The sequence below is a fragment of the Sparus aurata genome, chromosome 21 (assembly GCF_900880675.1).
Source record: "Sparus aurata chromosome 21, fSpaAur1.1, whole genome shotgun sequence".
Lineage (NCBI taxonomy): Eukaryota > Metazoa > Chordata > Actinopteri > Spariformes > Sparidae > Sparus > Sparus aurata.
In genome coordinates, this window is record NC_044207.1 from 11,168,331 (window position 1) to 11,312,509 (window position 144,179).

Genomic DNA, 144,179 nt, shown 5'->3' on the forward strand with positions numbered 1-144,179 from the left:
TTCCAAACCAAAGCATTAAACTTGTCTGTAGGTGCTGCAGTGTGGTAATATTGCGGCATGTTCCTTTAAGAGTGGGCTGACAGCCTGAATGTGTAGCAGAGACATGAGAAAAACAAAGAGCTCTCACTTCGCTAGTGATTTATGTTGCGGCACATCATCGCCAAGAGTGGTGGAGGAAATGTACGTGGAAGTCTTGAAGAAGTACATATGAACATCAAATCGAAATAGATAATGGGGAATACATCAGTGTTAACAGCTGACCACCTGAACTCTCAGTGAAAGACAGTCCATGAAGAGGATCTGATACATAAACAAACCCTCTCTCACAATGAGTCCGAAAATATTAGTATGCGATCGTTTGTCTTTTGTGCACTTTTTCCATCCTTTTCTTGTCTTTGATGGCAAAACTACTAATAATATGCAGAGCAAGCTATTGCAATTGCAATAAAACAAAACAAAAACAAATTCACTTTTTTGATAATGCAGTGGTTCTCAAACTTTTTAATGCCAAGGACCCTTAAAGTGATACAAATTATTCATACAGTGACACAAACATAAAAGATTTAATCCTGGGGTCACCGATCTGTTAAGTTTTTGCGTGTGGATCAAATGATAGTACAAATAAATGATTTCCCTTTTTACTGAACCCCCTCCAACACCCCTTTGTGACCAAGTGCTGGTTTTGGGCTGGTGTAAGTGCTGTCTCAAAGTCGGCTCAACGTGTGAACTTTTAAAAAAACTGGTTTGCTTTTCCATGTGCATAAGAGCCACTGCACATCATTCACTTACTGCATCGTCAACTATGGAACACATATGCCTACACTGACTCTTCACACTCCTGAAGCTGCTCCTGGCTTTGCAATCCTACACTGGCATCAGAGCAGGCCCTGCGAACCAGCACCTGAACTGCCTTGGTTAAATAGGGGTAACAGAGGTCCCCTGACCCCACCTTGAGAACCACCTCAGTAAAATATGAAAAGCAAGGATGCTTCTAGAAGGTGTTTTTAATAATTGCGCTCAGACATGTCCCACTGTTTCCTGTGGGAAAAAAGCTAAATTAAAGTTAAGGAATCAAGCCAAGAATATAATGTACCTAACTGCACTTTTGCAGACAGGAACAAGGGCACAGACCAAACCCGGTTTGTTTTCCCTGGAGTGATCCATCCTCAAACACACAGACGATCTTCGCGCTGTACAAAGACAGCAGAGACGTGACGTCAGCCGCCACACAGCTCAAACCACTGCTGTATGTTTTTTTTTTTTGGACAGGGCTGCTGCGCAAAGTGAGTCATTCAGCGAGGACTGCTCCAAACTTCACTCACTTTTTTCGGTCTTGTTTCACGCCACGGTCGAGGCCCCTGGAAGCGGCGCAGATGTCAGGACTTGTAAACCCGTAGCCGGTTTTGTTGGAGCGCCAGAACCCGCCGGAACAGCAGGTGACAGCAAGTGACAGGAGCTGAGACTGACAGGTAGGAGCCCTCGGTGCACACACGACTGGAGGCTAACGCACAGCGAGCTGGAGTTTTATTATTAATGCGGGTATAAAGAGTTAGCCCTGCGGTTAAACAATTCACTGACACCACTGAAAGAAAGTTAGAAAAAAACTAAATGAAATAAAGAACGAATTTGTAGTGGTCCTCCATCATGAGAGTAAAATGAATTAATAAAAACTGCGCAGGTGTACTGATGAAATAAGCTAGTTTTGAAAAGCGGATGTTTTAAAGCACTTTAACATTGTACACCAACTTGTCCTCTCATTATTCTGTTCTTAATTTTAATGCAATCAGAAGGCTCCGTGGTTTCAATGGGTCAGCCAATCACATGAATAGTAAGGCTAAGAGGGACACAGACAAACACGTTTTCCCCCATTCAAGCCAAACCCCCCCCCCCCCCCCAAAAAAAACACCTCCCGTCTGGTTCTGTTCTAACACTAATGTCTAAAGTTGACAACACCGAGCACTTTCTACCTTGGTGTCAATAAAGTGGACGAGATGTTTATCCAGTCCACTGTGGACGTCCAGTTTTTCTTTTTAACTGACCTATCAGGTTCCACTTTTGCTCCGGGTCGTCCAGGAGCAGCCAATGGCGTGGCATTTCATTACAAGGCAGGTGTTTTCAAAAAGTCCCTGTTGCAGGTTGGCTTGAATTTCTTGTATTTTCCAAAGGAGTCCTTGTCTCAGCAGCATTCATCAAACAGACCCTTCAAAAAAAAAGTGATGGTAAGTTCCTTCTTTATCTTTGTTTGTTGCTAGGCGCCATCATCACTAAAGAGTTCAGCTTACCTGTAAATAACGCTAGTTCGGCTAAAGTTAGCCTTTGCGTCCTGTTTGTGTTTGTTTATGTCTGTGAAATGGTCCCTGCATCTGTCAGAACCATAGATTCTGAAGGACCCCAACTCAAAGATGGCAACACTTCAGTCTTGTAGTCAAGTAGGCCTTGGCTGGCGATCTAATTTTTTTCCCTTATTTTCCCCCCCCTGTCCCTCAGTGCCAGTGGACTTGACCCGAGGATTACCCGACTGGACAGCTGCTTCGATAGTGAAGCATTTTGGATGGAATTGGATATTTGTGATTCCTTGAGATGGTTTCAGAAATAAAATGACTGATGTTTGAAGCGGAAGTGGCCTTTGAAAAGCTGGGGTTAAAAAAAGACAGTAAGTACTCCAGTGTTTCAGAGGAAATGCACATCTTTCAATTTCTTATAGCTGGATAATTAATTATATGGTTCCCTAATTGTCTTTGAAGGAGCAAAAAGATGAAAAACCAAAATTGAAGGTGATCCTTTGGAGTTCTGCTTGTACGGACGTATCTCCTCATGTCTTATCCCCTCACCGTTTCACTGCTGGACACCTCCATCTTTGCTGCTTTCAGCCTGCCTTCCAGTTATGCTTTTTGACGCTGATTTGCAATATTTATACTGACTTGTATGAGCTCTATATGTTGTGTAGGTTTGTATGTATGTTTTTTTTCAGATGCAATAAAAATATAAGCATCTATGTGCCTGTTCCCCTTTTTTGAACCACCAAAGACCCAGACATCTGCTTGGGGCTAAAATAGTGTTACCTTTTAAATGTTTAAAACCTTTCAAACTGCTAATCCTATCCACATGCTATAACATTCATTTAAAGCAAGTTTCTTAACTTTAGATAAAAATGATCATGTCATCACATTCTGCATCATTTATTTGTTAGGTAAAGCACTGCAGTTTGTTCCTCTTTCCTCCTTCCGCAATGATTTTAGTCAAGCTACTCTTGTTTTACATGTTCAATGGGTGGTATTTACCTCTGTGAAGAAACATGTACTTTTGCTTCAGTCTCCTCCGTTATGATGGAAAATACATGTAACATCTTGGATGATATCATAAGGTCTGTAACTTGCTCAGGAAAGGTCATTTGTAGACAAGAATTCATATGAAAGTCTAGAATATCCAAGTACATCTTTTTAAATAAAAAAAAAAACAACTTTCTGATGTTGATTGAAAATCCATCCATTCTCAGACAAAGCAAATGTAAAATTTGAGACTTTAAATAAGTCAGACTGACGAAGAATGGCACTTGATGCTAAGAAAAACATAATAAATACAGAAGAGTTAGGCACCCATACCCGAAATTTGGGTGTGCAGCCTGAATTCTGCTAGAACTGGCCCATACATTCTTGCTAGCGGGCTGGACAGTTTATGAGGCTGCATGATAGTAAGGCGCCAACAGGAGAGGGATTTTGTCACTCAGCTCAGTCTCTGATGGTGCTAAACCTGAGCTGGACCCACTTAAAATTGTGAAGTAAATAAACAGCACTGGTGTCACAGTATTCTCTGACATGCTAACACAGGTAGCTGGGAATAGACAGGGATACCCCAAATAGTAAGATCCTGTGCTTTAATTGTACCTTCTTGATTGAAGACACTTTGAAATGTCACAGTAGGTAAAGTGCAGGTGTAATAGATTACATTGGTGGAGATTTTCATACCTGCTACCTGTCATGCCTTACTGCAGTGTTTTTCAATCCTGTGTCCAACAACTGAGGTTTTCTGTTGATTTTCGCGGAATAGCTAATATATAGCACATCTGACCAGTGAAGGTATGCGGTAATTACATATAATAAAACACTTACATAAGACAACGGAGGGAATAAATATGAACGCAAGGGCTTCATAAATGTTATTATGGCTGGTGCAAAACGATCCTCATCACGAGGAGACTTGAATTCTTTCAGGAAATTGAATTAGCTAAATAAGATCAGCAAGCATCCTCTGACCCTTGAGTTTGAACCTCAGTGTCTTTGTGCAATTTGCATGAGTAAAACTTAATTTTCTTCGCCCAAATGTTGTTGAACTGCAGTATACACAAGTTCTCGTCCGAAAAGTCAGATCACCCAGGATGAATGAAATACCCACACATTCAGGAAGACAAAATATGCAGCTGAGCTACATAGGGGCTTTTCCTGTTTCTACTCGCTGTGTCTTAACTCTCTCTCTTTCTCTCTCTCTCTGTCTTTCTTGCTTGCACACACACACACACACACACACACACCCCTGACACACCTGGTGTCAGATACGAGGCCTGAGGGCAGCGGAGCTCTCTACCTCCTTCTCTGTAGATTAATCACCTGAGCTGGGCCCAGCCTCTCTAAATCCCACAACACACGCGCACACACACACACATACACACACACACACACACACACACACACACACACACACACACACACACACACACACACACACCTCACACATACACTACCAACTTGCCGTAATAGCCCTCATTATCAGTAGATCTATGAGTAATGCTCATAGTTTTATGCTTGGCATTATGTAAGCCATTCCCACATAACTGATGTTTTATTGGTACACTTTACCTTTAATGGTTGCTGGTGTTTGACTGGGTAAAGTCCAGGACCGTCTGATTTTGAAAACCTTGTAGCATAATAATTATTGGCTTCCAGTTTGACATATAGGTCAATGGAAACTTCAGACTGACTTGATGATTTAACACAAGATATTCTAAACCCCTTTTATTATTCCACATGAAATGCTACTGGATAACTCTGTGTAATTGACACCACACATAATCTTTCCACCTTCTGGCTAAAGCAGTTAAGAGTCATTTCCCACCTGTTTCTCCACCCTAGCATTACCTGCTTCTATTAAACACTCTGGAGTCAGTAGATAATGCTAGAAGATATGCAGGATGTGATGTTTCTGTGATAGGGTTAACGTGTTGCATGGTCCACGCACACTTATTTCTACTATTGTAGAAGGTAGTTGTAGTATTTGGTTGAAATAGCAGGGCTCACCTGCTGTAGCATATCAGTCAGTATGCCTTTCTTTATCTCCTGTCCTTAATTTGAACCCCTCACATCATCACATAATCTGATTTGGCATTATCTGCTTCCACTCTTCACATGCTGGAGCTTGTAAATGTCTCACTGAGATTTAACCATGTCTCACTGAGATTTAACCATGTTTGAGGTGGATATAATCCAGTTTTTTTTGCTTCCTCTCAGTCTATTACACAGTTGGTCTGTGGTGATAGTGGGAGCGCCATATATATACTTAGAGCGGCAGCGATAGTGCTTGATGATAGATAACTCTGTTGAATGAGCAGATTCTTGAGAAACACCAAAATCCTGACTGAGGTGCCCTCCAACCTTCCTGTGAGGTGATCTATTACTATATTGTGCAGCCCACAAGTCCTGTACTGTAGATGGCTTTTTGAGTGGTTCTGGACGAGAGATTAAAGTACTGAATAAGGCAACATAGCATAGCATAGTTTTTTCTAACATTATAAGTTGCAGCACCCAATTTGTTGTTGTAAAATCATTTGAAACTGCATATTTGCAAGGAAACCTCATGTAAGTGCATCTTAGCCTTCCACAAACCTAGTGAAAACACTGCATATTTCTGACAGAGTCAGGGTTTGTTTTCTCTCGTAATCTCTTTGGTTTCTATCGCTGTACACCAGTCAAAATCCGGCCCTCATCTTTTTACTTGTAGGATGTTCAATTCGTTAGTGAGCTAGTACGAGGAGGTCATATAACATAAATGCATTTAGACACATTTACTGACACAGTCATGCTGCTCTGACTAGAGGGTGATTTAGCTTCAGACAGAGAGGCAACGATTGCATGACTGGTACTGATTTAATGCTGGGGTCTACATTTTGATTTGGTTGTTCATTTGGGAGATAGTGCTGGTACACAGGTGCAGTTGAGACAAAGGCATCTATGTTTTTAATTATTCTGTTTGTTTGGATGTTATTCAGGCCAATAAAGCTTGACGTTTTGGTTTTATTTTGCCATATTCAGTCCAAGTCTTCTAATGATACCCTAACTTAAACCTGTAGCGTCTTTGACAGTGAAATAATGGGACTGTTGATTAATTAGGTCTGATCTTAATGGTTCGGCTCAAACAAATTACACAGACATTCAAGGAAATTGCCCTTTTGGAAAATAGGAAATAACTACAAGAAAAATCTCCCTTTGTTTATTTGAGGTGCAGCTACACACATTGTTGTTGCCCCCTGCTTTTATGTTGACCCTGATGAAATATAAGCTATATTAGAGCCATTAAAGCCAAACATGAGACGAGTCATTAGAAAGGGTGTAGGCTTGATCAGCATCAGCTTTTATTTCAGAATGAGCTGCGGTGGATTTTGTTAATATTTTCTTTGCCACAATGGTAAAAAATTCTATATTTGTATAACCATTGCTCCTTTTCTGCGTTGCTGTATTGTTGAATGCACTGCCTCAACGTGAAAACTAAGATGTTTACTCCTCCTTAAAAGGGTCTTTGAAAATTAAAGGAACCAGACTATTCTGCCTGACATGTTTAAACACATACAACATCTCTAAACTATTATTTCTACTCTGACAGAATGATTACACGTGGTTGGACATGTAAGAGGGATTGAGTGGAAACTGTCAATACTGGCTCGATGCTCAGAGAGCAGTTAGTAATATGGAAGAGTTCCAAATGTTGCCGGTGCCAACTCCCTAACAGGATGTCACAATTTGCAGGAGTGTTGCACCACCTTCCTGCATGAATGAAAAAAAGTTTGAACACACTCGATGCTTCAGAGCAATTCACTCAGCTCTGGTTTATACTAAAAATAAAGAAATTAAGAATGACAGCCAGAGATAAGTGTGCAGAGTTTTCCATGCTGCCTCCAACCAGCGTGACTGTTCAGTAGTTTTATGAGCAGCATGTGAACAGTAATATAATATAAAGTCTTTCAGGACCATGTACCAAAGCATTAATCTAAATCAATTTGTTATGCTTTCCCAAGAGTGGGCAATACAACATAAGATTGATATCACAGTATTTTAAAGAAAGAAAAAGTAAATATTCAGAAAGTAATTATGTTTTGATTGTCTTCAAATAGGAATAAAAACAAGGTATTGGCCTGTCTGATAATGTAGGTCAATTAGAGAATGTAATGTAATGTTATTCCCAGAGTTAGACGAGGGGCAGGACTTCTCAACAGCATTTATTTGGCAGAAGGCCAAAAGTATATTCATTTAAAGTAATAACAATCTTCAGTTTACCATGGGGCATGACTGTTAAGCACATTTACATCCAGGAGTCGCCAACATACTGGCGAGGATCTCGCACCACAAGGAGTGTTTCTGTAGTGACAGAGCGAGCTGAGCGTGCCTTGCAGTAACAAGTTTAACAAAGATCAGCATGACAAAACAGTTTCCCACATCTAACCAATTACTGTGGTTATTTAATCAGCTTCAAATTCAATTTAACATTTATGCAATTTCTCTTGACTGTCCCTTAATACTAAGTACTACAACATTGCTTCAGTGTGCCACAGTAGACTGGAACGTGCCAAGTTCAAGTTAAATGGGAGAATAAACTGTAAAGATACCTACAAAATTACAAAAGGTACAGTTTGAACTCTGGCCGTCAGCTTAAAGCTTGAAGTTTCCTGCTCTAACAAATAGGTTAGCGCAAACATACAAGATTTTTCCAGTTGTGGGGATGTTTACATTACAAATAAAGTTAATCCACTGGATCTTCACACCCTTGGATGGTGTGAATAGTCGAAGATGTTTATGTTGGTTCTTGCAAACAACAACAGAGAAACTATGGTGCTCTGCTTGAACCCTCCACTTGTTTGTGCTACCAAAGTCGACATCAGTGAGAAAAATAGTAACTACGTGTAACTCCAGTTCTGTGAGTACATTTCTAGACTACACGTTATCATGTCTAAACAAAATGTTGTATTGATCACAGAAAAGTCTGTTATGTGACGTTTATTCTGTCCAACCCTGTTACTTGTACCTGCTATTAAGTTCCAAATATATGCTGTATGTGTGTGAGTGTCGGGGGCGACGGCAATAGAGTCCTGGGTTGGTTGGTGAGAGAAGATTGTGTTTCACTCCTCATACCTCTTCGTAGTGTTTTGTCCTCCTCACTGCTGCTTTGCTTTGTCCTCAGAATATAGCCCACCTGGCCTCTATGAGTTCATCTCTTATCACCATAGTAGTCTGATCACGGGAGTCAATGTCATTGTCCATACAGACTTAACCAAAACAAGATTATAATTATGAATCTGATCTAGAGTTAATTGTATTACACATATATATTTGGTTTTAGTTTTGTGGTGGAGCTAGTGTCATGAGTACCTGATATGGTGTTGGTATAAACATGATTTACTGTACAAACAGCTGGTTTACACATTTAAAATACAGTACATTGTAAGACAGAGACCATTGTCAGAGTTCAAAAGGTCCTGGTACACTAAAGATGATGCAGTTCAAAACATTTTTTTTTGCTGAGTGGTGCCATGTTGACTTCATCAGTTGGGGGAGGCAGCGTGAATGAAAGACTTTTCTGTTGACAACGGAGTGCATGAATCAGCAGTGACTGCAATGGAAAAGACAGGAGAGGCAGTCTTTCAATTCAGCCTTAACAATCCTGGTTAATAAGTTATACGTTATGAGCTTGTTTAAAAAGACAAAGGAGTAAAACACAAGATGAAGAGTTTCATGTACTAATATTCAAGAGAAAACTAAATTAATATTGTTTTAGTAATGTTATATAACCTACACAGACGATCTTTTGGGATTTTGTGGTAATCCAGTGTCCCTATCACAATCTTCCTACAGTTGGACTTATTTCACTCTGTTACATATCCATTTGCATCATAAAGATATGTAAATGTTGACTGCAACAGACATTTAAGTCTGCACGTGAACACAAATCCCAAGTGGAGCTGCCCAGTTCCCAACATTAAGCAACAAAATGAAACTCTCTTGAGAAAAGTTTGTCAAATACTCAATACCAACCCAAAATGGCATCTGGGAATGAGACTAAAAAATCAACTATCCTTCTCCAGTAACATTTTGCTGCTTTAAATGACTGATATTTCATTTAAAAAACATAGCATTTAAACAATAGCTACCACGACCTCTGGCACAATAAATGAAAGACTAAGAGTCTGCGGCCATGTTATATCTCACCAGCCAATCTAACCAATTTATTTTTGGTCGAAAAGCCCATCTCATTTCTCTTGAGCAGTTTGTCCATTAGACGCTGTTGGTAGTTACCAAAGATGGTAGCAAAGCAACACAGTATGTAAAATATGCACAGCAGAAACATCAGATAGGTCAAACCACTGTGTTAACCTATGTACATGCACAGTATATTTAAATGTGAATTTATTACATGTGACAGTTTTTGCTGAAAGTCTCAACAGCTATTGCAGTCGGCAGTGACTGTTGTAGTTAGCACGATGTGATGGTCATTCAATCAATTCGGTCTCGAACTGGAATGGAGTGCGTTGTTTGTTGGTGCACAGCTCTGAGTTTAAGCTGATGTTTAGCAACTAATGTTTACTTTGTTCAACATTTTCTGTGTTACCATGATTATATTTGCTAATAAGCGCTGAACTTAAATGGAGTAGGGTTGTCATTGTTTTCTCTATTTGGTTATAAACCAAATTAATGGCAAAATAGATGTTGCAAGATGAAAGGTAAAGGGATCACCAAAGTTGTAATACTCAGTGTTTCCTCTACATTCATTTCCAAGCCACCGCTCCTTCAAATTTCTTTTTCTTTTTTTTTTCCGCCGCATCATATCTCCACCTTCACAGCAGAGTCCTGCACTGGGTCGGGTGTCGCGAGTGCTGAGGTAAACTAGATAACTATCTTGCTCAGTATCTACTCTTTGGAGTAGATCCCCCCCCCCCCCATGAACTTACTGGTGCCATCGACGTTACTTACTCGGGTGTCATCTTGAAAATAGGGCAACGACTCACCGGAGAAAAGGTAGACTTATTAGCTTAAGACAACTTATAATAGATTTTATAAGTTCAATAGACATTCGCAAAATATCGATGGCCAGCTAAGGTTACATAACATATACGTAGCTTAATTAATTAGGCCCGGTGCCAACTCAGCTCAGTGTCGCTAACGTGAGTAAACTAATTGATAGCATTAAGCAAATATATACACGCCATGATGTAACTGCTGACTGCATTTTCAGATGAGCTTGTTCAAATATTTCTCAAAACCCAGAAAAATTCATTGTTCTGAGCCTGGGTGCAAATTCTGTGATTCTACAGCCCCATCAAGAAATGATTATTTATTGTTTTAAAAAGCCCTTTTCCATGCCAGCCATTCAATAAAAAGGGGAATTATGCTGGGCATAAAAGTAAAATCTGCAGTCAAGTGTAATTTGTTTACGCTGCGACGGCTCCTCTGAGAGCCTGCCCCCGCTGCTGAAAAAAATCCTAGAGGAAACACTGAATACCTTCTGATGAATGACAGGAATGTCTCTACCTAGAATGTAACAGTTGTCATGACCTTTGTCTTAAAAACTCCAAGTGTCAACCTTCTGGTGGTGCTAGAGGAAAAGTCAGGGCATCGTCAAAGTCATTGGGATTCATCCAATGACGACCATTAACAAGATTTCATGGCAATCTATCTAGTTGTTGAGATATTTCAGTCTGGACCGAAGTTTTAGACTGAGAACAATTTTTGCTTTGTATAGTCATATTAGTAGATTAACAGTAAACAACGTGTTTTGCTAGCATCGGTGGCCACTTAGTTGTTCCAGTGACCCCAGCTGAGCTTTTCTTAAAAATATGTGGTGTTTAAAGTGGCCTTGTTCCCGTGTTTGTCCAGTTTATTTCTGGCCTTTCTTACACTCTCCAGGGACTGGGTGGTGTTTCTGTTTCCTCATGTGCCAGGGTGGGGGCTTCTCCAGCCGTAAACTACCTTCTCCTCCCTGCCCTGCCCACGGACAGAGTTGCGTAACAAAAATGTGAAAAGCGTTGGGGTCATGTGATGTCGCCCTCTGGCATGTTATGATGGTTGTCAATAGAAAGTGATGCAGCTTACTGTGTCAGCCTGAGCCAATAATGCATAAGCAGTGCATGTGTTATTAAATGAATAACATCCCAGTGGTGATTTGTCTTAAAAGCTGCCAGATTGTTGAGTGTGTGTTAGTTTAGAACTCACTCCTGTCCTGTATGTGATTGATGTTACTGTTCAGCATGCTCGCGTTTCACCGTGCACAGTTACATACGTAGTCCCTTTTCCTCACAAACAAAGGAGTCATTTGTGGAGCGTATGCAGCGAGGAAGAATAGCTTGGTGTTTCTCCTTGTTGTGAGCTTCTCCTCTGACACTGTAGGCTCCAGTCAGCTACTTTACTAGGTGGTGGGTGGACTGTGTCCTCGTGTGTCCGTGTGAATTGCATTGATTCATTCATGCTGCCCTCTCCTGCACTGGGCCCCTCAGGCATTCCTACCACAGCCCCCAGACCTGGTTTGGAACAATGTCAAGTCGATTCACATCAAGCATTAGACGTTGCTTCCGGTCGTAGGCTTCTGTAGGATATCGATTCAGCAGATGACCGTGAAAGTGAATTTTCATGTTCTAGTTTGTTGTATGGATTAATATCAAATTATAACTGATCTTGATTCTGCCGTAGAATATAGAAAAAATTAATTAATTCGACCAGAGTGGTTTCTCTTTAAGTATTGCACTGGGGCCTTTGTGAGATGAAATTACTCATCTCTGTGGTTTACTCAGTCTAGGTGTTGCCAGCACTCTGTTTGGTCATGTGTGTGAAGTGTGAGTGGGTGGATGGTGATTGCTGCAATCTTGGCTTTCGCTTCAGCTCGCTAGCTGTGAAGTTTCATTTGCCTGGAAATAAGAAGAAAAAATAAACAAAGACTGGCAAACGTTAAACCAGAATATGAGAATTACATGAAGGTGGTTGATTTTATGTGTTTCATCCTGGAACAGAAATAGGTTTTAGGGTTGTAATGAAATTCACGGTTTGGTACGTACCATGGTTTCAGGGTCTCAGGGTCAGCAGGAATTTTTTTTTTTTCCATAGAAACTGTAGAAAATAATGTGAAAAATGTAAACATTCAACAGTGGCTCATTGTCAATAATTATTGCTGTGAAAGTTAAAAACGCTAGAAAATAAAAAACATAAATAACACAAATTTCATTAATACTTACTTGAAGGCTGTTTTCTGGACGACTTGTGCTTGTTTACACGGAACTACGACTCAATAAACAGAATGTATTTTTAAATTTTTTTTCCCTAGTACAAACTTCTGTCGTGTTTCTGAAGAACAAACTGCTGATTAGACGCTTATCAGTTTAAACTGTGTCTGCGTGTCTGCAGGAGGCCTTCCAGGGCAGTCGTGCTCTGCTCAGTTGAAACCCTGTAAACCTCCCCTGGGTCCTGGCCCTGACTCATTCTCTCATCACAATATTAGGTCTCTTTGCGGGTGCATCATGGGCGCTCACTTTCAGTCGCTCAGAACAGGGAGGAAAGACAGTGTGCTTGTAGAGGTTTTCATCTGCTTCCTGTTGTTGTCTGCACAGGAGATACAGCAGATCTACACTTAGAGGTGATAAGGCAAGCTCTCCGAAGTGCTCAACGGAAGGGAAATGCATGATATTTCAACCCCGTCAGAGTACAATGTGACTTTCTTTTGTTTGTTTTGCTGTTGCTTTTTCACACAGGTCCTGAAACATACTCCTGGGTTTGTGTTGACCAATGGATGAGGATGAAATCATGTGAGCACGTGCTAGCCTTGCAGTGCCATGGACTAATAGCTGAGCAAAATCTCATCTCAATGGACTGGGGGCCTCGTCTGCACGTGGTTGACCTTCTGTCATCAACCTGAGGGGAGTATCTATGGTGTGAGAGCAGACACTGGAGAGAAAACCAGGTAAGAAGATCCGAATCGCACTTTCAGTATCTCAGAGAATAGAGCTCTATCAACACAATTCCTGGGCGTGACTGCTGTGCATGTGTTTGTCTTAGTGTACACTGTTTAAACACACACACAAGTTGGTCGTGCATTTGAAAGTTTATCTGCGGCACTTTGTGTTTGCCCTCTGTGTGTATTTGTGTGTGTGTGTGTGTGTGTGTGTGTGTGTGTGTGTGTGTGTGTGTGTGTGTGTGTGTGTGTGTGTGTGTGAGAGAGCTATGCAGACATGAGATCATGCCAAACAGTGACTGTGCTCTCCTCGGAGTGGGGAGGTCCACTGACCAAGCTCATTGTGTGTCTGAATGGGAACTATTCACCTTTGAAATGAGGAGCAAATACCAGGGATGATGTCATTTTGGATCGTACTGTTAGTTTATCGTGCGTGTGAGTTAAAGTTAGCAAGGCAGGATGATGAAGAAAAGCACGTTTTTATGTTCTCCTTGCAGATACACATTCAGAAACAGGTGATGGATGTGGCTGACCATTTCCTGTTTCATCAGTGTCTGTCATGTCTCAGATTTATTCATGTTCTAATTGTGAGACGCAGTCACTGAGCAACAATCCTGAGCTCATGAGGTACAGTAGGGGGAAGTGAGAGTCACACCCGTTGCTTCAATAGAAAGCCCTCTGTTCCTCAGGCACAAACAGACCCACACACAGGATGCCAGCCAGCCACACACTCCCAAACAGGTGTCTGCAAGCTGAGTCAGTACAAAGACAAATAATCAAGTGAGTGTGCTTAAGAGCAGAGATGGAGGGAAGCGTTAGAGGAACAGACTGTGTGAGTGTGTACAGTCTGTGTGCCTGTGAATGTAGGAATTGAGCCAACATGCCTTTGTGTGTGAGTGTGGGTGCACTCACTGACACTTTGTATATGCTTTTGTTTTGCCAAACGCCACACGAATGGCTGAATTCTCCGCCAGGCCAGTTGTTTACTTGTCAGAGGCAGATTGTCAGTGCTTAGCTGTCTAAGTGGCAGGGGGATTGGTAGCCAAGTTAAATATACATATCACCTAGCACTGTTCATGTCAGGTGAGGCATGTCTGATTGAAACAATGAATTTGTTGTCTTATCAATCAAAGATGTTTGCATTAACGTGTGATGGTCAGTAGTTGCTGACAGACGATTGTCCACTGAGCGCTCTGCCAGGGTAAAATCTTGTTACTGAAAGGAAATTGCGAGGTTCATGTGGGGATGGGGGGGTTGTGCGCTTGTGCCCTCAATTGACTAGTGTCCACTGGTTTACAGTAAAAAATAATCTAATAATATGATAGTCAGAGGTGCAGTTTGGTGTGCTAAGGAGTACTTTTGATATAGTTATTTCTTGTACATTCTAATGCTGATATTTCTGTACTTTTACTAAAGTACACTATGAAAACAGTACTTGTAACGAGGTAGTTTTATATCGAGGTATCGATAAGGTATCAGTAAATGTTTCAGTTCTCCGTCCACTGATGAAGCTGCTGGTTTGTTACTGATGTTACTTAAGAATGCTTCAATTGATCAGATGGCTGATAATCATTCCAAGAAGTTTGATTGATGATCTCTTTAAAGCCTGATCAGAAGAACCGATCAGATAAACACACAAGACGATTGCCAAACTGTCGCACTGCAGGACTGCTGCTCACAGTTAACAACTAGCGCTCCTCCTGCCATTATCAATGCACATTTTCAGTGCCCTCCTGGTTTCACATATTTGTAAAACATATTTGCGAGGTCCTGCCAGAAAGCCGTTTGTGACAGAGGGGATTGATGGACCAGTAACTTGGAACAATGAGGTCTCGCGAGTAATTAAACACTGAACTATAGACATAACTATAGTAACAGCATGGGAAGACGCAACATTGTTTGTTTTTTCTTTAATTCTGTGTTACTAATTCTACTTTTTTTGTACAGTTTACAGATCACTGTTCATTTTGATTTGAACCCATTTCTTTGAATTTACATAAATATTCTAAGGCAGCAGTTACGTGTTAGCTCACCAATGTAGCCACCGCTGTTTCCCACCTCTGCTCTGATTTGAATCTCCAACTGTCTCAACCTGTAGAGGATATTATCTCCCGTTACAGTCAACACACATCCCTGTGCCAGGGTTAAAAGCGTTCTCGTCTCCGCACTGCATGCCCGTAACTTAGCTTTGTTTTGTGTCATATATATAAAAAAGCATTGGCCGACTAGCCATGGAAGCTAAGCTAAGAAAACTGTATAAAAACGGCATGACAGAAAGAAACACTGCTGCCCATAATTTAACCAAGTGTCTGGGATGCTCCTGAGCAGGACATGGAGACGTAATGTTAGTGCACTTAGCAGCAAAACACTTCTTTTCATTTCCTCTCCCCACATATCACAAACAACAACAACTCTTGCCCTACGCAACTCTGAGGGGACACGCCTCTTAATTATGCCTTCTGGTGGGGAGCCTTTTAAGTCACAATGTTACGATGGTCAGGGATAAGTAGTCCATGGCTGTCAGCCATCGGCCCAACCCTGGTTCCACCAGCTGTTATGATCTGAAGGTAAAAGTAGCTTTTGTCCCTTTAAAAAGATAGTGGGAAAGAAAATGTCTTCCATCATCAACAATGAATCCATGCTTCTTATAAAACTAGTGTTTGAGTCACTTGTCACTCAGGATTTCAATATAAAACAAAAGTGGGAGGAAAGGTAGAGGGAGAAAGTATGAGGATGGAGGTAGAGGCACTAAAAGGGAGCCGGGGAGCAGAGAGGAAGCTCCCAGAATAGCAGCGAGTGTGCTTTTTGTGGAGAGTGTCTCTGAATGCTTGGAGGGCCTTGGGGGCCCAGACTGACAGAGGAGAACTCCGAGGAAAGGGAGCCTCTGGGAGTCAAATGTGTGCGAGTGTGTGGCTGTGTGTGTATGTGTGAGAGAGAGGGAGGACAGTGTTATTTTAACCCTGAACTTACATCCGGCTGTTCCACCACCCCCCCTGCTGCTCCAGTCTGTTGACTCCTCTATCAATCTACCTGCAGAGCAGTTGTCATTCTGTCGTTTTCACTCCCCCAGCTCTCCTCTTCTCTCCTTTCACCTTCAGCTGTGTTTTTCTCCATTATCCTTTCTCTTTTTTTCTCTCGCTCCACACAAATACACAGGTGTAGCGTTGCCAGCCCCCCTGAGGGCTGGCGTGCTGTCTGACACTTCCGGATGTATTGTACGTTGGCCGTGTTGTTCGCGCATCAGGTTTCCTGATGAAGTGACCCTGTAACAGATCACCTTGTGACACTGACTACTCACAGCTACACGCTCGAACGCCAGAGCTTCCTAGAGTTTTAAACCCAAGCTCTACTTTCACATCTGAACAATAAACCTCAAATTACCAGCCATTATTTATGTGAATTAGCTACTTTCTGCCTCCTTTTGGTCTGAATCAACGAGAGTTGCTTGACATTTCAATGTAATTGGGAGTATTTTGGAAAGCTACTGGAGGCTAATGCTCCTTGCCCCAATGTCCTTATAATTATCATGAAAAAAACAAAATCCTACGTTGAAATATACCAGAATATCCCTGTGATCAATACATGGTTCGCACTGTACACTGAAAGGCTTTTCATAGAAGTTCAGGGTTCACTCACAGTTTATCACCATGCAGCACAGTCACATTACTGGCTGTGTTTGCTTGATAATGTTGAGAAACCAATCACGATGTAGGAAGATGAGTCTCACCGATAGCACATGTGTATCGAGTTAGTCTAAGCACTGAGTTCCTGTCTGTGTCTGAGAGAAGTGACTGAACTCAGTTTGCCGGTTTCCTTCATGGTCTTAATTTCATTGTGTTTATTCTGTTGTAAAGGAATGCATTAGTTTTTGTGATAAGCTGTATTTAATGTCTTATCCTTTGAATCTCTCTCTCTCTCTGTTTCACATACACACTCCGGGTAGAGTGTGTATTGTTGTCTCTCTTATCTGTTGTTACTCTGCTCAATCACTCGGTCCTTGTGGGCAACGGGTACCGGAAGAGCAGCTTACATATTGACCAGGCACACTTACACACACACGCACACACGCACACACGCACGCACACACACACACACACACACACACACACACACACACACACACACACACACACACACACACACACGTACACTTATATAGAGTGATGATTCAAGGCAGGTACAGTGAATAGCAATCGGACACGTTTTTAGACTTACAACAGAGATAGATATGATCAATAGTTTCATTTTAATGTTTGACCTGCCACAAAGAGTGTGTCAGTGATGTTTTATCTCTCCAATCATTCTTAAAATGCTGTCATTAGCTCTGAGGCCATGGTGAGTGTATGGGCTGAAATCAGTTCAAGGGTGGGACGTCTGCTTTTTTCCAAAAATAGAAGAGACTACGTCCCAGGAAGCTGCCGGCAGACATTATGGAGAATTATTAACATCTAAGCTGTCATCAGTGAGCAGCAGCCTTGTCTCATCTCTGCTGATTAACCTCACTTTCTACAGATTTCTTAAAAAATGATGGAGAATCTATTATGTTTCCAAAATCATTTTAAACTCACACTAAAGGATTACAAACACAAAAAATGAACACCTCCATCACAGCTGCCCTCCACCCTCCCTCCAGGAGTCTGGAGCATATTTGGGACATTTAAGACTGCATACTAAAGAACCAAATATAAGTTGTTCAGTGAAGAAACTCAGATTTATGCCTTATGTCTTTCACCTGCCTCATGAACAGCAATGAAAACTGCTTTGAATGATTTCCTCTGCCTGCCTCAGGCTGCCCCCATGTGGCCAGATGGAGAACTGATGTTAGCATACAGCATTTGACTGAGTAGACCTGAATGCAGACAGTTTGTTAACAGCTTAAAACAGACCACTTAGTCCAGTTTTCATTCATAACTATGTCTGTGAAATTTGCTCATTTATGCTGTATGTTACAGGTGGGAATAAGAATGTCTACCTCCAACACCACCTTCATACAGTTAGCTCAAACAGTCGACAGTTTAAAGTTAGGTATGGTGCACTGGATACTAGTGGCAGGGCCGGGTAACATGGTTGAATTCAATGATCACGTTAATATGCATTTATTTATGATGGTATTAAGGAAATTCTCAAGTATTTAGAAACTAGTCTTCTTTACCGTCTGAACCCAAACCTTCTGATTGTATCCAGGTGAGCCTGACAGTATTAGAGATTTTCAGGGTGGTCTCCACCACTGTGTATATATACAGTGTATATATAATGCAGTGACCTCTGCTAAATACTAAAAGCTGCAAATGTAAACCCACAACTTCAATAACAAGATGAGTTAGGTTATTGTTAAAATTTGCACTAAAACCATTGCCAATATGTCCATATCATCATAAGAAAATTGAAAGACAAGAACATTGATTCACATTATATTATTGCCTTCAGTCGTTGTACACTGTTTTCATGCAAAAAAAGACTTGTTGGAGGGTTAGGGTTAGTTAGGGAATGATCTGATTCAATATTTGTATCGGGATACCATAGGGCAGCGATCCAGAACCCACTGTTTGACTGATAGATTCTCAAATTCTCTTTGGAATTGGTAACATTTATTGCATGTTTGTTTGTTTTTAGCTCTAAGAAGTGCTCTGCTTTTTACTACAGCCTGATGTAAACCCACTCAAAACCAAGGACAACAACAACTATTTGAATTCTAATGTTCTGCTCTGGAATCAGCGTCACTATCGAAACCAACAGATATCCGTATTTGGGTCTTGGAATCAGATCTGAGCTAAAAAAAAATAAAACATGGATGGGTGCATCCCCAGTTAGATCTCCTTGATTCCAGGGCAGCAGGGTTGGCACGTGAGCAGAGGGTGTGAATGAGTTAATATGTACTGTGAGCTACTTCAATGTCAAAACACACACACGCACACACACACACACACACACACACACACACACACACACACACACACACACACACACACACACACACACACACACACAGCCCTTGGCATGCTGTATGAGCAGGCACCCACATGGCAGTGAAATGTTTCAGATTTGCATACCTCCTCACCTGTGACCTTGGCACCAACGCACACACACAGATTAAGTCAGACAGTGGGACCCTCATCCCATCCCGTGCTTCCCTAATCCTGTCCTCTGCCACCCTGCACGGTCCGGTGTTGGCCTGCGGGCTTTTGAGCACCCTCTTAAATCCCACCTGTTTAGCCTGCGGGGACAGAGGAAAGCCAACACCACACACACTCACGTGCTCCTTCAACACTTCCCAGAAAGACGGCATGAGAGCTGAGGATTATATGGCATGGAGGTCTATCTATCTCTCACTCTGTCACATCACACAAACACACACACATGCACCCGCTCTTCTGTCTCTTCATCTCTCTGTCACACACCTCTGTCCACAGTGGATTTGTTCAGCGTGCCTGTCCACCTCTGATTCAGCTGAAGTGGAAATCTTTCTGGGAAAGGGGTGATGAGAGAGGATTTGTTGAGGATAATATTTCTCCTGACAACAAGAATGAAATACTGTGTGCTCCACAGTAAATGGAAGCCATTAGGAGGTTTGACTCTGTGCCCGACCATGATTGATCCAAAATAAGCCTGCGGGGTTGGGGAAAAGCCATCTTTCAACCGCATCCTTTTCATCAGCTTCATTGCCTCAGAGCTGGACATGGTGCTTTTTACTCTTGGTAAAATGACAACCATATGATGCAAAGTCAGAATGTGTAACTATTACACATAGGGTAAATTGTCTTTATGCCCACCTCCCGTCAAAGAGCAGTCAGACTCAGTTAAACTGAATCATAATTAAATGAATAAATACATTAATACAATGATATAAAAAGCACATGTGCCCTGCTGAGATCTGGTATGTTATATTTTTAACATTTGGAAGTGACCACATAGAGTTGCCTGGAGGAAGAAATAAGAATATGTCCAATGTAGCATCTCAGAGATATGGAAAATGCAAAACCAGAAACATTGTCAGAATTTGGGGGTATTCATTTTTTTATTAGAGTATTTATTCCAGACTTTTCTGTTATGTGTCATTATAAACTAAATTATTCTAAATGTTGATCTGTTTGTCCAGCATAATGAAGTCAAGTCTTACATTTTAAAGACTTATAGATTTTATTGACAATGAAATGTAAATAATAGTTTGGGCTGAATTTAAGTATTCTGTTGATTTTTTTATTTTATTTTTTATCAATGAATTGTTTACAGTAGAAAATATCACAAAATCTGAAAATTGGCAATCACTATTTTCTGGAGCCTGTAGACATCAAAATTGTGTCTTTTTTTTTTCTTTTTCTTCCAGCTGACCCAAAATAATGAGCTTACAATGATAGCTGCTAATCTTTACATTTTGGATGTGTTTGGAATTTGAGCTGGTTAAATAAGGAAGACTGAAAATATTAATTAACTTTAAAAGATTATGAATTCATAGATAAAATGAAAAATCAAATAAGAAAGCAAATAAATAAGTCAATAAATGTAAAAAATACATAAATATGGTAAAACAAAAATATCGATTCATGTCAGATTTAACAAATTAATTTATGCTTGCATTCATTTTTGATGCAGTTAATGGCTTATATCTTTATTTATTTATTTTCTCTGTGATTTTGTCAGTTTCAGTCCTCCATACATCAAATGCATTTAAAGATCAACAACAAGACAATGAAGATTTTCTGATATGCATTATTGTGGCAGCAGAAACATCACATTCGTAGTTGAAAATCTTATTAAGCTTTTTCAGCATATGGTGAGGATTTAGGGAGAGAAAAGAGGTTTAGTTTTGAATGACAGCACGTGCAACCAAAGTCAGGTTTCAGCCCACTGGTGTTGAAGGTAAAATCCAAACAGAACAGAAATGCTGAAGGAGCTGCTGCACCACATGTCCACAATCCACACCCTGCCCACAGCTACATCAGCTTCCCAACTGGCAGATTTGAACTGTGTCAACAATTTCCCCCGAAGCACTGATCTCAGCACAGAAGCAGAGTCGTTGGTCAGTCTGAACTCTTTTCGTATCATAGAGTAGTGAATCATCTGGTAGCATGTCCGGTTTTCACCCTTGGTGACTTCACTAGTCATCGCCTAAGTCAACAAGATTTGATCTCTAAATAGTGGTTGTGGGTGGGTCTTCCTACTATGACCTATAAGAAGAAATATGTCCTTTACATGGGTGCTCTGAGTGTGGGGGCCAAGCATGAAAAGGATTCTCGTGGAGTCCCACCAGAAACAGGTCTGTTAGCCAATTTTAAGTTCACCCACTGCTCAAAAAACACACTTAATTTTTTAAGTTTGATTGCTGTATGGTTCTAAGTGAATAGTCACTTTTGTTTCACCAGGCAAAATGCTATTAGGAAGTGACAATATATTGTGTTAAGTGGATGTACAGGTTGGGTTGGAAAAGTCTTGAACTTGGGTCAGTGTGATGTTTTCTTAGATGACTAAATTTAATGTGTTATGAATCAACTTCAGAATTAAGTGAGAACTCAGATTTGACCCCTGAATGTCAGCCTACGTGTTTTGAGATTACTGGGTGCGTGTGAAAACAGCTGTATCATTTTGTCTGTCAATTATGACAATATGACCTTGATGATGTCATTAGGGTTATCAGTGCTCGGACAGTAAGCTCGAAGTTCACAGTTTTAGCAGAAATGTTGCATTACAAACTTTGACAATTTTATACGGCTACAAATAATGATTATTTTTTATTCTCAGTTAATTCATATCGAATGTATGAATTGTTTGTCCGAAAACAAGCAAAAAAAAGTCCATCCCAGTTTCTCAATGGTCAGAGGTGATGTCTTGTCAAAACTGGAGGATATTCAGTTAATAATGACATAAAAGAGAGAAAAGCAGTACCCATTGGAGGGGCTCGAACCAGAATGTATTGTGTTTCTGAAAACAATTGATGATTAATTTTCTGCTGATAAATCATTGCAGCTCCACCATCCATTCTTCTTTTAATCCGTCTCTGGTTAGTAAACAACTTCATGGAAGTGCAATTCTGGATATATACGAAGAGAGTATCTAGTGTGTGTGTGTGTGTGTGTGTGTGTGTGTGTGTGTATGGGATTGTAGAGTCTTTAATGGCAACATTTTGAGACCAGTATTACATAATGCAGGCTAAATGATTAAACAGTTTATTGAAAAATGAAAGATGTAGGGTATTGAATGTAATTATCATTAGTTAACAAATAAAAAATACTTGCTTATTGAATATGTCAAAATAGAATACAAAATACTGTTATAGTATTGTATTTAATGAATCATACAAGCATTTATTTAAACAGATACATTTAAGCTATTAAGTAATCATTATTTTACTATTGGAAAAAATTTTCTTAGAACTAGCAGCCCCAACATGGACTGCTTCATAGATAAATTTAAAGAATGAACGAAAATGTTTTACTTCCCACATAGGTTTAACACTCAAGAATGTACACACACACACACCGAACACACACACACACACACACACACACACACAGTACACCATAGCTGGAGGAGAGCCCGTACTGTTCAGTTACTTCTCTGATTATATTTCCACCCTACGAGCCCCACATCAGTAGTAGACATCAGGGATTTCATCCAGCTCCTGTTCAAAAGCTTACTGCTGCCCCCAGAGCCTAGAGTCTGCCCACCAATGGTCGTAAAGAGACGGGAGGGACTCTGGGGTCCCAGTCTGTTTAGTCTTTAAGGACTCTGAACTGTCTCTAAAAAGGGAGGGTTTGAGCGGCCTGCGACGTCTGGGCTGGGAACGCTGCGCTGTAACACCCACAACCTGTCTGCTCTGCTTCTCCTCACTCTCCATCACGAGGACAGAGAAGGCGTTTACATGTTTAACAGGCTCGGCTTTACCTCCCCCCTGACACAAGATGGCTGACAAATGAAGCCCCTGGGGTCAAAGGTCAAAGCCCTAGTGTATGGTTATTAAAGGGCTTTTCCAGGTTTCTGGAGAAGAGTGTGTGAAATGTTGTCTTTAAAGGAAGCCGGGAGGTCAGAGGTGGAGGTGTGATGCTCTCTGAGGAAGTGATATCATATGTTTAAAGACAGATGATTAAATGAGTAAGAAAAAAAAAATTAAGTTTGCCTAAATAATTTAAAAAAGGGATCTATAAAATAAGAAAATACATTTAAATAGTTCCATTGAAGTAGAGGTAGTAGATAGTAGAAAGTAATATAATACCTATACACATTTTCTGTCCATAATATGATGAATTATAATATTAAATGTCTGCATTTTTTTGTAAGAAATCTTTCTACACAGTGTATATCAGTGAACTGTAATATATTTGCACTTCAGGCCTAATTAGAAAGATTAAAGATCAGATTAAAACACTAGTGAATAAATGCGAATTTCGGTAAAAAAAAGAATAAAATAAAGTTTTGTTTGTTAAGTTGAGTTTGTTCTCTTGTCCATGTAAAGATGGAAGATTAGAACTAAAAGGCAGAAGTTTAGTTTAGACAACTCTGTATGCAAAATGTGAAAGGAAGTTATGCAATATATACAAAATATGGGTGCTCAGGAATATGTCAACATATTTCCTGTTACTCCATAATATCCACATAGTACTGCATTTTATTGTCCTCATTTGCCTTTACATTCTTATTGAACTTCTCTACTTCTGATTTATTGAATGATCACATGAATATTTTATACTATTCATCCCTGCCCCTGTAGTCTTACCATACAGTCTGTCATGGAGCGTGTTAAGTTCATCAGGGGGAGGTAGTGGGGAGCAGTGACCCCACATGACCTCACAGCTCAGCCCTGCTCCATTTATCAAAGCCTCCACCCGCAGGATATCTCCTCTGTCTTTCCGTCTCCTCTGTCTTTCTGTCTGTCTTCTTCTTTTCCTTCCTCTTCCACCGGTAGCTTTACTCCTATATCTTATGCATTTTATATGTAATACTTTAAATTGTGATTGTTTTTAGATTGTGTAAATTGTTTTTCTTTGTGTAACTGTATTCAGTATTGAGTGCACGGTTTGTAATGTTGCACATTATATTTAAGGATGCAGCGATTAACCGACTTCCCTGCAAACTGTGGTTTAAAATTTGACGTTTTTTTTTTAACTGTAATGGATCAGCTACACAAACTGTTTGTCATCTCATTCTCAAAAAAGGGATTTTATGATACATTGCTTTTCCAAGTAAAGGTGAGTTAAGACTTTAGCAACATGAGCCAAAAGCAACCAAACAGGAAAAAGGAGCATTGCACCATCTATAAATTACACCCACAAAAAAGGCATGAATCTCCTCAAAGACATCACACCCGCACAGAAAATGTCCTCAGTTGGTTTCTTTCATTTTTGCTTTTGTTTTGTTCTATCTTTTATTTTTTACTGTATAAATTAGAAACTACTGAACACAAAAGCCAATGAAGAAATGTTGTGATGACAAAATACACTCAAACCTTTAAAAATTAGCTTGTGAATTTATACAGTCACATTGTTGTTAAATGTGCACTGTGGTATTTGGGGTTATCTTCACTGAATTATTTTTTTTATGCGTAAACAAACACATTTTTACGAAACTATTGCCATGACTGGATGAACAAACTGACCTTAAATGACTACACAATTTCATTGTGTTTTACTTTGTTTATATGTGGCGGACCCTCCCACCTTTCTAGTTTCAAAAGTGTTCTAAGGACCTTATTATTTTCCTCTGAGAACAGCTTGTTTATTCAGTCATAGAAAACATTAATATTTAATATTTAGTTAGATGATTACCTCATTATATTGTGAATCTTAAAATTCTGAGTTTGAATTTCTTCTCCAAAACTACATAATGCCCCTTTGATATTGAAATGATAATTTAATGCATTATTATCCTGAAAACAGAATGTTTCCTCATAATATAATTGGATTATCTGAATATGTAATTGTTGCATCCCTAATTACAGTATATCCCCCTCTGTGTAATAATTATCCAAACCAAGTTGTGTATCAAACAAATGCATCTGTAGTAAGGATGATCCTAATGAATATCTTCCATGACATTTCAATGTTTGAACTTTGACTAGTTGGTATTTTTAAAGTAATTAAACACAGCAAAAAAAAACATTGTCCCCAAAATATTGTGTATATTATGAGAGATATTTGAAACCATTACTGTTAGTCCTCAGTAGCCAAATGGTATTTAAAACGCCACTAAAATGCGTGACACTTTCCACCATGCATTATGAACATTGCACATTATCCTACAAAACATGACAACAGCTCAATGAATAAGAGTAAACAAGTAATATTTATAGATGCAACATTTTCATTGGTGAATGCAATCACATAGAAAATACCATACATGCAGTACATCCAGAACGTTTTCAGACCCCATCACTTTTTCACATTTTGTTATGTTGCAGCCTCATGCTAAAATTGTTTAAATGATTTGTTTCCCTCATCAGTCTGCACTCATCCCACAATAATGACAAAGTGGAATCAGAATTTTAGAAATAATGATGAATGAAAATGATAATTAAAAAAGACTACTACTATTTCTATTGTATCTAGCCAGGGTATCAATGTTCAATTAAGTAGTTGGTTGATTGTGCACAGTCCTAGTTTGTAGTATGTGTGATGACGGCTCTGACTGGCAGAGGGACTGAGACAAGTGAGTGTGATGAGCCCTTGTTTGTTGATACTACCTACATGTCAGTTCATTTTCTACCAGGGTGGATGTGGAGACATGGATAGAAGGATAAACTGAACTTTTGTGGAGGGAATGTAAGAGGTAGGATGTGAAGGTGCCAAAAAAATTAGGTTTTAAGCCTTTGAGGTTTGTTGTCAGATAGCCTGAATAATAGAGATTGTCGATTTTGGATTCAGTTGTAAGAAAGGAAGGGGGAAAGAGAATATAAATCCATAAACAGAGAGCAGGAAGGAGAGGTCAGCCTATAAACATTGTAAGGCTCATTTATGGCAGAAGGAATTTTAACTGAATTTCTGACAATGCCCTTAACATGTATAGACTGAATCAGTATCATGTCCGGTGCTTAGTGCAGACATGCAGGCCTCTGTGTTGCTCTTTGTGTGGCGTCTGCGTGCATGCACGGTGCTGTTCCAGTTTTGTAGAAATATTTGAGCACTGATGCGTGCACATGTGCCATTGTGTTGGAGGTGAGCGCACGTTTGTGTATTTACAGTGCGATGTTGCGTGCGGCTCACATGTGCGACGGGACAGCCGGCCTCCCGAGGAGCAGATTCAACAACAGAGCGAGAGGGGAGGAAAAGGAGGAATGAGAGCAAGAGGCGAATATTGCTCAGCGAGCTGCAAATAACCGGCCTGAGGACATCAACAGGACTGGAATGGGCTCTGAGGGAGAGGGAGAGAAGAAAGGGGAGGTGGGGAAGGAGACATGAGAAAGGAAAAGGACAGAAGTGTTTAGGATGGAAAGAGGAAAGAAGAACGAGAGAATGATACGGACTGAGGGTTGGAGAAGAAGAGGTATGAGTCAACGAGCAGTGTTTACTGCTGTCATTTATACGTGTTAAAGATTTGTTCAGTGGCACCGGGACTCGGACTGCCGCTAGTCACACTACCAGCTACACTCACACACACACGCACACACACACACACACACACACACACACACACACACACACACACACACACACACACACACACACACACAAAAGACACACACCCACACACATTGTTCTTTTATTCTATTTTCCCCTCCATCCAGATGTCCACTCAGCAAGGATCCAGATGGCCTGGATACCCTCCCTGTAGTGGAGAGGTGCTTTTGATACGTGCATGTACACACACACACATGCACACAAAGCAGCATGACCGTGTTTTTCTCAGAGGGAGGATTAACTCTCATCATTAGGGCTCCCCCGCCTCTCACCGTTGTCTCTCCACCCCTTGCCTCCCCATATCAGCACGCCTCGCTGCCATTGGCTGCTTCTATCAGGACCACCGCTGACTGGATCGCTGCGACTGCAGGACACAGGGGAGCAGGGAGGAGGTGGGATGGGTTGATGTTGCCACGGTAATAGAGGAGGGCGACCACTCACCAAATCATCGAGCTGGGGCTGAAATGGAAAGAAAAAAAAATCAAGTGGAGGGGTGCGGAAAGCGGGTTAGAGGGTGAGGGACTGAATAGTGTTGTGGGGGGGGTACAATAACAACAACAGCAAAGGATTAGGCATCGACCGAGCAATCAGGAAGTCCTTTTAGGACAAAGCAGCGTTAAAAATCCTCCCAGATTTCAGGCGTGATCGTCAGAGCTGAGCTGCCAGTCCGATTGGACAGCTGCTCAAGATCTGTGGAGGGGAGAAAAAAAGCACAGAAAAACACAAAGGAGGGATGAAATGAAAACAGGTGAAAAACAGCTCTTGTGAGATCTCGCCTCTTTGCTGCTGTGATAATTCAGCAATGAGAGGAGGTAAGCTGGCCGGAGTGATGCCTCAGGCACATGAATAGAAAGAGAGAGAGAGAGAGAGAGAGGGAGAGAGAGCAGAGAGAGGATATGAAGAGCATGCGTCAGCACTAAGGCAGGGCGAACAAGAGAGCGAGAGAGAGAGTGTATGACAGCAGAGATGAGCGAGGTGGAGGGCGAGGTGGAGCGAGAGAGAGATCGGGGGTAGGGGTGAGCACCGTGGCGTGAGAGGGGAAGACAGAAATAGAGCCTGCCGGATTTGTCACCTCCAGTGCCACACCTCAGCCGCTTCATCCCACCGCTCCATCCTGACTGCTGCAGCTCCCACACAGGGGGTTCCCTCATCCGGGAGGACAATAACAACCGAAAGGTGATCACTTTTATACCTCAGATGCTTCCTGAAGATTTAAGACACTGGTGTGTGAAAAGGACAAAACACGGATTGTCTGTTTTTCTTCAGGAGAAGAAGAATCTCTGCCTGCATGGATGAATGCAAATATAGGGATTATGTTCATTGTGCATCTTGCCAGAGGAACGCATTTCTAAAACCTACTTCCAAAAAGATAAGCACCTGTCTTTGTACAGCCCTGTTATCACTGTGTGAAGATGAGGAACTCCCTGTCCGGCCATTTTCAAGGAAAGCTGACTCTCCCTAAATGACGAAGACAATGAAGGTGGGAGTATTGGAGGTGTAGTTAGTTGAATGATTAGAAATAATGTGCTCAGTTGTCTGAAATAATGCAGTGCTGTGCTGTGACTGACATGCAGAATACTGTACTCTTCTGCCCGATGACAGCACAGACCTTGCAGCGGGCTGACTGACTGACCGACTGACTGACAAAGTGAGTGGGTTTCGCTCACTGACTGGAGCTGTGGCTGTCGGAGGACTTTGAGGACACGTAGCCCCGGGCAGGTACGGGTTAGGCCCCACCATGGGGGAGACGGCAGAGTACCAGAGGCTGCAGGACACGTCAGAGTCTGACTACCAACGGCTTCCCAGCGATGATGAAGAGGTAGACCACTACACTTTCCTTTATTATAGTAATGGTAGTACCACACAGCCACAGACAAACATGGATGACACACAAACAATGAGCTGCAGTGTCAGCAGGTATTAAAGTTCCTGTTGAGGGAAAATTAAAGTGTGTGAGATGATAAGCCTGTGGTATTAATCACTTAAGAGAAAATTATTTATTCAGTGAATTATTGTTCTATACTTCTATACATGCATCCTTGTTGAAAAAATGTGCAAATATTTTCCCTTTCGCCAGTCACTAAGCGACAATGTTGTCCCTCAATATTCTTTCAAGATTTCAAGTCTGTTCCTACAGATGATATTTTGTCATCACAAATGTTAATAATGAAAATAATGGCGAGTATCGTCATACTTAAACAACTAAATAGGTCAATTGCCAGTGACTCCCAAATCAACATCAATGTTCCTAAAAACAAAATGACTGTTGCAGTGTATCAGTTTAACAGGCAACATTTTGTTGGGTTAAGGCGAAGAAAGTACTTGAACGGTTTCACGGATTCTGGGTTTTGGCTTAGAATAACGTATGTTACTTTATTACAACCGTACGTATGTTACATACATGACTTCACTTACATTGTGTATGTGATGTAAGTTGACTACATTAGGTAGTGTTTGCCTTCACACTTGACACAAACAGCGGTCTCCTGACCCTGACTTCCTCCTCTACTGCCATAATTATTATGACATCCACTAGAGGTCACCACCTTAAAAGGAATGTAAATATAGGTATAATAAGCCGCTTTCACAGTCGAACTTCATGGTTATTTTTGTTAGTTTGTTACGCAGAACCATCTGAAAAGGCATAAACTGTCTGGAAAGGTTCAGGTACTTAAAAATATATTTTTTTTATTACAAAAAAATCACAAAAAATATTTCGGCAGGTTATTGGACGAACCAACTGTCTATTGCTGTCCATTGTTGATTATCTCCAATCATTCAGATCAATAGTAGGAAAGACTTGAGAAGGGACTTAAGTGTCATTTTTCTTTCTTTTTTAATGATATATATTCTCTAGCTCTGATATAACTGATCCTTTTATTGTTATTTTCAAACAAGCTGTTGTATCTCTCGCTGGTCATCACACTTAAACCACGGCTGTAGATGCCCGAAGTTCCTCATAGGACGCCGATCGGTTAAATGCCTGTGTGTTCAGCTACAAGCGCAAAGCTTTAAGTCTGGCAAGACTGATTTGTCGGATAACATGACCATAGTCCTGTGCATGCTAACTTACTGTCATGACTAGTAGGACACGTTACAGATCAGAATCATCATTGATGGCATTAGTAACACCTTTGCTTGACAACTATGAAAAAGACTGCATGTGTAGATGTCATTGTGTATCATAGATCTATATGAAGCAGCTCACGTGCACCTGAATGTCACCATCACTCTCCTCTGCCTCCACACATAGCACTTCTCACTAACACACAAAGCCAGCCCCTGTGTGTGTCATGAGTTACTGGATGCATGATCATGAGGTCATTGATGATGTGCTGCTGAATAACTCTGTGACAGGCAAAGTATGACATTTTATAGCCTCCCACCTCTTCCTCAAGCCCCCACGTCCTCTAATAAACCCTGTGATGTACTGACAGGCCCGACCATTCTTTTGGTTTGGATGATGAGGCCGGCAATGCTGCTACGCTGTTAGTGTTTTTGTCTTTTTAAAATCAGTTTGAAGGCCGACAAAAACGTGCAGAGAAGTGAAGGGGAACTGAGTTTCCTGGCTAGATTCAAAATATACATACCGTTAAAAGACACCAGGTGGATATTTCAGCCCATAGTAGTTAACTGATGACATTGTATTGGTGCATGTCGTCAGATAAGTACAAGAACATGTCATAGAGACAAACTGGGTGTAAGAGTGGGTATAAGCAATTTTTGCTTATACCCACTGAAATTAAGTTCTCGGCTATAATAATTAGACAAACAAATAGAAGGGATCCGTGCAAAGATTAACACATGTGTATAAATCAGGTGTTTGTATTAGAAAAAAAATATGATTGGCCAATGTATCACTATCAGCTTTTTTAAACTCACAAATACTGATATCAGTATCGCCCTCAAAAATCCATTGTCAGTTTGTTTATATAATTTGTGTAATTTTCACAAGATCCCTGAATATACTGGAGTGAAAATGGAATGGGCAGCAGTTGCCAGGTTGTGTGTGAGTAGCAATGATTACCAAACCTGCAAGATATAGTAAAAAATAAAGTACTAAAGCACACAATTACATGACGATCCATCGCTGTGCTGGAGGTGTGTTCACACTCTAATGTAACAGCGCACTAAATCAAGATGACCGTAGGTTAGCAAAGTTATTCAATAGAGACCAGTGTGTAATACCTGACATGACTCATATAATTGGACTGCTTCTGATTTGATTTTTAATGTTCTCTTTATTTTATTTTTTGTTAATTAAACTAGTTAATAGTTATTACACAGTTGGCAAACACTGACATGCTTTATAAACCATTTCTGAAGCAATGTTATGTTTTATAGACATCAGTTGCAACTTAATAATATCCATCCAAATAATGTTTCTAGATGAATATCAAAGTATTTAGCAGCCATTTACAATATTATACATGAGCAACACCAGTTGCAACTTTACAACAAACAAAAGATTAATACATGGTTTACGAAGCATTTTTTCATTTAACAGTGACAAAAATGATTTACTTAAGTTTGATTAATTATAAATGTACATTTTAATGATGATTATTTTTATAAAGTGTGAAAACACATTTGTTCTAAGAACTTGTTTTTGTACCACTAACAAAACTTGACACTACTATCAAAAGATTTCAAACGACAGGCCGCTCTTCTCTCACCCAGTGTTTACTGGGATAGCCTCCAGAGCCTTCCGTGACCCTGTGCAGATAAGCTGGTATAAAAAATCGGATGGGTGGATGAATGTGTAGATCTGTGCAACAGTTTAAATATCATGAATGTGGACTGTGTGCAAGGTTCAGGGTCTAGTTCAGCAGAGTTAAGCCGCTGGACGCTGCAGCTGTCCTGGCTGCTGGGGACTGAATCAGATCACTCTCTTCCTACAGCTGCAGCTTCGTGCTGAATACAGCGGTTTTCTGAATACACACAACCCATGAACAGTGCATGTAGCCTCCTTAGTCAGAAATACAGAGATGGAGAGAGATTTGTTAGAAGACACAAAGAGAGAGGAGAGGAGTACACAGAGGGAAGAAGAGAATTAGGTTAGAGTTTACACATACACATTGTTTTATGAGAGCAGCCATTTTATCCCTCATACAGATCTATTTCTGATACGTTTTTCCCCTCTGGAGCATGAGGGGATTAGTTAGGATCAACCAGCGCTACATTGTTGAGCATCTGCTATATTTTTTAAAATGGGGACAATCAATCAAATACTTTTTAATTTAAACTCAAATAACAATTGAGGTTGCTCTCATTTACATTGATGCCGAGAGCATCATTGTAAATGACCAGTTAAAAGTTGATGTACAAAACACAAATGAGTAAAAGAAAGATAATTTAAAATCAGTTGCTCGGGGGACCTCAGGCATGAGCCAGTCATTTGAACGACTTTGACAGGAAGTTCAACTCCAGCATCACTGTTATGTTAGATAGAAGCTGTCCAACAAGGGCAGAATTATATTGCATTTCTAAAATAAATATTGTGTTTTGCTCACTGTAGCAACCACTTTGCTAAATTATTACGCTGTTGTCTCATTTGACCAACATTTTTCTCTCCCGCCCTCCTTTCCCCTATTAACCAGCTGTAGGGGATCAGAGGAGAGGTGCCGGAGGTCTGAGGCGCTGGTAGGAAGCATTAGTGGGGGTTGTTTTGGTCGTCCGGCATTATGCATATTAGGCCAAGCTACCAAAAGGGGACACATATGTTGTGTGCTGGTCTGGAAACGGTCTGTTTGTGTCCACAACTTGTTGTTGACGTACACCACCTCACAGTGTAGGCTCTCCCCCTCTGACTTTGTGAATGATGAGGTGCTGCGGACGGTGGAGGGATTTAGGGAGAACGTGAAAGCCAATCTCTGGCATGGGGTTACTATCTGTGAGATCAGCAATGACGCATCTCTGTCTGTCTGTGCATGCTCTGTCAGAGCCATCCACTGTCTGTGTGTAGATATTTTGCTTGCACAGTTGTAAGGGGGATTAGTGATGTTTGCTTTACTACTCCTTCACACTGCTCTGCCAGTTTTTGGCACCCTACACGGAACCACAGATTGATGTTTTGCCGCCAAAAGGTTGCGACTTATTTTAGAAATGCACTGGCAGCGCGTCCGCCCCAATCCACTAAGCCATCTTAATTCCCAACACTGTACGTCAGTGTGAATCCCGCCGATGTGAGCACATGCTTCTGCGTGCCTGTGTCTGTGTACAGTGAGAATCATATTACAGAATCAAGCTTAATGTGTGTGCGTGTGTTTGTGCCTGTGTGTGTCGCAGTGCTCAGGCAGAATACAGACCTCACACAGCGCTTTGTTCTGCCTAATCTTATTAGCTAGCGAGCCACTAATTTGATGTCAATTCACGATAATGCAATCTACACGGTCAGACATTTTACTCAGGCTTTACATTGTTGGCACCCTTTTCATATTCCAGTTGAAAAGCCAGTCAGTCACGCTACTGTGTGTGTGTGTGTGTGTGTGTGTGTGTGTGCGTGTATGTGTGATTGTGTAAACAGGCAAAAAAGAAGTGAAGGCCAGAAAGGAGCAGCTGGACCAACCATCATTAGCTGCTTTACTGTAAGTGTTAGGGACCAAGCTAATCAGGCACAAGAGACACAGCTCAGAACTAAAACAAACATAAACTTTTAAGTGGTTATGAAACACTGTTGTTGATACCTTTAAATGACTTACATGACCAAAGACACCATCAGTGAGAAGACCTGTTATATCTATATAGTTACTCTGAGTAGGATTCCCTTCCGAATTCAGGACATTACAAGGGAGCGTCAATAACTTTCTCAACAAAATTACCTTTACAGAGCAGCCAAAATTGTTGGTTGTAGACCACATGTAGGCTAACCTAGATGTAAGAATGGCACTACAACAAAGTTCCCTTGGTTTCACCATCGTCATTTTGTGTTTATTGATGCAAACAGCTGTCTATGAAAAAAAATTATAGTGTTTATAATAGGTCCTATCTTTCTTTCATGCACCTCCAAAACAAATGCACACGCTAGCTATATAGCTGATTATCTTTATTAAAGGAGGCAGTCATGCTCACACTGCTTTTGTCTACAGGGGGAGCCAATAAACACAAAATGAAAGCTTCTTGCTTTAAATATGAGTATATTTAAAACATTGAAAGGGCAAAGTAGTGCAGCTCTTTCAACATTTACATGCACATTAGTATCCAGCTTTTCATACTAATTTCCGCTTGTTTCTTTTTGGAATATATCATTGACATGGAACTTGAGAAACCTGCTCCTTCATGTTTTTGTAGACATAATCCAGTATTCAGGTTGTCTTGATTCCTGGACATCGCAGCACATTTAGTATGGAAAACAAGACATAAACTGAAGCAGTCAGGAATGCCTCAACTCATAACTAATAATGAATAAAGTCAGCATGATGTATGATACAATGTGTAACTGTTTAAAGGAGAAGTTTAACTTTATCGTTAACATGTAGACGATGATGGATTGATAATGGTTTGAGGGAGCTTGAAAGAGGTTTTACTTTGCCGTCCTCACTAATAACGTATTAACCCAGTAAACTATATCTACATGTATTCATCAGGAATCTGTATAAATCACAGCAGATTAAAGTTTGCCGTTTTACAGTTTTTAGGTTAAATCCTCACGTCACTTTGAATAAAGTTCAGTCTACACAGCAATCCTCATAACTTGGCCTAACGCTAAGATCACTCATCCACCTGGCTCAACACTGAACATCATCAGACTGCTACCTAGTGGTGTCACAGTGGAGCTGCAGGTCAACTCGCACACCATTAATCGTATTGGTCTAATCTGCTTAGTTAGGAGGCAGCTGACAGCACCGTGGCACATTCCTTCCACTGATTTAAAACCAACAAGCATCAGTGTAACTTCGGTATATGATGCTGTACATGCACTGTTCAGTAAACACCGTCACGCATTCATTAAACACATCTTCCACTGTCACTGTCAAGCCCTACCCCTTTCACCACAAGTGTTTCCTTGCCTATATTCTTTACTGTGAGCTCCCTCCTTTTTTTACTGCGTTAGATTTTCTTTCTAGCTTATTTTCTCTTCTTGTGAATCACATTTTAAACTCAGCAGATCACAAATCAGTTGCAGGGTCTTTGTCCAGCTGCTGATTTGAAGGAATGTGTGCTGTTTCATAGTCATGTGAGTTACGTAAATTCGCCTATACTTACGCAAACATTATTTTCCTACTTGTCAAAGCAATAAAGTTCACTTCACTGTGACCCAGTCCTCCCCGAGCCAACTAATGGTTAAAGAGAGCAGAGACCATGCGGACTTGGGGGAATTTTTATGCCTTTAATGGCATAACTCACTTCAGGGAGTTGTGTTTCCAGCCCCTGTGTGAGAGTGTGTGCGGTTGCAAAGCGGGAGGAGAGGCAGGGAGGGGAAAGGGTCCTTGCTTTTTTTCCCCCTTCTAATGTCCTGTCACATCCTGCGTGCTTGATGATTTAGAGCCAGATTGATGACGTCACCTCTGCGTCTGAGCGACTGAGAATGAGACAAGTGATGGCTGAACGAGTCCAGGAGGAATCCACACTGAAATAATGGATAGTGAGGCAGCTGGCGACTTAGCTATTTCTCATAAAACATTTGTGAACACATGAGGAGAATAAAAGGTAGTGCAGAGGCCAACGCTGCCACATAGTCTTTGTGAGGTGCTATGAAAGCAGTGTAGCAGCATATATATTGTTGTGGTTTAACCTCACAATAATGCGGCGTCTCAGATGTTAGAGCACTTACCTTCGTATTACCTTACTTGTTACTTTGCACTGAGAATCATTCACATGCATTACATTGGTCACACACTGTGTGTGTGTTAGCCTGTGTACACTGATTTATTTTGTCACCTGAAACAGATTGCTTGAAGATTCTAGGTTGTTCTACTTAATTCAAACCAATTTATTTCTTTCTTTTTTGGTTTTGTTTGCGAAACATATCATGTAGTGAGAGAAAAGCCTTGCAAATAGCGGTGTTACGATTTTGATTCTAAAAGAGGAGCTGCGTCCGTCACAGGGATGTGGTTTGGGTACACTCAAACGCTGCTATCCTCTTTCAGCACCTACGCAAGAACCATGTCAAACAGTACAGAAAAATGTGCTATATTGATATGTATTGTTACCCGGATAAGAAACTACCTATATGAGGAGTATGAGATTTTGGTCATATCACACAGCACTTACCATCAGTATAAACTGATTATGATTGTCTGACAGATATTTTGAGAATTACCACCCTCAAACCTTCTGAATGACTTCACAGTAAATCAGATAGTTAAAAACACAATGCTGGTGTTTTTTGTGAATGGAGGCACACAGACACAAATTGACACACCAACATACCCATAAACAAAACCCTCGTAGATAGCACCGCATGCCCGCCGCCCTGCCTGTAATTAAAGTCAGACGTTTTATGACAACATCACTGTTTTGTTGTTTTCGCTTTCCTTCCCCTCCGTGACTCCAGCGCCTGCTCACCTCCCTTCCTTCCTCCAGTAAACTCAAACCTTTCTAATTAAAAGCAGAGGAGAGTGACGTGAGTGAGAGCAAAAGAGGGATGGGGAACAACATCCAAAGAGAAAGGCAGAAGGCCAAGTCAAATGCTGAATGGGTTGATTAACTAGCAGTGGGGCAAAGGAAAGCAACGAGGAGAGAGAACAAAAAGCTGTGAAATTAGAAAACCAAAAGCTTAATGGCGTTTGGCAAGAGAGGGAATGAGAGGCCGGCTCGCTGCTACTGAGGGTCTGAAAAGCAGCTGGTAAGGGTTTGTTTATAGTCAGTAGAGGGGCTGAGAGATAACATTTTTGGAGGATTAGAGGCAGGAAATAAAAGGCAGCACCAAATAAAGAAGAAAATGCAACGAGCTGGCCAGACCCTGGGGAAAGAGGGGGGGAGGGGGATGAAGGAGCAAAAGAAGAAGGAAGGACAAGTCTGAGGTTAGAGACTGGGGAGAATAGTTGTCACAGAGAGAGGAGGAGAGATGGAGATGACTGAAGTAAGAGGGTCAGGTCCCATTAAGATAATTGTTTTTTATTTCTTCTGTAACTTTTTAGTGTAAGTCACCCACTGACAGACATCAGCTGCATCTGTGATTTATCCTCAGCAGTCAACAGGCTTCTGTTTGTGTGACTGTAAACAGGAGATAAGTGGGTTCAGTCTGCAAAGCTACTGCTGCCTATAAAACACATCAGGTTTGGCATTCCACGGAAAGATGTAGATAGCAGGTGTGTGTAGGGCTGCAACTATTATCACTATTGATGATTGAACTGATTGATAAAATGTCAGAAAAAAGTTCACAAATAAGGCTGTTTTACTTTTCTAATGCCCAAATCAATGTCTTAAGATCGCTTGTTCAAATCCCATTATCCCATTAGACTGCAGTAATAGTGTGCAGGACTAGCATTGGGAAGCCTCTAGTATTGTGTAATAATTGCATAGAATGTTATCTTAATCCCATGCGAAGCATGTCCATACTTTGTAAAGTGAAAGATTCACTGCTAACTGCCAACAAATATTGCTTCACACAGGAGTTTGTGTAATAATATTAGTCCTATTGGCAAATTGGGGCACTGGTTATATTCCTTTTGAAGCACTTTCTGTTGTCAGACAAAGATAAGATGATAAAGTAAGTAATTTGATGTGTTGAAGAATGATGCATGGCCTCTGAAATGTTGATTACACGGAGCCCTCGCATCACTTTCATGAGATATTTATATCCATGTGAATACCCCAAATGAAACTTCTATCATGCGATGGAAGTTTCTGAATCACAAGAGGCCATTTTGTTATGCTAGTCCGGTTCCAATTTGGCCTAGAACACAGTAAACATTTAGAATGGATAAGGTAAAGCAGTGATGTTTTGTTTATGAAATTACCTTACATGCCTGTAAAATAATTTTCTGTTGATCAACCAACCAATCAATCAATCCACTAAACGTTTCAGCGTGGGTTGTGGGATTTAGGATGACAAAAAGTTACTGCTATTAGTATTTCACAGAGAGCTATAAGAGGAAAAGAAATGTATTGATATCACATATATTAGTTATTTTGTGATTATAAACACTTAATAATATTAATAATAAACATGGTCATATTCATGTGTATTCCGATTTCAGTGTCTACGAACCCCAAAACAGCGCACTACGAACCCCAAAACTGACATTTGGCGAATTTTAAGAGAAGCCAGTAGCAATATGAGCCGAGATCAAGTAGTGGAGAGGGGGAATAAGTGGTCGGTGGTGGTTGTGTGCGTGTGTGTGTGTGTGTGTGTGTGTTTGGGGGGTTGCATCACAGGAAACAAGCTCTCCATCCTGCAGTTGAATGTGACCCTTTGGCCCTGGATCAAATGCTCCTCCGGGCTGAATACCATGAAGCCTCTGTCCTCTGCACCACGCACTGCTCTGCACTGCACGGACCGTCTGACTGACTGACTGCAGGAGGGAATGGAGGCGGGGGGGCGAGGGCAGAAAGATAGGGTGAGGAGTAGATAAGGGAAAGGAACAGCAGAAAGAAAGGTAGGAGGAAGAGTAGGAGACAACGTCAGGTGATACAAACACACATTATCGTTGTCTGAATCCACCGAGACACACATCGTGTTGCACCCTGACATGTGAAACCAGAGACATTCACTCACTCTGGCTCTCACGTCTCTGCTGCCTGCCTGACTGGTGAGCGACTGAATCGGGGAGAAGCCGCTCCTATTTTTAGCCCCACGCTCGATGGAAGGATGGAAAAGCAAACAGACAGTAGCTGCACGCGCAAAGACAGAGAGAGGGAGTCTGTGTGTGTGTGAGAGAGAGAGAGAGAGAGAGAGAGAGAGAGAGAGAAAGAGGGAGTGAAAGGAAGGGAGGAAGGAGGAGTGACTTATTTGTGAAGTTCTGTAAGTTTGGATGACTGGCTCAGTGCTGTGTGAGGACACATGGCTGGACTGGGCACAGGGCAGAGCTGGGTGGCATTCTCTGCTGCAGACAGCAGCTCCTAATTACTGTACAGCCTTTTTCCCAACCGATTTTTAGACTGTTTAACTTACCTTTTGCACACTGGAGTGCTCCATGAATGCCTCTTTGCCTTCTTGAGGGAGCTGAAGCTAAAGCAGGGGCTTACAGGACGACTGCCCCGCCATGGAATGCAGTAGATTTGTGTACAGGATCGTAGGAAGCTTTTCTTCCCCCTCTCGGGTTCGGAGCTGCGGGTCCGGGTCCAAGGAGTGCGTGCGCTTACTAGAATTCCCTCAGAGACCGGGGACGTCATACTGGGAGGACTGTGGCTTTGGTAATGGTTTAAAAGACAAGCAGCCACCTCTGGCCATTTAAAAAGCACACGCGCGCATTTACATTTTTTTTGCACCTACACTCGTCTGGACGAAGGAATTCAGGATGCGACGCTTTGACAAGCTGAAAAAGTCATTCCCCTTCCTGGCACACTTTCACGTGTATCGAGTAAGTCTGGTGTCTGTCTGCTGTCTGGCTGCTCCTCTGAGGGGCTTTATTATTTGGAAATATGACATGAGAGTTGTAACTATAGTCAGGATCATGTGGTCTGCACAGATGTTTGAATATAGAGTTTGTATCATGAATATGGTATGGTATGGTGTGTGTGTGTGTGTGTGTGTGTGTGTGTGTGTGTGTGTGTGTGTGTGTGCTTGCGTGCGTGCGTGCGTGTGTGTGCTTGTGTGTGCATGTGTATGTGTGCGTGTGTGTGTGCACTGACCAGCTGGACTGAGGCCGTCCGCTGGGAGGGTTGTTGTTATTGCAGCAGGATGTTAGAGCAGAACAGATCTGATACAGGACATGGCTTTGGCCAGGAGATGTGTGTGTGTGTGTGTGTGTGTGTGTGTGTGTGTGTGTGTGTGTGGTGTGTGTGTGTGCATTTCTCCACCACCATGAGGAATGAGTTCAGGCCAGAGGCATTTCTCAACAGGGACATCATGTTGTTTCTCTGCATCTGAGTTCCTTCATGCCTCTTTCCCCTCCCTCTGTCACACTTGTTGTTTCTGTCTCTCTTTTTTTTGCGATGTTTACCACGATGTTGTAATAAGAGATTGTTATCTTTTAGTGGTTCATTTACATGTTTTAGAAATGTGGGAAGACTATTTAGAGTCATTATAGTCAGGTTGTTCTAATAGCCATGCCAGTATTGGAAAAGCCTCAGATATTGCCTACAATGCTGGATTGTGTATCTGGCGAGTACACAAGTCTAATAATTTCTTTATTAGAGATGGGACCCTGTTATTTCCCTGCAGCGTCTTGCACACTTGTTTGCAACTTAACAGATGTGTTACTTTACAAGCAGCCAGTGATGACATGTTAACTTCAAATAAGTACATTTACTCAAGTACTGAACTAAAGTACAATGTTAAGATAATTGTACTTGTCTTGACTATTTCCATTTCCATCAGAGCCAAAGCAGCACATTTTTCTAATAAATGTATCCAGTGATGTTACTCAGTGGCTAAGTTGCATTGTGGGAAATGTTGGCACTATGTTTGAAAAGCAGTCCACTGGTCTAGCTTTGCACTCCCAGAATGCTGTTTGACTCATAATTGGCAGTTTAAAAACAAATGATTAAATTACACATTGCCTTCTTAATCCATACATGCTTCTTCCTTTTTAAAATCTAGTGCCTACATGCCTACAATTTTATCAGATTACATGCAGCCGCCTCTGGAGCTATAAAAGGGTTTATACTACTTTTTCACATAAGCAGTAGTACTCCTCAAGACCTATTAACACACTTTCATGTGTAAAATTGGTGGACGTACCTTTTGATTACATTGAGCATCAGATTTTGAAAGACTTTTACTCAAGCACTACTCAAATGGGTGACTTTCACTTTTACCAAATTGATATCTTAAGACAATATCTTACTTTTACTCAAGAATGACTCTTGAGTGCTTTTTACAGCACTGCCAGTAGCCAATGTCCAAGAACAGCAAGCAGCTTGTGTAACTTACACCTCACCATAACATAACAATCCACCATCCTATCTAATACTGGACTTGTGGCCTTGGTTGGATTCCTCAGACTCCTGTCAAAAGTCACACCTAAAGGTTTGAACTGGCGTTCCTCATGCTGACCTCACACCTATGCAACGTGCTTCGTCCTCTGCATCCCATTACAGGAGAAGTCGAGATAAGCACCTGCTGGAAAGAATATAGTTTACACATCACAACATGACAAAGGAATGAAGAACAGCTCACTATTTTTTGTCATGTGACAATATACGATCTTTGTCAGACTCAACCAAACCTCCTCCATTAATCACCTTATTTCTGCACAATACCTGTGTTCAGAAACATGTAAAAACATAATATATATGTGTGTGTTTAGTGAGTTTTGTAAATTAGGTAGCAAGCTGACGGAGAAATATGATATAAGCACCTTGATTTTGACCCCTCATGCCTCAGATGTGACACTGTCATGGAAAGAGGCCCAAGAGGAAGCTGCCTTACGTCTTTGGCACAGTGCAGTGAAATAACACTCACATGCTGACTGCCAAAGAATATCAGACTTGGGGGATGATGGAGGACATGATAGGTGCTCCGTACAGGAGCATGTTGTGCCCTCATTCGTAAATATTTTTTTCATGGCTGCAGGGGAAAAGTTTGTTCGAATGTCGTTGGAGAAATCTAAACTCTTAAAGAGTGTGAAGTGCAGATCAAATCAACATGCCACATGGTAGGAGAGCATTCAGCAGAGCTTAGCGCAGGAGTGGACCAGCCCAACAGGCTGCTGTATCGTCTTTCTCAGGGTAAGGGTCAGGCATGATGCAGCAAAATGCAAAATATGGAGATGGATTCAGATGACTGCAGCTAAAGCCACAGGCACCACAGGCATTCAGTGTCGCCTGCATCTCTGTAATCATACAGGTCATTTTATTATACTGGGCTAAGTTAATAACTGGCTTGTTATACCTGCTTCTGTAGCTGCAACGATTAGTCCGATAATACATTAGTTGATCGCCAGGGGAAAAAAAGGCAACTATTTTGATGATTTATTAATTTTCAGACAGTAACATTATAAAATGTTCTTTTCAGCCTCTCAAATGTGCACATTTGCTCTGTTTGTCTGTTTTATATCATATTACAGGGCTCCAGGCTGCGACTATTTTGGTCGTACATGAACCCAAAAGTCTGCATGTCCTGATGGGACTTCACATTTTCACAAAAAACAGAGCAGATCCACAAATACTACACAGGTAGCCAGTATCCCAGTAAGACAGAAGAGGACACTATACATTTAACACGAAGCTTTAACTTCATTTACTTTGATTCATTTGTAACCGTACTGTTTAGATTTTTTAGGCTGTTGCGATGCCTTGTGAGGGTGCTGTGATTTAAAATGGACAAACACATTTATCAGCACCAAACCATGAATCTGGAAAATATTCATCACATTAATCGATATTGAAAATACAGTTATCTTTAGTCGCAGCCCGACCTGCTTCACTCTTCAAACTTACATTGAAGACACGGTGAGCATTCGAACCAAAAAAGCTTGGAATGCGGTTAGAGCGGACAGAGCCTGTTGCTGAGTCCAAAGCTGCATGTTTGGATGTTGCTGAAGGGATATCAGCTGACCCACTTTTATGTGCATCGCTATGAATTTGTATCAGGATACAGACATCTGGCATAACCATCGGGGGATTGAGCCCTCTGAGCAGACCTTGCATCAGATATTCATAGAAATGTTGTTGAGTCCTTCCATTGAAAAGGAACCACAGATACATGTTGTCAGTGTTTGTTTAAGCATGTGTGTATTTTATGTGAGTCATTGAGCAATAGGACGTGACCTCTCACCAGGCCAATTAAGAAGTTTTCCTGTGACAGAGAGGAAGCTGTGACCCTCCGGACACTTTCCTCTGGACCTTGTAACCTTCCACAGGAAGTTCCTCATTCACAGAGTCTAATTACCATTCAGTGCAGTGACCCCCAAGCCCCAGAGCATCCACCCTAAAGGTCTCCCTGTCAGTCACTGCAGATTAGGAATGTTTGTCATATTTTTGTGTTGATTTGGTTGATTTACAGGCTCACTGTGAATAATACTGTGTGAGCAGCAGGTGTTATGGAGGAGTAGATGAACTCTTGTGGAGGTTCTTTACCTCAAATTGAACTCCATCATCATGACTGCTAGACTGATGAAGAAGCCCAAGATGAATTTTAGATAAGTTTTGTGCTGCTTACAGCTTGTTGGATTAAATAGACAGTGATGGATGGTGTTTTCAGCTGTGGTGGTATTTTGAGAGGTTGAAGATTGATGGTCTGACTCACAGTCTTATGAAGGGAGGTAGCTTACATATTGTGGTCTGATTGTTTAGGAGTCTCCCGTCTGTCTTCACTGACACTTACGGACCCCATATGTGACTCATTCATCTCAAGTATCTGCTGAAAATACTACTGCTCTTTTCTAGAGTGTCTATAAATCTATTTGTACGTCACTGAAATATTTTGAAGAAGATAAACTGTTAAAGAAGTGGTGTATTAACACTACAATGACACAGGATCTGTGTAATCAATGTCTCCATGACTTTTAAACTACAATGAGTGCACAGTTAGTCTTTAGCACATGCTGAATTTGGCCCCTTTCCCTTCGTGTCCTTGTTTATGTGATGTCAATTTGAGCAACACAATGTGCAATGTGTGTGTGTTTTTGAGTGTATACATGTATTTATAACCACCCATGCACTATGTGGACTCTGATGTGAATGTCTGAGCCTCTAAGCAGGTATTTCAGTGTGCTGTAAACAGCACACAATGGATCTGAGCTCAGTTTCCTCTTTTTATCAAAGAGAAGAATGGTTTGATTGTTGCTCAGTGACTTTCTATGTGGCTGTATTTTGCAGGTTTGAGACCAAGCGTTGAGAAATCAGTTTTGAACTGTTTCAAACTTAATTTCCTGTATCATTGTGTGTGTTTTGCAGAAACTGGGCAGTAGCATGCAGTGTGAGGAAGGCACAGAATGGCTGCTGGAGCTGCTGATGGAGGTGCAGCTGCAGCAGTACTTCCTGCGGATCCGAGATGACCTCAACGTCACACGGCTGTCACACTTTGACTACGTCAAGAACGAAGACCTAGAGAAGATTGGCATGGGTCGACCTGGTGAGAAACTGTGTGTGTGTGTGTGTGTGTGTGTGTGTGTGTGTAGATTTAACTTAAGACAAAAATGAGACTTTGTTTGAATAGTCTTGGTTAAAATAACATCAAATTAGACTAAACATGATGAATGGAACATCCATGGATCCATCACATACCTTCTGGGCCCATTCCAAACGTCCATTTGCTTTTCTTTGCAACTAAAGGACAGTCACTTTTTTTTCTTGCTGCACATTGATTCCTCTTTCCTGTCTAGCAGCATGGCTTTAAGTATGGCAGTGTTTGTCTGTCAGTTTTGTACATGGTTCCCAGAGGACAAATCCTACTGACATTTATAATGACTCTAATGGTGAACCCAAAAAACACCTTTTGGGTTTTTAACACTTTCTGGTTCATGATCTTATCAACTACCTACAACACTAGTGACGTTCCCATTAGCCTCAGCTGTGTGGCAACTGTTAGCGTGCTGCCCGACTAAACCAAGATGGTCCACATGGTTATCATTATTATTTTTTCATTGGCATGTTAGCATTTTCATCATGAGCAAGTCAGCATTATCACCGAAGACAGTCTGATTGTTGATGTTGTAGAAGTGGTGTATTAACACTACAATGACACATGATCTGTGTAATCAATGACTCCATGACTTTTGAACTAAAATGAGTGATACAGTATTTATTAAGATTTAGCTTAGTACAACACAACATAGCTGCTAGCTGTAGACTCTTGTTTTTACTAATCATTTCTTCAGATGAGACAGTACTAATCTTCATCTGTGACTTGGTTTCTTCAAAAGTCAGTTTTTCTAGATAAGCAAAGGGGATTTTGTGATAAAAAATGCAGTCAGCCAGATCAGAGAATGAATTTGGATGCTGTCAGGCTGCCTGGCTTGTTTCCAGTGTTTTTGCTCCTTTTGCTCATTCTTGAATTATCATGACGAGGCAGCATTTGTCTCCACAGCTCCTTTCTTTTATCAAGTATACATCAAGACTGGCATTCCCCTGATCTTTCCTAACGAAGTGGTGTTCTCTTCACTTATGCGTCATTTTCATCTCTTAATTATACACTGCAGAGAGATTCAAAGCCAAGTTAACGTCCTCCCAATGATGTCTTTGCTTTTGTCTGACTATATAAGGGGGATATTCTACATCTATATATAGTATCAAGTGTTACTTTTGTCTGCAGTAATGGCCGTGTGTCATTTGGCTCACCCTGAGCATAGCTGGAGCAAATCCTCCATCACTAATACCCCTAATATCATTTTAAAGCCACAGCTGGTAATTAGGCACAATAGGAAGGGACACTAAAGTGCCAGTTCTTTTGTGTGTACTGCTTGTATGTGTGTGTTTGAAATCCAGTTACTGGGGCCCTCAGGGCTTCAGCTACTGAGCCACTTAAGACTAATTACACCCTCTTCTCCTGCTCATATATTCATTCACATCTTTCTCCTCTACTCAGCTCTCTGCTCTCACATACTTCTCACATACACACTACGTGTGTGCCCTCCATCTTCTCTCTTCCTTCTCCAGTATTAGTTCTTTTTTTATATTTCCTCTTTCTGATGAAGACCCATAGGACTCGTTTAACGTTTACCGCTGACCTTTACTGCGTTTCTCTATTCTTTGATATTTTTTGATAAAGGACAGAGACGACTGTGGGAGGCTGTCAAAAGGAGGAAAGCCATGTGCAAGCGCAAGTCCTGGATGAGCAAGGTGACAGACATAGACAGACATACCACACACACACACACACACACACACACACACACACACACACACACACACACACACACACACACACACACAGGACTCATTTAGTATGGTATATGGTATGCTTGACATTATGTCGCCACAGTGGCGTCTGTCTGTCTGCCTGTGTGCCACAGTGTGGACACAATAACTTATGAACAATACAAAATTATGAACACTTACCCCCTATACAGATGATATGATTACAGCAGTGAGGCCGTAAAAAAAAGACTTTCTGGGGCACGGGCAAATGGTTCCTTAGTAGAATAGACACAAGGATGGGAAGTAAAATTACTTTAATTTTGTCTGAAAGTCATAGCTAAATGTAAGATAAACAAAAAACATACAAAATGTACAAAAAAGTGATAACCCCCTTTAGAAACAGAGAAACACATATTTAAGCTGTATCCCATGAAATTGGGTGATTTATGGGAGAAATGACTGTTGGGAGCGAGAGAAAGGGTTGATAATAGGGAGACTCCTGATGGAAGGATGGATGGAAAGATATTATTGTAAATATTGTATATTAACATAAAGATCTTCTAAAATGCAGCCTTTACCATAGTGATGTCTGTTAATCAGAAGTCTCACAGCAGACAAATCCAAGTCGGGTCACAAGTCTCCATTTTCGCAACCAGATTCCAAGTCTCAGGTCTCTAGCTTTGGTGATCGGTCACACAGTGTTAACAAAATGTTAAGGTGAAGCTTCTGAATTACTGACAGTACTGCATGTGTGTAAAGAGGAGGTCTCAGGGTGCTGTGTGACTAATTTTTAAATCAAATTCACATCTGTGCATACACATCTGTAGGGGACATTCCATTCCATGACAACGAGCACATCCACACTTGAATCAAGTCACAAGAGCTGGTGATACACAGATTCAGAGCATGCTGCATTCAGAGAAATGTTATCTCATGAAGCATAAAGTTTCTCTCAAAGAGACAGAGCCATGTCTGTTACTTGAACCTTAGACACACAAACTAATACTGGGTCTGAAACACACACTAGGCGTGGAGGAATAATGTGTGTGAGGGAATACTGAGCAGACATTGCCAGTGTGTCTGTGTGTGTGTGTGTGTGTGTGTGTGTGTGTGTGTGTGTGTTTATGTGTATTGGCTGTTCTCAGTGGAAGTCGTCGTGCTTGTCTTCTATAATTACACCTGTCTGTTTCCCCCTCTGGCACCATCCTCAGCTTGAGTAATCTGCTTCCTCAGCCCCCTGTGTGTGTGTGCGCGTTCGTGCGCACATGTGTATATGTGCTGCGCTGCCATAGCCAGGATCTTTTGAATGTCTAGCCTCCTATTTGAAACCCATTTGGCGTACAGCGACCACAGAGACGTGGTGTTTTTTAAAAAAAGGTCTGCAGCATTATGTCATGTCTGTCTGGTCCAGTGTGAATGTGAAACCACACACCTCTCGCTACTGTTTATATCTGGCCAGTCAAATATGTCTGGCACTGGGGATTCACTGACACCTCTTTTTCACTGACGATGGCGTTTCTGAGCACTGACCTTTGTTTACGAGCCAATAATTCATTTCATGAATGTGACACTTGGCTTTAGATTCAAGAGAAAGTTATGTGCATCTGATGTGTTGCATGTAAATCAGTGGTGGATGTTACCTTCTTTCACATGGTATGTTATTTGATATGTAGCTTGATATTGTTCCCCTGAGTATCAGCACCAGTCTCTGTGCATTCCTATTTTGGTAAACAGTCACATTTAGGGCCTCAACAAAACAAAGGTTTCCCTTAATGGCTCTGCACAGCACACACATTGTACAGGTTCAAATTTAGGGGAATGGAAAGCTCTTAAGCACACACACACACACACACACACACACACACACACGGAAACATTCAGTTGGCTTAATCTAATAGTGCTTCCTAATGAGTACTTCCTAACAGCAAGTCATTCCTGCTGTGTTATCAGTGCTTAAGCTAAGAGACAGGAAACTTCTCTCTGTCCCATTATCCTAAGTATGTGTGTGTGTGTGTGTTTACTCATGAGGTGGGGACACAAATATTTTCACACAGTCACATTATGGTAACTTTAAGAGTTAATGCAAGTCCCCATATTGTACCGTTATCATTCAATTTCAGGGTTTAATGTTAGGCTGAGGTCAGGTTAAGGGTTAGGAAAGTAATGATTAGAGCAAAGTCAAGTTTCCTGTGAATGTAAGTTTCTGAATTTCTTTACTACCCAATATCTGCATTGGCATTTGCCCCAGAAATCCACTATCAGTCAGTGATTAAAGTCATCTGAATGCTGGCCGCAGCTTGATTCTGCTTTCATACCACAGTCTCCTCATGTCACACAACACACACGCTGTACAACTCATTGGCTAGACATGCATGTACAACAGGAGATAAGGAACAGGTTAGAATGTCCAGGCTCACTGTTGATACTGAATGAGGAATTATGCTTTGAAGTGTTAGCGCCTACAGTGGGTTTAGTGGCACTGTTGGTATGTAGAGAGGTTGGCTGAAGCTAACAAGCACTTCCATTAAGACTATAACTAAACAGAAGGGCTACATTGAGACTGTTATTGGTGTGCTTGTGCTGCTTCAAATGTTCTGTTCTCTCCTGTTGCGCCAGTGCTGCTGGTTGGTCGTGTAAATATTATGCAGAAAGTTAAGGAGAAGTTATTTTCAAGAAAAAACCTCCCCACTGCTGCCAGTGTCGCTCACAAGGGCGCAGTTTAATGTTAAACTGTTATCACTTCCATTTACCATTTATATATTATATCTGTAGGTGCATGGGTCAGTCCTGCGTGTAGGAGGGACGTTTTCTGTGAGGCTGACAGATATGAAAAAGAGTTAGAGATACACTTCATAATTGAAACCAGTGTCTGGCAATCTTCACTCCGTCTCCACCGTCACTCTACAGCCCGGTGTCTCCTGAATACAAAGTGACCAGGCAGAGAGCTCAGACCAATAAAGGCACAAGATAAAAATCAAATATAGAGCTTCATGAGGGACATTTCAAATCCTCAAGCAGCTGTCGACACTCTGTTTAGCCCATGTTCAGTTCATTATAAATGAATTGTTGTTCTACCTGTAAACCAAGAAACATGGCCTTTTCACTCTGAGATATGTATATGAACATAAATGGATAGAAGGATGCTTCTACACACACATTTACTCTGTCTTTCGGTACTGTCGGTGTTTAGTTCCCCATTCTTGCTCAACCTGTTCTTTTCTTCTTCTTCTCATCACTAGGTGTTTAGCGGTAAGCGTCCAGACGGAGGAGACTTCCCCCAGCAGGGCCAGCCGGCCTCCTCTTTTCGTAAGCTGTCTCCCACACCTCCGCTTGGCCTGGGAGAGGGAGTCTTAGCCACACAGCCTGGCGGCGGTGGCGCTCCTCTTGATGAGCAGCAGCAGGCTCTGACCTGCCTCATCCCGGAGAAGGACCTGACGCTGTTCGAGAAGCTGGGGGACGGCTCGTTCGGTGTGGTGAAGAGAGGAGAGTGGCTGACACCTGCAGGAAAGGTGGTGAGGAGACTAGCACTTCACATTTAACTTACAAGATAAATGTATTACTATTTGTTAAAGAGAGAACAGGTCACACAGCCACAGTTGTTTTGCTAAAACACCCATCCTCATGTACTAAGTAGGGATGAATAAGGGCAGGTGCATGACGTGTACTCATGAGGTTTACTCCGGGTGCTGTTTATATGAGTCTATGTATATCTGCCATATAAATCGCACTGAAAGGCTGAAATCTCTCTTTTTTTCCAGCTGAACGTAGCTGTGAAGTGTCTGAAGACAGATGTGTTCAGCCAGCCCGATGCTCTGGAGGACTTCATCTGTGAGGTCAACGCCATGCACTCCCTGGACCACCAGAACCTCATTCGACTCTACGGTGTGGTGCTCACACACCCAATGAAGATGGTAGTGGACTCGCAGAAACGCACACACACAGGGAGGACAAATAAATAGAAACACACACACACACACACATATAGGTGTACATCAGTCACTTCCCTTGCACGTCCACCCACACATACTCAGCACAGATGTCCCTCTCAGCCATTCTCTCAGCTGGCTTCATGACCTTACAGTGTGTTAAAAATCAGGTCAAGCACCTTAAGGCCTTTGTCATGAGCGGAGAGAGTGATGGAGGAAAGAAGGGACACAGGAAGCGAGGAGAACTAAGATAAAGGCTGACATTTCAGCCTTGTTGTTTTCATCCCACTCTGACCCTCCAGTTATTTCCTCTGGTCTATTTTTGTTATGATGATATTCTCCTTTTTCTTCTACATACTTCTTCCTCCTATTCTCCTCCTCTCAAGCTCAAATCACACCTTCTACATCATCTGTTTCTCTTTCCTTTTACTGGTGATTTCCATGTTCCTCTTTTCACCCACCCTCTCCCCCCTCTCTCTCTCTGTCCATGTTATGAAGGTGACTGAGCTGGCTCCTCTCGGTTCTTTGCTGGAGCGTCTGCGATGTGTGCGTCCTCAGGGCCCCGTGTTGATCCACACTCTGTGTCAGTATGCGGTGCAGGTGGCCTGTGGCATGGCCTACCTGGAGCAGAGGAGGTTCATCCACAGGGACCTGGCAGCCAGGTAGAAAGAAATATTTGATTTAATAAGTTTTAGCAGCTGTAAAAAAAACCTGTTTTTGAAGAGGGTGTTTTCTTCACATTTTCTATGAAAACCTGTTTTTCTTTACAGGCATGTTAAATTATTTATATTCCTTCTCCGTCTCCTCCACCCAGAAATTTATAGGCCATTACAGAGAGGTCTGGCCCAACAGTGTGATGAGTCACTGGTTGGCTGGCTGCGCTGGGTGGTCTAAGCTCTTGGCCTTGTCCAAATTCGTCACTTTACACTTTACTTTTGACATGTTGTGGATGCTTGAGAAAATCGTAATAGCTGGTAAAAATGAGTCATTTTCCCACTTAAAGCTGTGATAAAACAGTAAAGACTCCATGCGGCTGTTACAGTAGATTTCTCAAGCTGTGGTTTTAAAAGCTGGACCGCTGAAGTGACAGTCTGCTGATTTTATAAGCTGCAGTACCAGATGGTGAATTGTATTCTTAATACATCACAGGTTTATTTGGTGCTTTCAATTAAAACCCACAGTAGGTCCTGAGTTGTAGGGCTGCGTTCAGACATGACTCATCATAGACAACATTCTTAGTGTATATTTTTACACACATTGATCATACTCTGAAAATTCGTCAGTATTTTTGTATGGATCTAGTTGGATGAGGTAGTTTGGCTCCTGCTAGAGCTTTAAACCATTCACCAAAGTCATAATTGGATTTCATGCTTTGGGTCAAGTCCAAGTTTGATCATTCTTTCTTGGACTTTAGGTAACAATTGAATATCTCTTTTGATAAAAATAGAAAACCTTTAGATTCCTATTCCTCATCTCTGTGGCTGCCACTGTATTTGGAGAGTTTTCTCAGCGTGTGTGAACTCAGGAGTGTGTTATTGGCATCAGTTGTAGGCCACCTAGGCAAAACTAAACAAAATCAGAACAAAACAGCAATAATCTTAAATTACAGTTCTTACAGAACATTATAACAGTCTTGGGTGTTAAAATAAAAAATGCACACAAAGTTACATCAAATGTTTGATCCTCTCTCTTCAGAAACATCCTGCTGGCCTCAGCTCACAGAGTGAAGATCGGTGACTTTGGCCTGATGAGAGCGCTGCCGAACAACCACGAGCACTATGTCATGCAGGAGCATCGAAAGGTCCCCTTTGCGTGGTGGGTGGACAGAGAGAGCAGCATAATCACCAAAGCTGTGCTCGGATGTAGTCCAGGCATGGATATGAGTGGTTTTAGCGGTTAGGACGGGAGCAAGATTTATTTTACTGCAGAAAGTTCTCACAGAGAAATCTTTTTGCCACAGCTGCATTCCAGCCATGCTGATAATTCTTATAAAACAATGCTTGCTGAAGTCTATTTTTCAGATTCTGAGTCAGTCGAGTACTCAGCTACCAATTTATCATTCTTTCTACTGTTGCAGATACTGCACATGATGTTTCCAAACATTTTAAAAATGCTTTTAATGGTTGAATAGCAACATTGAAAATATATTCTCTACCCAGCAGAAGTTAAAAGGTTTTTATTTAAATTTTTTTTATATAGCCTAAATTCATGACAAAAGCAATCTCATGTCACTTTTCAATGGGAGAAGGTCAAGACCATACTCCTTAAATAATTTACACAGACCAAACTTTCCCCCATGAGCAAACACTTGACAACAGTGGTGAGCAAAACCTGCCTTCAAAGTAACCATGGTCAGACTTAATAATTAATTCACTGTACTGTCCATGTTGAAGTTTGTTGTCCGTTTGTTCAGGTGCGCCCCAGAGAGCCTGAAAACCAGAACGTTCTCCCACGCTACTGACACGTGGATGTTTGGAGTGACTCTATGGGAGATGTTCACACATGGCCAGGAGCCTTGGCTGGGCCTTAATGGGAGCCAGGTGAACACACACAATATATGTGGGATGTATGCAAAAATATCTTGGGGCTGTATTAACAGTGGGCAAACCCTCAATTCTACACTGATATATTCTGCTTTTGTCATCTCTCCTTTTTCAACTTATTTCTCCCTTGTCAACAACACTTAGATCCTGCACAAGATTGATAAAGAAGGCGAACGTCTCCCTAAGCCTGAAGACTGTCCGCAAGATATCTATAACGTCATGCTGCAGTGTTGGGCTCAGAAACCAGATGACAGACCCACGTTTGTCGCCTTGCGCGAGTTCCTGCTTGAGGTAAGAGGGCTGTCTTTTGGGTATCCAAAGACATTTAGAGGTTTTATTTTAAAAAGCTGTATTTTTTTCAATTTTAAGTTTTTCCTTATCTCTGTATTTGGATGAAAGTCCATCCCACAAAAGACACATGATGATAATGTTGACACCTCTGGTGCGGAGACGCCAGTATTCCCTCCAAAATTCATCACCCTATAAATGGACTTTTAGCTCCACCTGCTGGAGTTACTGCAAAGTAGAAACTGAAACATCCGGTCAGATGGAAGGACTTGGACAACCAGTTTACAATATGGCCCATTCATAAAAGTTTGTTTCATTTCTGTTTGTTTTTCAGACCATGCCCACAGACATGTGTGCTCTGCAGGACTTTGATGAGCCTGACAAACTCCACATCCAGATCAATGATGTCATCACCATCATAGAGGGGAGGTGGGTGTCGATGAATGTTTTACTTTTACTTAACAGTCCCACCAGCTAATCTCATTAATGAGACATATTGGTTATCAAGTCTACAGGTCTCTACAGTGATACTGGACTATCTGCATGTATTATAAGTTAATTATGTTTAAAGTCCCTGCTGATAATGATGATGTCAACAGCTGTGGTTCAACCTGTTTCATCCTCAGTATTTCTGTCTTTCAGGGCGGAGAACTACTGGTGGCGAGGTCAAAACAAACGGACCCTGAAGGTCGGACAGTTCCCCAGGAATGTGGTGACATCGGTCGCAGGTTTGTCAGCTCATGACATCAGCCGTCCTCTGAAGAACAGCTTCATCCACACAGGACACGGAGACACCAACCCTCATCGCTGCTGGGGCTTCCCTGACAGGATTGACGAGTAAGGAGCAGCTTCTGTTTGTTGGCTTTTAGTCTTGGTGCCAGAATCTACCACACAAAGCTTTTACATGGTCTAAATGTCTCTTCATCACTTTATGAATGAGTCTCCTGATTGAGGAAGTTGTGGTAAAAGTCTGACTTTTTGCTGAGTTGTAGTATCAATTCTCACCAATAGATGGCAGTAGCACAATATTCCAAATGATCATCAACCTTTTCCAACATAAAACTTAGGTTTGTTACATTCAGGACTGTGACATTTACTGTTATTAAGTCTGTTCCTGTTTATCACTTCAGTCTGTACCTCGGGAATCCCATGGATCCTCCTGATGTCCTTAGTGTGGACCTCAGCGGTGCTCGGCCCACGCAGCTACCGGGACGAGCTAGAAGTGAGTAATAAAGCTGTAAATTAAGACACTCCCATGACATGATGACTGATGATTGACACTTTGATTTACAAATACCAAGGAGGAAAAAAAAAACTCTCACAACATGATTCATTAATTCCCACCTTCTTTGGGTCCAAACTATTTAGTTTGTACCACTGATCAGGACTCATTTAGCATTGAGCTCAAAGGTAAAGTCTGCAGGGCACATTTTAAACAACCTTTCTGTAGTTTTTAAAAATTATTAATAGGTATATAAGTATGGTTATATATTAATTTTCTGCTAGATAAAAATCTAACTCACTTTTCTTAACTGACCACAATGAAAAATATAGAGCTGAGCCATACAGTCACATCTGTCACTATAACTGACAAATGTAAGCATAACATAAAAACATTTAGTTGTTGACTCTTACGAACATCTTCTATTGTGAAATGATAAAACTGCATGTTTAAAAGATGTGACTATATTGTTTAATCAACATTTGTATCACAGAATGTGGGTTAAAGTTTAAAGTTTGGCCGCCACACGCATTGCTGCTCCTTTTTCTTAACACTTGTTCGCAAAGCTAACATATGCAATCTGACATTTGCTTCCTGCTTCGTTTCCCTGACTTGATCTTTGTTGCTTTCTTTTTGTATTTCTCTGTTTCTCCTTTGCGATGGCGGTATTCGCTTTAATTTATCCAGAGGAGCCTCCTCCCCGCCCTCCTCAACCAGCTGTATTAATCAAGAGTAAGTCTGGTTTCCCTCAGCAGCTCCTCACCCATTGCTCCTGCCCCCTCTGTTCCCTCCTAGCTCCACTCCTCAGAGGTACATCCCATACTTTATTGTCTTTTCTCTGCTTGTCTTTGCAGTGATTCTGTCGTCTACTTTTATTTCCCCGTTTAACTTAATTGTTTACCCATCTTTCCACCTCTGTGTCCCTCTAACAGGTGTGCAGTGTCCTTGCTGTGCACTATAGGACTAACTTCAAACCTGGAGATTTTTTGTGGGAGTGGTGTGTTTTGTAATTTGGTGTGAAGTGACCAGAAGGAACGTTGGTGTCATCACCCTCTTAAGTTATTTTCAGTTAGTAATTAATGCATTGTGTCTTTGTGTCCGTAGAGCCTTCTTATGATCCTGTAAACAATGATGAGGATCTGACCTCGGCGGGACTGAAGAGATTATCACTTCAGAAAACAGGTTCTGTCAAAGGCTTAAAACTGAAACCCGCTGCGTGGGTCTCTGCTTCCAGACAGGGGAGCGGCCGCACTTCAGGCTCAGGCTACAACCCCAACAGTGAAGTGTCTCTCATTGACTTTGGGGAGGAGTTCCCCCCGCCCACACCTTCTCCCTCCCCGGTGGTTGAATTGCAGATTCCTTCACTGGCAAAGCTAGCTTTGGAAGCAGACAATATCCTGGACCGGACTCCGCCTCAGAGTCCGTGTAGGTCGTTACCCCGCCCCCTTCACCCTACGCCAGTCGTGGACTGGGACACCCGGCCATTACCCCCACCCCCGGCCTATGACGATGTAGCCCAAGATGAAGACGATATGGAGGTACGGTAGGAGGTGATACAGCACATTTTACATGATAGATCAACTAATTGTTAACAATTTTGATAATCAACCATTTCAAACAAAAATGCCATTTGCTAGTTCCAGCTCCTTAGATGTGAAGATTAACAGCTTGTTATTTATGACATTTAAAGCAAGATTCTTTTGGTTTTGTAATTAATCATTAAAAAAAGATTTTAATAATCATGTAGTTTGGTTGTACATCTCTTGTAAATCTCTCCACAAAGGTGAGCTCCATCAACAGCTCAGAACAGCAGCATGAAGAGGAGCAGAGTGAAGTCAGTCACCCAGATGAGGCTCTCTGTCCGGGACAGAAAGTGGAGGGTGAGGCTCTTGTCTTTGGGGGTACAGACAGAGCAGGCTTCGAGGACAACCTCTTCCTCCCCAGCAAGCAGAGCCAGGGCCTGTCCACCTCCTTCTCCCAGTCAGCCGAGATCTTCCAAGAACTCCAGCAAGAGTGCATGAGGAGGCTCAATGTGCCGACTGGAAGTGCTGCACGGTCGAACTCACCGTCCCAGAGCTCAGCCTTGTGCCCCCAGACTCCACAGACCCAGGAGGGACTGCAGCAGACTGTCCTCTCCTCCGAGGACAAACCTCAGATCCCCCCGCGGGTCCCCATACCCCCTCGCCCTATAAAAAAGGGGGACTACACATCTGCTCGCTGGTCAAGGGATCTCTCGCTGTCTCCGACGCCAGCTGACACCACAGAGGACATTTCAGGCCCAGGCCAGGACCGACCACCTCAGATCCCCCCCAGGGACCCTTTGTCCCAGCCGGGCTCCAGGACTCCCAGCCCCATGGGCCTGGTGGTGGGCTCCCCCCAGCAGAGAGTCTACTCTGTCAGCCCCTCCACCATGCCGGCTCCCCTTGCCTCCTTCTCCTCCACACACACACATGGCTCCTACCTCTCCACCTCTCCAGGTAAACTCATGCCCACCACACACAGCTTCGCCTCAGATCCAAAATATGCTGCACCCAAAGTGATCCAAGCGCAAGGGAAGGACGCCTCCAACAAGGGCCCTTGTATCCTCCCCATCGTCCGTGATGGCCGTAAAGTCAGCAACACCCACTATTACCTCCTCCCTGAGAGGCCCCCGTACCTCGACCGCTACGACCGCTTCTTCAGGGAGGCCGAGAACCTGTCTGCCAGCGGTGTGGAGGAAAGACATTTACGGCAAGCCAACACGGCCACTGTCAGACCCATGGTGGTCAGCAGCCAGACTCTGCAGGGACACGCCCAGGGACAGGGTCTTGTCCAGCCAGGCGATCTGAAGGCTAATTTCTCCTCCAACAACAACAGCAGTCTGGGTGGGACAAGGTCAGGGATGAAGACATCAGTTAGTCTCCCTCGTGTCTGTTCAGACGGGCTGACGATGCCAATGCTCACTGCTTCCTGCACCAGGACAGACGGAGGAGGGAACTCAGCTGACAGGGTGAAAATGGTGAGGCCAGAGATGTTTCTGTTTCTTTTTAATGCTTCAGGAATAAAAGTGCTGATCTGTCTTACTCTCTCTTTCATGATGGATGTTAAACCACTGCAGTTGAATAGTTTAACCCCCCAAAATAGTTGACCTTGTGTCCTCCTTAAAGCTTCTTTGATGCTTTTGTAAACTCGATAAAAAGTCCTTACACTAGATAGCTATCTGTTCTGAGTTTTATTATCACACAGCTAAGTACTGAAATACTAGTGCAATATTCAGAGTAATGCAGCAGAATTGTTCATAGAAGAAATAAGAAGACTTTAAATGCTTATTCAATGCATAACTTACTCAACTCAACTTTTACTGCAGTTAACGTAGCTTTAGAATGCAACATTTTATTTTATGTAACCAGTAAGGTGTACTGTACACTTAATTTGCCCATACACTGAACACAAGGGGGCAACAGAAGGTAATATTTATTGGTGGTACACTCTGGCTAGAGCTCGAAGGAGAAATTTGTGTACGTGAACTTTCCGTGAGAGACTGAGATACAGATAGAGCAGTCTGCATTTTTCCTCACAGTAGCAGCTTTTAACTAACTATAATTAATCAGATTACCTCCTAATTCAACTTCAAATCATTATCAGAGCCGAATTATGATTGATGTTTGAAAACAAAACAACACTTTCAAACTGGAGCTGAAGCCAGCGAATCAGACTCATTAAACTGTAAATTACATTTGAATATCTTTCCGGTAAAACTTGGAGGCACACAAACATTTTTTCTATCACGATTGAATAGCATAAAATGTTATAACTTCTCATAACTCATTTAAAAAATATGCCAGCAATCTTTTGAGACAAAGGCAACGTTAATTTTTGGTGTGAATTGAGCGTGAAAGACTGGGAACCAGAGTTTGATTGTGATTTTTTTCCGAGCAATTGATTCTGACACCGATTGAACCTCATCGAACCGGAGCCAGAGTCACTGCAATGGTCTTTACATCGATCAGCCACTTGGCATTTTGCAATGGATACTGAGATCAGTGGCCACACAAGAGGTGCACTGAGAATGCGGGATCACGAATTAACTGAGCTGCAGAGGAGTTCAATGCAAGATGAACGCGTGCACAACAGATCTATTAGCTGTAGTAGTTTAAAAAGCACAGTAGTGTAAATAAAGACGACTCTGCTGCTAGAAAGTCCCGTCACATGCAGGAACACAGTGTCAGGGTGATTTTGTTGAAACCCGAGTTAGCTTAAGGGAGGTTTGGATAAACATCATTAGTAGAACTCAGACAAATATAATTCATTTTGTGAGGAGATGGGGGGATTGTTTGGAAAGCCTCATCAAACCCAGTGATGCTTAAATCTCTGCAGTCAGATCCCCATCATCAACTTTTTCAGGTGCAGCTAAAAGTGAACATAAGAGCCAAAAACAGGTTTAAAATCTTTTCAAGTAGAAGAATCTCACTTGGTTGTCAGATATGGGGGTGCTGGTACATGAGGGATTAATGCTAAATTGAGAAAGCACTCAGTCTCCCGTTGTAAGTGTTGGAGGCGCTACCGAGGTCAAATGAGGAATCTAAGGCAGGGGAATGTAAGTGATGTTGGATGCTGCAGAGACTAACAATGTTGATTGTTGTTGTGTGATTCAGGTGCAGGAGGCGGTTCATGGGGTGACTCTAGAGGAGTGCCAAGCCGCCCTCCAGAACCACAACTGGAATGTGCAGAAAGCTGTGCATTATCTAAAGGTGAGAGCATTTATTAGCCCACTATGAAAAGGCTTGATGGACTGAAGAGTTATTGAATACCGCACGTTCCCGATATCTGTTGTCCATACTGTGATTCTGTAACGTCTTCTGTTGTTTTGATTGAGAGATCCCTAGTGGCAGAAATTGCATAGTGTGACTTTCAATTAAAACGTTCCTTATTTTATGTTCAGCCCCTTGGATCTTTCTGGTCTTTGCACACATTTAATTATTTATCTTTCCCCCATTTTCGTAATTGCGTCATCATATGATAATAAGATGGCCGTGTCCTTGGATGTCCAGGGCGGTGATTGGTTCAGAGTGTGTGTAATATCAGTTGGACAGTCGAGATGGCTCTAGTTTGCTTAGCTGAAAACACAGATATTTTAACACAGTATGTTAATACTGATCATAGAAGTACACAAACCAGTGCACGCAATGTTAATCATCTATATACTGCACTGCATGCTGTTAAAATAGCTAAGGTATTTTAGCTGGTAAGCTAAGTTTACAGACACTGCGCTCCCAATATTAAAATGTTAAATGAAGTTTGGATTTACTTTATGAATTGATTAGAGGTAAAAGAAAACAATAATAAAATATTTATTTACATTACCAACTGGTTTAGAGGAGAAGAAACAATCTTTATATTCCTTATTCTCAAGTTATTTAAATGATTTAACCAATGTATTATTTAGAGATGAACTCAGTAATATTGTTGACATCTAATTCCTTTTTACTGCCTTTATTTGTTTTTTACTGCATAGAATCAAGGTACCGTATCAACAAACCAGTTCACAAGCAACATTCCAGACATAAAATAATAGTTAGATACAAAGCCAGGGGCAAATAAAAATGGTATTGTTCTCTAAGAAGAAAGGCAGAGTGAGTTGGTAAAACAAAACTTTCAGAAAAGTAGGAGTTCATGGTTCTAGTCCATCAAAATAAAGACTCTACGAAGGGCACGCTTATGTTGCAGGGATGCAATTACTAAAGGAGAACCTCAGTGGTCCTCAGGAGTAAACACTGCTGTGGCGCTTAGGGGTCCTCAGAGATCCAGCTCGGCGCCTCTCAGGTCAGCCTCGAGTCCTTTACTGTAATGACCTGTTTTTACACAGGACATAACTGTAAACACATAGTCGTTTCAAGTTGCTGAATGTCATTTTTACTTTATAGCTTCATATTACATGATAAGAGCTGATCGTAGATATAAAAAAGCTTATAGATGCTCTGATGTGTCTGCAGCACCCTGTTCACTGCTGTCGATGGGGACACTGTGACAGGATGGAGGATGTGTTTCAATGGCGGTGGGCCAAAGGGAGCACTTGGCTGCTCCTTAATAGTGGCTCCAGCATTTAGACGATAAAGAAAAATGCAATCCAAACAACTCAGATTCAATTGGAGCAACAGAAGTATGTTTGCGCCAAGACACTGAACTGCATTAAGGCTGGAATCATGTCACAGCATGCTTACTGGTACTGCAGACACACTCACCTGAAGGAGTGGAAAAGATGGTTTCATCTTCTGCAGTTCTCTCCTATAGACTAATCCACCATCTGATTTGTGTTTACTTCATCTTGCGTCGCCATCATTAGTGCGGTGTTCACTCTGTCTGCTGCTGCTTGCCGATAGCGACATCAGCATAGGTAGTTGGACTGAAGATGTTAGACAATTGAACACACTACACAACTTTATGTCTTGTAATTTAAAGTCTTGCTGTCCTGGTGTTTTGCACACCACACGACTGTTCAGGAGTCACACACCACGCTGACATGAGATCTGTCACAGGAATGACGTGGTTCAAGCAGTCTGCGTTGTTTGTGCGCTGAAAAAACAAAGAACAAAGAGAAAGTGTGTGTGTGTGAGAATGGATTAGGAGGACGACGGAAAGCAAAGATGATACAGTTCCAAATACTGAACAGTTTGTGTGTATATATTCTTATAGAAACGATCTGCTATCATTGTGCCCGCTTCATAAAAATAGATGCATTAGAAGACTCGGTTCGGAGAGCTACTGTGAAAGACAACAGAGGAGGGAGGGAGGAGTGTCTGCCGTTATTGGCTGTAGCTCGTTTCTGGCCCGTCTGCGACTCAACCAGATATTTATCACGCTAGATATTCAGCCGATGTCAGATCAATGCCGGCGAGCTGTCCTCGAGCTCCTGGATCAGGTCTTTGCACAGTTCACAAATACTGATGGTCCTCCTTCTGATCCAGGGCTTTTTCTGGGTGATCTCCAAAAACTGTCTGCAATGGCAAGATCACAACTAAAATCCTGTAGTGGGAACTTGGCATAAGGTACCTCATGTGGGTGGCTGCTTTTAACATTATTCAGATTTTACATGTTAGACATTTGTTACGACAGTAGCCAGAACAGAAAACTATAGAAAAAAAGTGGCTATCCATCACAATCTCATGTGATTTTTTTTCTTCTCAAGATTATTTCGTTAATCGCCTGATGGTGAACAACAAAACGCCTACAAAAGTCATACAGCTCATTCACAGAGGGTCAACATCACAGTAATAATACTAACTAATCAATAATAATCATAATATTCTTGATCCACATCTTGTGAAGTTGAACAAGAGACAGTATTTCCCTGGATTCCTGTTTAGAGTAGCTGACCCTGTGACTCTGCTATACAGTAATATCCCATCTCATCTGCTCTCTTTGTACTTTCTTCGTATGATTGTTCTCATCTCTGTTTTTCTGCCCTTGTGCAGGTGGAGCAGCTGTTCTGTTTGGGTCTGAGGAGCAGGTCAGAGTGTCTTAAGCTGCTGGAGATGTGTGACTGGAACCTGGAGGTGGCCAGCACTCAGATGTTAGATAACTATGGATCCACAACCAGGCTGAGGTATTGTATTCTCTGCAGTAGGTGTGTTTCCTCAGCTGCAGGTCATGAATTCCCCATATAGAATATATGCATTTGAATGGACTGTACTCTCATATGACTATGCACCCATCCATACCAGCTTCTTTAATACTTCAGTGTTGTCAGCAGCCAGAGCCTCTACATTTAAACATTTATTCAGTCTTGCATGTGTGGCACTTTGTGACAGTCCTGCTCATGGTGAAAATATTTGGACATAGTTTCAAGAACTTGAGTTCAAGTCACTTATGACCTGGCTCCACACGCTCACACGAGGTCACATCTGTCTTTTGAAAACATTAAAATCTGCTTCCTCGCTGGGTTTAACTGCTGGAGGTTTTCACTCTTCTAAATATGAATAAATGTGAGTTAGCTGGAAAAGTCATGAGCAGACTTATACAGCAGGGAAACAGGCAGCGGTATGATGCAATCAGAATGTCAGTGAGGCTAAGAATCCTATTTAACTGTTAGACTGAGAAAGTTTTATGCTTTGTTGGTCTTTCTATAGAGAAATGTATATATTATGATAATGGATTTCAAAGCTTGAACGATTTCATGTGCATATCATCTTAAAGTCTCAAAAGTGGAAGTCTCTCTTGCGAGATAATGTAAATATCATTCAAGTTATTTTAGGAGGATTCAGCATTTCATCTCATGATTCTCTCAATCTAATCTAAAGCCTTTCTCTATTTGCAGATGGTGACAGGAATCTCAAGCTGCCTAGCTCCGATTGGAAGTTCATCCTCAGTAAAAAACATCATCAGAGGCCCCGTTAACGCTTCAGACACGCCTCCAATCAGAAGACCGTTATTTGACTATGGAAGGATCAAGCACAATTTTATCTGAACTAGCGCAAAATACCAAACTCTATTACGGCTCCATTCATACTTAACGTGGACAAAGGAACTAAGCCTGAGGGCAAAAAGACAGACTTTGGGGCACAAAGATATGTGATTGCTGCACTTATTAAGAAATGTAGACCGCCATCTATCTTTTTCTTTTTTTTAAAAGCTGTTCAAAGAAAAAAATGACACTGTTCTTCAATTTCATTTGGTCAGCTGAAATGTTTCATCAATGGTAACAGAACCCCACAGTGTCACAGATCCGTCGTGCTACAACACTCAGTCAGATCCACTTACATGTGTCGTCACCGCCGCAGTTACACAGTGGACCAGCTGCACAAAGAAGGTTTAAAGCAGGGGTGCTCAAATGAATCTTAACAATAGGCCACAAGCCAAAACTGAACACCTATTATGTTGTGATGCAAAATGTTCCTCAGTGTCAGCTGTTCTCAGCTTATTAAAAACGATTATTTATTATAACGGATTCTAACTGTTTGAAGAGCATTTTGCCTCACATAAATAGATCAGTTAGATTTTAAACTTTTAAAAATGTTTCCTTCTTGTCAAACATCTGATGGGCCAAACTGAACCTTGTGGTGGGCTAACTTTGACCCCTAGGCCCCACTTTGCCCTCCTTCAGGGGGATAAGTTTACCTAAAAATTTTTATTTGGTCAAATTTGAAATCTTTTGGATGACTCATCCCCATGCTAATGTAAAGTTGGGTGACATTTCACTGTACACAAAACAGTTCTGGAGCTCCACAGCAAAACAGCAGTGTTGCAGCATTTTCCTAAACAACTGAAGTAGACAGGGACTTTGGGGATGGGGACGATTTAAAACTTAAAAAATTAAAAAAAATAAAATAATAATAAATAAATAATGAAATGACTCCATGTATCTGGATTGATCCATGTTTTCAAAAGCCCAGGGATCCCTTATTGATACCTTATTTACACCATTTTACAAGCTGAATTATTCACTGAAGTTGCTAAGCTGTGTTAGCTCGCAGTTTTTTAGGAGAATCCTGCAATGCTGTTTTGCTGTGCAGCGCCAGAGATGTTGAGTAGATAATAATTGGATGAACTTGTTATCTTGGTAACGGCACCAAAAAGTTTGAAAGTTAATCTGAAGCAGCCTGCTTTGAGTAAGACAGCTCCATATAAAGGGCCATTCTTTGACCCAAGCTCATTGTATTTTGTCAGAATATGCCAAGAACCTGTTCAGTTGGACTGAAAACTGGTCTCTCTTTGGGGGAATCTAAATAATTTAAGGTGTATGTGTAGACAGTCTAGTAAGCGTAAACGTCTCCTGAATTGGTGACGGCAGCGCCACGTAAAAACAATTGTCTTGATCAATTGAAAAAACATCAACCGTAAACATATTTTACCGCCACCACGCATAAGCACAGCAAAATCCAAGCAAATATTGAATTGGCTGTCCAGGCCTCATTGTGCAGGAAATAATTTGGCCTGTTTACAGTTGTGAAGTGGAGTGGAGATGTGATGATGCTGCTGAAAGGTTGTGGTGTCGAGGAGAAATGTGCCCAGAAAGTGCTGTTGCAAAAAAAAAACAATGCTCGTCTCCTCAATAATTTGTGTAATACAGAGGGACGCTAGTCAGCACTGACACAGTGCTGCAGTCTCTGCTCAGAGTTACTGGTTGAACTGTTCCAGTGTTGACTCCAGTCTCTACTGTCAATAGAAGATCAGAGAAGCCCAGGATTCTGTCTAATTTAAACTCAAAGGGTGTAGGTAGTATACTCTTCATATTGAGATGTTTGTGTATCTGTGAACAAAGTATTGATATATAATGTTAATATATTTAGAACACCATCTCAGAGACAAGAGAAGACTGTTATGTCCATAACTGGGCCAACAATTAGTTAATTTAAATGTGTCGCTCCCTGAGTTAATCACCGATGTACGTCTATTAGGACACGTGGCTCGGCAGCAAAGGGCCACCCACGCAGTGGAAACTTCCTTCACCCCTATAGTCTTTCCTTATTCCTTCCCTCTAAGCACTTTGCCCACACTGAACCCCCGTGCATCAGCTGAAAACTGCTGCCAGGCTGTTATTTTTCTGTACGCACCCAGACTACACTGCCAGCTTATAACAGCAACGTAGTGAAATTTGCCCCAAGGCGCACATCCTGTCCCATAATCATCACTTAAAACCACAACTGTGATATTTTGGTCAGCGTCTTTGGGGGCAATAATTTAAAACTGGGAGGACCTGTCAGCTCTGGGTGAACTCAGTCACTGCTGGATGGGACGATACATCTTGTGACCGGGCATTGACAGAGCGGAGCCCTCAGCAAGGAGCAGTTCAAGACTTGGTTAATGTAAGAACATTTGGGCCTGTCCGCCTTTTGTTCTCTTGACGCGTGGACTTTACTACAAAAAAAAAGGAAACAAAAGGCTTAAAAAGGCTTGTGTGTTCAACAAGATGTCAAAAACACTTTTTGTGTTGATCCCAGATGATCCCTTTGGTGCTTCTCTCTATAGAGAAAAAAAGATCCCTCTTTGCCAACTGGTACCCATCTATTTAAACTACAATATCAGTGTGTATGTCCACATGTAGACACAGACACCAGCCCCTCCATATGTCCACAAACAGCCCAGTGTGGCAGGTCTGAACACAATCTGTTTGTGCAGAAACTTCAAATGGCCTCTGAAAAAAGCTAATATACAACCACAACAAGCCTGCTATCAGCCCAGCCACATTAAGAGGCTTAAAATAAAATAAAACCTTTGGAATATATTTTAAAGGACTGATTTTTGGACGACAACCTCCAGTGAAACCTTTCCTCCAGTGTGCAATAAGGCTGCTGTAGAACCTGTGACCTCCCATCCTGTCCGTCTGTCAGTGCCATCCAGTCATGTTAAAAAAGAGCTTTCATATCTGTCCTGATGTATCCGAGTCACTGAATGCACAGGAAACAGTGTGAAATGTTTGGTGACTCACACTTCCTCCCCAGAGTAGGACGACGTTGTCCTTAAACACTGATCCTGAGTCAGTTGTGCCACTCCGGTGTGTCGTGATAAAGCTGATTGTTAACCGGTGCAGAAGCGCAGCTTGATGTGAGCGGTGCCTCCACAGTCTGTTTGTGTGTTGTTCGTCTTATACCAAGCTGCTGTAGTTGTATTGAAGGACTTAAGTGTGAACCTCGTGGTGTTATGATCAACCTAAAGCATCATTCTCCTGTTGTGGTGTTGAGACTCCGATGTTAAGAGAACTCTGTTCACTTCTGTTCAGTCTCCATTTCTTCAGACACCGTCTGCTATTTTAAGTCATTTTTATCATTTTTGCTGTTTCTCCTTCAATCCAACTCACCTTTTTCTTCCTCATTTATGTGTATTTGCTTCCCGGAATGTGTTTTAAATGCCTAATGTACAGTTGGTTTCCATTGTTTCTCTCCTCCTGGGTTGATGGAAATGTTCAAGAGAAGTTCATGCTGCCGAATTTATAAATGTATTTTTTATTAAAGAATTAATTATTTTTTACCTCTTCTGTTTGTTAATCTTTTTTCGGTCACTTCAATTATCTTTATCTTTGATGTAGACTAGAATTTGTTTTCACTAAATTAAGACATGTTCTACTCCCTGCTCCGATGAATATTATGATGCAGCTAATTATGACGAAGAAACATTAGCATTTACAAAGTATTTTAAAGTTTCATTAGAAATCTCTTTTTACATGATGCTCATCAGTTTTTGTCAGTTTTACTTGTCACCAAGTTTGGATTGTTCAAAGTGCTGAGACAGAACTTAAGTTAATGGATTGGTCACTCAACAGAAAATTATTCAACAATTCGACACTCGCATAATTTGTGAACTGATTTGACTCATTTATCACAGAACCACACCAAAGAATCTACGGACACGCTGGTGGGTCAAGCTTAGCATCGCATTGAGCTAAGAGCTAATGCAAGGACAAAGTTCAGCTACTGATGGTACGATGGGTCAAAGAGACAGTTCACTGAAAACATCAAGAATGCATATTTTCCCTCTTACTTGTACTGCTACTTATACGTCTAGAAAGTTTTGTTGCCAGTTGCAGAGTTTTGGAGATACGACACGTAGAGATGTCATTGCCATTTCTCAAAGATAGTGGGACTAGATGGCACTAAGTGTCACACTGTGTGCAGGGCTCCAAAAAAATACATTTGAAAAACTCAGCAGCAATGTCTCTTCACAGAAATCATGACTCCAACTACTCTAGGAACTATAGGAACTATTTTCTTTCTCCCAAAATACACCCACCAGTCGTATCGCCACACAGTAGGAAGCATTTGTCTACTCATGGATGAGAGGCTTCGTGATGGTGCGGGATGTAAAAGTCAATGACGTTCTCCGGGGTTAAGCTCTAACTTTGGCCAATTGCTGCATTCATCTGCTTCTGGGATGGACCCGGTAACCCTTCTAACTTCATTGTGTTGAATGTGGGAGTGACGTGGACGATGTTTTGCTTTTTATCACTCAGAGCGTTGACAGCTGTTTCTGTAATTGAGTGCCAACAAAGAACAAAAGATGGGATAGTCTCAGCCATTAAGTATATTTAACAAATATGCAACCTAATGATTACTTTTGTCTGCCATGTCAAGTTGCCATATGACGTCAGCTAGGCAACCGTTGCACCATCATTTTCTCAGAATTTCCAAGTTGTTACTGTGGTCCCCTCAGGAGGTACTCGAACAAGCGTTCATATTAATTTTCCCAGTCAGAAATGCGTTGTTCGGATTAGTCCAGCAGCACATGAATGCACTATAAGCGGTTGGTGATGGAGTGCAATCTAGTTCTATGATATTTGAGAGACGGGAGTTATTTCTGTGACCAGTGGGAGATTTGATGAGGGACGAGGTGGTACGCCGCTGTCTGGGTACGAACACAGATGCCATCTTAGACCTAAAATTCCATTCAAATTATTTCAGCTGATTACATTTTGACAGAGCGTTTCTCTTTGTGTACGCGAACGCAGCCAGGCTCTGTTGTGCAGTGGATTGTGTTCCACAGTGAGTGACTACATAAGTAAGCGAGCAGTTGTCAGGCTCTCCCACCAGCGGCCCTCGTGGCCTTGCCTTGTGTGTGATGTGACGGATCAATCTGAATCAATTAGGCTGTTTGTGTTTGTGATCATTGACGTTCTGACGATGTGAGAACTCGCTCCCTGTGAGAAAATAAAGCCCAGACCTTGCATGTGTCGACCGTATTGATCCCCGCAGCACACATATCAATTGACCTCATATTGTTATTTCATATCGGCTGCAGCAACAACAAGCGCTTTAATGGTTCATAGTTCATAAATTGTTCCAGACGTGTCAGGACCTAAGTAAGCATATCCAAAACTCATTTGTTTATCGATGATACGGCTGGAATCCTAATGATGAAAAATGTCTGTGAGTCAATACAACATAAAAACTTTAACAACGGACTGGAATTTGACAACAAGGCTGGCAAAGATGGCAAAGACGGACGAGCCGCTCGACCTTCAGTCACACAAACGCTTCCTTCGTCTTCGGGTAGTTAGTCCCAGGGCAAATTATTAATGCCTGTTGTTCCTGTTGGTTCGGGGTGTGGGTTCACAGGAATCCCCCGAGAAATGATTGTCGCTTTATTGTCACCAAAGTGAATAGGGTAAATAGAGAGGGAAGAGAGACGAGGCGCAAAGCAGGACGAGAGCTGCCAAGAAAGTTCTGAGGAGCAGATAAGAGCCTACCTCGTGCCGTCTGGGAAAGAAATCCTCCGGCATGTCTGTACGTTGCCACTGTTTGCTTTATAGAATTCGATTTCAGTATCTCTCCTTTGCTTTTTTCAGCTTTTCTTTCTTTAAATTTTTTATTTTTTTTTACTCAGTGCAAAGGTATATTTTTCCCCTAGACTGTCTTTTTCTACCTCGCCATCTCCTTTGTTGTTCAGAGACCTTAGCTCGGAGCAGAGCTTATAGCACAGGCACAAACCCCTTCAGTATGCGATGGAGCAGATGAAGACGGACTGATGACAGGGTGATGGCGGAGATGAGGCGAGACGGGAGAGATTTTGAAGAGGTCTGCGAGGAGAACAAGAACAAAAGAAATCACAAAAGAGAGGTAGGGATCGGTGACATAACTGAGAGGAAAATGGTGCCGTGCTACGAGACATGGATCGCCTTGAGCTCTCTCGCTCGTCTACATCTATGAGTACAATCGATAATAAATGTAATTTGGTAACAGTACATAATACAGCCAGTGACTTATACATGGGTACATACATATACATATAATATACGTACCAAGTTCTGCTGATGCTTATTCACATGGTGGAAATTTTCCTCCAACATCATGCTCAGATTGGGAAACTCCATTGCTGGGTAACATAATGCTGAAGTGTTCCAGGTTGCAAGCTGTATTAATGCCGGAGATCTGGCAAACTGTTGTCATTTGTCAACTGAAAAGATGACGGAAAGTGAAAATCTGGAGGCACATTTGGCCATATTTAAAGGTAAAACAATGTATTTCATAACTCAGCGGCTGATGTCAATGTTAAACAACCTCCTAGCGGGAGCGTACCTATGTTCCCCGGGTCCTCTGTTCCCCTTTTCATGTTTTAAGACTAATAAACCCTAACCTTAACCCTAACCCTTTGGGTGAACAGCGGGGAACATAGGACCCGGGAAACATAGGGATGATCCCCCTCCTAGCTAGCATTAGTGTTTGATTACATCCTGTTTGTTTCACTTCCAGGTTTAGGCAAATGTCACCAAGATATGTGTCGTTTGTTCGTTCGTTTTCTTTTCCGCTTTTTCCGTGAGGGTTGCGGGACGTTGCCGCTTTTTATCCCCCTGAGGGGTTGCGGGGCTTACTGGGGCCAAATCCAGTTCTACTCAAGGCCAGGATACACCCTGAATGAGTCGCCAGTTCATTGCAGGACCCTTACTGATGGCAGTGGCTGCCGATATGGTGTATCGGCACAAGATCCAGGCGAGCAATTACCGGAACCCAGTCCAATTGCATCTACAGACATCATGACGTGGCGACCTGTTTAGTTCAATATTCACCACAGTTTTAGCTCTGTTTTGGTCTCCACCACCTCTCCACTGAGAAATATCTGGATAATTAGCTGCCAGCTAGTTGCTAACGTTGTCTGCTGCTTGACGTTGGGCAGTAGACGTGTTTCGTTTTTGTGTGAATAAATCTTTTACACTGTGGCTGAACTGACTGTACCACTGAACCATCATCACTTAGCGAACCAGTAGCTTTTAGCCTTGGCACCCCTCACGCCCCAGCTTAGCCATGATAAACAGTGTAGGCTACTACTGTCCTCAAAATGTCTCAAACACAGCAAAAGCCACAGTTGAAATAGGCAAACGCTAAGCTAAATGGTGCTTTTATGAGGCTAGTTTCACATACCACTTTTCCACCAAAATTAGCAGGTCTCTACAGGTTTTTAAAACTCCCCCTTCAAGTTAGTCAGGCGCTAAACTGGAAGTTAGCCGGCTTGGTCGGCAATCCAGTTATTTTCATAGTCAGCACCTCAAGCTTTTTTTTGGCTTCAAAATACCACTGAGCAGCTTTAATAAGATGAACGGGGCTCCAACTCCATCACTGTGTACAGTGATAAAAAGTCCTTGGATAGACGCATCCCAAATTCCATCTTTATTTATGCACCACCACCGTATGTTGATATGTCATCACCTAGCGCATCGGAATGAAGCGTGTTCATTACGTTTAGATCAAAGCTGAGTTGAGGTGATAAAAACCCACATTCCCATTGAACACAAAAGCCAGATCTTAGCGGGTTTAAGTGGGATCTTTGACTAGTGGAAAAGGAGTAATAGAGAAGTGAACTGAGTAGAGTTAAAGTTACAACTCACCCGATGAGCAGTCACTTCAGCATTTTGTTCAGTGTCCCATGTAGTCGTGTTATTTTAGAATAATCTAACCTCACTTGCTCAACCTCACTGTTAGGTAACCCTTAACAAATGAACCCCCTCTTGATCCACTCAACTATTTATTACCTTATTTCCATGGTGTCCAAACCTCCTCCTTATAACCCGTAACATTAACTTACACTGAAATGGATCCCCGCCATAGCGCCTTAAAACATTACATGATGTAATCATATATGTATGCCGCCGAGCATGTCCTATCATTTGAGATAATGAGACATGAACGTGCGAGCATCCGCTGCGAACCCGGCCAAATATTGGGCTTATGAATTGCCGTCTGACTGTTACTGGTACATTATGTGCATGTTCCCTCCGCCGACCTCCACTCATGGATGTAATTGGATTTCTGGAGTGCCGATACACGTGCGTAACTAGAGGTGTTGTACGGAGCAGGTGCACGTGTGAAATGTGCAGGCTGGCTTATTGGCTTATAGGTTAAGAAAGACTAGTAGGTGTGTGATTTTTATTACAGTAAGACCAGTGCAGGACCAATAAAAAGGAAGAAAATATAGTCTAACTTTTCTTCTGAAGAAGTATTTTAATGCAAATCAAACAGGAGCTGATAAAACACTTGATTTACGAGGGGATAACAGTTCTTTTGTCTTAAGAACCTCATTGATTTTGGAGTACCACCAGACGGTTAACATAAACATAAACTGTATTTTATGCTTAGAAAAGATTGCTTCCGCTTCCTTAAAGCTTGACGACCTCTTTGAATCTACTGCGAGAAAGGACGACTAAAATTTTAGAGATACGACCATGAAGAGGCAATTTTGGGGCGTATGGCAGGAAAGTGATTGAAGGCATTATAGCTCCTATAGGGAAAGAAAAATAAATCTTAACTCTATCAATATACTCCAAGCAATGGCTCTCAACCTCACAGATCTGGAACTGTAGAGTGAGTCGTGGAAAAACACACAGAGCTCTGCAGGAAGTCGAGGCTGCGGCACAAACACAAACTTCCAACAATATTGAGTTTGGATGAAGACAGAAGGAGAGAGGAGGGCCTCTCTCATGTCTGCCTCTGGCTGTCAGTCTCTGGGCTGCCGCTCTGCCGGTGGTCACCCGGTGGGAAGACACCCATGTGCGTCCCATTCAGGGTGATTCCCCCGTAGCCAGCCTCTGGCCCAGTGCCATAATTACTGTAATGGCAGTTCAAACTTCTCTACCAATCAGGTGACAAACCTAAATCCCTGCTTGCTCTTGAAAAGTTCACCCAAAAATGTAAAATTTGGTCAGTATCTACTCACCCTCAGGCTGATGGAAAGTCAGGTGAAATTTTGAGTTCAGCAAATAAAGATTTTAAAATGTAAATAAACAAAAAGCTAAGAAATGACTCCATGCAGCTCGTCCCGTGTAATCCGGAAGCTCCAAGATCCCAAAATGATTCGAAAGACTTTGTTTACTACTTATATCTAAGCTAGAATCTTCACTGTAGCCGCTAAGCCAGAAGCGTTAGCGCGCATGCCATCTGAAGTGGGTGCACGAGCTTGATAGCGTGCCAATAAAATAGCTTTTCGAATCAATTAGGGATTTCAGGGGTTCTGGAATACCCGGACAATGTCAGGCATTTTGTATGGAACTTTTGTTGCAAGTTGTATTTTAACATTTGAAAACAAGTCCCCTCTACTTCAGACGCTGTTTTGCTGTGAAGCTCCGGAAATCTTTTGCAGACTCAGAAACTTCACCCAACTTTCCACGACCATGAGGGTGAGTAGATGATGACTGAATTTTCTTTATTTTCTTTTTCTGTAAAGCTGCCCAGTTTCTGCTCAGTCAGTCAGTGTATAATTAAACAAGACATGGTTGTAATTCCGGTAAACGAAAAAGCAAAAGTTAAGATTTGGAGGTAAACATTGAATACTTTTCCTTCCGCATAAAATGTCAAAGCCAATTTCTGTCATTTTTTTTAAAGTCTGCATTGCTAGTGAAGGAATGTAAAGTACAAACACAAGTACAATTTTGAAGTACTTTACTTGAGTGTTCCCATTTTCTGGTACTTAATACTTCCACTCCTTTGCATTTTTGAAGTCTAAATGTGTACTTCTTACTCAACACATTAACTTAATAACTTTAGTTACTAGTTACTTTTCAGATTGCATGCTGCTTCAGGGCCAAACGAGTGCACATTTATTTAAACTTATTTTATCAACAATCAGATGAAAAAAACAAAACACTGATTCCAATAATCAGAAAAAATGCTGAATATGGGATCTGATAACTGGCCGGGCAGATCATCGTCGATACGCATATGCGTAAATATATGTACAATTTACTTTTACTTTAGATACTTAAAGTAAGTTCATGTTTTGCTCGAAAATGTTTTTTTTTAAGTATGTTAAATGGCAGATACTTTTACTTAAGTACTATTCACTTTAACCAAACAAATATTTAACCTACTATTTTAATATGGTATCTTCATTTTACTAAAGTATGACTTTAGGGAACTTTATTCCATAGAGTGCATTGGTTGCATCCATTTTTGCTCAGGTTTAGTCTTATTTGTCTCTTCCCTTCGCTGGCACATTTCTTGACATGTTTCGACCAGCAGCTGTCTGTGGAATAATGTGAAGCTGTTGTCAGGATTCTGTATTGTTGTATCTGTAAGAATGTGCACATATAAGATGTGCGTCCTTGTGTGCGAACAAGCACGAGATACAAACAAAATGGTTCCCGCTCATCAAAACATGATCGGAGCACGAAGGTCAAAAAGTTCATACTTTGAACCTTTCAGCTGTAATAAAAGATGACAATAAAAGAGGAAACTGTATGAATTAAGAACCTGCATCTGATTTGCAACAACCACAGGTATGGTGAATTTGGTTTAATTATCACGTTATTAACAAAATGACTGCATTCTGGTCAGGGCGCCAGGTATCTCTCTTTAAAGTACTAATGATGTCTTTGATTATCATAATTATTATGGTAATCAGTCAGGACCAACAAAAACAGAAAATGACAGACTGCACTTGTGTCTTCAAAAAACGGACCTTTAAATATTCATGATATACTCTGAATAATGAGACAATTAAGCAGCTATGTTTTATAGGAACTCCATGCCGACTGTCTGCTCACGTACCTCTCAAACTTTTGTGCATTTTCGATACCCAGGTACCGCTCTATTAATAAAATACACTCTGGAAACAAGAGAATAATGCCCAGGCCGCCCAGTTATGAATCAAACTGAATCACTGATGTGAAAACATTTAAACATGATTTGTATTCAAGTGTTAGCCGGCTGCGTCGGGTGCTGTCTGCCAGCACAGGCAGGTGAGCAAACTGATTTGTTTGAAGACCGAATGTGTGTGTGTGTGTGTGTGTGTGTGTGTGTGTGTGTGTGTGTGTGTATATGTGTGTGAAAGTGTGTCGAGGAAGTAACTGCTGTCCATCATTCCTTGTTCCCTCTGCCTTTTTCATCTTTCAACTTTCACAGGATCCCTTCTTGTCCCGTCCCGCTCCTCATTACTCCCTCCCCTGTCATCTATAAACAGAGCCACACACGCGCACACACACACACACACACACACACACACGCACACACACCATACCATATTCACGATAACTTCCCTTCCCTTATTCATCCTTTTGCTGTGACGAGCCTTGTTGCTTTACAACGTGGTGTTATTAGACACTCCCACAGTAACACACACACTAACGCAGTGATCAGTAGTTTAAAGAAGTTTGATATTTTTTTGGTAACTGAGGAAATATTTGCTTTCTTGTGGTGTTTTCAGACCAAATGCAAAGTTTGGTCTCGGGATCTGACGTGTTTATCACGTTACTCAAGCAAGTGTTTATCTGAAGGTGTGAGTCTTTAAATTCAGCTTCTTGTCTTAACTAAGTGCATTTCCAGCTCCAGTCGGCAGGCAACAAACTACATAAACACCCAGTAATGGAGGTCACTTCCACTAATCAGGAGTGAAGATAAATCCACTTTTCATTCCCGAAAGTTAACAACGGCTCACGGTCAGAGCAGAATCTGACATGACACCAGGGGCCAAATGTATAAAATCCACGGCAGTGAGGGATGTTGTGAGTTGGCAAGAAAGGATACGAAAATGGAGTGATATTTTATTTAGAGCCGATTTTTCAAAAAATTGTGTCAGGATTAAATCTACAGTCCATAGACAGAGATGTATAAGTTGTTACAATTGTTTTTACTTTCTTCTTCAAATATATTTGTCAGTATGCATTATGGCAATTTTAACAATCATGATCTTTATACAAATAAATTCTATTTCCTGTATTTTTTGTCAATGTAAGAATACATTCAGATGTAACTTCTTTTTCGTGTGTCAGTCGATCAATCATTACTTCAAGTTCACAGTGCGTAGAATTACGCTTCCTCCGACTGCTTTGTTTTGCCTCTGGCATTTCTCCTCAAAACTCAACTAAATTCTGGCCCTTTATATACAAACCAGGTAACTGGAGTTATGTTTAAATCCATGAGTAGTAAATTGTAGGGATGGTCAGACGCATAACTGAAAAAAGTCGCAAAACCTCCGGGGCTTAAGCTCTGCAGACAGTGTTACCTCAGTTACCTTGAAAAAGTAATCTGACTACCGATTACTGATTACTCCTTTAAAAAGTACAGCCAGCACAGAGAACCTTAATATTCTCACCTTTAGCTGACATGAACTCAAAATAATGACTGTATTTCCAGCTACAAAACGCGCATCTCTCTCCTCCCTCCATTGTTGTTTGTGTTTGTGTCACTGCATGGTGTTACATGTGAGTTGTCCTCATGCTGAAAACGTGGCTTGTTGCATACGTGATATCATCCCTGAGATGCAAAAAGAAAGCAAAAATATATATTTCTACTAAGGAAAATGACAAAAATAATAGTAACAGTGAGTGACTTGCATTAGTAACTTTAATCTGATTACTGGTTTGGAAATATTAACGCGTTAGATTACTCATTACTGCAAAAAGTGGTCAGATTACTATACTTACCAACTGAGTAATGTTTACACTAAAGATATTATAGCCTGTAATAAGACCTGTGCTGTGTGCATACACTGTAAAAAATCTCCGTAGATTTTACAGTAAAAGAATGTAAATCACGACAGTAAAAAACTGTAACTTAAAAATAGGTTTTAAACCGTTTCTTTAACAATGAACCACCGTAAAGAAGTTAATCTCGGAAAATCGTAATTTTTACATGTTTACTCCAGAAAATATACATTGCCCTACTGTAATAAAATTCATGTACTGTTTTTAACAGAAATATACCGTAATTTTTCTAGCAGCCATTACCGCACTTTTTTAATTCAATTCTCAATAGAAATACACATTTTAACTGTTAAATGTACATACTGTCTTAGCAATAACGGAAATATGCCGTAAGGTTTTCAGTAGCCAATACTGCAATATTTGCATTCATTTCTCGTGAAGGACACAGTTTGTAACTGTTAAATGTACATACTGTTGTAGCAATTACGGAAACATGTCGTAATTTTCCCAACAGCCAAAACTGTAATATTTGCATTCATTTCTTGTAAAGGATACAGTTTGTAACTGTTAAGTGTACATACTGTTGTGGCAATAATGGAAATATACTGTAATTTACCTAAAAGCCGACACCGCAATATTTTCATTAATTTCTCGTGAAGGATACAGTCTGTAACTGTTAAATGTACATACTGTCGTAGCAATAACGGAAATATGCCGTAAGGTTTTCAGTAGCCAATACCGCAATTTTTGCATTAATGTCTCGTCAAGGATACAGTTTGTAACTGTTAAATGTACATACTGTTGTAACAATCACGGTAATATGCCGTAAGGTTTCCAGTAGCCAATACCGCAATTTTTGCATTAATGTCTAATCAAGGATACAGTTTGTAACAGTAAAATGTACATACTGTTGTAACAATCACAGGAATATGCCGTAAGGTTTGCAGTAGCCAATACCGCAATTTTTGCATTAATGTCTCGTCAAGGATACAGTTTGTAACTATTAAATGTATGTTCTGTTGCAGCGATAACAGACCATTGCCATAATTTTACTAACAGCAAACACAGCAGTATTTGCATTAATTTCTCGTAAAGGATACAGTTTATAACTGTTAAATATACTATTGTAGCAATAACAGAAATATGCCGTAAGGTTTCCAGTAGCCAATACCGTAATTTTTGCAACTTTTAAAATCTGCCTATGTAGAAACGACTGGGATATTGTTCTCATTTACATCTAATCAGTGGCAGCTGGCCAATAGGGGGTGCTAGGGCGTCGCCCTCCCTGATGCAAAGTGATTTGTTTTTAAATAATTTGTTATTTTTTCCAAAATAAAAAAAAACTTTGTGGCGATTTGAGGACTTTGTAAAGATTTTTGAATTTACGAGATGCACTTGAACGCACCATGAATTAACTTTCGGTTACTTCACCCTGCACCTGGTCCCTCCAACGTGCGCAGTGGAGTTGCAGCGGTTCATCACAGCGAATTTTTTTTGTAACAGATTGGATTGCATCATTTGACAGAGAGGCGCCTGAATTTGAACAGCCCAATCAGCACACTACATCTGAGGACCAGCGGGAAGGTTTTTTTCTTTTTCTTTTTTACCCCGAATCCACTCTCGGTCTGTGGGCTAGCCTAGAAGATTTTATCTCCAACAGACTACTCGACTACAGCTTCCCCTCAGTTTCCCAGGTATGGAAATTTTACAGAAGGTTACATACAGTTAAATGTTTTAATTGCATTTGGTTAATTCCGTTTAAAAAAACATAACAACAGACCGTTGTGTGCAAAGTGTGTATTTCCACAGCTAACTGTAGGTCTGTAAGCCTCAAGGTTGCTATTGCTGCATGCTAACCGTTGGTGTGGTCTATTTAAGATGTATTCTTGTAACATATGTGCAGAAACAGTTCAGTCTGTTAAAGCATTTGTTGTCCATTGCAAACTGCATCGCAATGAACCAAGATGTATGTTCAAGTGTGTTGCAGCAAGTTGTAAGCAGGTGTGTACTGGTTATTTAGCATTAAAGGCGCACTTCTATCGTCATCATAATAGCATGCCAACACTTACTCGGGATACAACTTTGACAACATTGAAATGCACTGTTTCACTTTGTGAACGGCAGTGTATGGGAGTAAAATCTTTGGTTGCTCACTTAAATGAGCACATATTAGAGGGGCGCCAAGTAACTTGCCCTGTGAGAGGATGCAAACGTGTATTCAGTGTAAAATCGTCCTTTACCTCTCATATGTCCAGAAAACACAGACATTGTTTGGAAGATGTGTTTCGTGGATCGATTAACGAAGATACTCAGAGTGCTGCAAGTGCTACCATGCAAGAAGCTGCCAGCTTGTCAGATGCTGAAGACACTGTTACAGATAGGCCAAATTTCAGCGACTTGTATCTCAGAAATGTATGTATGTTTTACCTAAAACTACAGGGACAGCATCTTCTTCCAGCATCTACCATTCAAAACATTGTTGAGGAGATACAGAATATACACGAGTTGGGACAGACATATACTTTAAATAGATTAAATTTGCTTCTTAGAGAAATGTCAGTTGCAGATGAAGACATGGTAAAAATCTGTGACACAATAAAGCAATCTGACTTGTTCACAGCTTGCCACACAGGACCCATGAGAACTGCTTACTCGAGAGCCCAGTATTTTAAAGACATGTTCAAATATGTTGAGCCCAAAAAAGTGTTTCTGGGCAGAGATGAGAACAGGACAGAGAGATTTGCCTACTATGTTCCTGTGCTAAATACTTTAAAGGGTATGCTGGATTCCAGTTTTTGGCAGGGCCTCATGTTAGGGGATCCTAATGATGTTTCCAAAACAGATGTTCTCTGTGACTGTCATGATGGTAAGGTGTTTATGTCCAACACATTTTTTCAGGAAAACCCAAGTTGTCTCAAGCTGGTTTTATACCAGGACGCATTTGAGGTTGTGAACCCATTAGGCTCTGCAAAAACAAAGCACAAGGTTTTGGCTGTTTACTTCTCTCTACTCAACATGCCCCCCCATGTTCGATCAAATACTGATCATATGCAGCTGGTTTTGTTGTGTAGAGAGAAGGACTTTAAGGAATTTGGCCATGCCAAGGTTTTTTCAGAACTGCTGGCTGACTTGAAACTACTGGGGGAGAATGGAATAACAATGGAAGATGAATCTGTTGTGAAAGGAGCACTGTACTGCATTGCTGGAGACAACTTGGGCTCTCACTGCATTGGTGGTTTTACGGAAAATTTCAGTTCCTCTACGTACTTCTGTAGATATTGTCTGATCACTCGGACTGAATTTCAGGGTGCTAATCCAGCCATCGTTGGACCGGAGCGGACTCCAGAAACCTATAGATCTGCCATTGCACAGCTGGAGACAGAGGATGTGACAGAAGTACAAGGGATAAAGTTCAGGTCAGTGTTTAATACGCTACAGAACTTTAATGTTTGTTCACCAGGCATGCCCCCTTGTCTGGGCCATGATATCTTTGAGGGTGTCCTCTCATACGATGTTGCTCTTTATCTCAAATACTTCATCCACAAAAAGAAATGGTTCACGTACACAAGTTTGAACAGGCGCATCAAACAGTTCAAATACATAGCAGCAGATGCTTGTTCCAAACCTTGTGCGGTCAGTCCTAAAACACTGAAACTTAGTGGACAAGCTGTACAAAATTGGAACTTCTTGAGACTGCTGCCTCTGTTAATTGGAGACATGGTGCAGGATGCACAAGATGATGTGTGGCAGTTAACTTTGCAGCTTAAGGACATTGTTGACCTGGTTTGTGCTCAGCAAATTTCCAAGCCTCAGGTCGCATATCTGGATGTTCTCATCCAAGAATACTTGGAAACCAGGAAGGCACTGTTTCCAGATATCAAGTTGAGACCTAAACATCATTATTTACGGCACTATCCAGGTCTGATCCTGAAATTTGGCCCCCTCATCAGGCTATGGACTATGCGTTTTGAGAGCAAACATAGTTACTTCAAAAGATGCACCAGGCATCTGAAGAATTTCAAAAATCTGTGTTCGACTCTTTCAGAGAGGCACCAGATGTTTCAGGCCTTTCTTTCTGCTGGAACAGTGACTTCCCCAACCTTGCAAATAAAAGATGGCTCACCGTTTTATTCCGAACTTTACAGTGAGGAAGTTAAAGGTGCAGTCCTACATTTTGGCTTCACTGAAAGAAACACAAGGATTCCTGTTGATTTGCAGTATAACGGGATAACTTACAGGAAGGGCCAATTTGTAGTCATTAGGAATGATGAGTCTGTGGAGTTTGGTGAACTCATCCTCATTTTTGTGAAAGATGATTCTGCACTTCATTTTCTGATGAGAGTGTATGAAGGACAATTTCTTCCACAGTACCACTTGTACTTGGTAAACAAGAAGATTGGAGGAAGATTAGAATGCAGACACATTAGTAAGCTGATTGACATGTGGCCATTATCATCGTACACAAAAAATGGATACCAGTTTGTCCCATTGAAGCACAGTGTCTTGTCAGAATAAATGCTTTAATGTTAGTGGGTCAGAGATCAACCTGTTTTAGGTTTCTGTATCTCAACAGATATGACGGAAACTCAAATTCCAAAGAAGATAAGTGATGCAATTGCAGCAGTGCTTCCAGATCTTCCAGATGAAGTTGTGAAGTCGATAGAGGATACTTTGGAAGCACTTGGCGCAACCACCACAGATGATCTAAAGTACATCACAGAAGGAGACTTACTGCCAGTATTAAAGCCCATACAAGCCAGAAGACTGGTTAATGCATGGGTCCAAAATGGTGAGTGTATTGAAAAAAAACTGTTGTAAGCTTCTTTGCTCCAACAGAGTTAACTATGAGGTGATTTACATCTGTAGTCCCTGGGCAGGAGACACAGTGTCCTGTGCTTAGAAAAGAAACTACAACTACAATAACTGTTACCTAAAATTATATAATCTCTATGCACAGGATTAAAAGACTGCAGTAACAGTAAAAACCACAGTACATGTATCTGCATGTATTTATGCATAATGAGAACTTGATTAAGTGGATTTTGGCTGTCAAGAAAATTGCAATATTCATTATTGACCATGTTGTGCAGCTGTAATATCTTTAAATGTAATTATTGATACACTACATTATTTCACAGAGTACCAAAACATTCAATATTTAATGCTTTCAAATTTCATTTTTTGTTCTTTCACAGACTCAACTGCTTCAACTTCAAACTTTGTGTGGTCTTCTCCACTGTCTGTTCAATCCTCTCCAACTTCGTACCTGTCCCAGTCTTCACCAGCATCATCCACAGCTACCTCATCATCCTCAGTAAGCTGCTCCCCATTTGTGCCAAACTGGGTAGACAGTTTTCAGATACCATGGCAGAAGTTCCCTGAAGAGTTAATGCAGACTTTGGAAAGACAAAAAAGGCCAAGTGCACGACTACGTAGAGAAATGGTAAGGATTATCGTTTCTGAAATGATGAAGATTTGTAAGAATCCAACCAAACGCAACACTACAGAGATAGCAAAAAGAATGGTGGCTAAGTATCCAAAGTCACTTGAAGATGTGATTGATGGTGATGTTATTGGACTTGGATTTCATTCCCTGGTAAAGCAACTCCAGTCAAGAATTGAAAATGTCAAACGACCAGACACACCAAAGATAACGAAACGCAAGGCAGAATCAGATGCGGACACTGATGAAATACCCGCTGAACAAAAAGCTAGTGTTCAAGACACATATGGCTGTGTCAACTGGGAGCCAAAATATTTGCCACTTCCTGAAACTGTGGAGAGTCAGCATGAAAAAAAAGAAGAAATGAAGAAGATGTTTAAAGAGAAGAACTACACTGCTGAGTATGTCAAAGAATTAGTCAAGTCCACCTATTACACGCAGCGAAAAGACATCAACAAAGGTACAAGCATCCAGGAGCTATGCCAAGAATGGCCTTTTTTGTTTCATGAAGCTGGTATGGAAGGACACTTCGAGCATCTTACTGGTGTAAAACTGATTGAGGCCTTCTTTGCAAATGTGGACAAAAAGGGGAGGCGCCTCTTAAACTTTCTCAAAACTGTGTCTGCACAAAAACGCAAACCAGTCCTGGATTCTCTCCTCAAGCTTCAAACTGAAAGAAGAAAGTCCAGTGGTTGCTCAGAGGAACTGACAGAGATGGCACTTCTTTTACTGGCTCATTTTGGTGAGAAAGAAGAACATCTGTTCCATTACGTTGAGAAGACCAGCCTTGCTGAGGAGGTTCAGATGGAGAATGTGCCAGCAACACCCTGCCTCATTGTGTGTGGTACGTAAAGTGAACCAAGTTTAGAATGTAGTTGAATGTAATAACCATTGTATTTGCTTTAATTGCTGATATTGATGACCTTGTTATTCAATTTTATTTTTTTGTTCATGTTGTTTTTTCTCAGGGTCCTCCTGCTTTGCCGCTGACATATTCATGTTGAGCATTGACCAAAAGGTTGTCAACGACCACATCACTTCCTTCACATCCGCCATCTGCCTTCTGTTCGGCAGTTACTACTGTTTTAACATACACTACCCAGTGGAATTGCGGTCAACACTGGAGTTCCTCCAAAGGTACAAATTTCTTTCTCAAGATATTTAAAAATACGATGTATTTGATTAGACACCTAAGATATTTTTTTCCTTTCTTTGTTTCATCAAGGTGTTTCTTTTCTATTAATCCTGAGAGAGGCACCAAGGTCGAGCACAAGAAGAAGAAGAAGGTGTTCTCAGTCAATCCAAGAGTCCTCACTCTCATCTCAGACCTTGCAGACCATGAGTGGACCTAGACCTTCCCGCAATGTTTGGAGTCATGTGATGAAGGTATACTGAATGTAACATACACTGCAGATAATATTGTTGTTAAAACTGCACCAAAACTTTTCAAAGTTGCTGTAAAATTTTACTAGGTGAATTGTGTGGTACTTTGTTCATTGCACTAGATTTCACTTTGTACATGTTCCGCTTTACTGCAGTAGATGTTATGCCATGTTTTCTGAAAACTGTCTACCCACTTGTGGTAATCTTTCTAGATCCAGGATTACGTTCAAATGTCCTTACAGTTATAGTGTTTCTTGAGATTATTAATGTAAGACTTAAAGCTAGAGTACATAACTTCTGTCAACCCCTAAAGGAATTGTGAGTGATCACAAAAACACTGTCCAAACAAACAACCTCAGCATCTAAAACTTACACAATGTCTTTGTTGCTTACCATGATGTATAGCGCCTTTGTTTACTCATAAGGAAAAAAGTGGGAATTTATATGTGGAAAACACTACCGCGACCTGTTTATTCCTCCCTTACGGCTCTACCTCATATTGTCCCTTCGGGAAACAACGCCCGTTGCTGGGCAGGTCCCGCTGTTTACTAAGGGATGAATGTGATTGATGATGTGATGTGATTTAGAAGTCTTTCCCGTGTTTTGATAGACAGGGGATGATATTAAAATAATGTTAAAATGCTGTTCGCCAGCGCGGGAATGTCAACAGTTTATATGTGATTGTTACTATAGGCACTATAGCTTAAAGGGGAATGTGTGTTGGAAGTTCTAATTCTTGATGTACACAGCCTCACAGATAATTTTCATTAAATGCAAATGTTCTATAAAAAAAAAGAAGTTTGATTATTTTTTGTGGTTGTTTTATGGACAGTATGTACATATTTTACTTTTTACTTCTACCATTCAATCTTAAATCTTTATAGTATTATGGTATTTTCAACTATGATGTTTTTATCTGTAAAATCAGCAGTACTAATACACTTTTTACTGTAATGGTATTAAATGTCTTGTAATTTAACAAAACAAAATTTTTTCAGGGGTAAAAACCTTTAGTTTTACATAAACTTATGGACTCGAACACAATTATTAACCGTAAATCGGCAGTACTAGTGCTCTTTTACGGTTATAGTATAAAATGTCTAACCATTATTTTTGCAGTCAAGTTCTGGCAACTGCAGCTGCCGGTGTGTTACTGTCAAAAATGACTAACAAAACATTTATTTTTGCAGTAATTTATGGACATGTTTACAGAGTATGTTTGTATTTTATCATTTAGACTGTTAATTTTACAGTTAAAACTCTTAATATTTCACGGCACAAACTTTGTTTTACATAGTATTTTCATGCTAATTTTGGGGCAAAACAAGGTGTTTTTCAATGGTAAAAACATTTATTCTTACGGTAAAATGTGGAATCAAACGCTATTCTTAACCGTAGAATCAGCAATACTAGTGCTCATTTACCGTAATAGTATAAAATATCTGACCATAATTTTTACGGTCAAGTTCTGGCAACCGCAGCTGCCGGTGTTTTACAGTTAGAAAATACTGAAAAAACCTTTATTTTTGCAGTAATTTATGGACATGTTTACAGAGTATGTTTGTATTTTATCATTTAGACTGTTAATTTTACAGTTAAAACCCTTCATATTTCGTGGCACAAACTTTATTTCATATAGTATTTTCATGCTAAATTTAGGGCAAAACAAGGTGTTTTTCAATGGTAAAAACATTAACTCTTACAGTAAAATGTGAAATTAAACACCATTCTTAACTGTAGAATCAGCAATATTAGTGCTCATTTACCGTAATAGTAGAAAATGTCTTTCTGTAATTTTCACGGTGAAGTTCTGGCAACCACAGCTGCCGGTGTTTGACCGTAAAAACAACATTTTTTTTTTTACAGTGTAGGCTATTAGAGCGGGTAGAACATTCCTTATTATATGCCACGAGGAAAGCCAATACAGCTTTTGCACAATTTGCGCTGGTGACAATGTTGCATTTGTGGCTGCTGGCTGTTCGATATGTAACCACATAAAAACCTCTGGGGCTATTGTCGTCTTTAGGCAATTATATTTGATTTTTTTTTATATTTGATTCCCCATTCTTCACAGAATCCGGAGATCCGGAGCTATTCTCAAAACATCTGGGGCTATAGCCCCGAATGCCCAGGTCTAAAGACATGCCTGGGCACAATGAACTGCATTTGTAGTTCTTCTTTCTTGTCATTGAGTTTGTGTTTGTTGTGAATCAGTGGAATCAGTATTCCTTTATTGTTCCACAAACGGGGAAATTTGTTTGCCACAGCAGCCAAAGGTAAGAATATAAAAAAAAACAATAGTAAAAACTAAACAGTATAATTAAAAAGGTAAGAAATAGAATAAACTTGTATATACATATAAACATGATATTGTACAAAATTAATGTTTTTTTTTTTTTTTTAAGGGGAGCCAGTAGTCATTATCTTGCACACTGGTCTTCTCTCCCAGACAATTTCACTCCTTAATTTCAGCTGGCATCTACATCTCCCCCCCAAGCAATGATGAAATGGGATGCTTATCAGAGGCGCACATTGCAGAACTGGACACCGGAAATCCCACCTCTGCAATCTTCATTCTCGCTGATTTGTGCTGGAACTGGTAGCCTTTCCAACCCGTGAGGACAAAATATTCAATCTAATTTCTTTTTCGTATTTTGTTATATTAAGGGTACATCTCGCCTGAAGCGGTTATGACCGGGCGGTTGTTCAGATGGTGCCGTACGAATTTCAATCAAGCCGAACCGATGTGGACCCCAGAACAAACTGAAAAGCTTGGAGACTGCAAAGTAGGCACACATTCCTGCACAGACACTCTCTGGGCTTTCTGTCTGCCCCAGGAGAGCCTTTCCTTAATGTGCACTGAGCGTCGTCCACATACAGCTGCCGTCTCTTCACCCTCATCGTCACTGAGGAAGAGGAGATCCAGACAGAGACACAACGGGAATCCTGAAGACCTCAGAGGCTCAACCAGCCAGCATCTCGTCTCAAGCTTCTTTTCAGTTTAACTTAAGCCTCGAGAGGAAAGTCAGGCTGACCTCAGTGAAATAATTCGACCTGTCAGGTGACACAGACCTGCCCCTCAACCTACAGTATATAGTTTTGTTGCTTACAAGGCAAAAAGTCCAAATGGACCGTCACACTGTCCTGGAGTGCCGGGAGTCTCCTGTTTCCTACTGAAAGTCTTTGTAAATATGTCAGTAGATGCTTTCTGACAGAGAGGAGACAATTCATCACTAGGACCTCATCTGGCCCAGAAAGATTTTGGAAATCATTTCCTCCAGACACAAAAGGTCTGTATCGCCTGACACTCTGGCAGTATGATGGACTTTTGAGAGAAAACAACTTGTCATCACAAAAAGATGAATAATGTGTACACACACACACACACACACACACACACACACACACACACACACACACACACCCTGACAATGTCTTGTCCTAAAGTTGTCCTCCTCAGGTCAAGGTGAGGATGTGAGCACAAATGGAGGCTTTATATAGATGAGCTATGATGACACATTGGACATCGTCTGTACATTTGAGAATTGATAATATGAATGTGAGGACAATATGCCAAATCAAAAAAGGGACAACGTCTGCTGAATGTGTTTAGTACGGGTCTCATATCCTGTGTGAGTAGATACTAAGTTCACTTATTTGTATAATTTTCAGTTTTTCTATCACTGCTTGGTTAAGTTTGGTAAATGGACTTGCAATTATTTAGCACTTTTCCAGTCTACTGACCTCTCAAAGTGCTTTACAACACTTGTCATAGTCACCCAGTCACACACACACACATTCACACACTGATGGCGGAGGCTGCCATTAAAGGCGCCAACTTGCTCATCGGGAGCAATTTGGGATTCAGTATCTTGCTCAAGGACACTCTGACATGCAGCTGGGGGAGCCAGATATATGAACCAGCAATCTTCCGATTACTAGACGACCCGCTCTTCCCCCTGAGGCACACTAAAAAATCTGGTTACATTTAAGGAAGTAAAATACTTGGTCAGGTTTAAGGAAATAAAGACAAAATGAAAAATGTTATTTTTAGGGAACAAAAATACTTGGTCAGGTTTAGGGAACCAAAGAAAACCCTGGTCCAAAAGCGTCCCATTTTCACGTGTTTAGGTTTGTAAAGACAATAGACTATAGAACTGAAATGTTATCGCCCGACATAGCTACCCAGATAATGTCACTCAAAACCCACGTTCACCAGTGTTTTGTCTCGCCACACGTCTCAGCCCTCGTCAGTGTGCTGCCACCACTTTTCTGCCTCGATAAAACGTGTTGTACAGAAAACCCAGGGCAGAGTGAGATGCACTCACGTTAGCCAACACATATATCTAAAAAAAATATAACAATACACTGCAAATAGTAATTGCAGCATTCAAATAATATATTTTCCACATACTACTTGAAATATTTTTGACTCACAAATGTGTGACAAGTCTCGCAGTAGAAGTTCGCAGCAGGATCTTCTGTTGCCTATTGTGGTTCTTGTCCTGTGATATTTATTTTTGTAATTACTGCAAATATGAAGATTCCATTATTTCTAATAATATTTGCACCAAAAATAATATAGAAAATTAAAAAAAAAACTAAAAACTTTGATTTGCATAGTGAAGCATAAATATATATATATACAGAAATGTAAAAAAAAAAAGAAAATACAGAAATCCACATTTTGATTAAATAAACTGGGAAGAAAAAACATGAGAGAAACACGGAAATAAAAATGGCAATAAATACATTTGAAATTAACGAATGAATAGACAAAATGTCAAATTAAGTGTAAGTATAGGGGAATTGATATATAGTTCTTAAAATACAGAAGCAAATTAAAACAAAAAATATTAGTTTGTGTCACATTTTATAAATTAATTGATGCCTCCATTTATTTCTAATATATATTTTGGTGCACTTAATGATATATTATTTTATTTACAGAGCGATTAATTAATGAATCCTTTCAATTTTTTATGTATTCAGTAATCCATTCAGTCACTTCCGTGGTTTCAGGTGTTGGGCCTCGCATTACACAAGGCCCAGTTAGGGAGTGTTTAACAACAATAAAAGGGGGATTTAGGTTAAATTTGGCTATCAATAATAATTAATGATTATTTGGGATAATTATTAATTATGATAAATAATATGATCCAATTTGCATTAGATCACCTTGGGGCACCACCCTTGAAGAAGGGAAAAGATAGCAATTTTACTAAATCAGTCTCATAAAAATGTACCGAACTGTTTAGAACTCTGGTTAATAATTAACTTAATAACTACAACCAAATGTACCATGACAGCTTGTAATGGATGAAGGATTTTGGAGTTCTTGACAGTGTAGAGGTTGGCAACATTCACTCTTGTACTATATTAAATAGACAGCAAGAAGATTCAAGGTCTTTTATTTGACACAAAGATGGAAACACACAATCTAACTAACATGTACTATATACGTGTGTGTGTGTATGTGTGTGTGTGTGTGTGTGAGTGCCTGGCAGAACAAAGAAACAATGGCGGTCAATGATATCACATGTCGGTGTGACATGCTCTAGCCTCAAGGAATGTGTGTGCCTGTGAGTATGTGTGTGTGTGTGACATGGTGCCAGGTTATAGAAGATGGTTAGTTGCGTGCAGAGACCCTGAGTCTGCGTGAAGCATAATTCGACTAATGTCGGCGTTAGCTGTCTAGGAAAGCAAACTACCAATAACTTGACTTGAGGTCACGATAACACCAAAACATTGAACAAACACATAAATTGAACACATTACATCAACCAGAGTTTAAAGTCCTGTGCTAAGCTGTGCTATGGTTTGCTATCTAAGCCCAGTTCAACGTTACCAGTCTTTGAAGAGAAGGTGCTGGTGGTTGCAGGAGAAAGTTGGGGCTCCAATGTTGAACAAAGCTGTTCTTGCTGTGCAAGGTTTGATGAAAGTCGGCAGAGGAGGAAACTGGTCGCTCCTTTTCCTTTGTAAGGATAGCAGCTCAGTGCTAACCTGCTTGGTGTTCCTCAGATTTTCAGATTGGCAGGACCTCGTGTCGCTGCAGTGAGGAGAAGTTCTTTGGGCCTGCTGCCAATGCAGCTTGCAGCTCTCCACAGCTTGTTGGGCCCAGAAGAAGGGATCTTGAAGGCAGGCAGCCCCGTGGGGGAAGGTGGAGAGGAGCCCTTGAAGATCCGAAGTTGAAGGAGTAGAGGGCGTTGAGTGAGAGAGCGAGAACAATGAATGCTCTTGGGTTTTGACTACCTGATCAGCGGGGGTCTGTCACCCTGACCAATAGTAGCTTAAACCTGAATTTTGCACCTAGCTGTGAAGAATGGGGAATTCTGGGACACTGAGTTCAGTTCAGAGTCCATTTTGAATTCCACAATGAATGACTTCATCTGTGGGTCCCAACATAGGCCTCCGTAAACCTGAATGGGGCACTCTGAATCTAACGGAAATATGCAATAGTACACTAATGACGCACGCATGCTTTGGAAATAATGTTAGATTATATCTGTGTGCAGTGAGATAGCCAGCCAGAGTGTATTATGACACTGCCACCACCTGAGGCACACATGCTGGCAGGCCTGCTGGCTATGGATGTTAAGCTATGGCAGGACAGTCACTGCTACATGGTAATTACTTCCTCCCAATCGCAAATAATTAGTGATACGTGTGTGTTCCTCTTGATGATTGCCTTAAGACAACTACTTATTAAGTGGATTAGCTGTGAAGCTAGTTGTTCAAGTACCAGCCTGGCTGTCGCTCAGACCCTCTCTGCGGCAGTAAAAAAAAAACATGCACCATGCACCATGCATCTAAAACAATAATTTTACAAACAGAAAAATTCTCAGCCAAACTAAAAAAATGTGTCATTAACAGGTGTCAGTGACTTTAGAAACATCACAGTGTAGAGACTTGTGTTTGCATCCTCTTTTTCAGGTTCCTCCCAATTGTAAGCTCAAAAACAGATAGCTGTATTCTAAAATGCAGTTATGGCAAAGTACGTGACAACTATTTAAATGTTAGATTCCTCTCTGATTCGTGCAGTCGAGCCGTTTGTGAGTTTATTCCTGCTCCGAAAACACGAAGATGCACTGTGCCGCCAATCTTGGCTCTTATCTCTGCTTTAAAGCTGCGCTGTGAATTGTAAAAGAGCTGCAGATGAGAACAAAGTCTGTGAAGTTCTTTTTGTAGGATCTCTTTAGAAGGATTCTTATGCAAGTCCACCACCACTGCAGAAGGAACCGTGCATCTCATGGACGAGTGGCTAACAAAGCTCGCTAACGTTACAGTTCTGCCAAGCAGGACATCGGTCATGTTTACATGCACTGCTGTCACAGGCATAAGTACCTGCTTCCTTCTGCCAGTAATGCAGTTGGTGTTGTATAGTTTGGCAGAAAGAGATTGCTCCTTCATGAAATCGTTCACAATAAAGTACCATAATACAGCCTGTAAGGTTTTGTTATATTTCAGAGGAGGAAGACATCATTACAGCTGTTACTTTTCAAAACTAAATGGATAAATCCCAATACAGTAATAATTCTTAGCCGGGAATTCCACTGGTTGCATGTACATCTTTGCTCTTCGCTCAGTTGTCAGTCAACCTCCATCGGCTCCGTTTCCATAATTACAGAATCATACATGACTGCAGTTACAGTATGTGTTATAAACACATCATGAAGTGTTCCCAACTGAAAGATTATAAGAAATTCTTGGATTTGTGTCTTCTTTAGATTTGTAGGCTGATGTCAACAGGGAGTGTTTTATTCTTGAAATGAACTGGCTGTTATGATGTTCTTTCGGTGTCTGGCGTCCTGTCTGCTCTGTGCTGAATTTCGGCTCAATTGATGTGCCATGCTCCGGCATCCAGCATCCAAAGCCTTGTGTATCTGCGACAGAAGGGTCCAGACTCCCTGAACTGGAACAGAGTAAATACGCATCGCAGCAGAGCCAGTGGAAGTAGACTAGACTAGACTAAAGTGAAACCCATCAGCCTCACTGCCGTGGTGGATTGGAGGCAGACCGGACGCGGATCTGGTAGAAGTTAGGGGTAACATCGGCTAAGGCTGGGTAATGTTTACATGGCCTACGCTAGCTAGCTAACATTATGGCAGTACAATATGCTAGGAGCATACTCACACTCATGTGAGAAAATTACATAGGCTTCCTTTTGTTATCAATGTACTGTAAGGACAAGAGGGGGAAGAGAGACTGTCACACTGCCTGAGGTGTCACATGAGCCACAGGTGGGGGCACATCCCCACATGGAAAGATACACAAGTTTAGATAAGATAACATTTGCTGTCCCAACTGTTACATCAAAGGGTCACTGTCCTGGGAAGACAGGACACACCAAAATATCGAAGAGTCATTTATCTGTAAAGAAGATGTTTTATAACTGTTGGAAATGAAGGTAACCTCCTCTCTGTTCTGTACTTAAGGGATAACAATTTAGAGTTTGTCAGAGAACGCGTTTACGCCTTCTACTCCACGCTGCGTGTTATTAAATGACATCTGATTCATACGCTGAAGTCTGAAATTCTTCGGAGATTTAGCACTCTCTACCACACAAAGGAGAATTTCCACGACACTCATTTTTATTTTCTTTCCACAAACTGGCAGCCACCAAGACGAATCAATGCTGATGAAACACAGACACTACGTGATGCCAACACTGCAATACTATTGGCTGACAAACGCTGTTAGAAGAGATGACGAAAAAATCATTTTGGACCAAAACAAACATTTTAAGATTATCGATTCACAATCATGATAACGCTCTTAAGGACAAGAGTAACTTTTTTCGGCACTGTTCCACAAGCTCTGTAGACGTATTATTTTTGAAAATGATTTGTCAACATAAATATGTCAAGACCACTTGTTTTTCAATAAGCTCTTATCAGTGTTGAAGATATGGAAGACAACTGAACAGAACTTCATTGAAATATAACTGCAACCGTGAATTCAGACCATATGGGAAAAAAGTCACGTTGTTTTCTGTTTTGAACGTCTTTGTTCGTGTCTGTGTTTCTGTCTAATCTGATCAATTTGAGGTGACCCTCAAATGCTCTGCATCAGTCTGTATGTGTTCCAATATATCAACCACACTATAGGTGTCCTCAGGTCTTATTGTGCTTTGGAGAGCACATATTGTGCTCACAAGGACACACACGTGCACTCAGACGTCCAATTGATCCGTGATGGTGATAGTGTTGAAGCTTGTATAACGGCTGAATGGTGCCGATACAGAATGAGCCTTTCTTTCCTTCAAACTTAATCTTTATTGTCACGTAATGACCAATATTGTCCTCTATAAACAGCTCTGTCCCCGTTGTTGTAAATTCCTATTATGTAGATGGCCCTTTTGGGCTGCTGTATGGAAATGAATAAAAGCCCCAAAATGAGAACAAAGCCAATAAAACATCCTGCATCACTGCTGTAGCTGCTCTTCACTGGCCTCTTTCTGCTCTGCCATCTGTCCATTTATTTCTGTCATGAACAGAGTACCAAAGAACAAAGCGGAGCTGTGCCGCCTGCAGACCCGGGCTGACCTGGGCCCACTTTCTGATTAAGCGCTCAGATCAAAGTTCCTCTTAAACCACCTCATAAAGCAGATTTTAGCTCTCGAACAAGTACAGAAGGGAGCAACAGAACAGAAAATAGTCACCACATTGCCTGCAGCACACGTCATGGTCAAAAAGGACTGGCATTTAATCAAAAGAGAGTAAATAGGAGCATGCTACATGGTGATTTTGTGCTTTCAGTCAGATTCACTGATTGAAACAATAGAGATCGAGATTAGAGATCGAGATTTCTCAGAATCTAATCAGGGCAGGAATAGCAAATGTTTTGCACATGAAATGCTCTGCATTCAAGTTAGCTATGTCCACTTAACTTTCAAAATAAAGCTTGCTGACAAACACTTCACATATTATGAAATATTATGACTTCTGGACTATTATTGACATTGTTAAATGGTCGTAGTTTGGTGAGGTTCAGGCACAAAAAATTCTTGATTAGGTTTAGGAAAAGGTTTTAATTTGGGTTACAGCATCTGCATTCAGTCTCTTAAGTTATGTGAATGAAGTTGCATGAGTGACGCAGCTCATTTGAGTAAGTTCCATCCTTAATGGATGTCAACTTACTTGTGTAACACGGCTTAAAATCAAATGGCTCTTGATTCTTGGTCATGAACAGGAAGCAAACCCGTCTTTGGAAGGAAAGTGTAGTGTATGTCCCATCCAACCACCCCGGCCGCCCCCTCGACGTGGACTTTTCTTGCTCTTCATGCGATAGTTATGCTGGAGGGATAACTACAGTGTCGAATTTAGAGGTGTTGCGTCACTGACAAGGCATCTGGAGTGAGAATGGGCTGTGTATTGATCCTGATATTGGTGTGTTATGAATACTTTATAATATATTTTTATAGGCAAGGCAGTCCTGTTTAATAATAAAACACATTCCTGGCTACTTTAATAAATAAAATAATCAATGTCAAATTTCAAATTCAGGATTAATGTTATTCTATACAAATATGTTGAGTTAAAAAGCCAATTAATTATATCAATTTGGGTGTGAGAGACACATTTTTATCATTATTTTTTTGTTAAGATAAGCATACAGAATGAGTGTACAGAACGAAGCAGATGGTAATTGTTAAGGGTATTGCTGCAGCAAATATAATAGATTGCAGGGCAGATTTTTCAGTGACAGCAAATGAAAATCCTGTGAACCAATCAACCAACTCCCCATCCAATGCAGTTAAACTAAGCAAAACAGAGTACGACGCACAGTTAAACTCATATCTGTAATCGCTCGTCTCAACACCATCATCTGTAAAAAAACAAAAAACAACAAAAAAAAAAAAACAATTTAACTTTCTCAGACAATTACTCTCTGGTAAACTTCTACAATAGCTGAGAGTGGAGAGAACAGAGCTCGAGGACCGATGCAGCAGTTTATGTTTGTTTATCTGCCCTGCTCTTTATCATGGTTTACATCACGTTGTTGCAGCGGTATTTCACTTTGGTTGCCTGCAGCACACATACAGTCGCACAAAATTATTGGCCGCCTGCGGCGATGTCATCGCTGTTAATTTGAAATAGCCCCGTCAGAGTCACAATACATTTCTCACATGCACATAAACTAAGCAGGTGTGGACTTCTGGTTTGATTGTTTTCTGTATTTATGGCTGTTATTTTGTGCATTTCCTGGAACTGACAACAACCCTGCCACACATACACACACACACACATACATACACACACACACACACACACACACTGTGAAATGAGTAGTATAGTGCCTTTGACTCCTCTTGGAAGGCTATTATAAACATGCAGACTGCTTATGAGAATGTAACAATCCACCATAAAACTAAAGCAATCAATGTGTAGAATCAATAACAGTTACGGTCACACTGCCTGGATGATGGGCATTCAGGCACTTGACAAACTTGCAGGAAAAACTGAAGCCGACAAATATCACCTGCTGTGTGGCCGGTGCGCTGCCTTGCCCATGGGGCTCTGGAATCGATCGGTCTCTGTTTTTACCACACCACTCAAAACTCAAATGTCTCTCTTCTTCTCTGTGTGCCCTTCTCTCGCTCTCTCTTTCTCTCCCTCTGTCTCTCACTCTCTCTCAATGCCCCATTAGTGCTGTGAACAGCCATCAGGGATGCCCAGGGCTGCTGGGTAAAACACTGAACAGAGCTGACAGGAGGAGAAGGTGGAGGGGGCAACAGAGAAGAACTGTGCCAGAGTGATGAGAGCAGAGAGAGAAGGCAGCTGAACTTGATGGTAGCTGGATCGTCTTGTGCCGCTGAAGAAATGTAAACATAAACACGCTGTACTCTACAGCATATACTATATCTATAGATAAAGATACAGGGTTGGTATTTTCATGGAAATTTTGTACCTGAATGTACTTTCCCAGCAACTTTTTCTGCCAGGTCACATCTATACTTTTCCTTTACTTAGCTATTTTTCCACACAATGCACTCCGAAAATGTTATAGTGGGTCTAGCAAGTTTTCCCAAAGAGCACTGCCATTGTATACATATATTATTTAAATGTTGATTCATGTTTTTTTTAAATTTCACAGTAAAAGCATTTAACCAGCGTAGCCAAGTTGACTCTTATTTTGAAGTAGACAATGCAATGTGTTCAGAGAGTGGAAAAAAAGCATCTGCAGTGCAAAACAATTGTATTTTTTGCATTTCTTGTTGGCAGGTCAATTTGAAAGATGTCTGCCTGTAGTTTTCTCTAGTCTGTGGGTGTGATGGAAAAAGGAGGAGCTGGGAGATCAAGAACCGCAGACAACAGGTAGCCCCCCTCCAACTTCTCAGCATGGTTACCAACTGCTATTCCCTTTTTAACGTTGTCAGGTTCTCTATTAGTGTTTGGTTTACATCACAAGTATTGAGAAATGACCAAATCCTCTAGCTCTTGTCAGCTGATAGGTGTATTAGGACTCCTGCTACTCTGTGCTGCGACTCTGCTGCTGGCACAGCTGTATGTAGCAGACACCTTCAGTATATAGTTGTAGCGTCTGTCATCTGACTAGGTTTAGATATTTTTTTTTTAAAGTTAAACAACAGTTAGGGCAGTGGGCACCAACAACACATATCACCTAAGTGACCGCTTCTTGTAACAAGAGCCCGACTGATATGCAGGGATGATTGCAGATATTGATACGAGGGAGTAAAAATTCATCAAAATTTGCAGTGATCCCTCAAATGTGGTAATCAAATACTTGACAAAATGACAAAAACAGTTTATAGTTCATAGTTTAACAATAAAATTCCTCCCTGAAAATGTAATAATCATAAATAACCCAAAGCATCTTTTTCTGCACTGCTCTTTAAAACTAAAAAGTTTCATATTGGCTGATATCGACAATATATAAACTGATACCGATTTATCTTTAATAGGCCGGTATTGGCCGATAATAACCAAAGGATGTATCTACTAGTTCAATTGAAGTCATCAAAAACAAGAATTCCAGCTACTGTTGAATGTATGCTTTGGAGTTTTTGACCACTGGTAGCATCATCTTGTCATACGGAACAAGAGTGAGCTTAAAATACAGACCTAATAAGGGGCAGGTGAAACTAATCAGTTATCAAAAAGAAAGGGGAGCACATGACATTTCTATGAGTTTGACCCACTAAAAGCCAAACAGAACTCTATTGAGTAACACAAACAGCCCCTCCACACAGCACCTTTTAGTTGCCGCTTCAGAAAGGACTGGAGAAATCTCATTTCCTGTGAACATACTGTAATCCAGTCGACTGGCTTTCCTGTAAAGTGCATTCGGTGAAATAGATTGCACATGCACATAATACACATATACACGTACTGTATACAATGGTTTACCTTAAACATCATAAAAAATGTATAGACCACACATGTGACATTTAATAACCTCGATCCAGCAGACGGAAGTTGGATGTGCCTTCCTGCATGTGTGTGTTTTCTTCATGAACTGTATGTGCAACTGCAGAGAGAGAAAGAGAGAGAGAGAGATGATTAATGGGTTGGCTGTGAACTCATTAGGTCTGGCGGTATCCTACTGCGGGTCTTAGGGGAATACCTCTCCTCTCCTCTCCCCTCCTCTCCTCTCCTCTCCTCGAGAGGTGCCTGATGTCAGTGATCCATCTGTAGTCAGCTGGACAGTCTCAGATGTAATGTCACATGTCATATCCCACATATTTAACCTTCTGTAAGTCTGTAATGTGGTTCAACACACTGTGCTACTGGTATCGTACGCTCTGAACAAAAGAGAAACTGATAAAGGTGAAGACAAAGATAGCTGCTATCATATAGACACCAGAAACACAAAAGGATTGAAGCAATAAAGGCTTGTTCAATAAAAAAGGGGGGGGGGTTAGCAGATTAATCAGGCAATTTTGAAGGTTTGATAGCACTGACCTAATTAAAAGGAGCAGAAGGTCTTGCCATGTCTCAGTCCCGTGATACAGTCGTGCCACGGAGTTTGAAAAAGGCTTGAACATAGCTTAACGTTGTTGACATTTCAGTGTGTGCTCATTTGCAAGACATATTGTATGATTTAATCAAAAGGGATAAAAATACATGTGAAAAAATAAAATGTTTCTTATCTTCTAAACATACAGTAAGTGATCTTTGTTTGTCTGTCTGTCTGTACTTTGTTTATCTCAATAAACCTTCCATCCAGTCTACCTCAGACTTGGCAGGTTTGTGGATGAGGACCCAGGGAAGTGAAGTGTCAAATGTGGTGCAGTTTGGGCATGCGACGTGTTCAATATTCATATTTTGAATAAACAGCAGAAGTGGAGGTGTGGCTTCAGCACTCTGGCTTCATGCCCCTCTGAAGCTGAGCTCGCACGCCATCCCACTGACGTGCTGTCATGGGGAAGCAGACGTAAACAAAATGGTTAAATGAGACAGATTTTTTCTATTCTTCAGGTAAAACTGGAGGTGAGATTCTTGGTTTCTGTCAAAAGTAGCAAATTAGGAAACATTAGTCTAAAGGGCTAGATTGTTTACCATTGCTTGCGTGAGCACGGTCAGCTGCTCTGAGATGCCTCCCTCATTAGTTGTTGTGATTCAGCTCAGTACGTACAGATGTAATGATGTAAACCAGATGTAAACCAGTTTTACATTTGAATTATTAAACATGTTTGATATTATCAGGGCAGCCAAAATGAGTGAAATATACTGTAGCTAACCACTAACATGTAGGCATGTTCCAGGCAGGCGAGCCTGTCAGAATCGCTGTTCTGGCTTTACTTTATGTTCTCTTTTCTTGGGGCTATTTGTTATTTCACTCATAAAGAGTTACTGAAGAATGTGAAGATGTAATCGCTAGTAGCTTTCTCCATTTTGAACTCTTTGGCCTCTCACCTTCAAAGGTGGTGCAAACAGGTAGCTGAGGAGCGCCACAGTAAAGAGCGCTTATACCTGGAAATCTGCTAGCATTGTTGCACTTCCGGTTTCCTTGTCTCAAAGTCAGTGGGGTTTTTGAATGGGTTTCTGGTTTCTGGTGGCCTGTCATTAGGTAGAGCCGCAAGGTTGTTTGTGAAAGTCCACTGGAGTTGAAGTTGATGCAAAGATTTGATTTACTGTTCCTCCATTCCAAAAATTGTTTCTACATAGATATCTCCAGATTATTATTGATTTTATTTGTGAGGTTGGGATGGCATTGCTGCAGGACCTGTAGACCCTCTCTGGGAGAGCAGAAAAAAAAAAATCACTCCCCAGCACTTATGTAAGACGCAAGTGTGTATCCATGTGAGTTTATTTGCATGCAAGCAAGGCTTATATGCACAAGATTTGTAATCACCTAATCCAAACTTGTCACCTTTGAACGTTAATCTTTTTCACTGATGTCGCTTCAAATGCAAATATAACTTTTGCCACTCGCTGACTTTCATGTCCGGGGGAAAAAAAAAGACGACTGGAACTGAAAATAATTAATAAATTCCAGTGAAACTTTGGTCTGACAGATTTCTTCCCCCTCTTTGGCCTTTCGCATCCTCCGAACATGAAAGACTTCCATTTCACCCATGAAAGATCAACAATTTGAAAGAGATAGCTTACTCATTTTCCATTGCGTGGTTCAACATTCAGCGCAGACAGCTCACCTTTCCAATCAAAGGGGAATAGAAGAGCACAGTCACCTTTGACAAAAATCTGGCCAGTAATGAGTTCGCACATGAGAACAGTGTCAGAGACGGAACTCTCCCTGCATTACAGACAAACGCTGCACTGTCTGACCAAGACATAAAAATGTTGCCGGTTCTGTCCTCACAAACTGCAACGGACTGATAAAACCTCCACGACTAATCAAGTGCCCTTGAGCAAAACATGTTTCTACAGGTGTGTGTGTGTGTGTGTGTGTGTGTGTGTGCGCAGTAGTCCGTGATGTGCTCAGAATGTGTTGTGTTAGCAGACTGATAAACAAGTTTCATTTGCCGGGCTGACATGTTGTGCTTTAATATAAGAGCAATACATCAGATTAGTTTTCTTTTCACCTGCTACCTCACTGTACGATCACTGAAAAATGCACAGTGGTGTCATGGCACATATTAACATATAAATACTGTTATTATTCAATCCGCTTATGTTCTGTCTGTGACGTAAACCTGCTGTTTAAGAAAACCGGAAGAATGAAAATACATCTTAGTATGCATAAGGTCTGCATAACCATGGGTGCTGTTGCCTTCCACTGTGTACCTGAATGAACAAACACATATGCTCTCAGTGATTGACATCCAGGGCCACCTGCACCCGAGTGCAATGCATAAACACCAGGGGCCAAATGTGTAAACCATGCATACAGACAAAAAATGTATTCGCGGCACCTTCCATGCAGGATTCCAGATGTATTCAAAATCTATGGGCGGTGAGACTGTGTGTGCTGGTACACATCTTTAACATCATGCACGCTGTCTTCTCAGTCGGATCAATGTGAAGCTGCGAGTGGGCAAAAATAGAAATAAAAGTGAGAATGAGGGCGACATTTTATATAGAGAAGGGTTTTTTTTCCACTGAATTGTGTTAAGATTACATCAGTAGTTTAAAAAAAGCCTTGACTGTGATTACACAGAGATGTGCGAGTTGTTAGCCTTGTTTTTCTATAAATATGTCTGTCAGTATGCATGATAATTATAATAATGATCGTAACGTTGACATAAATTAACAAATCATAACATATTCTTTGTGTACGTAACGTAAATAAAGATTTTTTTCCTGTACTATTTGGGAGTACATTCAGGTGTAACTGGCACTATAAGGGCTGTAGCTGTGCTTACTGGCTGTGCCACATGATACAATAGCTGCTTTTGGGTTGCCAATGCGCTATTTAGTCCAGAGCGAGGTTTGGAGGACCCTGCTGATGTTCTGGCAGATGAGGATAACCGCTCATCAATCGTAGAGAGCGCGGCGATCCCCTCTCCTCTTACAGTAGCTCTCTCACTCTCATAGTGCACAGAGATGCGTTTTCTTGGCCCCCTTGTTTTGAATTAGACCACTCTTCTGTAATAACTCCTCCAAAGTCATGACCCTGAACTAACAGCATTTCACTTGCTTTCATTTTGTTCCTGAAAACAGAGCTGAAGCCCCCAAATAGTGCTCTTCATCGTCTGTCAGTTTGATCAATCATCACATGAAGTTCACGGCCCTTAAAATGCAAACAATGTATTTGGGTGCATGGTGACATTTAAAGTGAATCGTAGCGATGGTCAGTTAGCTCATGCGTAAACAAATTCGGGATGATTGAGATGTATGGCGGAAAGACACAGAATGCATGTGTTTTTTAGATTTTGATTGGATAGACTGCGTATGCATGATTCCTTTTTCCACACAGATTTCTACACCTGAACATACACAGAGTTTTACATGTTGGGATGCACCGGAGCAGAAGACACTGCACTTACAGACATTCCGATACGTGCACTTCCGTGGTCTGCACATGCACCCCTATGGAGGTAGCTACTTTACAGTGTTTTCAAAGTTGCCCCTGGCATGTGGATGTTGGGACCCACAGATGAAGTCATTCATCGTGGATTTTCAAAATGGACTCTGAACTGAACTCAGTGTCCCAGAATTCCCCTTTCTTCACACCTAGGTGCAAAATGCGGGTTTGAGCTACTATTGGTCAGGGTGACAGACCCCCCGCTGATCAGGTAGTCAAAACTCCAGCGCCTACATTGTTCTCGCTCTCTCACTCAACGCCCTCTACTCCTTCAACTACGGATCTTCAAGGGCTCCTCTCCAACTCCCCCATGGGGCTGCCTGCCTTCAAGATCCCTTCTTCTGGGCCCAACAAGCTGTGGAGAGCTGCAAGCTGCATTGGCAGCAGGCCCAAAGAACTTCTCACTGCAGCGACACAACTCCTGCCAATCTGAGGATCTGAGGAACACCAAGCAGGTTAGCACCGAGCTGCTATCCTTACAAAGGAAAGGAGCGACCAGTTTCCTCCTCTGCTGACTTTTCATCAAACCTTGTCTTGTCCTTCTGGTAAGACTGGTAATGTTGAACTGGGCTTAGATAGCAAACCGTAGCACGGCTAAGCACAGGACTTTAAACTCTGGTTGATGTAATGTGTTCAATTTATGTGTTTGTTCAATGTTTTGGTGTTATCGTGACCTCAAGTCAAGTTATTGGTAGTTTGCTTTCCTAGACGGCTAACTCCGACATTAGTCGAATTATGCTTCACACAGACTCAGAGTCTCTGCATCTAACTAACCATCTTCTATAACCTGGCACCATGTCACACACACACACATACTCACAGGCACACACATTCCTTGAGGCTAGAGCATATCACACCCACATGTGATATCATTGACCGCCATTGTTTCTTTGTTCTGCCAGGCACTCACACACACACACACACATACACACACACACGTATATAGTACATGTTAGTTAGATTGTGTGTTTCCATCTTTGTGTTAAATAAAAGACCTTGAACCTTCTTGCTGTCTATTTAATATAGTACAAGAGTGAATGTTGCCAACCTCTACACTGTCAAGAACTCCAAAATCCTTCAACCATTACTAGCTGTTATGGTACATTTGGTTGTAGTTATTAAGTTAATTATTAACCAGAGTTATAAACAGTTCAGTGCATTTTTATGAGACTGATTTAGTAAAATTGCTATCTTTTCCCTTCTTCAAGGGTGGTGCCCCAAGGTGATCTAATGCAAATTGGATCATATTATTTATCATAATTAATAATTATACCAAATAATCATTAATTATTATTGATAGCCAAATTTAACATAAATCCCCCTTTTATTGTTGTTAAACACTCCCTAACTGGGCCTTGTGTAATGCGAGGCCCAACATGGAGGAGTATCCCCGGGGGGTTCAGACTCACTGAAATCTAACACACACACAGACTTTTTCATGCAAGCGCACAATGGGAAAAGTTCCGCGGAGGAAGCGCCGCACACCCCCCAATCCAGATTAATGACATTCTGAGACTGTATTGAATTAAACCGCCCTTTTAAAAGAGTGACCCTTTTAATGAGGAGTTCAATTACAACAGGCAGCAATGAAGAGACAAAAATTCAATATCCACATTGTTTATTAGTCCTCCAGGGGTGTTTTTCTTCCTCTACTGCGATGTCAGCCAGGGGTGAGCGACACGCTGGTTTCATCACCCTTGCTGGTGTCACATTCTGCTATGACCACAGTTTTTAAACTGTCCATAATGAGTCCAACAGTGCTATAGGTGTGCAATGTTACATCAATGGACTACTTTTAAAAACCTAAATTGTCCATAATACAACTTAACCACTGAGTAACATCACACATATTTGACATTTGAGCTCTCATCCTAAAGGAAGAAAAAAAACATTATTACCTTTCCTTAAACGTTGCTCTGTAATAATAATGCCATAATAAATGTTCAGAAAAGCGATGCCATCCATAACCCCTCTCCTTCAGCACTCCCTCCTGGAGTACAAACAATCCTTTTTATTACAGAGAAGCAATATACGAGTGACACGCTCTGAGAGAGAATCACCTTTTCTTATCTGAGGAAAAATGAAGTATTGTTAGGGTACAGTAAGGGCGCATTTCCATTTGAGACACTCTGTACCGTTGGGGTTCAAGCTGGGAGTGTGGTAATAAAAATGATAAAATCACTGCAGTAAAGCAGCTGTTTGAAACACAACTTTTGTATCTCCAACAATAACAAGTCCCTGAAAATAACGAAAGGATTTGAGTCCGACTCAAGGCCGTGTGACTCTGAATCGTGGATGTTCAGTTAATAAAAATTCCTCTCTCCGTGCGACGTGAGTTGTTCCCAACACCTGGAGCACATTTTCCTCAGCTAATGCTCGGACAGCTGAAGTGTGATTCAATATATTTGCATCCTATGAGATGTAATTTAAAGCCAAGTCGTTCTTGACTTCTCAGCCGCCCTGTAGAGAAATGTACGCCGTTAATGATCCCTCGTACGATTTGCAACGCAGATAGGGTCCCTGGAAAAGGGATATAATTAACATTTTGTTGTGTCAAGCCCTCCGCACGAGACAATGAAGCGCCGAGTTTATCATGGAGGCAGCCACGAATGCACGTTGTTAAAACTGTATCCTAATCATGTTATGCTGCCTCCCACAGCATGAAAGGCCTCTTCATCTCTCTCACACACACACTTAACCCAACAGTGCCAGACCTCACAAACAAGCGAGAGCGGAGTAAACATATGAAATAGAATTCTAATTCGAGAGCTTTTTTTTTACCCAGGAGTCCACCCCACGGGCTTCCCACTGACACCATGATGAATGGCTTTGTGTTGGCGAGATGTGCGTGTCTAGGTGTGTGCGTAGCGAGGTTCAAGGCACGGAGGTTGTTACCCCTCCGAAAAAAAACAACAAAAAAACCCACCCATCCCACTCCTATTAAGTCGCCTGTGGATAATTGAACCTAGTTTTGAAGAGTGGCCACACTATTATTTATTTACTTGTTTGTCTCACATGATGCATGGGAAGAGAGAAAATAAGAGGGCGGCTCGGGGTGGATTGTGCCAAGCACGGCATATCCAGGGCCATGCTCCCAGTTAATAGAATGAGAAATCGTGCACTTTTCATACGCTTTGTGTGTGTGGGTTGCGTCCGTGCCATCTAGTTGTATACAAAACAATACCTGCTGGTGTGTTACAAAAGGATTTTTGGACATTGATTAATTTGGGTCTGTGAGTAATATTAAACCCCCTCGACTCGCTGTTGTCCCGCGAAACAGTGACGATGGCCTTGACTTAAGACTAAATCTGAAATAGATTTGGCTAGCAGGCCTGACTGCGGCAAAGATGCTGCCAGCTTAGTGTTGTAAATCTCCTTTTCTCTGCAGATATCAGGAACTGGCTCAGGTCTCCACAGGATCGTCTACAGAAAGGATCAAGAGTCCAAGAACAAGAGTTTTTTTTTTTTTTTTAAGTACATTTTTTTTGGCTTTTGGCTTTATAGACAGAACAGCTGAAGACATGACAGGAAACAGGTAGAGAGAGAGGGGGAGTGACACGCTGCATTGGCCCCCAGGCTGGGAATTAAACCCGGGGCTGCTGCAGGGAGGACAAAGCCTCTGTACATGGGATGCTGGTCTACCAACTGAGCTAAATGGTGCCCAAGAACAGGAATTTTAGCAAACAGGTCTGAATTAGAAAAAGCAATCAAACACAACTGTTTTTAGCCCAGATGACTAATATAGGCCTTTTTTCTATTATTTATCCTCATTTACGATCGGTCGGCCCTCTTGTTCCCAATGAAACAAGTTTTTGTAAGTATTAACATCTTTAATGTTTCTATATTTAGAAAACAAAAAACATAAAAATGATTCAAGTAAAATGCAGAAAAAAAGTGGTGAAGTGCCCTCTCCTCACTTTTACAATATCACCACTTTCTGTGCGCTCTTGAATTCATGAATACATTTTGAATAAACATGCGCTGCACTAGAAGCGTGGTTTGTATTTGATATTATGATGAGACTGCGAGGAGTTCAGGAAGCTTACACCTAGATCAGTAAACCCCCTCATGCTGACCTGCACCGCACTGGCAATTACAAGATAATGAGACTTTCCTCCAGAGATAAACATGGCATCACTTGTTTCAGCTCTGTAACATCCGGGCCGAGTTTCCAGTGTTCACTGGCAGCATGTCACCAGTCATGCCTCTCCAAGCAGCCGATGTTTTGCAGTCAGATGCTGTTATTTTGATGATTGGGCTTTAAACATGCCTGTTAGTGTACTTTGTTTCTCTCACCTTCACATAATGAACAACCATTTACTCTTAAGAGAAACCCCACTCTAAAATAGCTTGTCCATGTCAGTGGTCTTTAAAGCCACATTATGTAACTTTTTCACCTTAGAATAACAGCTTTGAAATCATTTTGCCGGTACAGTGTCTCGTAATAGGGTGAATGGTGTCTCCATCACATCACGTAACATATTTATGGTGAAATGCATTTTGTTTGTTGTTACAACAGTTGTTACAGATCTGGGATTTGTATTTACGACAGTGGTGTTGCACTTGGAAGCTGTAGGGGGCACAAAATCCCGAAAAATGCAGATTTCCACATAATGTTTCGTTAAGTTTAGTTTAAGTTTACTGTATAGCCTGAAGAGTCACTTGAATATGGACTTGTACTGGCAGATGTGCAGCAGTGTGCCATCACCAATGCTCAAAAGGTGAACAACCACTGTCCTTTTATGGCATGTTACATGATGAGCATGGAATGAAATATATAGTGTATGAAGTGGCAATTATCTTTCTTGTCTTCCCACACAAAAAGCAGCTTAAACAAACACGCACATCATATTTGTTCAGAAGTGACGACTCATGGACCGACACAATCCCGTCGTCCAATCACAACCCTTCTCAGAGCCGAGCCCCCAGACCAAAGGTCAGGGTGCTGTCAGGGACATTGTCTTTGCCTTCTTGACTTTATTGACGTTCTTATGGATGCCGTTATTGACTTTTCTGAGATTACATAATAGCTTTGTTTTCCACAAGACATGGTGTAGACAATCCAGCCAGCAGCTCATTATCAAAGCCATTACTGTATGCTCTAGAAAACACTATTATAAAAACTGACTTTGATCCCTGGAGGCCAACATAAGATGGCCTCATCAATTCACTTGTCTACGTTCCTTGGAGTGTCTCCAACAGAGGCAGAAGTAATGATAAAACCCAACCCAGCATACTGTAGATTCATTATCGTGACCCCAGCCTGTTAATATGGTGTGATTACTTGATGATACCTCCACAATGGGCGTCCATAAGGGACAGCTGTGCGGCTCAGGTAGTGCTGAAGTGTTCCTTTGTGGCTTTCCTGAACTGTATGTGTTCCCACAGTTCCCATGGTAAACCATTACCATGTCTGCTGTTAGACACAGCACCCACCTGGGGGAGAGCTGCAACCAATTAAAAGAAAACCTAGAATGGGAGATGCTCTCGGGGAGGAGGACGTGCCAGTCTCTGACAGGTGGACAAGGGTGCCATGTTGGGTTTCAGTACATGTGTGTGTGCGTGTGTGTGTGAAATATCCGATTGGAGGAGAGCTATAAACAGAGAGGTTATTGTGTCGGAGCGCTTGCACATGGGATCTTTTGCTGCATCTGTGCCAGCTGTTCAGACAAAAGGGGCACGATCAGAGCTGGGGTGGGGGTGGAAAAAAGCATGAAATGGGACGTCAACTTCAGGCTCTTGTCACTGTTATTTATAAATAGCTCGCTGTGTGCATTTTGAGCTGATGTACCTGTCACTCGCTCTGTGACAGTGAGTAATGAGCTCAACTCACCTCTGCATTTAATTTACTGGACAGACCCTCCTTCACTCCCAGTTGAAGTCTCACAGTTGTTCCATAACGATTTTATGACCAGTTAAAGCTAACGGGTCTGCACAACAATAATGGCCATGTGGCTTAGCCATTGCTGCGTACATTTTCTTCTTGATCGCAGGTTCTCAGGTTCAAAGCCCACAGGACATTCAGCAGAAAAGTTCAATTACTCACGCCGAAAAAGGTTTTTGTCAACTGCCTCTTTGCAGACTCCTTCCCCTAAACAGTAATTTAGCTTTGCAATCTTGACTAGACGTGCATCACACTTTAGATTTCTCCACATTATGAAGCTGCTTGGGGCAACTGCAACAGCGATACTAGACATCGAAAGCCTTCCAGGACCAAGAAAGACAAAAGCAATGCTGTGATTAATGGATTGAACATTGTGTTTATCTTCTCTAATGTGATATACAATGATTGATACAAACATACTTATACCTACAGTAACAACCAAGGTCAAGCACATCCACTATGAACAGTATTTCTTCAATGTCTTGAGTCCTAGCAGCACTGGCAGGCAATTTTCACTTGCTTGCAACCTGTATGTGTGGCCACAGTTGAATTAATCTTGATAGTTCTTTTTAATCCAGCAAAAAATGGTGGTAAAATATATAGAGGAAGTACAAATCAGCTGCATAAAGTGCAAGGAGCGAGAAAAAGGGAAGAGTTTAATTGCTCCCTTTGTTCTTACACCTTAATGCTACGAGCTCGAAGAGAAAAGAATGACGTTTTAACATCCTCTATGGAGGATGGCGTGTTACACATAAGGACATCACTACTACAACAAGCTGAACAGAGAGAATGACTAGGGAATAAAAGATTTATTATTAGTTTTCTATGTTTTAGTTTATGTAACTCCATGTAGACTGCCTGATTTGTATTAAGACTTTCAAGTAATTTCAAAAAGTGATTTCATTAACCCACCCCTAAATCACGGTTAATACTGTCTTGTTTTGAAATATAGGCCTCGGGCAACACTGTTAGACTTGAATCGGGTTGTAGGTTGCCAGGTTGGCGTGATGGATGGGTTGAAATTCAGAATCAGAATCAGAATTGTTCTTATTACCAAATAAGCTTTCACATACAAGGAATTTGCTGTGGTCTGTCAGTGCAAAACAACAAACAATACTAAGAATAATTGATAGATATGATAAAAATACAGAGTAGACAATAACACACGATTGGATGAAAATAGAGACATGGAAAGAGAGTAGAACAAGATGTTCAAGTGTGACTATTATTTTAAGCAGATGCTGTACAGAGACTGTACAGATTTATGCAGGAGTGCAAAAAGTTTTAAATGGATTGTGCACGGTCGCAGTAGAGATGGATATTGCAATGTGCAAAAGGTCAGTGTCAGTGGGGGTCATGAGCCTTGTTAAAGAGGCTAGTTGCAGATTGGAAAGATTAATATTGGAAGTTCATATGTTGAGAGGTTTTTGTCCCGATGGACCGCTGCCTACTGCCAGAGGGGAGTGTCTCAAAAAGTTTGTGTCTGGGATGGGAGGGGTCGACAACAATCTTACCTGCCTCAGGGTCCTTGAGGCGTGCAGGTCCTGGAGGAATGGCAGATTGGAGTCGATCATGTCCTTAGCAGAGAGAATGATATGTTGAAGTCTGCCCTTGTCCCTGGCAGTGGCAGCGGCGTACCAGATGGTGATGGTGGAAGTGATGATGGACTCGATGACGGCAGGCTGAATTTCTTCAACTGCCACGGGAAGTACATCCTCTGCTGGGCTTTTTTATGAGAGAGCTGATGTTCAGCTCACACTTCAAATAGTGTGAAATGTGCAGATGGCGATAAAAGATCCGGCATCTTATGGATGCTTTTATGATGATTATTTATTATACATTATATTTGTTTCATTAGTAGTTTGAGGGCCATCAAAATACATTATGTTTTCCAGGAGAAACAACAAAACATTCATTTTGATGGAAACTCTTGGAAAACTGAAATTTTGACAGGTGACAAGAACACAAAGCTTCAAGGCAATGCAAGAGTAGTATAGAGTTGATAGAGGATCAAGAGGAGGAGGAGTTGCTACATACGTTTTATCTCATTTATGCTCAGAACTTGTTGTGCCAACAGTTACACCTCTGCATTTTGAATGCCTTTTTGTCAAATTAATTTTTCATAAAAATAAACACTTAACCATAGGTAATATTTACAGAGCCCCGAATGCTCATTCAGAATCTACTGATTGTATACTCTCCACCATCAACTCCATAGATCGACCAGGAGAAATGATTGTACTTGGTGATTTTAATAAAAATTGGTTGGAAAGTGTATCCTTCAAAGATAAAAATGTATTTAGCAGCATAAACCTTACGCAAATTATCACTGAACCAACAAGAGTTGATAGAACATCTTCAGCTCTCTTAGACTGGATACTTGTCACTCATCCTGATCGAATTATAAATCAGGGGTATTACCTGACAGTTACCTGACAAAAACGGCCAGAAACTGCTTCGGATTCAGAGGGATAAGTGACCATTCAATTATTTTCTGTGTTTGGAAAATTAAAGTTCCTCGTCTTCAACCAAAGTGTATAAAAGTAAGAAAAATAAAAAATATCAATATTGAACAATTTATTGAAGATGTAAGTGCTATAAAATTGGATAGACTACAACTAATACCTTTTGTTAACGATGCTTGGGATTATTTTTACACAGAATTTACTAATGTTATTAACAAACATGCCGCCTGGACAACAAGGAAACTTAAGGGCAGACACCTACCATGGATAAATGCTGACTTATTAGGTTTCTTCAAACAAAGGGATAAGGCCTGGCAGAAATATCGTTCCACAAAAGATTTAGGTGACTGGAATGCTTACAAACAACTAAGAAACATTTGTACAACTAAAACTAGGAATGCAAAATTCAGCTACTATAAAGACTCACTTATTAATGATTTTAAAAACCCAAAAAAATTCTGGAACACAATTAATAGCATAATGAGTAAGTCTTCAAAAGATTCCACTACTCATCTGAGAATTAATAACGAAATTGTGAACGATCCTTCAACAATTGCGAATGCCTTTATCCAACATTTCTCCAAGATCTGTAGCTCTCAATCCTTTTGCCCTTCTTACAATAATGTAGCATCAACTAGTGTTAATTGTAGTCACTCCTTCTCCTTTAGGAAAATAAGTCCACTGGATGTACAACGGGTCATAGATGGACTTAACTCTACCAGTGGAGCTGGTCCAGATGGCCTTGAAATTAAGTTTGTAAAAATTGCCTCTCACATTCTGTCGTATCCCTTGTCTGATCTATTTAATATGTCAATTGATACCTGTGTTGTTCCCTCAAGTTGGAAATGTTCCAGAATCACACCTTTACATAAAGGTGGCGATTCTCATGACTTTAATAACTAAAGACCCATTTCCATAATAAATTGTATAGTCAAATTATTTGAAAAATTAGTTTTGATTCAACTTTCTCATTATATTAATAAGTTTTACATTTTATCCCCTTATCAATCTGGTTTTAGATCAAATTTTTCAACAACAACGGCTCTCATTAAATTCACTAATGACATAACATCCTCTTCAGACAACAATATGCTCACAGGTGCAATTTTCATAGATCTTACCAAGGCTTTTGACATGGTTGACCACTATCTCCTCCTCGATAAGCTCCATGCCATAGGACTTTCTGAAAGCTCATTGCTCTGGTTCAACTCCTACCTTCATCACAGATACCAATGTGTTTCTCTTCATGGCACACAGTCAGACTTTATGTTAATGGAAAAGGGTATCTCCCAAGGTTCTTCCTTAGGTCCACTATTGTTCAACATCTTTATCAATGACTTACCACAAGCTTGTTCTGATTGTCAAATTCATCTTTATGCGGATGATACTGTCATGTACACCTCTGGATCCAATATTTTTCAAATCCAGTCAATATTACAGTTAAATTTTGATTACATACAGAAATGGTTTTCAACCAACAAACTTTTACTAAATAAGAAGAAGTCATATAATATGGTATTTGGTACTAGACAGAAACTTTTACATTCTGCTAAACTGTCCATTAATTATCCCGATGGTACTCCCCTTGAAGAAATAGATCGTTTCAAATATCTTGGTGTCTGGCTTGATTCTCAACTTACCTTTAAAGTACATATTGACTCAGTTATCAAGAAAATAAACTGCAGCTTGGGTCTTCTGTGTTGTTCAATAAACTGTTTCACCCTACAGATTAGGAAAAAGATTGTCACACAGCTTATTCTTCCTATACTCGATTATGCAGATATTGTACATCAGAACACTTCAGAAACCAACTTGTCCTCTCTCAAAGTCACTTATAACAACCTCTGTAGATTTATATTAAGATGTCCATACAGAACTCATCACTGCACTATGTATCATTCTCTAAATTTGTTAACACCCGAGTTCAGAAGGCAGTTTCATTGGCTGCAGTTTATTTTCAAATGTGTTTATTATAAATACCCCCCATACTTAAATCAATATTTGACCCCCTATAGGTCACAGCACTACTTACGCCATACTGACAGTTGTTTTTTCTTTGTTCCGAGAATTCAGAAGGAAATTGGTTGATTTTCCTTTCAATTTAAAGCTCCGTCAGATTGGAATACCTTGCCTAATTTTTTTAAATCTATCACTTCTTTTCATCTCTTAAGGAAATCCCTTTTTATTCATTTACAAAAACCCTGTTCTTGTTTCTAACAAATTACTGACGATAATGTTGATCTTTTGTGAACTGTGGATAAAATATATCTCACTGACAGTGAATGGACGAATGTACTGGATATGATGATGGGTATATAATAATAATAGTAGTATATAATACCACTCGTGTATAAATGTGAATCTAGATGGACTGGGGGGGCAGGGAATGATTGGGTCAAGAGTGTATTGTGTGGATGTTATCGTCTTGTAATGTATTGTTTTGTTGTAATGTTCTGTCTTACTCTTGTATGTCCTGTAATGTAATGTCACGTTGTAATGTTTTGTCTTGTTATTGTCTGTATACATGTTAAGGACTCCCTTGAAAACAAGATGATTCATCTTAAGGGACTATCCTTCAAATAATTAAATAAAAGAGTAACTACTGGGGGACAGGGTTTTGTCAGTCAGTCCAATGCTTTTCCAGGAGTAATTTAAAACAATACATATTAACCCTTTTTCCTCTTTTGTCCCCCCGGATGCTGCTATCGGCACAAACAAACATCTAAAGTACCTTGTGTTACGTCCCATTCTTCACCGCATACATGCATCATGTACCATGTACCAGATCCCTCCAGGGACCGGTTGCAAATTCTTTATTTGACTGTGAGTTTGGATTTTTCTTACCCAATTGTCTAGTAACGGTGGATTGCCGGGACTAAATCAATACATTGATGACAATGGTCATAATTTTACAATAAATCGATGGTTAGCAACACACAAACAATTATGCTCAGCTTGTTCTCCTGAAGGCATCATGGTATTGTGGGGACAGATGCTTTTGTGAACGTCATTTGTCAGAATTCTTCCAACATCCATATAGTTTTCCCATGTGCCTCATGCAAAACAATAATTGATTTTATCATTCAGCCTGGTAGAGTTAGCATCTGGGTCAAGATAAAGGAACAGCAAGGCATTTTTATCAGTGATGCCATGATAGTCTAGGAATCCATCTGTGACTGGAACCTTTTATATGGAGGAATCACATTTTGTTTATTCCTTCAAATTTCCAACAATATTTTCCAAATGATTTACATGCGTTGTGAAAAAAAGCGTTGTGGAAATGCCAGAATTTATGGAATTCTGGCACAGAAATGAAAATCCAATACGGTTTACTTTTTCATCTCTGCTGTTTATGCCTAAAAATAAAATCATAAAAGTATGACTTTAAGCAGCACTATGTAGCTTTAGAGAAGAAATTCACAGCTGTTTCCCAGAACACTGTCTGATGCTAGAAAGGTGGCAGGGTCCACCAAATATAAACAAAGTAAGATGGTATGAAATTGTTTTTTCCATTAGGTCAGTTTGTTTATTCAGTTTATTCTGTCGCGAAAATGAAGAGGGTTTGTTTATTTAGTTAATCAGTCAATGAAGATCGTTCTCTTCTGATTGTAATTTCTCCCCCAAAACTACATAGTTGCACCTTTAAAACGTGCAGCATTACCAGAGGTCCTGAAAAAAACATTTGTTTTTTTTGTGACACACTGAAGTCCTGGTTGGTGCTCACTGGGTGTATTTCTGCTTGTTTCACTTGCATCTCTCCTCAACCTCTTTGATGCAAGTGATTGTGCTCTTTGAATAAGTTGCTCAGATTCCAGGAGGCAACATGATACTTACTACGCTAACTGGCAAAAAACCCCCCCATATCTTACACACTTATGTCAGCATTAGGGAGCCAGCAGCTTCAGGTCGTGCTGACTTTTAAATTGTGATTTGGTGAGTATAGAGATGTCAGTAGCAGACTAATGAGGGGATTGTGACCTGTCAATCAAAAAACTATGGATTTTTTTCAGGGCTGTATCAATATCTGGATGTCCATATACCAGTGGGACAGCAGATGTAGACCTACATGCTGTGAAAAGTGCATAAGTGTTTGACAACCTATTGATAATCCTATATTATATGTATCTAACATTTCGCATTAACCTGTCGAAGCAGGTTCAGAGGCGCTTCTGAAGCCACATCTGAAGGGAGACTGGTCTGATGAGACGAAGCGAGGCACCTGGTCCCCGCCAGGCCTCTGACTCTCTGCTGTATCTCAGCACAACAAGAGGCTTCAGAGAGCGGAATCACAGAGAGTGTGGGCGTACTGTTTGGCATAAGTTGACTGTGACCCAAAAACAGCACTTCTGCTTTCCTCTTTATGCGTCCTGGTGTCATACTCTCAATAGAATTTTTTACAGTGCCTTTGACATATTTTTGTCACAGGACATTTGTTTCCCAAATAGAAACTGGTTCAAAAATCAGCACACTTCTCCATTATTACCGACATGTTGAAACACTTGAAGGTCAACTTTATCGCGGAAAGATATACCCACAATCTACACAAACACACGCGCAGACACCCAAAACCTCTGTATTGCTCAAACAGTATTATAGCGTTATAAATAGCTACTCCAACAAATGTGAGATACAAACTTGTACCGCAAAGTACGTCCTGTCCAGCAGTGGTGTATTTTGGGAAAAACAACACTAACAGTTATATCATCCACTTAGAGACTACTACATTCTGATTGGCTGGTGGGCATGTGTTATTTTCAGCATCAATACTGCTTCTTACCTGATTATTGCTGTGCAAACAAACACACTTAACTAAGCTTCTGCCAGTTATTGGAGGTTAGCGCTTCAAAATGACTGAACCCATTACTTTTGTTGATAACTGCTCATTCTATGGTGTATTACAACCCAAGCTGTGGAGTAATTGAACATATAGAACTTATAATGCTCTCTGCAGAGGCAATTATTAGAACATGTAACATTTTTAAAACAGCACCACCTATTTTATACCTGTCTTACTTTGTTTGCTAATTTGGTATTTTTCATTTGGATGAGGTGGTGCTTATGGCTGTGGCCTCTTTTTTAAAAGATGTGTAATATGTAAGATTAGGCCATTTGTTGAAATCCTAAACAAATAACAGCACATTCCTAGCTCAACCACTAACTGTAGCTGCCTTCAGCTAGTTAGCTCAGTTAGCAGTGCAGCTAGTGATCCTGACTGGGAGCTCAGAACAGTAGGGAATTGTTTGGAGCTTTGGACTGGGAAGAGTGACAGTTAGCTGGTCAGCATGCAACACAATGCATAGATGTCACAATGATTGGGAAGCCTGCGTACGAGACTAAATATAATGTTAATTAAACTTTACTCGGCTTTCAACAGTTGAGACCGAGTCACGTCAGATAGTTCTTAATCAGCAAAGGCGGCTGTTTATTGTTATGTTCACTACCTGGGAAACAGTTTGACCATGGGATCATTTGTGTTTCTGCCCTAACAACCAGATTACTACTCGCACTACTTATCCCTGTAACCACACACTGAGTGTAAATTCAAGTCAGCCCTCACTAAACTCAGCACTCGCCTGTCCCCTCTCTGTAATATTGTTTGTGTTTGCTCAATTCCTCAGTTCAGTCTCTCTCTGTCTGTGTCGGCCTTAATCACACACGGTCAGACGCAGTCCTGCGGTCAGAAGAACTAAATTTTCATTACTGCCTCTGAGAGGTGAAGGCAGGCAGGATTTAATTTCCATGAAAATGTGTGAAAAAGTGTTGAGCCGTCATGCTGCCATCCTCTCATTCAAAATGACAGTGAGTGTGCACAGTGTTTTCTGAATGTCATCATCACCCAATCTCCGGGATATGTCACCTCTTCACACACAGTGATGCCACTGTGAATCTGGCTGAGCAATGTCAGGTATTCATATTTCAGGAAGTATACTATCTCTCCTCGGCTTCCGAAATGTCCCAAAGCAGTTTCCTCTCCCTTTTCTCAGAAGAATATTCAGGTAATTATCTCTCCGCCTTTTCCTGCCAGCCTTCCCTTCCCTTCACAAGATGTTGGCCAGTTTGTCATTGCAAATGGTTGATTGATCAATGGTGCATTTGATTGTAGTAACCTGACCTTGCCCGGCATGGACAGGCTTTGTTTTTTTTTACATAAATCATGACGGGAAATGTTTCAAAAAATTATATAATAATTGGTATACTTGAAGAAATATCTCCATTAAAAAAGCTGAATAAAAAAAGAAACATTTCTTCTCCTTTTCGAGGTGTTTACAAATGGATGTTTACCCAGACTTGGAGGTAAAGGTGTTACAAAGTGTTCCGAAAGCTTCAAAGCATGAATTCTAAATTACTGTACAAATATTTACTTACTTTTGTAGCACAGATGGCAGAAATAAGAATATTTCCAAGCATGCAGGAATTGTCAATATCTAGCTTGTTTATGTAACTTAGCAAATATGGTAAGTTTTACAGGACAACCCCTAGAGGGTTTTTTTGTACAAAATTACATCTTATTCTTCCTCTTGTCTTCAGTCTGTGTTGGATGCTGTTAATATTTACATATATCTACATCCTTCATGTGAAATTAATCGTACCATTTTTATGCAAGTGATCTTGTAATCTATTGCTCAACCCCTTGAGTGGTACAAACTCTTAAATACACACACGCACGTGCACGCACCAAAACACATGGAAAAATCCAAAATAATGCTGATTTTAAAATGGCTAGGTGTCACCATCTAAACATTGCTGAGTAGTTACTAAGGAACTAGTGAGGAATGGATCAGGAATAATTTGATAATTAATGAATCGTCACCGACTTATTCCTGTGAACTGCGATTTGCGGACTGTAGATCGTGATGAGTTTCTAGAGAACAGACTGGGAGATACTGTATCAATGAATCAGTAGGTAATGATTATGACACGTTAACCACTTTCCTCATGAGTTGTTCCTGATTAACTATGAATGAGAGCACAAACCAGTAACAACTAATTAACTACTAATAACTTCAGTAAAAGTAACTCTTTTTGTGCACCTTGAAGTTAAGTGAAACATAATTCTGAGTACTGTAGAGTTAATACTAAATACCTGATCATTAGTAATTAATGTGCCTGACAAGGGGCAAAACTTAGCATGTCCACCCTGGTGTTGTGTTTCCATCCAGATTAATCGAGCTGGTGCCGATAAACACCATGAACTACAACAGAGTCAACTGGAGCGGGAGTGAATGCCTATTGTACCAATTCACATTACAGACAAAAGCCAGATGTTACGGGTGTTAGTGGGTTTGTTGTTCAGTGTGAAAGTATTTAAAAATCATACCTTTTTATGCATCTTGATTACTGTGATTAAAATTAATTTGGATGAAGGTCCCAGAAAATGATTACCATCATTAGAAGGTAGTTTTAGGTTAGAGGAGGATAGAATAAAGAGACAGAGGAAGACGAGAGAGGCCAAGAGGTGAAAATCTCTCCATTTCTGTCCATTTCTCATCTTTGACTTTGATCTAGTCTTTTGAAGTTTGTCCCAGAACGGGATGGGGCAAACATTGTTAAGCATACCAGGCATATTTGCTTCTTTCCCAAGCATCTGAAATCTCATCACGATCTATGCATTAATGCAGAATCCAATAACTACAGCACCCTCTGCCCTGGAAAATTCACATTAACACACCAGGATGTACTATGCTCTCTTGTCTCTCTGGGATTCTTGCCACCAAAATATACCTGACGACCAGTGTACACTAAAGCCTACCGAGCCAATAATTTGTGTTTGTGTCCACACTTTTGATAGAGAGTCCTGAAAAACCTATATACTATCTCCACATGGTTGCTTTGTGAGTACACCCCACTCACAAAACAATCTTTCTCCAAGAATATCTGTTTTCAAACTTGTATCTGCATGACACGTGAAACCACATCAAAGTGGCATGATTTGAACAGGTATAGCTGAGGCATATTTGTGTATCTCTAAGTGCTGTATCTCAGGCAACTGGACGTGTTTCAGTTTCTTGAAGACGTTTCACCTCTCATCCAAGAGGCTTCTTCAGTTCTAACTAACTGGAGGGGAGTTGGAAGGGTTAGCCTGACAAGACACAGCACTTAGAATAACCAAGACCTGGATGACTGAGAACCTTCATCAACATTTGTATATTTAGACAAACAAAAATAAATATCCTCGACTAATTTGAAAAAAGCATACACAAATTGTACCCCAATTGCTGGTATCGACATGTTGTGAGGCATATGGAAAACATGTGCTGCTTTCTAAATGATATTGTTATGTTCCTTAAAAGTGCAACATGTAAAAATAAATAACTACATTTATAAACACAAAGTAAAAAACAAAAGAATAATACTCATGTCATGTCGAAGCTCTCTGTGCATTGTGTTACAGAGATATCTAATATGATTAGCATGCTAACTGGCTCGCCCCTTACCTGTTTTTACCTTAAGAGTCTGATAACAAACAACGCTAACACTCCTACAGTGCCTTGAGCTCCCAGTCCGGGCAGAGTTACCTAATAGAGCTGACTAGCTAACAGCAGCTGCAGTTGGCAGCAGTTAGCGGTTACTCTGGTGATAAGCAGCGCCCTATTAGTATGGCTTTGACAGGTGGCCAGTTCTTACATATCGCCTCTTTAAAAAGGGATAGTCCAGATCAAACTCAACCCTGCTGCTTTTTTGTTAAATTATTACTATTATTATTTACCGTTAATCCGAGTCTAATATATCTTTAACTTTAACTTTCAGACATACCAAAAAAGTTAAACACAGCCATTTCTTTTCAACAGATATCCGTATATCTTCTAGGTGCACTTTTGGAGTGATTGTTTTGCACCTGACATTTCCCTTCAGCTCTGAATGGACATGGATTTATCATCATGACACTCTGGTATGAGTGGAGCTTTCGGGGGTACTTCCACCTGACAGAAAAACGTTGGCTGTACTGGTCTTTACTTTCTACATTATTTCCATGCCTATGCATCTACTGCTTATCACAATAATTATGTTCTTATAACATAGAATCAACCCGGTTAAGGTAGTTGTGATATGACATGCTGAGGGTCGCCCTCCAGTGTTCTTTTCTTTCTTAAACACCAAACATGTCCCCTTATCGTGATGATCTTCTTAATATACAGTTGTTATTGCCACTTTCCTCTCTGGCTTTTTGCTGTACACCAGAAACAACCAGACACTTTATTGGTGGTTTGACAACATTTTGTAAATGCTAGTTTGTTAGCTTTTTTTTTTTTTTTGATAGAACCTTGCTCATGTAGTATCTTGAAATGTTTGCATGAGATCCTGAGAATCTTCTTAATCAAATATTGGCAGTTGCCTGTTTTCATAGCTGTGTTTGTTAATTATTATCGAACTAGCCGGACGTCCCCAGGAGCTTGACAGGTTTAATGATCTCCGAGTAAAAGAAAGAAAAACCTACTCATCATTCCGATATGACGTGAGTGTAATGGTTGGAAGTCACTGGCAAATTAGTATTCAAGCAAAAATAGCCAACCCTCTCACATTATAAATACACTCTTCGTATCAAACTATGCACTGCGCTGTATATTGTATGTACAAACCAGGACATTGTCCCCTTTTTTTCCTCTCTCCGCCTCTCTCTTGCACATACACACCTATAAACTCCCCTGGGATGATACGTTAGCCAGATCTGGTACAGGCATTAAGGGACACGTGCTTCCATAATCACCTCTTTCATTTACTCTAGAGCTCCAGCCTGTAGTGGTGAGGGGGACAGTGTGATGAGTTGAGGCCAGGTGGCCCCACGTGTGCTTGTGACTGGGATAAGTGGTATTGCCCATGTGTGTGCGGTTGTCCCTGTGCGTAGGTGGTCTTGTTGAATGTAAGGAAAGGAAATCCATAAAGTCCATCCCTCTCCAGGTTATACTTCTCTCATCAGTTGTTTTCCCCCCCTCCTCCGCCTTTTCTTCTCTGGCTGCAGTTTCTTTAGTTACTGGTGAAATGGCCTTTCGGCGCAATACTATCAGAGTTTATGTCATGGCCCAGTGAACCATACATTCACTCCCAGCAGATGACGGAGAGCCAGACAGAGTGCAATGAGGCCTGAACCGTGTTTCCAGTCTACTGTATACAGTACCAGTCCTTGTAGCTGATCTAAATAGACTATTGATTCAGAGCCATCCACCCACACAGTACAGTATTGCTACCTTCAAATTGGAGTGTGTTTACTGTGATAGTGATAATTTGATAGTCTGACCGAGCACTACCAGTCCTGATTTGATAGTCATATGCTACTTTGATTGGTCTATTTGCAAGTCCGTCTGGCAGAACATCAGGCTCACAAAACCCAAATCAAACTGTGAAACTAGGCAGCTGATCAAATACTGATCAGGACTCTATTATGACACTACCTGTTGCTTGCTTTGAATGTTTCAGAAACACATTTTAGCATGCCCTTTAGCTGTAACATGACATTATTTTTCCTGCTTGAGCTGTGACCAAGAACCACCCCAACTTGCATCACTCAGAACTATGTCAACCCATGGAAGATAAAAAAATTATTCAAAGGGACCAGATTAATTTGCACTAGCAAAAAATGGTAACTGGGGATGCCAGGCAAATGTAACCGGACCGGCGCCAGGCTCGCAATCACACTATCAACTTTGGATTTTACTGATCCTTTAGATACTTAAGTCAACCCAGTAAAGATGCCACAGATTTACCGATACAGATGACAAACGTTGTTTGTAAATGATGGACCGAGACAAGGATTTTTCCACCAAGATCACAGTTTATTTAAAGGTCCCATATTATACCGTTTTTCATCAATTTCACACAGCTGTCAGAGGTCCAACAACAATGTATTTGAAATGTATTGACCCAAACCCATCCGTGGTCCTAAATCTAAAAGTCGCTCAAGTGAGCTCTGCTGAGCTCTACTGAGAGCAGGCTGTTTCTGTGCCTGCACGTTTAATTGCTAATGAGCTCCATCTGTCAACACCTGCCTTGCCTGCTACACGCCCCTCTCAGGGAGAGGATGCCTCTTACGCTAGCGGTAGCATGCGCTAATGTTTATGGTGGATGTAACACTATGGCTCGCAGAGATGCTGTTGTTCAATCATACCAGTTTGACAGAATCGGACTCAGAAGGAGAGGCTCCTGAAGAAGTACAGTCTCTGCGGCTGCAGCAGGACGTTTCAGAATGGTTAGTGTGTCTGAATATATTACTTAGTTTGTTCGTATGTGTTGCTACAGTTACTACCATGTAGCTAATGCTAGCTCCTGCTAACGGTATAGGTAACTTATAGTTGTTCATAGTATATTGAATTTAACCCGGTACAAAGCAGCATAAACACGCCTTGGACACTTACCTGTGGCTCGGGTGCAGTTGCTGCTTCCCGTAGGGTTGGGACTGATTTACAAGAGTCAGTGTCGAGGCAAAGCCAGCTTTATACTGACCCTCGTTACTGAAGCAGCCCGATGTGAAGTGGTTAGCACACACATACAAGCTAACAGGAAGCATAGCCGGCACGTTGTCATTAAAAATGAAACGCAACCACTGTCTCTTCTGTTGTTCTGTAGCTGGGACAGAATATAGGCACTTATGTTGATTTATACAATCAACAACAGAGCAATTTGCGTGTCTGGCTCTGAGCGACGACATTGCAAAACACCGCTATCTTACCACTGGACACACCGAACTTGTCCTCGGGGATGGACGCCCCCCTCTCGGATATCTCCTATCATCACGCAGAGGAGGCTGGCCTATGTTTTCCAGTTGATCTGTTAAGACCCGGAAGGAAAGTGTGGCTATTTGCGAGGGACATTTTACCAACCTGTTGCTTTCTACCTGCTACACAAGTCATATTGTAAACTATAGATTTCCTGCATTAAGTTACCTGCTCATTAGTGTGCTAACTTGTAAGCCTCTGTGGCTTCTACCAATAGTCTTGATAATAGAAATAGGTACTAAAGGCAAAGATGCCGCCCATTCAATCCAAAGAGAATTGCTCACCTAGTGCATACACCAAAAATATTCTAGTTTTAGGGTGTAATTTTTGATCATGTGGCCCCCTAAATATGTGCAGTGGTGTTTTTCCGGCTAGTCCCTGCTGCAACTTCCTGCTTGGCTCAAAGACTTTGTGATGATGTCACAGTTTTTTAAATCACTTGCTTCGGCTTAAGGAACGTTTTTCTAACCAGACCCTCTAAAAACAATTCAATCAGTGTGGCCAATGCCCAACCCTTGGTGTCACCACTGTCCTTGGTGAAAATTTCTTTTGGGCTGCAGGGTAATTTTCATTGCAACTTACCACTTGCCAAAATTGGAGGCTAGGCTGAGCGACCCTGCTGCATCCATGATTAAACTGTAGATCTATGACCGTAGTCGCCTCATCATGGTGTTCTCACAACTTGAATGCCGCTTCAGCACTAAGCATATGCTGTGCACAACTTCCCATTTGATAACTACAAGTTGCCCAAGTTCCATTCGAAGGCAGCATTAAAAACAGTGAAAACAGTAAATACCTTCTTCACCTGAATGCATTCAGCATGTTTTTCACCCAGAAACAGATGGTAGAAGCAGAAGTCTGCCTTGAATCACTTTTGAAGAATGTCTTCTCAGGTAGGGCGCTGAAAGATGTGGTCAAACAGAAGACAGGAAAATAGATTGCCATTACCCTATCTGATTTTCATGCTCAGCATCCAGGCTCACATGTCCACACATCTTTGAAAAATCATCTTTGAAGCCCTCACTCCGGCTTGATTACACTATTCAACCTGTCTGCCGATTTTTGCACCTTGCCTTTCGAGCGCCACTATTGATTACTTTTGTCCTGCCCGCATGAAACTTCGCCATTAGCGGAGTAATTTTGGCTCCTGCTTTGACAGGCGTGCTAAAAACAAGTCACAGCTAATGTAGGCTGACCAGCTGAATGATTGCTGCAGAATGCAACGTGCACGGACCGCCCCATCCTAACCGAAGCACAATCAATGATAGCAAACATGTCACGGATAAACACAAGCAGAAGAAAAAGCATCTAATCAGTGAAACATGAAGGAATTTGTTATTGATTTCCAAAAGAAACCAAGGAGAGAAGAGGGGGAAAATAAGGAGAATGACCGGGAGGAGTGAGTAAGGGTTAATGGATTACACCTTGCCCCTGTGCTCTTTGACTAACCACTTTGTATACGCTGTTGTTTATTAGGTGTGAAGATAGATGGCTGTTGCTACCATCCTCATCTATCCTGTCACCAAACCGCTTGCATGAATCCAAACAGTGCGTCAAACTATTGTGTGAAAGCGGTAACTCCTACAGTACAACCCCCCTCTCCTTCCTCTCATGTTCCTCTGTCTCTCCCACACCCCCTCTCACCAGGACAGACATGTTAACAGAGAGGGTGGTTGATGAATGGCCGCGTGCTTCTCTGATGTACTGCGGAAATGTATACGCCACCTGCACTGTCCACATTATATTTTGAACAGAACAGTTAGCTGACATGCGTGACCTTATCCTCTCTGAGGGAGCGCAATTAAAGTGTCCTCTCTCGGCTGAGTAAAGAGGAGGAGACTCAGAGTAATCTACCTGGGTCGACTGCCTGGCTTTATCAAGTGAGCCATTTGTTCCATTAGTGTACGTAGAATCCAACTGTTGATGAAGGTTCTCAGTCATCCAGGTCATGGTGATGCTAGGTGCTGTATCGTAGGTAACTGGACTTGTTTCAGTTTCTTGTTTCGCCTCTCATCCAAGAGGCTGCTTCAGTTCTAACTGACTGGAGGGGAGTTGCAGGCTTTTAAACCCTGTGTGGGAGTGTCCTTACAGAGTCGTTTGGGCCACTTGTGAGTTGTTGGCCCATCCGGCATTCATGCTGGATGTTAGGTGAGCCCAGGTATGAATGGTTGTTATACAACAAGTAGTTCCGACCAAGCAATCTGATTGGTCAACAAGACATTTAGACCGTGCTCAAATCAGCATGACAGCACGCCTGACTCATTACTCAAAATATTACTCCGCCAAGTCTGTGGCAATAATGTATCCATCTCCATGGCAACATAGTAACTGTCAGAGCTGGAGCAAAAAAAAAAAAAAAGTACGGCTTGAAATTCAAACTTTCTGCCGTAAAATATGCAGAGGAAATGTCGGGAGAAGCAGCCGCTAGACGTTTCTCTGTCGACCCCAAGAGAGTGAGAGATTGGCGATAAAATAAAACTGAGCTGTCCGAGGAGGACAGCAACAGGGCTGCCTGGTGGAGGGAGGAAGAAGGCTAGCAAGGAGCCTGAGATAAAAATGCGGGAATTAGTTGTCAGCAAATGGGCACGCCATGAGAGAGTGTACCGCAAAATGATCAGGGCGATGGCGAAACCAATGTATGCCACCGTGAGTGACAGCAGAGATGAGGAGTTATCTGTGAGTGCTGGTTGGCTGAATCGTTCCCTCCGCTGCAACGACTTCACTTGCAGAAGACAACTATTGCCCAGAAGGATGCCAGAGAATTCACAGAGAAGCTGGAGAAGTTTGTGACATTTTCATCCCGGATTTTTGAGAGGAAGGAATTATGCCTGTCCCAAATTGCCGCCTGGTCCCAAATAAACACCTGGTCCGTTAAAGGGTTTGAAACAAATAAACGCCCCCGCTACTATTTATTTTCCCTTCAGTGTGATAGACACTATTGTGACCGCGGTGAAAAAGTTTTATAAGAAATATAAAAGAAAAAAAAAAATCAACATCTTTGTTATAACTTGGGCGATAAAAATAAGCATTTTCTGTTTATCTGTGCAGTATAGATTTAGTTCAGGAAATTTCGAGACAGTGATAAAACATTAACGTCAGCTCAGAGTTCACTCATCTGGGACTAGAAAATCCTTTCTGTTGCTAGGTCGGACTCGTTACTAAGGGTTGGATTATTTGCTGGAGTGGTAAACTACGTTCCATTACACATATGAGTCTACTGACGTGACTGATTTTGTTTCAGTTATTAGTCAGACCCCATGTGTGTCCATGGAAACGTGATGCACACTCGAAAAACCTTTAAAATTTGAGAGCAAATTGTCCATCAACATGGATATATTTTGATTATACATTTTATTTTTGTTGGTATAGTTGTATAATCGCAATATTACCCTCGAGGTTGTGCTTTAACGTCATTTGAGCACTTCAGTGCTGCTTGTGACCACATCACTGTCGTGCTCAAATGACATTAAAGCACACCCTCCCGGGTAATATTGCTTTATTAAGCTGTATTGAGTTCCCTAACCTTGTGCATTCTGCTTTAAATACAAAACATTCTGATCGTTCTTTCCTTGTAAAATGTTGTCAGATTTTGTCAAGTGGGCACTCATGGTATCCTAGCAGTCCGTTTCCATGTCCTGCCCTGTCTGTTTCCATCGTACCTCCCAATTGGTGTTTCAACTGAATTCACCATTTTACACCAAATTGATCAAAGAATATATCATATAGAGTGTAAGCATTCCAAAATTTACAAATGCAGTAAACAGTGACTAATAAAGTTCTTCGAAACCCAAGGGGAAAAAAAAGTAAAAATCATCCACATTTGAGACTTATGTGTTAGGAGATATTTACAACATATTTCTAACTATTTTGGCCTATTTGTTAATTTGGCAAATGTTATGAATAAAGATATTTCTTCCTTGGTGTAAAGCATCAGTTTGTTTCAGTGATGCAGGCGTATATTTGCTTATAGTGTGGGGAGGTGAGCCATGAAAGAGACAAGAAGAAAATTAACCACAGAATTAGACACGTTTATCACAGTTAGAATACTCTCTTGCTCTCCTGACCTTCGCTGGACGATGTCACCATTCTTACAATTTGTTGACACATCAGTACGCTTTCCCTATTGTTGTGCACAATTATTCAAGCACCTGAATCTCCACACATGACTGAAACATCATTGCTGCTTTGTGCCAAGTAACAGGAGATTTCTTTTTTTCAATTGTTCACTTTAATTGGAATAAGATCCATTTTAAGACATTCTCCCTCTGTACCACGGAAATGATAATTACCTGTAGTTTCTGCTAAATTGCTACCATACCATATCACCAGCTATGAAAGAAGAAAAGATTAGCTGCCATTGTGGATTACATACCTTCCCAACATGCCCCATTTGTTCCTGCTGCCTTCCACATCTTGAATCACCACAGTCCTCAACCCTCAGCCCAGACAATATCTGAGTCGCACTGTAGCATAATGTGTCCACCCTTTTCACACCTGCCAATTGAAGAGTTAATGAGTTGAAACAAGACACAGGTCAGCAAGAAAAGAGGAAAGAGGTTGCAGGCGTCCCCTAATGATACCCAAACAAATCTCACACTGATGGATGCTATTTAGAACGGGAGGCAGTCTCCGCGTAGGCTGCACAAATACCACTATTATTCTATGAAATGTACACGTTCTAAGAAGGCAGTATACGTAGTTCTAATTAGTAGTAAAGTATTTGCAATGGTGGTACAACTCAAGGCATATCGTGGTATCAAATATCGGACCAAAGATAGAAATTTGCAGGATCACATTTCATCATCACTCTAATGTCAGTGTTGGCCTGTCCTTCCTCTCAGCAGATGTCTCATTAAATCCATGTTTTTTTAATGACAACACCCTGCAACGACACAAGTCTGACAAGAATAAATCCAGACATGGTGCTTGCTGGCTGCCAAAAGCATGAATGAATTCCTACAAATTTAGATACGCAGAATCAAACTTCTTGGTTGGAAACCAGAATTTTCTAGACTATATCACTTGAACCCTATGAACCCCAGACAGTTGCCAGCTTTTTTTAAAAAAAATTTGTGCTTGTGTCATGCATGGTCGGAGGTATAATCTGAGCTTTGTGGAGGTCTCTGAGATAATGAAACCTAACCAATGCCCCCCCCCCTCTTTAAATAGATGAATTGTGGACACCTTCAATTTACACCTGACACTAAATGCGTCTTGAGTGACCACTTGTGATCAGATCTCCCTTCCCCGCTGTACAGTATATGCAAATATTGGCCCATACCTACATCATTTCTTCATGTATAACATTTTCTGAATGAACAAGTAGAACCAAATAATTCTGAACATGTTGCAGACAGCCACACAAAGTTTAATCATTGTTTCCAAACACTAAAAATTGTGAGTCCAGTCCTTCGCCTTCTTCTGCCTCTAAGGAAGTAACAGTAGCTTTGACAGCAAATTGTGACAAATTGACACCTATTTTCAAGTAGAGAAACATCTTAGTGTATTCTACTTAATGTCGCATTTACAAGAAGGCACCAATAAGTTTGAATTTGCTGTAGCTGTTTCAAAGTTACGTTTCTCTTCAGGCAACAACTCTTAAAATCACAGGATCTGTCAGGGAGTCTGGGATATTGGCGTTACGAGTGACTCCGTTTCATCAAGTAGTCCATATCCATGACTTTCAGACACACACACACACACACACACACACACACACACACACACACACACAAGCAGCAGCCCATTTCTTGCCACAAGCAGCAGCCCATTTCTTGCAACAATTATGTATAGTGATAACATGACCCGTTAACAGTTTTAAATATGAAAAGGTAAGACAGTACACACCTCAGAAAGAGACTTACATGATCATTGTGACAGTTATTCACTGAGCATAGTTGTTCTGTAAACCTGTTTAACCTGTGTTTATCATAAATATAAAAAATACTCATTAGAGCAGAAACTTAAAATGATGGTTGGTGATGTATTAGAGATCCACAAATGTGTGATTTTACAGCTTTCATGGGAGCTCAGACCCGACCTTATGGAAGCTCAGCTCCCATTTACACCCACATAACTGGTGTCAGCAGTATAAAGTTGCATTTCTTTGATCATTTATGCTACAAAATGTAAACATTTAAGAAAATTGTATCCATACATAACGTTGCCCACAAGTGTTATCAGTATTGCAAATATTTAATACAATGTCTCAAAAATAATTTAATTCATTAAATATTTCCCGGATGTGGTTTGTACAAAAATTGTACGTCTAGAACATGGTGATTTTGATGAAGCATCGCTTTGTTTATTTTTCCTGACAAAGTGTTCGTCAAACATGATTTCTAAAAGGGCTGTTGGATATGAGAAAATTGTACTTTAATTTTATATATTTACTGTTTAGGGAATTGTACATTGTATATTTTGGAGGGTTTTTTTTTTTTTCAAGAAAAACAAACCTTCCAACCTGCTGGTGACCTGCTGAGATCAAAGAAGGTGGACCCAAATAGAAGATAAGTGCCAGAACTTTTATTTCCACAGTTACTATCAGGAACTGATAACAGAACGGCGACTCCACAAAGACTAAACTGCAAGGCTGGACTTCAGTCCAAACCAAACGAGCCAGGGGATGAGTTGCAGGTGGAGGTGAGTAGGGGGTACAAGAGAGCGGGGCAGGAGCTGATGGGCTGGGAAGAATACTGGGAACAGGACAGAACCATGACAACCTCCATGTTGTTGGGGTTAAGACGGTTATAGATGAGAACTAATTCAAACCAATTTTGAAAAAAACAAGGAGCTATTTAATTATTGAAAATCACATAAGACATAATTGTGTGACAATTAACTGGAGTTAAAATGACATTAGATCCTTGATTTTTGTTTTCTGTCTCAGTGTCAGAGCAAAGCAGGCAAGTCTCAGACAGACTGTAAATGTGAGGAGCACTGGAGGGAAAGAGCACATCGATAAAATAAAATGCACAGTTTTTTCTGTTGACATTTCCCGTGTTGTCTTCTTATGAGTCCCTTCACAAAATAGTGGCAGGTGTTTGGCTGGTGGTTGCAGTTAATTTACCACCGTGCCACCAAAGGAGTTTTTTCAGACAGTGTATTCGTCTTCGCTATATGTAGCACCACCACACCGCATGTGAAATAATCCATCGTTTAATCTATGAGGCAATGCACTTCCATATACTGGCATTACATGTGCACCGTGTACTACTCTCACACTGCATTGGACAATATGGAGAAGCCTATACTTTTCCAACATTGCCAAATCTGTACATGTGACGATCCAAGCCATGCTCACCCGCCCGCAGCTCAAAGGCGACCCGAGATCTATTGCTGTCGAATGGTGGATTTTTAATGTAATGTAATCTCACTTTGTTTCATTGTGATACACAGGTATAACAATGTTACAATCTGGGAGAACATTTCCTCCAGGGTTAACAAGAAGTCGTAACCTGGATTTGGTCATATTTAAATCAGTCTACAGTGACAAACACAGAATGAAACCTGGACTTTACAGTTTTGGGGGAGAAATCTTAATCAGAGGAGGAAGAAGTGATTTTTACGCCTAAACAAACTAAATAAACAAAATCTCTTTGTTTTCATGACTGAATAGACTGAACTTAACAAGCTGACCTTCAAGGACAACACAGTTTCATACTGTTTTACTTTGTTTATATGTGGTGGACCCTGCCAACTTTCTAGCTTCAAACAGTGTTCTGGGGACCTTCTTTTCCTCTGAGAACAGCTTGTTTATTCACTTGCAACCAACACCGCAAAGGAACACAGACTAGCTTTTACATCTGCTACGAAGCATATTCCACATTTAATTTTGGAAATTAAGATTTGTGCTTTTTCTTCCTTTTTCTTTTCGGTGAGGATGCAAGTTGGACCAAATACGTGTAGATGTGTAGCCATCTAGATGGAAATATCACATTATGATTCCTTGGAGCATTCCGAGCAGAGAGGAAGTCATGCACCGAAACAACAATATGACATCCGGTTACTTTTCAAAATAAAACACTCCGTGTTGACACCAGCACACAAATCTGAAAAAAGAGACAAACACAAGCTCTTCTTGGCATCAACACAACTCACCAGTCTCCTGCAACAGCTTCCTGTTGTGGGGAAGCCCCACGAGTCGATTACCGAGTGCAGTAGAGTTCCACAGCTCAAGGATGATAATGTATGATAATTACTCCATGGAAATGCATTCAAAGTTCATATGTGTCTTGCCTACCAGTTTATAACAGTTATTATCGAGAGCCGACGGGGAAAAGAACAGAATTTAGCATTTCTAACTGCACTCGGTAATCGACGCGTCGGGCTTCCCCACAACAGAAAGCTACTGCAGGAGATCCCAGTTGCAGCTTGCTTTTAACACAGCTCAAGAACATTTGTGTGATTTAAAACTTGTTTTAAATGCTGACAAAACTAAAGTCATGCTGTTCTCTAACACAAAATCAAAACCACAAAATATGCCCTCCATCTTCTCTTCTCAGGCTCTAAAGATTGAGTGTGTTTCCAACTACAGATATCTTGGTATATTAATTGACGAATCCCTCTCTTTTGCAAATCATATCCAGCAGCTGGTGAAAAGATTGAAACTGAAACTGAGTTTTTATTTTAGGATCAAATCCTGCCTTTCCTTTAACTCAAAAAAGAGACTGGTTACTGCCACTTTTATGTCTGTTCTGGACTACGGTGATGTTGTATATATGCATGCCTCGTCTCAAAGCTTACATGCTCTTGACACTGCTACGAAGTCAGGACTGAACTGGGAAAGAAAGCATTTAGGTTTGCTGCTCCCTCTGCCTGGAACATGTTGCAAAAAACTTTGAAACATAATGAGTTGGTCTCGTTGAACTCTTGCGTCTTTTTTCCTGGTTAAATAAAGGTTAAATAAAAAAAAAAAGAAAAAGGAGAGTGGTGAGTTGTGTTGACCTTATAATAGCAATCTGGCTAAGCTAGCTGCTGTTTGATGCCTTGAACTAAGTGCTGGGACTCTATTTGTACTGTTACTGAAGTTTGGTGTTGTTCTGAGCATTTTTTGTGGCTTTTTGACGGCAGTTTCTTGTTGGAGGCATAGACTGCAGTGTATTCTTATCAGGCAGTCTTTTTCTGAGGTTGCTGAAACTACATAAACTAGCGGTCTGCAAACTTGATCTCTCGGGGGGGGGGGGGGGGGGGGTCTTACTTTGTGTCACGGTATGTTAGACCATGAATTAAACTTACATCGGAATATCCCTTTAAGGAACAGTGTAATATTTTGGTAAAGTGATGAGTGTTCTTTCACGAGAACAGAAGATTAATGTCTTAACCTTGTATTATGAAATACAGAAATGTACATTCACTATCATAGGTCTGTCTTTCTCTCAACATATAGCTGACTTACCAATCATATTAGCACAGACAGTAACCATAAACAGCCAGCTACCTTTAGCTATTGCTAAATAACCAGTGTTGGCAGCTGTTTTGGCGACTTACGAACACTGCACGGCATTAAAACTTAATCCACATCACCAAGAGATGCCTGTAGTGCTGCAGAGCAATGTCAGTGTTAACATTTGTTTTACTTCTGTCTCTCTCACTTCTTTCTTTCTTCCAAACATGGTTGCTTGGCGGGATTTGGTTGGTACAAATGGCCCCACTTCTTCATTCTCTCAAGTCAGACTAAGGGCCAACTGGATGCTTCAGTCACTCAGTCTCGCCTCTTGAGATACAAAGTGGCGTTACGAGACAGGACAGACTGGCTGGCTGTTAGCATGCTAACTTTAGTAGGTATCTCTTTGACATGACGTAAAAACTGTTCTTTATTGGCATCCTGTTGATTTTTAGTTCATTTGTAATGTTTTAAAGGTCCCTGATTATAAAAAACACGTTTCTCTGGTCTCTACATATACATTGGTCCTCCCTGAGCCTACCAACTCCCAGAATAAGGAAAGCAAACGAGTCCTGCATCGTCTCTGCAGCCCACCCACTGGTAAAACAGGGCTCCTACAGATTCAGCTCCTGTTGTTATGTAACGAAAGGAGAGATTTTCATAGGCCGGCCTCCTCTGCGCGATGATGACAATGGTTGCGTTTCATTTTTAACGACAACGTGCCGGCTACAGTTCGTGTAAGTTTATTTGTGTGTGCTAACCACTTCACATTGGAGCGCTTCCGTAACGAGGGTCAGTACAAAGTTGGCTTTGCCTCGACACTGACTCTCGTAAAAGGATCAGTCCCAACCATACGGGACCCAGCAACTGCACCCGATCCACAGGTTAGTGTCCAAGATGTGTTTATGCTGCTTTGTAACGGGGTAAATTCAGTATAATATGAAGAACTATAAGTTACCTTTACCGTTAGCAGGAGCTAGCATTAGCTACATGGTAGTAACTGTAACAACACATACAAACAATCTAAGTAACATATTCAGACACACTAATCATTCTGAAACGTCCTGCTGCAGCCACAGAGTCTGTACTTCTTCAGAAGCCTCTCCTTCTGGGTCCAATTCTGGGTCAAACTGGTATGATTGAACGACAGTATCTAGCGTTAAATCCACCGTAAACATTAGTGCATGCTACCGCTAGCGTGAGCGGCATCCTCTCCCTGAGAGGGGCGTGTAGCAGGCAAGGCAGGTGTTGACAGACGTAGCTCATTAGCATGTAAAGGTGCAGGCGCAGAAACAGCCTGCTGTCAGTAGAGCTTAGTAGAGCTCAGTAAAATGACTTTTAGACAGTTGAAAGTCAGGACCGCGGATGGGTTTGGGGCAATATAATTGGAATACAGTGTTGTTGGACCTCTGACAGCTGTGTGAAATTGATGAAAAACAGTATAAGATGGGACCTTTAAAGCAGAATTCTTACACATTGCTCCTTTTATATTATGAATGACTGGTAGGTTGAGGTTGGGAATACCTGAGGTCAATATTAGTGCTGTACCCAAATTTATTCTGCCCCTCTGCTAAAGCACACTACATCATTGTAATGATGCCAACTGGTTTCCAGTCCGACCTCTGGCCTTCAGGATATTCTCAACTATTCTAATCCTCATGCCTCACACTCTCCCGCCTCATCACACATCCTGATCACGGCACACATACACACACAAACACAGGCCTTTGTGAAGACGCACACCACACCACTGAAAAAATACTGCCAAAAAGCAGTGGAGTTGTTACTGTAACTTCACCTCATAGTTAATCAGCTGGTGGCAGAATAATATAATGTTACTTCATTTGAATATTTCTAGAGAAACTCTTGGGAAGAGTTGTCCAAGGTTATTGTCATTAGTGCTCCTTCAGCAGTTGAGGAAGAGGTTGTTTCTGACTGCGGTTTTATTTTTTTATTGTTGCCCCAGAATATCATTTTCTTCTCTAGAGTTGGTCCTTTATTTTACATAATGGTCTTAAATCTCATCTGCAGTAATCACCCACTGGCAGCACTCCTGAGGAGGTGAACCAGGCCATCACTATAGCAACCTCCAAGACCTGCAGAGAACCGGTGGTCTGAGATTTGAGCCTTCTTCAAGCCTTGAAAAGTGCCAAATTTCACAGAGCGGAAGGTCTTAATTTTCTCAAGGGTAAGAACTCTCACATCAAGAGTAGCTGTAATAATGTGTGTGTCTCTGACAATGGCGCTCCCTTTTTTATCCCGTCACAATTACATTGGTGGACTGACAATTTCATCCTCTGAATTTCACCATTTTTCCTGCATGCACCTGCTTGATTGTGGCATAAGAGAAACCTGCGTGTGCGGGGTGTGGTCAAAACTGGTTTTCAAGCGGATTTATGATTTTAAATTTTTTTCACAAAGGTCAGACATGTATTTATGATACAAGATTTTTGGTTAAATTAAAGATCATACCTAAATGTCCTATCTTGTGTAAATAGTAACAGTAATAGTTATATGATATAACCTATAAGATGAACTTACCCTATGTAATTAGTTGTTTAGTTTTTTTTTTGCTATACTGCATTGAAAAATGTTGTAATTTTGTTTATAAAGGCAAATAAATGAGCAATTAATTAAAGCTCTAAAACGAGTGCGTGATGACAAACATCAAAAGGGACTCAAAAGCACAACTTGACACAGAGTTCAGAAAAAGTAAAAAGTCTTTTACTTAACAAGGTTGGTCAGAGATGTCAAACAAATCCGGCAGGGGTTAGGCAGAGACGGGGTCGAGGAAAAACAGGCAGGAGTCAAAAAAACAAAAAACACTCTGGGAACAAGACTCAGATGCTTTGTACAGAGACAAAAGACAAACTGGCAACGGAGGGGGGAAACACAGGGACTATATATATACACCAGAGGGAACAGGTAATAGGGAACAGGTGAATGTACTAAGAGCGTGGAGAGGCAATCACGGTGGAGCGAGAAGGGATCTGAAACGAGAGGAAAAGGTAAATACTACAAATTAAGACAGACAGTGGAAAACAACTATGAAACAGAGTGAGACATGACAAGCTCCTGTTGGTAAGATAGTAATACTAACGCTTTGGGATTGTTAGTTAGATCGGCCTCTAACTATCTCACACACAGGAACTTTAAAAAAGGGACTTACTTACAACAAACTGTAAAATTGAATACATTCAAGTCACACATCATGTACAAAAGATATATCCAACGTATCAGTGCGGTGGAGTTGAGCTGCGGTGAAACAGCTGTACATTCGGATAAACCAATCTCACAGTCCGTACAAATGAAAATAAATCACCAGGACAATGGCTTAAGGACACATTTTTTATATAAGAGTGATGACCAATACAAATACATCAATATTGTAAAATAACCTTTCACCTGTAAAGTGTTACCCCCTGTTGCTTTGCTTTGGCAATTCCGTCATTAAAAGCAGCACAACAGTCTGCCATTTGAACAGGAAGGAAGGCCTCTGCAAGATGGCGGCGGCACAGACACATCTCACAAGCCGGATGTGGCATCTACCGTTTACTGTATATTTATGGTGGTAAAGAGCAGAGCCACAACATCTTAAACACGTTTACAGCAGAGTCACAGAACACCCAGCTGGGGCAACAGTGAGGACCAAGGCAAGAATCTGTGCTCAGGCAGTAACAGCTGTTTTCAGGGATGCAGTGCAGCACCTGTCAGGTGAGCAGAAGATGGAAAGCTTAAACACATATTGCATTGGGTTACTTTGAAACATGCTGTCACCAGCACAGGTGCACGTGTGTTAACTAAGGCACTCCAATTATCTCTAGCTTTGCTCTTTGCCTCCTTCAGAGATGATTAATATGTTTTAAAGCAACATTATGTAACTTTTTCACCTTAAAATAACAGCTTCAATCACACTGATTGTTCAGTGTCTTGTAACAGGGTGAATGGTGTCTCTGTCTCAGCCACTCTGGACCCTCATCACTTGTGTAACTTCAGTGAGAGGATAGGATCCCGGCGTTACACACACGTTTACCTCAAATCACAATATTGTTATGACTTAATGAGTTTCCTTTGTAGTAAACAACTAACTTGCATCTGACAAATTGTTACAGACCTCGGTTTTGTATTTATGACAGTGGTGTTGCACTCTGGGGGTGTAGTAGTAATAGTAGTAATAGTAGAATTAAAAGGGAAATATGTAAAATATGTACAGTATATAAAACAGCATCGGTCACATGCGATGACATTCAGTCTCATAAATATGCCAGTGGCTCTCTGGAAGGAAGGAAATCAACCAAAGCATTTATGGTATGCTTTGGGAAATGGTCAGCAGTAATGCAGAGTGTAAGCAATTTGTAGTTAATGGGCTAAGACGTGCAAAATCACTGGTACGGTCCATTTTATTAGCATTTTACTGTCACTTTTATTGGCATCAATCCTTCAACTGTGATACAGCCAACACTTCCCACTGAATTATTGCACTTTGGAATAAGACCTTGCATGCGCACTGGTAGACTTGGGTGCTTTGCTTGTGGAAACAACCAAGTGCTTTTTCAGGGCCAATCAGAGGCAGGTCTGACAGCTTAACAATTCTTTCCATCTTCTGAACAAGCACAATATTTGCACAGCCGGTGTGAAAAAGGCCCCCTCGGTCACAAAGTTTACCAAGCTCAATGCCTCCACACAGTCTTCCCCGTCAGCCATGCAAGCTGTCAGCAGCACATCCAGATACATAATGAACACGGGGTCCGTTCTGTCACCCCTCCGTCCATCTCTCCTCGTGCCATCTCTTAATCAGGAAGGAAGCTGTGGGGGCGTAATGTGGACATAAGTCTTTTTCTAAGCGAGGCACACAGTTTGACAGCGGAGGTCGCCTTTCCCTTCAATCAAAGGAAGTCGACACACAAGACGTACGCGCTCCATGCACACATTCGCCTCCGCCGCCAGCCTCCTCCGGTACTGCCTATATTTCTATAAACGTGCACACATGCATGGACACAGATTTAACTTCTCGTGCTTCTGTTCCATCTGTCCTGGCACAGCTCATTGTGAAAGTTAATTGCAGCTGGTATCTAATTTAGTTCTTAATAAAATAAGACATTTCATATTGTAACTGGGGCTCTCCACTCTTCTGCCCATCAGATAGAGAAGCTACTGGAAGTCCCGGTGAGAATGTGCCAAGGTGATACCGAGGCTTCCTCTTCTGTATTCAGCTTGTATATATCTTGTATTCATGTGGTCCTTACTGGACTGTATAATGTGAGGTGACGGGGGGGTTTACACAGACTATAATATTGTCCTAGTTTTTAGACCAAGTTTGAACACATCTGTTAAGCGCGATCCCATATGCAAGCCTTATATACCTAGTGAGTGCGACAGGGCTAAAATTAGCAAAGAAGCAAAGCTGAAGAGACCCTTTATACCAGAAAGTGTCAACACTTCTGGAGGTCCCACTTGTGAGTTTATCCCATTTCCCACTTGGCCAACTTAATTAATTCAGTGATCTCTAACTCTATTAGAGGTTGTGTCCCCGCCTGTTTACCTAATGGGCTTCTTCTTCCTCTTTTTCACCACCTGTCTATTGTTCTTCACCCTATCCCTCTGTCTCCTTGTGTCCCTGAGGATGTGATTAGAGGTGTCGGTGGTCCAGGTGGGAAATCACTCGAGTTGCTGCTGGCATGTCCATAGTGACAGATTTGGCCCAGGACTCTCTAGCTGCTAAATTACTCGGGGTCTGAAGGAAAAAGTAAGATGAACAAGGAGGAGGAAAGGGAGATGGATGAGGAGGGGGAGCAAAGGGAGAAGGAACAAGAGTATGATGTGTGGAAAGAGGTGTACGGTCAAGAGGGAATACTGGAGGAATGTGGAAACGGAAAAAGCAGAAGGAGACGGCAGAGCAGAGGAAAGGCAGGAGGTGACAGAAGAGAGGGATATATTGATAAATTGATGTGGAGAGATGGAAAGAGGAAGAAGCACAACTATGAAAGGAAAAACTAACCAAGAAGATAGGGAAGGTGAGATGATAAATGAAAGAAGGAACAAAAACGAAACAAGATAATTACTGAAGAGAAAGCTCTCACAGCCTGCATACCATACCTGAGGCTGTGGCAAAATAAACATGGCGAGAGACAATGATGATATTTGAAGTTTATTTTGAAGAGAACCTACAACAAATCCTGCTCGGAAGTATTAAGGTTTTGTACAATACTATACATCCCGATAAGATACAAAATTATATAAAACAAAATGATAAGAAATGAAATGATATGACGCAAAACCAAATGATTCAATACTAAATGAAACGATACGAAACGATACAGAATGATATGACGCAAAATGAAATGATGCGATACGAAACAATACTAAAAAAACGATATGCAGTGATACATGTGATACAATGTTATACACAGTGATACGATGCGATGCGCAATGATATGATACGAAATTAAACAAAACAATACGAAATGATAATTCTTCAATAATTGCATAATCTTTAACATTTTAGTCTAGATTTCATTTTTTTTTTTTTTTAATGTTTTATTCAATGTTTAAAATACTATTCCCTGTACATTGGGAGCAAACTTGACTGGAGTCAAATTCCTTGTTTGTGTACACATACTTGTGTAATATAAAGCTGATTCTGATGCAAACTGATACGATGAACTGATACGAAAATGATACCATAAACAGTGATACAATGCCATAAGATGTGATACTACATAATACAAAATGATACAATACGACACAACTTTAATGTCAGTTTACACCTAAATTCATTTTGCACCTCCTGGTAGCTCCACTTATTCAGTGTCGCACGGTGGGCTGTCTGACATCAGACAGCATGCAGCAACAGGAGAGCAACACTGCAGACGCATAAGAACACAGAAGACCCAAGCAGTGTCACAGTTCTGTCACAGTCCCATCATCTTTTGAGACTGAAATGGTATGTTGAGTGACATTATGAGTGATTTCCTATCTGGTTGTGCTTTTTCCAGAAGATGTCAGTCTATTTTAGTAAACTTTTGTGGTTTGATTGATTGTTTAGGATGTTGAGTTTTTTAAAGTCGAATGAACTATCATTTATTTAATATACAGTAGTATTAGCCTATATAAATATTATATATGGCCATTTAAAGAACAAACCATACTAATAGATTAACAGTTAATAAATAAATACATTTGTTTAGAGAAAATATTTATTCCTTAATATATATACACATTTCCTATATTAAAAATGTTTGTAGACCTTTCTGTGTATTCTTTGTCAAAATGTTTCTATTTTTGAGGAATACAGTGTTCAGTGATCATTACATACATTCTATTATTAGTGTGGTTTAACTGTTTGGATAACCTGACTTCCTTTCAAGTCATAAGACAGGCAGCAGACAATTTTCTTTAAGTAAAAACGTTCAAAGAAACAGATTTCATTCAAGATTTAATTAAATTCACTTTATAAGAGAATTTGTTCATTAGTAATAAAGCATTTCAAGCTTTAAGTATGACTAATTGCTCTCTTGATTAGCCCTTTACTAAAAACACTAACACAAAATAAAACATGCCACTGCTGCGGGCGCCCTGCCCCACAGGAGTTGGGCCCTTGGTGGTCATGGCCCGAGGAGCCGTGGTGGGCGTCCCTTATTTTAATTTCTGAAAGGTGGCAACCCTATCTTGGACACTGTTCGCATCGTCACTGTCTCCAGTCTGCACATGTTTCCAGACTTTTTACTGTGACAACCAAGCTCCCTCGTAATATTATTAACATTAAACTCGCTTCAAATGCCATTGCATAGCGGACCGAAGCGGAGCTAACTAGTTAGCCAATTTCCAGCTGACTTCACCATACTCATAGGCAACTGTAAATACTATCAAAACATAGTGACACTTACCTGAGGCTCGGGTGCAGTTGCTGGGTCTGATATGGGTGGGACTGATCCTTTTTTCAAGGGACAGTGTTGAGGCAAAGCCAGCTTTGTACTGACCCTCATTACTGAAGCCGTCCAATATGAAGTGGTTAGCACACACATACAAACTAACAGGAACCGTAGCCGGCACGTTGTCATCAAAAATCAAACGCAACCACTGTCTCTTCTGTTGTTCTGTAGCTGGGACACTTATGTTGATTTTTACAACCAACAACAGAGCAATTTGCGTGTCTAGATCTAAGCGACGACATTGCGAAACAATGCTAGCTTACCGCTGGACACACCGAACTTCACTTCGGGGATGGACGCCCCCCTATCGGAAATCTCCTGTCATCACACAGAGGAGGCCGGTCTATGAAAATCTCTCCGTTTGTTACATAACGACAGGAGCTGAATCTAAACAGCCTGTAGGAGCGCCGTTTTACCAGTGGGTGGGCTGCAGAGACCATGCAGGACTCATTTGCTTTCCTCATTCTGGGAGTTGGTAGGTTCAGGGAGGACCAGTTTATATATGTAGAGACCAGAGAACATTTATTTTTCATAATATGGGACCTTTAAAACCTCTGAGTTATGACCAAATAATCCTGTTGTACAATCACAAATAGATGAGATGGTGTCTGATTCTGTAGGATTGCTAAGATCTTAGGGTCTTTGGATATTTTCCACCCTTGTGGAAACAGGTCACCTTTGGTATCCATTGTAACTGTGTAAATCCATTCTAACCACATTTCCTGTTCTCAGGGACACTACAAGGGCATCGCTCAAAAACAAATCATATAGATTTTGTGCAGAATAGTCCTTTAACACTCCCCTCTAGTAGTTCCTATAGTGTAAGCATATGCTCCATCCATATATTTCAGTGAGCAGGCCCCACTAGCATTAAATTAATTCAAACTTGAGCAACAGCTGCTTTTATTACCATCTGGTTGAGCAACAAGAGCATTAATTCGGGGATGCAACTGTATTTTTTGTGCAGTTTGTGTTTCTTCTGTCGTAGAAATAATACTGGAGGTATTGCAGAGTCAATAAATGTGTCATGATCTCCCTCTTTTATTATTGATGTGCTGATGGATGGAGGAGGGATTGGTCTGTTTTCCATTTTATATTCATTTGTTCATTCCTCCAAAAGTCATTTAAAATGCATGGTCAACAGTGTAGACAGTAGGAATATTCCCTGATTGACTGGGAACATCTGGTCACAGGGAATGATAAGGTGGCCATAGAGATGAGGTTGAGGTGCTCTCTGACTGAGAGTGAGAAGTGTGTTTTACCAAGCTGCTCCCAGATGCAAAAATGTCAGCTGGGTCTGGGTGTGTATGTAAGGCACGAACATTTAGTTTTGAACATTACAAGACTGAAAGAGGGAAAGCACAAGCTAGCCCCCTTCGTTAGCCTACTGATACTTTGCCTTGTTTAGCCCGTTTGAGCCAGGGTACATTTACAGTTTACGTTTACGACATTTATGGCGTTTACGACGATTATGGCGTCTACAACGTTTACGACGTTTACAACGTTAACGACGTTAACGAGTTTACAACATAGCAGTTGAAATTATATGTAATTTTTTAAACAATAGGTCCTCAGTTACAGACAGAGCAGATCTCTCAAGCTGTCGTGTCTAGCCCGGTGCTGCAGTGTTTATTAGATAGTTTCTAGGGGTCAGGTGATATGGCTTCAAGAAGCTGACAGCAAGGACCAGTATGCGATGTTAGGTTTCATGAACATGGCTAAACAACTTGAATTGAGGTCAAGTCATGCCTCAATCGATAAGTCATGTCATCTTTGAAAATATGTCGGCAACCAACCCATCTGTCCTTTTCCAAGTATGTTTACCACTTAATGATCTAGAAAATATGCCCACCATTATAGGTAATCTTGATGACTAGTGTTTGCTAGCATTAGCTACCTAAGATGTGATGGGTCTGTGAAAATTTTGGCATCAATATGATGTGACTCTACATTGTAATGTTTGAACAAATGAGGAGGTGTCTTTGGTGAAGGTGATGTGAAGCTGATGGTGATCTAAACTGCACAGCCTAACCCACTCTTCACATTGGCAAAAAACCTGTCTTCAGTTTTGGGGACACAGTAAATAAAACACCTGCCACACGATTTTGAAACCAAGGCAGGGATCTGGTGGTCAACAAGTGTAATGCAACAGCATTTTTATGTTAAACACTACCCATTTGTCAGCCTTTCGATGGTCATTGATATTGGTGTAACGCCTGAAGCCAACAGAAAAATCGTTGCAGCAGATTTTACAAAATGCAGACCCCAGGAATTCTTATTTTCAAGATGTCAGAAATGTTTTTCTCTTCTCCATTCCTCTGTCTGCATCCTACTCACTGAGGATGAGGATTTGCGACAGTACAGTAGACTACACACTGTACAGTGCCAGAACTGGGTTTTGCTAACCAAAAGGGAAAGTCGTGAAAATATGTAAATCAGGAGAATTTTTACCATGGAGGGAGACTGGAAGAGGGCTAAATAAACATGAGTCTCTCAGGAAGTTTGAGAGGGTTGTAGGGTAAGTATAGTTGTGCCTACTTCAAGTTTTGAAGGTATGACTGGATTGTTTCTGATCGGGAGATGGATTTAGCAAACAGCCAATGAGATATCCAGGTGGCCCGGCGGTGTAAGACACACAGAACATGTCATTGTGACATCCTGGTATCAATCTGGCAGTCAACCTTTGTAACTTATCAGCCTACTTTCTTCTCATGTCTCCTCTCCTTCTCTTCTTACAAATGATAAAGGATATGCAGTTCACTGAACAGCGACGAATTGATTCATGTTGTATCAAAACCAGAAAGCCCAAAAACATTTTTAAAGAAAAAGTGTTCTGCCAGATCAATGTCTAAAAAATTAAGAGAGATTGCATTGTGTATGAACATGTGATGTGAGAAGATATCATTCATATTTCAAATGGTGACATGTTTCCTTGTATTGGGGTGTTTTCATCAGAGCGCCGTGCACAGTGCTGCTCACTGTGGTTTGGTTCATTAAATAGGATCTGACAGAATTTCTCTCTGGCCTTTAACAACAAAGCAGTGCGTACTACTCTGTTATCTCATCACATGACTATTAATCTCGGCACCCAGTTGGATTCACACCTCCCCCGACAAATCGCTTCATTCCTTCACTGCCAAATAACAGCATTGCTTCCTCTGTAATTTTACACTCCCCAATATCTGTCGTGTTTATCAAAGGGCGGAGGAGCCCCCTCAGGTAAAATGATGAATAATTGCATCACATTGATACATTACAGATTTGCGCTTCCTAAGCTTGTCGTGTCAAAAACGGCTGTTGATCTGTGATGTTGGTGGGTGCAAACAGAGAGAGAGAGAGCTCTCGCCGCCCCGGCTTCGCTTCTCATATTGCCGGTGACAGAGAGTAATGACTGTCAAATGAAAAGATGATGCTGCAGGAGGGACATCGCTCCCAGGAGGGTGTAACTGAGACACGTGGTCCCGCATGCCTGGAGTCTCGCACACACAAACACACATCCCAGATGAGAAATTGAGAGCTGTGAAGCATTTTCATCGATTCACTGGTTCCATAATAGCAACATTTCATTTAGATTGGAAACCATGATTGTCTCATGCAACTGCGATGTGTGTAGTGCTGACTTAGCACAGGCACGCAAAGGCCCTTCTGCCGCCAGGTTATTGAGGGAGACTAACAGCACATCCTGTGATCATATTACTCCGCTTTTAACTCATCTATGTCTGCCGCCTGTGCATTTTAATTTTGAATCCAAACCGATCATTTCATAATTCAGACTTCTTGCTGTAGATGAGAAAGGTACATCTCAGCTTGTCCTCCCTCCCCCCCACCTCCTTTTCTAATTTCATTCCATTCTCTGAACATTTTCCACGACTCAACAATGGACAAGGCCGCCAGGGAACAAACAGGATCACAAGGCCTTTTGTCCTCAAGCAATAAAAGCAAATGACAAAGCAATATTATTGTACAGAGTTACAGCACTTAGTAGGATGATAAATCACCTCCCTGATCTTTTTGTCTTTCGTGCTCTGCTGTAATTAGCCAGCTTTGTTGTGAAAAACGTGACCAGTAAGGTCTCTTCTCTCAGCTTTTTATTCAACCATTCACCATTAAGTTTCAACACCTGTCCACAACATCTTTCATTATTTCCAAAAATGCCAGGCGAGTTTCAATTTTTCAAAGACCAGCACTTCGTCAGCCTTGAAAACAAGCGATAGATCATTTGGATTGGAACATATTAATATTCATTGCTTATAAGCTAGTTATCATTTTTATCTCCCGAACAATTAATAGTAACAATAGAGACAAAAAGAGGTAGCTGTCTTGCATGATTTTCAGGAGGAACCCTGCTGATGGATCACATTAAAAGCAGCTTCATACATCTGTATTGCTGTAATGAATGTACAATGAATATATCACACAATGAGCTATGATGAAGACAGTCATTTTCATCAAGTCATATCTGGGATTCACATTTCATACCATTCTTCAACAGCTGGCATTCTCAAGCAATGAGTGTTTAAAGGCCACATTTATATTTTTCACCTTGTCTGTGAAAAGTTAAGACTCGTCTCATCCAGTCTGTTCAGAAATGATACAGCTGCTTCATGATAAATGAAACAAGAAACAAATGAAAATTATGAGGTGCCAAAATTATTGATAAAAGAGTTGAAACGACAAAGAAGAGGATTTTCAAAGTGCTTTTTTATTTCAGCATCTTCAGGCACTTTCGCACAGATATGAATTATGGATATGGATCCTGTGTGTTGCTGATAGGAATTGCAGCTCTTGTGCTCTCGTTAATATGCCTGTCAGCTGCAAACAGGTCTTTTTAAAAAGTTTGTCGGAGTCTGTAGAAGATGAGGTAAAATTGAACTTTATCAATCCCGACGGGAAATTCTGGTGCTAGAGATTGCTCTGAAATGACATTAAGAATGAAAACACTTAAGTAGTAAATATATAATGTCTAAGGAGTTAATAAACACCTATGCCTAATAGAATGCCAATAAGAGTAGATGCATGTTGAAGTCTAAAAAAGCAGACTCAAATAAACAGAAAAGGAAATAAAATACTGCACAACATACTGAGAGTTAACATTGCACATGTTGTTGAAAGAATATTGTATATTATGTTAAACGTATATTGCACATGATGGTAAACAATACTATTACATATATATGTTAAGTTTTATTGCCCGAGTTGTTGAAAAATAACATTGCACCTGATATTGATAAGTAATATTGCACAAGATGTTAAGTAATATCGCACAAGATGTCTGACAATATTATTGCACATGATGTTAATATCACGAACAGTGTTAAACAATATTGTTGCACATGATGTTAAGTATTCCAAACGGTGTTGAACAATATTATTGTACATGATGTCAAGTAATATTGCAAACGGTGTTGAACAATATTATTGCACATGATAAGTATTATCATTACGGTGCTGAACAATATTATTGCACATGATGTTAAGTAATATTGCTACGGTGTTGAACAATATCATTGCACATGATGTTTAGTAATATTGCAAACGATGTTGAACAATATTATTAAACATGATGTTAAGTAATGTTGCATACGATCTTGAACAATATTATTGCACATGATGCAAAGTAAAATTGCAGACGATGCTGAACAGTATTTTTGCACAGGATGTTTAGTACTAACATTGCACCTGACATTGATAAGTAATATTGCAAACGATGTTGAACAATATTATTGCACATGGTGTTAAGTAATATTGTGCATCATGTTAAGAGAATAATCTTGCACATGATATTCTTATGATTATATTCAGTTTACAGTGTTTTAACTGTCCTTCCTGCAAAGTGGGAAGTGCTATACAGCTTTATGGCCACTTGTAGAGACCTCCTGTGTTGCAACCTGATTCTCTTAGTCTGAAGGTGCTCTGATGTAACCCCCAGTGTGCATGCAGTGGGTGAGAGGCATTTTCCATAATTTTAAGTGGACCTCAGTTCCCCTGTCAGGACAGAAGCAGTGTCTCACTGAGCTTATTGAGTCTATTAGCATCAGCTGCCTTAATGCTGCTGCCCCAGAACACCACAATGCAGAGGATGACACTGGCCACACAACCAGGTAATCGAACATCTGCTGCAGAGTTCATCAGGAGTTAGAGGACCAGAGTCTCTTGAGAAAATCTGACCTTTTGTCTGTGTTTTCAGTTCAGGCAATCATACTGTCTAAGTGGACTCTCAGTTACTTGTATTCCTTGACGTGTCCACCTCCGATCTCTACAATACTGATGTTACTCATGAATTTGCCTCCCATGAGCTCAACACGGCTCATTGTTAAAGAATGAATAACACAATTGGATATCAAATAGAGGAAATGAAATGAGCTACTTGGGATGTTAAACTATAGGCGACAAGAAATCTATAAGAATAGGTTATTCAAGATCCTGCATGCTTTCCCCAGTGTGGTGGAAGAATCCAATACCGATGGGTGTTTCTACTGCTATTGAAAGATCAATCACCAAACTTCTTGCCATTGAGTTAGATAACAAAGCAACAGCTGAAAAGTGGACTAAGAAATTGTTTACAGGATTCACACCTGAGGACGAAAAAGACGGCATTTGAGTTATCTTTCGATAATAAGACAAATGAGCTTCCTTCAAACGTATACATCATACGTCATCTGGAAATACATCACTCTTGTGTTATGTCTTGAACTCTGGTTAGGGATCCGTCATTATGTCGTAGATAATGTATAATAATAATAATAATGTGACAGCTGGCTTTTGGTGGTTGCAAGGCTGGTTTGTACATACAACGCTGCGTATGTACAACAGCACTGCCTTCTCAGTGTCACAATATTGACACTGACACTTATGACATTATACATTCTGCCTCCCCAGAGACTCCCAACTTTTAATGAAAGGGAAAAGCAGCGAGGAGGACTTCACAAAGATGGGCCACTGAGGCTGTGCAAAGAGTGAAAGGTTTCTTTGAAAACACACTGATTGGGCAAACACAGTAACACTGCTAGACTTCTCTCCAATTTGCATACAGACAAAGCAGAGAAGTAGAGGATGCTTCTGTAACACCACTCAGTTATCTATAAATATCTGGAACTGGATGAAACACATGTCCTCTCTATATCTGAGGATTTTTTTCCACAGGATTTGCTGCCATTTAGCCTCAAGTTTGAGCCCAAAAAACTTTTTTGGGGGGGATTGTAAAGCACTATGTAACTTTTGAGAAAGGAGATAACTCTAAATCTTCCTCTAACAAATAAAAAAAAAAAAAGGATGCGTGCCCCCAAATTAAGAATGAGCTTAATAGTAGTGATGGCCCCGCCGTCATGGCTCTAAAAATACAGTAAATATCATCGCCTCTTCCAAAAAAAAGAAAATTAGTGCCAGCGACGTCACCATTGCCTCTCTAAAAAGCTCAGAGATTAGCAACTCGAAGCACTTGGAGCGGTCACATGAGATGGGCAGAACAATCTGAAAAAAGACATTGGGCCCAGTTCTTTTACTCTACCCTTACATGATCTGGTATGACCAGTAGGTTATGTTTGCTAAATTTAGGTAAATATGCTCTGTAACAGACATTACTAAGTC

General features: G+C 41.0%; 2 protein-coding genes across 11 annotated transcripts; both read left to right on the plus strand.

The window, feature by feature from the left end:
* The first annotated feature begins 1,237 nt into the window (after positions 1 to 1,237).
* Positions 1,238 to 65,569, plus strand: tnk2b (tyrosine kinase, non-receptor, 2b). 9 transcript variants are annotated; one of them, XM_030402593.1, is made up of 20 exons: positions 1,238 to 1,469; positions 12,995 to 13,203; positions 28,401 to 28,617; positions 43,746 to 43,923; positions 45,559 to 45,629; positions 48,887 to 49,159; positions 49,406 to 49,558; positions 50,072 to 50,235; positions 51,269 to 51,388; positions 51,987 to 52,113; positions 52,261 to 52,407; positions 52,739 to 52,833; positions 53,047 to 53,241; positions 53,535 to 53,626; positions 54,314 to 54,358; positions 54,731 to 55,164; positions 55,410 to 56,624; positions 58,261 to 58,356; positions 61,078 to 61,208; positions 61,920 to 65,569. In XM_030402593.1, exons 3-20 carry the CDS (start codon positions 28,537 to 28,539, stop codon positions 61,924 to 61,926), a joined length of 3,624 nt encoding a protein of 1,207 aa, XP_030258453.1. In that variant the 5' UTR covers positions 1,238 to 1,469; positions 12,995 to 13,203; positions 28,401 to 28,536; the 3' UTR covers positions 61,927 to 65,569. The 9 variants fall into 9 exon arrangements, with proteins under 9 accessions (XP_030258453.1, XP_030258458.1, XP_030258449.1 ...); XM_030402598.1 differs by lacking the exon at positions 28,401 to 28,617; XM_030402589.1 differs by lacking the exons at positions 1,238 to 1,469; positions 12,995 to 13,203 and adding an exon at positions 27,105 to 28,278.
* A 9,445-nt stretch (positions 65,570 to 75,014) lies between these two features.
* On the plus strand, positions 75,015 to 82,557 carry LOC115572154 (uncharacterized). Of its 2 annotated transcripts, none has more exons than XM_030401985.1 (6): positions 75,015 to 76,636; positions 78,249 to 78,358; positions 79,516 to 79,731; positions 80,138 to 81,229; positions 81,354 to 81,522; positions 81,611 to 82,557. In XM_030401985.1, the coding sequence occupies exons 3-6, from the start codon at positions 79,518 to 79,520 to the stop codon at positions 81,735 to 81,737; spliced, it is 1,602 nt and encodes a 533-aa protein (XP_030257845.1). In that variant the 5' UTR covers positions 75,015 to 76,636; positions 78,249 to 78,358; positions 79,516 to 79,517; the 3' UTR covers positions 81,738 to 82,557. The 2 variants fall into 2 exon arrangements, with proteins under 2 accessions (XP_030257845.1, XP_030257846.1); XM_030401986.1 differs by lacking the exon at positions 75,015 to 76,636 and adding an exon at positions 76,662 to 77,808.
* Positions 82,558 to 144,179: the final 61,622 nt, after the last annotated feature.

Bases quoted from the DNA above. Each gene is read 5' to 3' on its own strand.
- LOC115572154 (XM_030401985.1), top strand. From the start codon at position 79,518: ATGACGGAAACTCAAATTCCAAAGAAGATAAGTGATGCAATTGCAGCA. The intron at 79,732-80,137 runs GTGAGTGTATTG...GTTCTTTCACAG, and splicing joins TAATGCATGGGTCCAAAATG to ACTCAACTGCTTCAACTTCA. The intron at 81,523-81,610 runs GTACAAATTTCT...TGTTTCATCAAG, and splicing joins ACACTGGAGTTCCTCCAAAG to GTGTTTCTTTTCTATTAATC.
- tnk2b (XM_030402593.1), top strand. From the start codon at position 28,537: ATGGGGGAGACGGCAGAGTACCAGAGGCTGCAGGACACGTCAGAGTCT. The intron at 49,559-50,071 runs GTAGTGGACTCG...CATGTTATGAAG, and splicing joins TCACACACCCAATGAAGATG to GTGACTGAGCTGGCTCCTCT. The intron at 53,242-53,534 runs GTAAGGAGCAGC...TTATCACTTCAG, and splicing joins TTCCCTGACAGGATTGACGA to TCTGTACCTCGGGAATCCCA.